The sequence below is a fragment of the Cupressus sempervirens genome, chromosome 3 (assembly GCF_028749045.1).
Source record: "Cupressus sempervirens isolate cs-2001-9-10 chromosome 3, ASM2874904v1, whole genome shotgun sequence".
Taxonomy (NCBI): domain Eukaryota; kingdom Viridiplantae; phylum Streptophyta; class Pinopsida; order Cupressales; family Cupressaceae; genus Cupressus; species Cupressus sempervirens.
The window spans coordinates 671781583-671925761 of NC_143120.1; the positions used below are offsets into that span (position 1 = coordinate 671781583).

A 144179-nucleotide genomic window follows, 5' to 3' on the forward strand; every position below is an offset into this window, starting at 1 on the left:
GGTTTCCATGTAAAATCCTTGTATCAAATTGTGTTAATTTGTTTATAGTGTTTCATGTTCAAATTTATAAAAAGTTATTTTGACCTAGGACAATGATCTACTAAGTTAAGGAATTGTATGATCTAATGGATGCATGCATGTTAAGGTTTTATGGATATGGATATGTTAAGAACTGAAAAGTTTTATTTGTACATTTGGACCTTGGATAACTAATTCACCCCCCTCTTGGTTATTCTAAATAATTACACCATCTACTTGTTTAGAATAATACAATATTTCCACTTCAATTCAAAATTCCAACATTACCCATGCCCATCCACTTTTTTGGAATAATAAAAATATTTTCACTTCTATTTCAAAATTATAAATGTATTTTATGATGTGAAGACATATTACCCATGCCCATCTACTCTTTTGGAATAATAAATTATTTCCATTATTAAACCCAAATGTGATTTGTGGAGTAAGACACTTCGTAACAAACCAGAACATGATGACATCAACATTAGAATTAATGACCTTGACATCTAGAGAGAGTAAGGAACACAACTATGGGCATGCATTTTCTTATTTCATTTGGTCATTTATGCGAATTCCTTGCACAAAATTGTGTCAATGTGTAATTGGATGAATTTTTTTCACAAAAGGTAGGGATTTGATCAAGCATCTATCTATCAATAAAATTTTGAGTGACTGAGACTCTACATAGAGTATGGTATAATTTTATGTTTGGTACATAGAAGATTTCCAATATAGGTCAAAAAGATTCTTGGATGCAAAAATGTAGAGTTTGAAGTTGTCTCAAAGAAGAAAAATCTCTAATAGAGCTAGCCAAAGATATGATTTTGTTACTCTACCATTTTAAAATAGATGTGCCCATTTTTAAAGACCTTTTAACACTTTTTTCATAGTAAATTCTTGGACCATGGATGGATATGTTCTTGATGCCCTATATCTCCTATTTTCTTGTGCCTACTTCTAAATCCATCTACATTCCTCTTGTGCTTTCTAAGGCATGGATCTTATCTTCTTTAGGAATAGGTCAACCCCAAGTTGACCTAGTCCAGAAGAGGTCACCCCAAGTTGACCTAGTCCAAAAGAGGTCACCCCAAGTTGACCTCTTCCCTGATAATTCCAATGTACGGGGCTCAAAAAGTCTCGAGGTTCCAAATTATTAACTCTCACTCTCTGGTCGGCTTGTATTATTTTTTCATTATAAATGTAGTATATAAGGAGACTTGGAGGCCTAATTTTTCATCCTACACTTTCATGATATCTCACTTAGACTTTTAATTCAAGGCATTCAAGCATATCAAGGAATTTCAAGCATTTAAGCAATAGAGTTTTCATCAAGCATTGAAGGATTCTTTGTGAGAATTTCCTCTTCAAGATATAGCATATTATTGGCCATCAAGGTAGGGGATCTATATTGATCCATTCATCAGCATCTTCATTGATGCACATTTACATCCATGGCTGTAGTATGTGGTTATCGTATATCCATTGCAACTTTTGGAGATATGCTACATTTTCATACTGAATTCAATGTCCACATCATATAATAAGGAAAAATACTTATTGACAAGGAATTTAAAAAGAAAGTATAATTCTTACATTTATATTGTTTCAATTACATAAATCTGTATTTCTCCATTTAAGGTTGATTCCTCAATCTAGGGCATGACAAGGCAATCCCTCATCCACCCAACAACAAAAACCTTAAATTTATGTGTGGAGAAAATGATAGCAAAATTGTTATTGAAAAAATGGAAATAAATCTTTGAAATATTTTCAATGAATCTAGGTTAACATTCTTATGACACCCCAAAAACATGGTGACATCATGGGAATCATTCTAGAGAAATGACTACCAAGTCAACCTATTCTACTCCTTGGCCAAAAAATTAGTTCATAGGTTTTTCTAGGTTCTTAATTATGTTAAGCGGTCTAAAGTCATATTTTTAGTTACATGTATCGATCCACAATTTTCAAAGAAAAGACACAACTCCTCTATGCATTCCAAGGTGAGTCTTCTATCTTTTAATTCCACTCATACTTTTTGGATAAATTTGTATCTGAATTGAGTTGATTGTTATATACACTTTACATGGACATCTACATTTTAAAATCAATTAGTTCAATTTTTCATAAACATTATCACATAGGGGCTAAAGAGTGCATTTCCTTATATCGCATTTCTTTTCATAATTCTAATTCACTATTGGCATCTATTTCCTATTTTGGGCCTTGCTAATCTAATTTTGATTCAAAAAGGAATCATATTTGGAGATTCTCTCTTTCCCTATACACATATCTTTGATTTTTTTTGGGTACGAAGTGGAATCCTAAATCCTATTAAATCACTTCCTTTTTAACCCTAAATAGTTTCAACCATCAATGGATAGATTTTACAAGTAGGACAAATGTACAAAAAATGGTTAGAAAAGGCTCGAGGTTTTTGAAAAATGTGATTTCAATATTTTTCAAGGATGACAAATCTCCAAGAGAGGCTAGAAAGCTTGTCAACAATGGAGCCCTGATGATTATCTTATGTAGCCTCTTTAATTGACCCATGTTAATTGGCAGCTTCCTTAAATTATCTACATAATTTAAATAGATCTCTCTCAAGGATTTTTGATATAAAGAAGCATTTCTTTAAAATTTTGTCACATGTTGAGATTTATATACTCCAACCTTGTGATATTCTACAATGCATGTGATGTATGTATGAGAGAACTATAGGACACAAAATCAAGAAACTTGCAAAATATTGAATCTAGGATTTGTAGTTTTCTCAACCCACCCAAATGGATGGATAGTGTTAATAATTGACACTCAAATAATTACAAGTTCTCTAGAGATTGAATATGGAAAAATTATTCTAGGAGGATAACTAAAAATAAGCTACCTATGATTACTATATTTTTTTAACTTAAGAAGACATTCAATTAAATTTGCAAATATTTGGAAGTTTTATATTATGAAATGACCAACCCTCATAGTTGTATAGGAGTGTTTAAATATATAAAATTTGGATATTGATAAGAAGCACACATTTTCCATCACAAATCAAATTGTGATATTGCTACCAAGATTTAAATGTGTAATTTTTGAGTCAAATTTAGTGATCTATAATTCATGAGTACTAGTTGAAAAGAACCCATCTCTCATGAAAATGAATAGAACACTTCATGCCAATTGCATCTAGGTTAGACATAGAGGGGTGAAGATGTTGGATACAATTGTTCAATTGTGTGTTGTCTTTGATGTCACACAAATGTCATATCAATCATTAGACAGAGTCTACCAAGCTCAGTTGGTTAGCAAGGGAAAGGAAAAAGTCTACCGAGCTCAATTGGTCAGCAAGGCAAAGGACAGAGTCTACCAAGCTCAGAAGTTTAGAAAGTAGACAGTTCTTAATGAGTTTTCAAGGAATTTAGTTGTTACCGAGCTCACTCGGTCATCAAAGGGAAATATGGAAGAAACAGTTATTACCTAGCTCTCACGAACAATGAAGGAATTTAGTTCTTACCGAGTCAACTCAGTAACCAAAGGATTTTGCAGAAGTTGTAATGTTAACCGAGTCAAGACGGTTAACTCAAGAAATTTTTAAAAGCAGTATCTATTGAGCAGGGTCGGCCAATGAAGGATTTTATTGATTTTTAAAATAACATCTATTTGTCTAAAGTAATATTTGTAGCCGATTGATGAATGGTTTATTGGTAAATGTAACATGTGAATGAGCCAACTTGATCATGTGAATGAGCCAACTTGATAATCTGAACGGTATAAATAAGAAGTCAAGTTGCGAATTTTAAGTATGTGTGATGGACTTGATATGAGATGAAGACTGATTATTATGGAAGTGAATTTTGAAGAATAACCAGAGATCATTGAGGAACAACAAAGTTAAAATTGATCAAGGAGGATATAATGATGATGAATAGAGACATGGAATTGGCAAAATCAGTTGCATCTTAGTTTAGGTCAATTCATTATTACTTTCTAACAATTGTAGCAGTGATTTCAAATTTTTTAATAGAGTTGGTTTAACAGCCATTTTGTAAATCCTCTAACAAGGTGACAGTTTAGTTGTATTGTTCTATAGACCTCTAGCAAGGCCACTCCTAACAAGGTGATTAAATCCTCTAATAGGGTCACACCTAACAGTGTGTATTGTAATCTTTAACAAGGTTGGCTCCTAATAGGGCTCACTTCAAAAGAGTGAAAAATTGGTAGCTAGTTACTTGGTGGTTTTTCCCATATTGGGTTTCCATGTTGAATCTGGTGTCTCTTGTGTTCATTTTATTTTTGCATGCATATTAATAATTATGAATGCTAGATGATTAGTAACTAGTTAATCTACCGAGTTACAACATTCTTACAGTGTTTACTGAGTATCAACAGTAAATTAGCATTAAAGACATCTAAGAGATCTGTGGATTTCTTTTGTAGTAACTAATTCACCCCCCCTCCCAGTTACTCCATCTATAATTCCAACAATTGGTATCAAAGCTTTTGGTGTTTGTAGGAAAATATTTCAAAGATCTAAGCCAAAGGTCAGGATGTCTTATAAGAGGGAAATTCCAAGACTTATCAAGGATAAATTCTTAGCATGGCAAGGGTTGATGAGACTTCATCTAGCTTCTATTGGAGATACAAGACTCAAGTACCTTGATGAAAAATATGCAGAACCTACTGGTACATTATCTGTCAATGAAATTGTTGAAAAGAAGACCCACAACAACATGATGATAGATATAGCATCTGCTTTGAGTTATGAAGAATTTGATAACATCAAGGACTACAAAAATTCCTTTGAAATGTGGAGCAAGCTAAAAGAAATCTATGGACGAGATAATAATGTGAGAAGAGCCAAAGCAAAAAGTTTGAGAGGACAATTTGATCAAATGAGGGTGAGAAAGGATGAAAACATTGCAAAATATGTTGAAAGAGTTAAAGCATGTGTTAGTGAAATCAAAGCATTTGGAGGAGATATCAAGGAGGAGATAGTTATAAGTAAAGTTCTTAGAACTGTACTTCCCATTTATGTAGTCAGAGTCTCTACAATTCAAGAAAAAAGATGTGAAGCAAATCATAAGATAAATCTAGAGGCCATAGTTGTAAGATTGACTGCATTTGAGCTAGAGAACTATGATAATTATGTTTCAGCTGCCAAAAACATTGAATTAGCATTTGAAGCCAAGCTTTCACTCAAAGAAAAAGGCAAAAAGTTAAAAGATCCTCAATCAACTAGTGATGAAGAATCAAAATAGAGTTCAGACAGTGATCTAGAAGTTATTGAAGCTCTGTTAGCAAAGAAATATTCAAGAGGAAAAGGAAAATACAAAGTTAAGGTTCCTCTAATCTATTTTTCTTGTGAAGAAGTTGGACATATTGCTGCTAGGTGCCCAAATAAGCAAAACAAGGATGAGAAAAAAAGGTCACAAGTGTAATGGCAAGAAAGAGTTCAAATCATTCAAGGACAAAGGTAAGAAAACATGTTTCATGGCTAAAGATTCTAATGATTCTAATGATGAAGAAGAAAATGAAATTGTTTACATAGTTGTAAAAGATGAATCTGATAGTGATGAAGAAATGTCACTCATTTCTCATGTGAGAAAAAATGATACATGGATTATAGATAGTGGTTGTTCTCATCACATGATTGGTGATAAAAATAAGTTTGAACACATTAAAGATCATGATGGTGGTAGTCTAAGATTTGGTAACAATGAACCTTGTTGTATAAGAGGAAAATGAAGAATCTCACTGACCAAGGAACTTGTATGTGATAATGCATATTGGGTAGAAGGACTAAAGCATAACTTGTTGAGTGTTGCACAGCTACTCAATAATAGATTCAAAGTGGAATTTATGCATGGAAAAGCAAGACTTCTAGATGGGAAAGGAAAGCTGATTGGATCAGGCACTCAAACTAAAGGTAACTTGTTTTTATCTTGAACTTGGAGAATGTTCATGTTTTATTGCTCAAGTTGAAGAAAGTTGGTTATGTCATAGAAGGTTATGTCATGTAAAATTTGACAACTTGGTAAAGATAAGTAAATTCAAGAAAGTAAGAGGCATTCCTAACATCAAGAAACCTGAGGTTGGTCTATGCAAAAATTATCAAACTGGAAAAATGAGAAAAATTAGTTTTAAAAGCAAGAACTATCAGTCTGAAGAAGTTCTAAAAATTGTGCATACTGATTTGTGTGAACCTATTGTCATTGAAAGTTATACTGGTGAAAAATTCTTCATTCTTTTTGTTGATGATTATTCAAGAATGATGGCTATCATGTACCTAAGAGAAAAATCAGAAGCATTTGAAAAATTCAAATGGTATCTAGCCAGAGTGGAAAAGGAAACAAGCAAAAGATTGAAATGTTTAAGGTCTGACTGTGGTGGTGAATTTATTTCACATGAATTCAATAAATTTTGCATTGAAAGGGGAATCAAAAGATAGGTTTCAGCACCAGGAACTCCTAAACAAAATGGAATAGCTTAAAGAAAGAACAGATCTATCATGGATTGTGCAAGAACCTTAATGATTGAAAAGAGCATTGCTATCAAATACTGGAAGGAAGCTATTAGCACTACAATTCATACCTTGAACCGAGTATAGCTGAAAAAGGACTCATTCAAGACTCCCTATGAGTTATGGTATGACTATAAACCCAATGTAAGTTACCTAAAAGTATTTGGAAGAAAATGTTACATTTTGAAAGAATCTAAAAAAGGTAAATTTGATGTAAAGGGTGATGAAGGAATATTTTTGAGATATTCTTGCAAAAGTAAAGCATATAGATGTTTGAATCTATCTACTCACAAAGTCATAGAAAGTGCACATGTGAAAGTTGATGAGTTTGCAGAAAGATCTGAAGAAGAAAGCAAAAGGGAACCTGAAGACTATAAGAGATTTGTTTACATTGAACTTGATACAATGCCAAGTATTACTATTAATTAGGAATCCTCAACTCCAGAGTCTTCAATAACTGAGTCACAGGAAGTTCAAACTGAGCTAATGCCTATCGACTTGCAAAAACTTGAGCTACAAATAGAAGCTACCAAATCAGCATCTATCGAGCCTGAGCAACTAGATCCATAACTAGAAGTTGAGACACAGAAGGATAAAAATGGTAGTCATTCAAAAGGAAAGGAGCCTATGTTAGCCAATTATGTCAAGAAGCATCATGCACCAGATCAAATCATTGGAGATAAATCAAAAGGAACAATGACAAGAAGTAAGTTGAAAGGCACTTGTTTGCTTGCTGATTTTGAACCTAGAAATGTCAAAGATGCATTGAAAAATGAAAGTTCGGTTGAAGCTATGAATGAAGAAATAGAACAAATAAAGAAAAATAAAACATGGACTCTTGTACCTAGACCTAAAGACAAAAATGTGATTAGAACTAAGTGGGTATTTAGAAACAAGTTAAATGAAGATGGTAAGGTGTCAAGGAACAAAACTATACTGGTATGCAAAGGATACTCTCAAGAAGGAGGTGTAGACTATGGAGAAACTTTTGCTCCTGTTGCAAGATTGGAAGGTGCTAGAACCTTACTTACATATGTTGCATACAAAGGATTCAAAGTTTATCAAATGGATGTTAAGTCAGTATTTCTCAATGGCATATTGGATGAAGAGGTTTACATTGAAAAACCTAAAGGTTTTGTTGATCAAAACAAGAAAGACATGGTATGTAAACTACATAAAGCATTATATGGTCTGAAACAAGCTGCTAGAGCATGGTATGAAAGATTGCATAACTATCTTATTCAGATTGGTTTTCAAAGAACTAATGATAATAGTAGTTTGTATATAAAGGAAGGACCAGATAATAAGATTATTTTAGCAAAGATATTTGTGAATGATACTTTGTTCATAGGAAATGATGATCTTTGCAAAGAATTTTCAAAACAAATGAACAAGGAATTTGAAATGTCAATGTTTGGTGAAATCAAATTCTTTGTTGGTCTTCAAATTCAACAAAGTAAGAATGGCATCTACATCACTCAATCTAAATACATCAAGGAGATACTAAAAAATTTTGGTGTGGAAGACTGCAAACTAGTTGGGACTCCTATGTGTACTAGATTGAAACTTACCAAAGATGATGAATCAAAGGAAGTGGATCAAACATTGTATAGATCTATGATTAGAAAGTTGCAATATGTAGTGCATACAAGACCATACATTTCCCTTGTAGTAGGAATTGTAGCAAGATTCTTAGCAAAATCAAAAGAAAATCACATGATGGCAATCAAAAGGATCATGAGATATTTAAAAGGAATTGAAGATTATGGATTATGTTATAAACTTGGAGGAAATCTAGATTTAAAAGTGTTCACTGATGCAGATTGGGCAGGAAATATTGATGATAGAAAGAGCACAAGTGGAGGAGCTTTCTTTCTTGGAAAAAGGTTGGTTTCTTGGACAAGTAAAAAGGAGAATTGTACATCCAAATCCATAGAAGAGGTCAAATATGTTGCAGCAGCAGTAAACTGTTCAAACATTGTGTGGTTCAAACAATTATTGGAAGGTATGAAGCAAGAAATCAAAGAATCCATTGTTATTTTTTGTGATAACACAATTGCAATTAATATCTCCAAGAATCCAGTGATGCATTCAAAAACCAAGCATATTGCCATAAAGTATCACTTTGTTAGAGAATTGGTACAAGAAAAGAAAATCAGATTGGAATATGTCCATATGATGGAACAAATTGCTAACATATTCACAAAGCCTTTACCTAAGGATGCATTCTTGTATCTTAGAGGTAAGTTAGGGGTCATTTCCCTATCTGAAGCTCACTAAATTATAGTTTTAGTGATGCATCAATAGAAACAAAATTGAAGATCTATCAGTTGATGCAGCAAAGTAATGAAGACATTGCATATGAATTAGTACATTAGGTACAATGTTATTCAGTTGATTTATGTTGTCTTTGGCATGTGCTATCAAAGAGGGAGAATATATTGTCATATCTTTCTGAAATTTGCAATATAATAAGAGTTTGTGTAAGAGGGAGAGATTATTATGAAAGAGGGAGTTTGCTGTGAAGTATTTTGTTAGTAAAGACTTGTTTTCAAATTTCATTTTGCCTATGACATGTTGTGTTGCCATTAATGCCAAAGAGGGAGATTGTTGGATATAATTATTCAATTGTGTGTTGTCTTTGATGTCACACAAATATCATATCAGTCATTAGACAGAGTCTACCGAGCTCAGTTGGTCAACAAGGGAAAGGAAAGACTCTACCGAGCTTAGTTGGTCAGCAAGGCAAAGGACAAAGTCTACCGAGCTCAGAAGGTTAGAAAGTAGATAGTTGTTACCGAGCTTTCAAGGAATTTAGTTGTTACTGAGCTCACTCAGTCATCAAAGGGAAATATGGAAGAAATGGTTCTTACCGAGTTCTCACGAATAGTGAAGGAATTTAGTTCTTACTAAGTCAACTCGGTAACCAAAGGATTTTGTAGAAGTTGTAATGTTAACCGAGTCAAGATAGTTAACTCAAGAAATTTATGGAAGCAGTATCTACCAAGCAGGGTCGACCAGTGAAGGATTTTATTAATTTTTTAAATAACATCTATTTTTCTAAAGTAATATTTGTAGCCAAATGATTTATGGTTTATTGGTAAATGTAACATGTGAATGAGCTAACTTGATAATCTGAATGGTATAAATAAGAAGTCAAGTTGAAAATTTTAAGTATGTGTGATGGACTTGATATGAGATGAAGACTAATTATTGTGGAAGCAAATTTTGAAGAATAATCAAAGATCATTGAGGAACAACAAAGCTATAATTGATCAATGAGGATATAATGATGATGAACAGAGACATGGAATCAGCAAAATCAATTGCATCTTAATTCAATTCAATTCATTGTTACTTTCTAACAATTGTAGCAGTGATTTCAAATCTCTTAACTTAGTTGGTTTAATAGCCATTTTGTAAATCCTCTAACAAGGTGACAGTTTAGTTGAATTGTTCTAAATACCTCTAGCAAGGCCACTCCTAATAGGGTGATTAAATCCTCTAACAAGGTCAGACCTAACAGTGTGTATTGTAACCTTTAACAGGGTTGGCTCCTAATAGGGCTCACTTTAGAAGAGTGAAAAATTGGTAGCTAGTTACTTGGCAGTTTTTCCCATATTGGGTTTCCACGTTAAATCTGGTGTCTCTTGTGTTCATTTTATTTTTGCATACATAGTAATAATTATGAATGCTAGATGATTAGTAACTAGTTAATCTATCAAGTTACAACATTCTTACAGTGTTTACCGAGTATCAGCAGTAAATTAGTATTAAAGACATCTAAGAGATCTATGGATTTTTTTTGTAGTAACTGATTCACCCTCCCTCTCAGTTACTCCATCTATAATTCCAATAGAAGATTCAAAACTTTCTAGGAGATCACCTATCTCATTAGTTCTGGTTCAAACACGTTTAACTACAAAATTTCTTCTATAATTAAGTTTAATTTACTTATAACCTCATTTGTAATTAGTTTTAAAAAAATCATCTTTGGAAAAATTATATTATAAATTTACTAAAGTTGAAAGAGAAATACATATCATTATCAGCCTCGCACAACTCTTCTATGTACTTTTCCCCGTATTCTTGTTCATAAATTTCTAAAACCCTCAAATTATTGAAAGGAAGCCACAAAGGAAGAGTTCTCTCCATAAATTCAAAATAGTGAAACCAGACCAACATTCTTGATACTTCATTGATTATTTTATTAAAATAATACCCTTTAATCACAAAAATATTTGGTCCAATCAAAGGGTGTGCAAGTGACCGATTTTGTCCAACGATATTAGCCTTGTGTTCCTCCAAGATGATCTCGAGGGAAGGGTTCATTATTGCATACAAATTTCTAGGATATATAGAAAATACATCAAATAATACAAAAGAAGGCAAAAGAGAAATACTAGAGAAATAAAGCACACAAACAAAAAATGCCTTGTTAGTTCTTAAGTTTGTATCATGACAAAAACTATGTTACCCCAATTTTATAGTATTCTATAAATTTGATATTTGGACATTATTTGATATAATAATTAATTAATTGCTTGATATTTAAAATCAATTAATAGTCTATGATAGATGACTGTGCAATTTAATAATGATGTTATATTTTATGTTGATTCTAATTGGAGAATTCTATATATATATATATATATATATAAGGAAATGAAAAAAACTATTATTTTTATTTGATTATAATTATTTGGGACACTAAAATATTTATATGGGTTTCTCACATATATGAGATATTCAATTTTTTTGATGGGATGTAGAAAGTAGAACAAATAGCTTATATTATTATCTTCATATTTTAAAAATATCATTACATGGTTAGGTTCTAATGGAATCAATGTATATTACTTTTACATGCTGTGGTTATTAAACATCAAAATTTCTCATTAGTAAAAAAATGTAAGAACAAAAAAATTATCAATTGATGAGAATACTAGGATGAAGAATTTGAATTATGCAACAAGCAAGATTATAATTTTTTTGTACAAGATTAAATTATCAATTATGCAACAAGCAAGATTATAATTTTTTTGAAAATGGCAGTTAGGGTCCTAGTGTTGCATCCCTGTAGGTGAATACATGCAGATTATTAGATAGGCATGTCCAAATTGAATTAGTAAAAAATTTCTCATTAGTTAAAAAATGTAAGAACAAAAAAATTATCAATTGATGAGAATACTAGGATGAAGAATTTGAATCATGCAACAAGCAAGATTACAATTTTTTTGTACAAGATTAAATTATCAATTATGCAACAAGCAAGATTATAATTTTTTTGAAAATGGCAGTTAGGGTCCTAGTGTTGCATCCCTGTAGGTGAATACATGCAAATTATTAGAATACTAGGATGAAGAATTTGAATTATGCAACAAGCAAGATTATAATTTTTTTGTAGCAAGATTAAATTATCAATTATGCAACAAGCAAGATTATAATTTTTTTGAAAATGGCAGTTAGGGTCCTAGTGTTGCATCCCTGTAGGTGAATACATGCAGATTATTAGATAGGCATGTCCAAATTGGCAAGGATCATGGTGGGGCAAAAAATTTGGGAGGTGTTGTAAGGAAAGACGATGAAGCAAATGAGGATCAGGGTGACCCCCCTATGGTGCTTGAGGATCTATAGGTTGATGTTACAAGTGAGGAAAACTCTCAAGATGCTCTTTAGGTGCCCTAGAAATGGTTTTCTAGAGCACTCATTTCTATAATGGAATTGATGCTTGTGGCTAAATTTATTGGACCTGGGCCAAACATCAAAGTGGTTCAAACTATTATGAAAGGGAAATGGAGGATAAAGGAGCATGTGGATATTGCTTCTATTCCTCATTGTTTCCTTTATTTCAGTTTCACCAACAAGAAAGATTTGGAATATGCTCTTTGTGGTGCTCTATGGATGTTTAGAAGAAATTTTTGGCTCTTAAAAAAAGGGAACCAACTATGGATGTTTATAATTCTTTCTTCCACTTAGATCCTATTTGGGTGTGCTTCCAAAGCCATCCTCTATAGTTTTGGCATGAAGATGTTTTTAAGGGTTTATCCCCCTCTTTTAGGGAGCTTCTTTCCATAGATCCAATGCTTACTTCCAAATCAATGCTTGTATTTATCATGGTCTATGTGAATGTAGACTGGCTCTCAAATCTGCTAGAGAAGATTAACATTGTATCCAAACTAGGGAAATCAAAATAGGAAGTTTTCTATGAAGACCTTCCTTTCACCTTTTTTTTTAAATTTGTAAGAAATTAGAGCACTAGGCTAAATTTTTCTCCAAAAAATACCAGAAATAAGGAAAAAAAAGGTGTTTTACAGAGAAAACAAGAGGAGAAAAAAGTTTGGAAAGTCAAGGATTCCAAAATGATGAATGGGGAGAAATCCCTAAACAAGGAGGATGGTAGTGAAGAAGCTAAGGCTCGTGACAATATTTCCCATGTTGATTCTTAGGAGAAAGATAAAGATGGTTGTTCTGAGGAGGGATTTTAAGGGGAAAAGGCCCAAGTAGAGGAAATTGTCAGATAGGGTGGTTTCCTCTAAGTTCTTGATATATAAGAATGAGGATGAAAATCCCTTGGTAACAGAGTAGGAAAGAGAAGACCAAGGTCTTTTAAACAAGGATGATGTTTCTTAAGGAGAGGGAAAAAATTTTCCTCCTTTGGAGGGAGAATAAATAAGAGAAAGTTAAAGATGTTTTCTTGAATGAGGGAATGGTGAGAAGTCATCTTTTTTCCAGGACTCAAACAAGAAAGAAGGAAAAAATAATCAAACCCCCCTTGTCCATCCCTCAAGGTTGGAAGATTCTCTCACCATTACGGATAGGAGTCCTTTCTTCTAGGATGCTCAACAATATCGTATTTTAGGAGAAAGAGATCTCAAAATTTTGGTTGATTTGGAGGATGCTAAATATGTGAAATTGAGTTTTCTAGAAGATATTTTATCTTCTAAAAAAAGAAGGATATACCCAAAGGCATTGTGTTTAAAGGATGTGAGAACACCCAGAAAAGGAATAGGAAGAAGGTGGACAAGGAAATTAAGTATTCCATCTCCACAAGAAGGTCCACCTATGGATCACATAAAGAGGATGTGGGATACCCAAAGAACTCTATTGGAAGAAGGATTGTGAGGTAGACTAGAGATATGGAAAGTGTGTAGAACATTGCAGATAGTAAACAATCTACCATCTAGAATTTTAGTCCCAAAAAATGAAGATTCTTTCTTGGAATGTTCAGGGTTTAAATAACCCTCATAAGGAGGATTTTTTGAGAAACATAGTAAGAGATCATAAGAAAAATATGGTGGCACTTCAAGAGACCTAAATGCCCAAAGACCATGCAAGAAAAATCAAACTCTATAAAAATTATGGAGTGTTTGGAGGTAGTGTTAAAGGAGGTTCTATAGATACTATGATTTTTTAGAATCAAAATATTATTTTTAAAAATCCTATTTATTATGATGAAATTATTAAAAATTTAACATGTAAAAACTTGAAGGATGATTTCTCTTGGGTTTTATCTAATATTTATGCTCCAAAACACAAATTTATGAGGAAGGTTTTTTGGAATAGAATAGTGGATGTAAAATTCTTATTAAATGATGCAACCTAGATAACTATAGGAGACTTTAGTATAATGTTAAATGATGGGGATAAATTTAGGAGATTCCCTAGCTACCAAGATGGTCATCTTGACCTCCTAGATCTAATTTCTAGACAAGCACTTATGGAATTGGAACTCAAAGGTACAAAATTCACTTGGTCTAATATAAGAGCAAGGGTGGATCTCATTCAAGTTAAGATGGAAATAGATCTTATATCTCATGAATTGCTATAGAGGTACTATTTCTCTCCCTCTCTTCTTTCCTTAAGATTAGATCAGACCATTTTCCTATTATTTTTACTATTGGTCCTATTTTTAGTAAAAAGAACTTTCCCTTTAGATTTGAAAAATTGTGGATGACTCATCCCAATTTTGAATATCTTTTAAAGAATGGTGGGATTTCAAAGTTGAAGGCACTGCCATATTTAGAGTGGCTAAGAAACTTAGTAATGTGAAGAAGTGTGTCAGAGTATGGAATAAAGCCATCTTTGGTGACATTTTTGAAAAGAAAAAAAAGGATATCTAGTAAAACTTAAAGTAATGTCAAGACAAGATCCAGGAGGAAGGATACTCCCTTGACCTCTTTGATAAAGAAAATGATCTCTTGGTCAAATATGATGACATTATTGATAGGCAGGAATGTTTTGGAAACAAAGATCTCAGTCTACTTGGTTGGTTGAGGGTGATAATAATACTAAATATTTCCATGCCACTACCCTAAGACATAGGGTTGCCAATAGCATTTTAGATCTCAATACCATTAGAGGCATAATCAACAAAGAGGAGGAAATATCTATGGAAATGTGTAATAATTTTGCATCCCTCTCAACTATTGAGAATAATCTCAATGATCATGATCAAGGGAAAATTCTCTTTGGCAAGAGAAAAATAAGGACCTTGTAGGGGTGTAATAGTTACAAACTCCAATGGTAACTACATTGATGTTGGGGCTTGTCCACTTGGCACCCAAACTAGCCATGTGACTGAGGCTAGTGGAGCCTTCCTCATTATCACACTTTTCAAAGCTATGAAATGCAACTATATTTGGGTCAAAGGTGACTTAGAAAATATAATCAATTGCCTCAATGGGGAACCCAACCCATGTGGATAATTGCAGTGATTATTAAAGATGCTAGATCAATTTAAAATACATTTGAGAAAGTAATTATTTCTCTATGTAGATCACATTGCCAACTTGGGAGTATGGGTTTAAGGAAAGATGTCATGGCAAGATAATCTAATGAAAGATTATGTCGTAAAAGGAAATATATATATAGACAAGTCATATTGCCTCATCAAAAATTTAGTCAAACATGATGTTTACCTTAATTATGTACATTAATAATTATAATTTATTGTGGCATATGTAGAGTACTAAAAAAAGTGATTATAGGCACACTTTATGGGTTATTTTGGTTATTCTTATCCTTAGCCTCAATAGTTTATAGATTCATTTCATTCGTGAAGGTAAAAAGACTATTGGTAACATAATGGGTGCTGAGCCTAAAAGGTAGAGCCTAGTAGCGATAATAAATGGAGGGATGATCCATAGATCTAGTAGCAATTAGTAAAGGTGGAGTGACTCCATATGTATAATGTCTTTATGGATTTCAACCATAAGAAACAATCGAGTTTTTCATGGATAAAAGGAGTATAATGTTACAATGTATGGGGTATCTTTCCCTCAACACTAAGATTATCTCTGAAATCATGGGATTGTCGAATGATGGAACAATTTTGTTTAAGGAAATGAAAACTATGGATGAGATGCTAAAGAAATTCCCAAAGGATAAAATGGAGAAAAAAACTCTAGTTAAGGTGGTAGTTCCTTTTCTAATAATAAAATCAAACCCTTATGGCATTTTGTACTAATTTTTAGTGCGAGGGCTTACTTCACCCTAGATGGCAAGAAAAAGATGGTGCATTGTTTTAATTTTGTGGTCTTGAATCATTTCCAGTATAGGGATAGAATTTCATATCCCTATTACATTATGCATTCCTTGAATAGGAGGATTTCTAGTCACAAGAAGAAAGCTTCCCAGTATCCTTTATGAAGGCCTCATTCCTCTCTTTGTTGAGCATTGTAAAGACAAAACCCTTGCCATAAGCTCTAGTTTGAAATTTGAAAGTGTGTCATGGAGTTAAAACAAATCCTCTACCAGCATGAAAAAAAGACGTGGAGAGAAATGATTCTAAAAGGAAATGGGTGACGAGGAAGAGTCTATGGACACTCAAAAGGATAGTCTTTGAAAGATTTGTGAGGTGAAGAAGGTTAGGGAATGGAAACAAGGGAAAATTTTGATAATTCTCCTCCTACCAAGAGAATTGAAAACCCCTTCATTTCTCCCACTAACAGGAAGACCTCTAAAGAAGAGAGAAATGAAAAGTAGGCTAGGAATATTGCTAAAGATAAAAGTATGGAGAGGGTAGATTCTCCTATTTACAACATTGTTGGGTACTAGGTATCATATTTTGAAGATGATCTTGTAGAAAATAATGTGAAGGAAAAGGAAGATATTTCTTCCATTCCTAACTAGGAAGCTCTTGACAATGTTGGTAAGGTTAAGGATAAAGAGGAAGCTTCCATTGCCTTCGATAATTTGGTTATGAATGAAATTAATGTCATTAAAGAGGTGATGGCTAAAAGGGTATGTGTAGGATCATGGTCAACCAAACTATGGCCTTAAGTGGCAGTGAAAAACTAGCAAATCAGGATTATGTCAACTCGACACATAATTTTAAAGTGTTTCTAAACTTTATATCAAAAAGTTGTAAGAAAATAATCTGTAAGAAATTGAATGCAGTTTCTAAACTACTAGGCCTTATCTAGAGAAAAAAATTTGATTAGTCAAAAGTCTTGATTTTAATGTAGTACTATGAAAATTTCAGGGCGAAAATAAAAAGTAGGTGTATATCTGACCACCTTAATCAAAATCAAATGATAATATTTTTTTAATATAATTATAGATATAAAAAGTAGACTCATGCCCGGATGTGATGCATATTTTTTGGTATTTTTATTCCAAATAAATAATTAAATATGAATTTTCTACTAAAACTTTTTCAAAAAAAAAAACCTCCCGTGTCTGACCACCTTAGCTAATAGAAAACTTTACCAAATTAATTTTTTTTTCCTTATACTAGATGAAGCATAGAATGTGACACAACTTTTGGATTTAAAAAATGTTACACCATTTGAAAGTCATAGCTATTTTTCAATCAGTATGTCAATCATCACTTTACAACCATCTTCATTGAAAATTAACTAATAAATACTTATCGAACTCAGAATTTGATAGCAATTATATCAATGGAATCTCAAGAATGCTATAAAAAAATCCTTTTCATTTCATTCAATTTTGATGAAAATAACATTGTTAGATGGCTACCCGAAGTCTGAGTGTTAGTGAAACCCTTCTCAAACACATTTTTTGGGTTGACCAAATAGGCTTGGTACATACCGAGCCTAATTGGATACCTGAAATCAAATTGGGTATTCGATATGCAATCAGATACCTGAAATCAAATTGGGTATTCGATCACTGCATGATTTTTCAATTGCAATTTTGGAGGGAAATTTGAGACGAAAGATTTTCCAATTGCAATTTTGGAGGGAGCAAAATTTGGGAGGAAAGAAATTTTCCAATTGCAATTTTGGAGAGAAATTTGAGAGGGAAACTTTAGAGGGTTTTAGAGGGAAATTTATTAGGGGGAAGTGTGGATATTGATATTATTATCACATATGATTATGATTATTATTATTAACTATTATTATTATATATTATTATTATTATATATAGTAATATGTATGATTATTATTATTAAATATAATATAGTTATAAGTATAATATAGTAATATATATATGATAAATATTATTATTATTAAATATATATATATATAGTAATATTATATGAGTATTATTATATATAATAATATATATGGTTATTATTATTAAATCTATAATCTAGTAACATATATGATTATTATTGTTATATAATCTAATATATTATTATTATTATATTAAAACATATAGTATTATATTATTATTAAATATAATATTGTCATAAAATGCATCGAAAGGGGTCATAGGTCAACCTATGACCCCTTTCGATGCATTGCCAATGGCTCCCCAAGGATCCTAGGGCCCCTAGGGACATACATTCTCATGAAATGCATTGAGAGGGGTCATAGGTTAACCTATGACCCCTCTCAACGCATTATAACCAACCAAATGCATCCCTAGGAGTCTTAGAGCCCCTAGGGGAATACATTGTCATGAAATGTGTTGATAGGGGTTAACATATGACCCCTCTAGATGCATTGAAACCAACCAAATGCATCCCTAGGGGCCCTAGGACCCTTAGGGACATAGGTTGTCATGAAATGCATTGAGAGGGGTCATAGTTTAACCTATGACCACTCTCGATGCATTGGAAACAACCACATGCGTCCCTAGGGGTCCTAGGGCCCCTAGGGATATACATTGTCACAAAATGCATCAACCTATGACCCCTCTCGAAGCATTAGAACCAACCACATGTGTCCTTAGGGGTCCTAAGGGCCCTAGGGACATATGTTGTAATGAAATGCATCGAGAGGGATCATAGGTTAATCTATGACCACTCTTGAAGCATTGGAACCAACCACATGCGTCCCTAGGGGTCCTAGGGCACCAAAGGACATAGGTTGTCATGAAACACATTGATTGGGGTCATAGGTTAACCTATGACCCCTCTCAATGCATTGAAACCAACCACATGCATCACTAGGGGTCCTAGGGCCCCTAGGGACATAGGTTGTCATGAATTGCATCAAGAGGGGTCATAGGTTAACCTATGATGCCTCTCAACACATTAGAACCAACCACATGTGTCCCTAAGGGTCCTAGGGCCCCTAGGGACATACATTGTCATGAAATGCATCAAGAGGGGTCATAGGTTAAGCTATGACCCCTCTCAACACATTATAACCAACCAAATGCATCCCTAGGGGTCTTAGGGCCCCTAGGGACATACGTTGTCATAAAATGTGTTGAAAGGGGTCATAGGTTAACCTATGACCCTCTCGATCCATTATAACCAACCAAATAGGTCCCTAGGGGTCCTAGGGCCCCTAGGGACATACATTGTCATGAAATGCATTGATAAGGGTCATAGGCTAACCTATGACTACTCTTGATGCATTGGAATCAACCAAATGCATCTCTAGGGTCCCTAGGACCCCTAGGGACATAGGTTGTCATGAAAAATGTCATGAGTGAAAAATGTCAAGAACTTGATGCATTAGAACCAACCAAATGTGTCCCTAGGGGTCCTAGGGCCCCTAGGGACATACATTGTTATGAAATGCATTAACAGGGGTCATGGGTTAATCTATGACCCCTCTTGATGCATTGGAACCAACCAAATGCATCCCTAGGGGTCCTGGGGCCCCTAGGGACATAGGTTGTCATGAAATGCATTGATAAGGGTCATAGGTCAACCTATCACCCCGCTCGACAAATTGGAACAAACCACATGCATCCCTAGGGGTCCTAGGGCCCCTATGGACATAAGTTATCATGAATTGTGTCAAGAGGGGTCATAGATTAACCTATGATGCCTCTTGATACATTAGAACCAACCACATGCATCCCTAGGGGTCCCAGGGTCCCTATGGACATAAGTTGTTATTAAATGCATTGAGAAGGGTCATAGGATTACCTATCACACCTCTCAATGCATTGGAACTAACCACATGCATCTCTAGGGGTCCTAGGGCTGCTAGGGACACAGGTTATCATGAAATGTATCGATAAGGGTCATAGGTTAACCTATGACCCATGTCAATGCATTAGAACCAATCATATGCATCACTACAGGTCCTAGGGCCCCTAGGGACATAGGTTGTCATGAATTGCATTGAGAGGGGTCTTAGGTTAACCTATGGCCCCTCTCAACACATTATAACCAACCAAATGTGTCCCTAGGGACATACATTGTCATGAAATGTGCTAATAGGAGTCATAGGTTAACCTATGATGCCTCTTGACACATTGAAACCAACCACATGTGTCCCTAGGAGTCCTAGGGCCCCTAGAGACATAATTTGTCATGAAATGCATTCTTGATGCATTAGAACCAACCAAATGCATCCCTAGGGGTCCTACAGCCCCTAGGGACATAAATTTTCATGAAATGCGTCGATAACTTATGACCCCTCTTGATGCATTAGAGCCAACCAAATGTGTCCCTTAGGGCCTTAGGACCCCTAGAGATATAGGTTGTCATGAAATACATCGAGAGGGGTCATAGGTTAACCTATGACCCCTCTTGATGCATTAAAACCAACCAAATGCATCCCTAGGTGTCCTAGGGCCCCTAAGGACATACATTTTCATGAAATGCATTGATAAAGGTCATAGGTTAACCTATGACCCCTATTAATGCATTGGAACCAACCAAATGCATCCCTAGGGGTCCTGAGGCCCCTAGAGACATACATTGTCATGAAATGCATCAATAGGGGTCATAGGTTAACCTATGACTCCTCTCACAACATTGTAACCAACCACATACATCCCTAGGGGTCCTAGGGCCCCTAGGGACATAGGTTGTCATGAATTGCATCGAGAGGGGTCATAGGTTAACCTATGATGCCTCTTGATGCATTAGAACCAACCACATGCGTCCCTAGGGTTCCTAGGGCCACTAGGGACATACGTTGTCATGAAATGCATTCAGAGGGATCATAAGTTAACCTATGACACCTCTCAATGAATTAGAACCAACCACATGTGTCCCTAGGGGTCTTAGGGCCCCTAGGGACATACATTGTCATGAAATGCATCGAGATGGGTCATAGGTTAACCTATGGCCCCTCTAGATGCATTATAACCAACCAAATGCATCCTTAGGGGTCATAGGGCCTTTAGAGACATACATTGTCATGAAATATGCTGATAGGGATCATAGGTTAACCTATGACCCCTCTTGATATGTTATAACCAACCAAATGCATCCCTAGGGGTCCTAGGGCCCCTAGGGACATAGGTTGCTGTAAAATGCATTGAGAGGGGTCATAGGTTAACCTATGACCCCTCCTAACACATTAGAACCAACCAAATGCATCCCTAGGGGTCTTAGGCCCCCTAGGGACAAACATTGTTATGAAATGCATCAATAGGGTTCATAGGTTAACCTATGACCCCTCTTGATGCATTAGAACCAGCCACATGCCTCCCTAGGGGTCCTAGGGCCCCTAGGGATATACGTTGTCACAAAATGTGTCGATAGGGGTCATAGGCTAACCTATTACCCCTCTCAAAGTATTAGAACCAACCACATGTGTCCCTAGAGGTCCTAGGGCCCCTAGGGACATAGGTTGTCATAAATTGTGTCGCTTGATGCATTGGAACCAACCACATGCATCCCTAGGGGTCCTAGGGCCCTTAGGGACATAGGTTGTCATAAAATGTGTCGATAGGGGTCATAGGTTAACCTCTGACCCCTCTTGACACATTGGAACCAATCACATGTGTCCCTAGGGGTCCTAGAGCCCCTGGGGACATAAGTTGTCATGAATTACATCGAGAGGGGTCATAGGTTAACCTATGACACCTTTCAATACATTAGAACTAACCACATGCATCCCTAGGGACATAAGTTGTTATGAAATGCATCGAGAGGGGTCATAGGTAAACCTTGATGCCTCTCGACACATTAGAACCAACCACATGCATCCGTAGGGGTCCTAGGGCCCCTATAGACATACGTGTTCATGAAATGTGTCGAGAGGGGTCATAGGATCGATGCATTATAACCAATCAAATGCATCCCTAGGGGTCCTAGGGCCCCTAGGGACATACATTGTCATGAAATGTATCGATAGGGGTCATAGGTTAACCTATGATGCCTCTTGACGCATTAGAACCAACCACATGCATCCCTAGGAGTCCTAGGGCCCCTAGGGACATAGGTTGTCATGAAATGTTTTCAGAGGGGTCATAGGTTAACCTATGACCCCTCTTGATGCATTAGAACCAACCAAATGCATCCCTATGGGTCCTAGGGCCCCTAGGGACATACATTGTCATGAAATACGTTGATAGGGGTTATAGGTTCACCTATGACCCCTCTTAATGCATCGGAACCAACCACATGCATCCCTAGGGGTCCTAGGTCCCCTAGGGACATACATTGTGATGAAATGCATTGATAGGGGTCATAGGTTAACTTATGACCCCTCTCGAAGCATTAGAACCAGCCGCATGCATCTTCGGGGTCCTAGGGCCCCTAGGAACATAGGTTGTCATGAATTGCATCGAGAGGGATCATAGGTTAACCTATGACCCCTCTTGATGCATTGGAACCAACCACTTGCGTCCCTAGGGGTCCTAGGGCCCCTAGGGACATAGGTTGTCATGAAATGTGTCGATAGGGGTCATAGGTTAACCTAAGACCCCTCTCATTGCATTCAAATCAATCATGTGCATCTCTAGGGGCACTAGGGCCCCTAGGGACATAGGTTGTCATGAATTGCATTGGGCATGTGGTTGGCTCCAATACGTCGAGAGGGGTCATAAGTTAACCTATGACCCCTCTCGATGCATTGCAGAACCAACCAAATGGATCATAGGTCATAATAATAATAATAATAATAATATCTTTGAGGAAGAGGATGGTACAGATGTTGGGGATTTTAGCTCAAATTTGGAAGGATATCTGGAGACCAAAGGAAAAATTGAGAAAGTGAATGGGAAAGACATAAGTAAAGGAAATTTAGAATAGAGCAACCCTGAGAAGGAGGACATTCAGACTGTTTCTGGTGGAGGGGTTAAAGACAAAGATATTCTTATTGTGAATCCTATTGAGATGAGAGAGGAGGATCAAATGGTTAAACCTACCTTACCTACTACAGAGACTAGAGGTCATGACAAGGAGGACCTTGTTCAGAATGAGAATCCTATTGAGAATAGGGAGGAGGAACAGAGGGATAGGGAGGAACATGTAGATATGGTTGGCTCCCCTCCTCATGAGTTTTCAGATGGTACCATTGATTCTCCGTAGAGGGAAACCAAGCTCTCCTTCCTACATTTTTCCAAGCTCAAAGTTGACTCCATTCTCCTTGTTGATTCTTGGATTTATAATGAATTGATGGGGCTAAAGAAGAAAGTGGAAACTCTGCAACACATCCAGGATACTGACCATGCCAAAATAAGTCATTTGGAAGAGCAAATGGGAGATATCCCTAATAAACTCAAAAACTATGAGAAAAATCTTAGAATTCTTATCAAGGAAAGTGGAACAAGGATGGAACAGGTCACATCTAGTATCTATGCTAGTGTTGCAAGCCTTGACAAAAGAGTCAATGAAGAAATTATATCTCTTGAGGGTCCAAGCAAAAGAACAAGGCAAATCTTGAGGAAGAAAGCCCTGAAAGATGTTGTTGCTTCGGCTGTTGATTCCATCTAGGATACTATTGTGATTGGTAAAGAGGCTATCAAGATTATTACGTAGCTACAATAGTTGCCTTGGGTTTTTGTTCTTTGGTTTTGTCCTATTCTGGTCCTGCAATAGTTTCCTTGGGTTTTTGTTCTTTGGTTTTGTCCTGTTCTGGTCCTATTTTCTAGATGTGGTACTTGGTACTAGTTTTTGGTCCTGTTTACTGATTTTTGGTCTAAACTATGTTAGTGGTTCCAAGTCCCTGTAAAACTTGGGTTCTCTTTTTTTGGACTATGTTTGTGGTTTCAGGTCCCTGTAAAACCTGATTTTGTTGTTGGTTTCAGGACTTCTTTCTTGGTGGTTTTATTGCTATATCTTTTCTCTAGTTGTCAAAGGGTTTCGGGGTCCCTTCAAAACCTACTTTTACCATAATCTAAAAAAGCCAATAATATTATATGTTGTTATATTTAATAATAATAATAATATATTAATAACATATATAATATATTACATTATTATATTTAATAATAATAGGTCATAATAATATATAATACATAACTCATTATACATTATACATTATAACTCATAACTCATTATACATTATAATCTTAATCTTAACCTTATTTCCCTCTAAAAATTTGGCATGAATATTAGATATCTGATCTCAGATCAGATACCCAATTATACTGGCATGATTTTCCAAAAATATTCCCTGTGACTGCAAACTCTACAGCATTGCTTTTTGTGGGCCATTTTCACGAGTTTTGGGAAAAGTCACGTTTTGGGGCCCAAACAATCAAAAAAAGTTTGTTAATATATCATTAGGTGTCCAATATTGTCATCTGAATGGGGAGCAATAGTCATCAAAAGTCTAAACGTAAAAGGAAGGTATCCAATGACAACACTGCATCATATAGGGAAAGGGACAAAGTAAATCACTAAAGGAAAAGACAAGGTATGTTAAATGTGAGTGAAGTTTACGATGAATTAGTCGAAAGTGAAATCATAGAGTGAGATAATGAATATGTGCAATTGGTGAATGAAAATATACCAATTGAAAATGATAATGTAAAGAATGAAAATTTAGAGAATAAAATTTTGGAGGATGAAATGCTACCAGGTCATAATGTAAATTGCATGATTGGCCATGCCAAACATGAAAATGAATAGGAACCTTACATATCTCCTAATTATAATCAACATGAAGGTTCTAGAACACAAAAATGGATAATTGAAATTGGTGAAATGATTATTACCAATTTGGAAGGGAAAGAAATCAGAAAGAACCATTCAGTTATGGGCTTCAAGACTATATAAGACACTTTTCAGCAACAAGACAATGGTGGAGAAATGTCATCTTTTTATGCACTTATTAAAGGTGCAAAAGATGAGACCTATGCTTTCCAAATTGAAGATTCGTGTCAATAAAAAATTGGAAAGAAATGCCATTATTGTGAAGAATCTTTTTAGTGCTCTCAATAGCATTGAGAAAAATAGTAGGGAGAAGGATAAGAGAGCTGCTTGAAGGGTTATTACAACCTCTTTAGTAAGTCATCATTTGAGAAAGGGTAGATATATGAGACAAACTTGTATTGACTTGAACCTAAATCATACTACTTTGAGAAGAGCACTTAGTAGATGAGAGAGAATTGATGATCCTCTTCAAAATGAAACATGGGCTTTTGGTGGGAGACTTCCACATTTTGATAAGAAGCTATCTATTGATATGAAGGAAGAAATTACACAATTTTGGCACTCTAGCTGACAAGTATCACCCAATGATAAAGATGTGTTAAAGTTGAGAATTGACATTAGAGACCACATGCCACATCCTAAACACTATTTGGAGGTAATTCAAACTATGTTGTTCAAACAATTTAGAGAGCGTCATCCAAGTCTTCATATATCACAAAGGGCTTTTGAATCTTTGAAGCCATTTTATTGTGTGCCACTTAAAATTCAAAATACATGTTGTTGCAAATATCATGTTGAGTTTTCTATGCACCATGAACTATTTTGCTCCATCTATTCTACTTTGCATGGTAAAGAAATGTTGGAGAATTGTGGTGCTAGTGGGCTTCCAAAATCATCAAGAGACTTGCTAGATCAATTTTTATGTTATAGAGTTTATGGTTGTTTCTTTTATAGAAATCCTTGCTTAAATGAGAAGTGTTCAGAATGTGGTGGCTTATCCAAGTTTGACACATGTTTCCATGTGGGGTACAAACAAGATCCTGAAAAGACAATAGTAAAAAAAAGGTATATGAAATGGTGAAATACACATTGAAGAGTGGGGGTGAGGGCTCTAGATGTGAATTGGTTGCAAAAGAAATCAATGTGGCTAGTTTTATTTTAGACTTCAAGGCAAATATTTTCTACAAGTATGCAAGACATAGTCACAAGTCTCAATGGTTGGATAAAAAATCTAGAATGTGTAAGGAGACTTTTCCCATTGGCACTATTATATCAGTTCTTGACTTTGCTGAGAACTACACATTGCAACCTCAAAATGAGACACAATCTCAATATTACAACTCCAATTAGATTTCCATTTTCATCCACATAACATATAGACATGCCTCTTATAGTGTGGAAGATAATTGGAAGATTATTAGAGAGTATCATTTTTTATATGAGTGATGATAGATCTCACTATCATGAGTTTGTGCAACATTGTTTCAAGAATTATTTTTAGTTCTTACAAGAGCATGCAATTGCTATGGATAGACATATCATTTGGTCAAATAACTGTATAGGTCAATTCAAGAATGCTCGCATGTTTTATTGATTGTGTAAGATGCATGTAGAGAGGGGGGTGCCTCATATTTGGAGATTTTTTGAGTTCGTCCATGGGAAAGGGGAACATGATGGAGCAAGGGCATGTGTGAAGAGAGCTCTAGCTAAGAAGCAATTGAAGATTTCAATAGCAAAGCTTCTTGATGCTCATAGCATTGTTGATTAGTGTAGTTGAGCATTATCATAGGGGGGAACTCTTGATTTAGTGGTACGCAAGTTCTTTTGGTTAGTTGAGGAAGGGTCCATAGGTGATAGATCAGATTGTGCTATAGTGAGAGACTCGTCAAAAATGCATTCATTCCGAAGCTCCAATTCTAGTACATGGACCATTTGGACATGACAGCTAGCTTGCTTTTGTCCTAGTTGTTTTCATTGTGATTGGGATCACTGTGAGTTGAGTGAGTGGGTAGACACATGGGCTCCACATTATCTTACTCCATTTTCTATCATACCCTCTATCAAAAATGATGACATGGAAAGTTTACTTTAGCATAACCATCTATCATATCTTCTTCAACCAGGACATGTCTTTGCATTGGTTGAACCATAGGGGAATGATGAGAAATCTGATTATTGGTTAGCATGTTGTATAAGAGGTAAACAAAAGCTTGCACAACTAATCACAGACGATGATGGATTCACATATCCTACTAGTTTAGTAGTTGTCACTAGAACATGGTTACAGATATACATGCTTAGAAGGAATGAAATTCCTACATTTGAAGACTATCAGAAGCATAAAATAATTCTCCTATATTCACATCTTATTATAGAAACAAATGTAAAGTTGTTGAAGCATCAAGGAAGACCAAAAGTTAAAAGAACTTTTTACTATTACTAATGCTGATCATGAAGCCCTATTGGAGACCTTAAAACAGAGAGAGGACCCTACTAGAACACTCGACTAGGTATATTTACTTCTTATGTTATTTTCTTCATAATGATTTAGTGAACTGATGTTTATCTTGTTTAATACAATAAGTTAATAACATTTTTTATGATATTGGAATGTAGGTACATCAATAAGAGTAGCCAAGCATGAAGATAAAAAGCTAAATAAGGAGCAAAATGAAGAAAAATCTATTCTATTTTTGACACTACGATTTTTACAATACTTTTATTGATACTACAATTTTTGACACTAATATTTATGACGACGATTTTTGGTAGTTGTGTATTGATTTAATAATTATGAAACACTTGATACATTATAAATGTGAACTTGTTGATTTAATGTAAGAAACAAAGATGATTTTACTTAATGCAATTTATGTGGTGGGACCTAAAAAATGATGATTTTAATACATATTAACACCAAACTTGCTGGTGCAGGAGCACCTATCAAGACAATGAAGAAGACCTTGGTACCAGATAAATACAATGGAGAAAGGACCTCTTTAAAGATTAATTGGAACATTCTAAGGCCAATAATGGTATATTGTAATGGACAAAGTGCATTGAAGCTCAAAGGTCCTGACAAAGCCCTATGGGCAACATAATGTAATAAAATGGCCAAATGAGCCATAAGTGATAGTTGGGAGTAGTTTCTTGTTTTAGGAATTTAATAAGGTCATAGGACCAATTCCAAGTCAGTAGCATAAGTTAGAAGGTTAGAAAATGCATAGAAACCATAGTTTGCAATTTGAATTTTAAATCCAAACGGTTACATAGTGTTTTGGAGGGAAAATAGTAACTTGTTATTTGTTTGATTAAATAAACATTTCCAACCAACTTGGTCAGTTGGGCAGGTATTCTAAGGTTTATTTAAGATGTCTCAGCCATATGGAAAAGGAAGAAACATTGGTATGTACGGAAAAGCACAGGAATTGTACAGACAACCAAGAATTGAATAAGATTTCTGAGTTTTTCTTGCTTACTTGAAGTATATTTGATGGTGTAACCTTTCTTTTATGCTGATAGGTTTATATTGTGTGGTTTTACATCCATCTTGAGACGTTTTTTTTATCAAATTACAGTTATTATTGCTGCTGTCACGCTGAAACTGTGAGTTTTGCTTTGATTTTTCCATAGGAAATGAGGGTACCATCCTAGTTTTGTACATCTAACCCATGGGATGGACCCTAAATTCCCTAACATGTCTAACTAATTATGAAAATGCAAAAAAAGTGTATATTTGTAGGTTATTGTGAAAGAAATGCAGAGTTGAGTGCTGGAAGGATTAATTTGGGTACCCAAATGAGTGCTAGGTGTTATGCAACCGTACATATGGCTTAACAAGGAATATTTTTTATTTGATATTCTTTGAAGACATGATGAGTGGATGGTGAATCCTGAGTTTTAGATCTTGGAAGTGTGTGCTTGACCTAGATTGGTGATACCCTTGATTTTGAGGGTTTTAAGGCTTGAATTTGGGGTTTTCATATCAAAAGTCCTCATAGGATGAAATTGATGATGGATTTGTCTAATTAGGCACAAAATTTGATGAATCTATGAATGTGGTGGAGTTGGGATAAGTATTTTTCATAGTTTCTTTGTAAAACCTCATGTTTTACCCTTGAAAAATAGTGACAGTCATGATTTTTGGCATATTTTTCCAAAGGAGTCCATATTAAGTTTTGAGTATGTTATAGAACTTCGAAAAGGGTATCTGAAAAGCCTATTTATTTTCTTGGTTTTTTGGAAAATTTTTGAGAAAAATCAAGAAAATAGGGTCTATTGATCCAAAGAAGAGAATAGCCTAGTAAAGGGCAAAACTGGTCTTTTTTGTATCTACTGAAGATTTTTGGGTTTGGAGACCTTAAAAAAATTTTGGTTGAATTTTTTTAAGGTGTGTAGAGGTGGAGGAAACACTTGGTGAAGGTAAATCCAAATTTGGAGTCTTTGGTGGCATTGTGTGCTTTTGGGAACACCATTGAAAAATAGGGGGTTTGGGTCCATATTGTGTTTGAATTTGCAAGTTTGTGGGTAGTTCCTTCAACTGCTGCATCACTTGCATTGTGCCAAATGCCAAAAACTTGAGAGAGGTAAAAAGTAATATTTTTTCTTTTAATACTACCCCTAGTGACACCCTTGTTCTGGCCATGAAGACCATACATTGTCTGTAGCCACCCCATACCGAGGAGTCTTCGAGGTACTCTAAGTGCATTTCGAGGTCGATCTTCTGAGGGTCGTAACTTGGAGCTCATGAGGGATATAAATGAAATGTCAAATTCTATAGGATGGTGATGCTGAGGCCTAAAATAACCTATCTCATTTTTGAGAGATCACATTCCATTTGGATTTGGCACAACGATCTCGCTCGATGCCAAAACTCATAGTGTGCCTAAGTTCATAGGTGCACCACAGTGTAACTTTGAAACCACTGATCTTGGCATCAAATTATTAGTGCCATTAGCTCTAGATGGGTGGGTGAACCCTAGTGACACCCTTTTTCTGGCCATGGAGACCCTCCATCATCCGCGGCCACCTTGTACTGAGGAGTTTCCAAGGTGCTCTAAGTGAGTTTCGAGGTTGATATTTTGAGGGTCATAACTAAGAGCTCGTCAAGGATATTGATGAAATTTTGAATGTTACAGGATGGTGATGCTGAGGCCTTAAATAACCTATCTCATTTTTGAGAGATCACATTCCATTTGGGTTCGACACAGCAATCTCACTCGATGCCAAAACTCCAAGTGTACCTCAATTCATAGGTGCACCATAGTGTAACTTTGAAACCATTGATCTTGGTATCGATACATCAGCACCATTAGCTTTGGATAGTGGGTGAACCCTAGTGAAACCCTTTTTCTGGCTACGTAGATCATCCATCATCTGTGGCGACCCTGTACCAAGGAGTCTCCAAGGTGCTCTAAGTGTGTTTCGAGGTCGATCTTCTGAGGGTCGTAACTTGGAGTTTGTCAAGGCTTTTGATGAAATGTCAAATGTTGTAGGATGGTGATGCTAAAGCCTAAAATAACCTATCTCATTTTTGAGAAATCACATTCTATCTGGATTCGACACAACGATCTCACTCAATGCCAAAACTTGTAGTGTGCCTCAGTTCATAGGTGCACCACAACATAACTTTGAAACTGCTGATATTGGCATCAAATCATCAGTTCCATTAACTTCAAATGGGTGGGTGAACCCTAGTGACACCATTATTCTGGCCATGAAGACCATCCATCATTCATGGCCACCCCATACCGAGGAGTCTCCAAGGTGCTCTAAGTGCATTTCAAGGTCGATCTTCCAAGGGCCATAACTCAGAGCTCATGAGGGCTATCAATGAACTATCAAATGCTACAAGATGGTGATGCTGAGGCCTAAAATAACCTATCTCATTTTCAAGAGATCACATTCTGTTTGGATTTGGTGCAACAATCTCGCTCGATGCCAAAACTCGCAATGTGCCTCAGTTTATAGGTGCACCACAATGTAACTTTGAAACTATTGATCTTGGCATTAGATCATTAGTCCCATTAACTTTGGATGGGTGGGTGAACCCTAGTGACACCCTTGTTCTAGTCATGGAGACCATCCATCATCCACAGCCACCCCGTACCGAGGAGTCTCCAAGGTGCTTTAAGTGTGTTTCAAGGTCAATCTTTTGAGGGTCGTAACTCAGAGCTCATGAGGCCTATCAATGAATCATTGGATGCTACAAGACAGTATTGCAGAGGCCTAAAATAACCTATCTCATTTTTGAGAGATCATGTTCCATTTGGATTCGGCACAGCGATCTCGCTCAATGCCAAAACTCACAATGTGCCTCAGTTCATAGGTGCACCATAGCATAACTTTAAAACCACTAATCTTGGCATCAAATCTTGAGCACCATTAGCTCCATATGGGTGGGTGAACCCTAGTGACACCCTTTTTTCAGCTGCAGAGACCATCCATCATCTGTGGCCACCCCATATCGAGGAGTCTCCAAAGGTGCTCTAAGTGTGTTTCAAAGTCGATCTTCTGAGGGTCGTAACTCGAAGCTCATGAGGGATATCGATGAACCATCAAATGTTATAGGAAAGTGATGCTAAGGCCTAAAATAACCTATCTCATTTTTGAGAGATCACGTTCTATTTGGATTCGGCATAGTGATCTCGATCAATGCCAAAACTCATAGTGTGTCTCAGTTCATAGGTGCACCACAGCATAACTTTGAAACCACTAATCTTGGCATCAAATCATCAGTGCCATTAGCTCCAAATGGGCAGGTGAACCCTAGTGACACCCTTGTTCCAACCGTGGAGACCATCCATCGTCCACGGCCACCCTGTACCAAGGAGTCTCCAAGGTGCTCTAAGTGAGTTTCAAGGTTGATCTTCCAAGGGTCATTACTCAGAGCTTGTGAGAGCTATTGATGAACTATCAAATGCTACAAAATATTGATGTAGAGGCCTGAAATAACATATCTCATTTTTGAGAGATCACGTTCCATTTGGATTCAGCACAGCGATCTCACTCGATGCCAAAACTCTTAGTGTGCCTCAGTTCATAGGTGCACACAATATAACTTTGAAATCACTGATCTTGGCATCAAATCGTCAGCACCATTAGCTCTAGATGGGTAGGTGAACCCTAGTAAAATGTTTTTTCAGGTACGGAGACCCTCCATCGTCCACAGCCACCCTGTACTGAGGAGTCTCCAAGGTGCTCTAAGTGTGTTTTGAGGCCGATCTTCTAAGGGTCGTAACTCAGAGCTCGTGCGAGCTATTGGTGAAATGTTGAATGCTATAGGATGGTGATTCCAAGGTCTAAAATAACCTATCTCATTTTTGAGAGATCACATTCTGTTTGGATTCGACATAGTGATCTCGCTAAATGCCAAAACTCGCAGTGTGCTTGAATTCATAGGTGCACCACAGTGTAACTTTGAAACCATTGATCTTGGTATCGAATCGTCATCGCCATTAGCTCCAAATGGGTAGGTGAACCCTAGTGACACCCTTGTTCTAGCTGTGGAGACCATCCATCGTTTGTGGCCACCCCGTACGGAGGAGACTCCAAGGTGCTCTAAGTGTGTTTCAAGGTCAATCTTTCGAGGGTCGTAACTTGAAGCTCATGCGAGCTATTGATAACCCCTTACCAATTTTGGTGAACTCATCTAATTAAGAATTTAAATTTATAGAAGAAATTGCTCAAAATTGCAAATGTTGCAAGGGTTGCAAAATTACAATTTTGCAACTTCTGCAAATTTTGCAACTTTTTCTTGCAAAGTGGAGATGAGTGCAAAGAGTCAGTTAGGGGTTTGAGCATGACCATACAAGGTTGGAAACACCTATATAAGGTGTGAAATTATAACATGCATTAATGAAGCCAATTTTGTTAAGTGGATCAATATGGGTAATCTGATCAATGTGAGAAATGTATAGATTTTATTCATATGGATATGGTATTGGGGAACCAAGTTAAAAAAATTTGATCCAATCAAGTCTCTTAAGTTGGGATATTTTAAGGTTATGTTGAAATTGAAAAGTTGTAGTATGAGGATAGTCACAAAGTGAAGGGCTAGTTATCAAATATTATGAGTCTAGGAATGAGTTCATGGTTGAGAATAGAATCCATGTTTGAGGAGTGGAATCCTTAAGTGTCTTTAGATTAGATTTGAAGCCAAGAATTAGTTTCAAGGTTGAAGGTGGAGTTTAAAATCAGATTTGGGGTTATGTGAACCTTGTGTAGGAGGTTAACAAGTGTGTTTATGTCATGATAGCACTTCAAATTAAACATTGCATCCAAATTTGATAATAAAGGTTGTTAAAATGTTATTAAAAAATTGTTGCATTTGAATCAAATATAACAAACATGATCATAATTAATGATATTCCATAAACATGAAAAATACACATGATCCATGATAAATTAAGCAATACTAGATACTAAATTAATAGCACTAGTACATATGACCCCATTTTTAGACCAAAATTTTAGACCATCTATTAAAATTTTTTAGATTGGTTAGAATATGCAAGGAAAAATATCTTTTTTTTAAAAATCCATGATCGTGTTGGAAAAATTTTGACCAACACGGGCTTCATATGTTAAAATGAAAAAGGTCAATTTTGTGTCCTATTTCATTTTTATGAGAAACGTGTACAAAAATATGACCGAGGGATCCTCAAGACTTGGGAATCTATTGTGTATGGTCATTGTGGATGAGCCAAAATATGGTAAGGGTAGAGATGATGGTTTGCTTTGTTAATGTTGGGATCTCTTCTGGTTGTTTCGGTGCCAATTTTTGTGGCTATACTGGATATTAATGTTCCATCTATTTTGATTAGGGTTTTCAAATCATGCCATGGATTGAAGGTGGACTGGAATACCCACAATTTTTGTTCTTCTTTGGTTGACATTCCTTTCATTTCTCTGATTCAGTCCATCATTATAATCTATAACTTTGTCTTGGCATTTCTCCTACAAGTCCTCGCAAGAAAGGTGTATCTCTTCATTTAGTTGTGATTCCATGTATACCCTTTATCATTTTTTTTTTGATTGCCTTGGTTCCATGGTATTTTTTAATCCTTTATAGCTTGCACTAGCTATCTTTTACCCATAGGCATTCCTAGACATGGGTCACTCCTATCTGTGGTGAAATCTTTAATTACTAGCAGTTGTTTACAACATTGAACCATTTCGCTAGATTCCCTTATAAAGTGAGGAAGCATCACATATCCATTTGTACATGGCTCTTAATTATTAACTATGTTGCTAAGTAGTATCTCAACCAAGTTCCATGGAGTGATTGAACACAAAGGCATAATATGGGTGAATGACAAAATTGGGAAGTGCCATAATATTTTGTTACAAGATGTTTATAGCATTTAGACCAAGACTTGTCAATCCATTTCAATAAATATTTATGCAATTGAATAAAAAACAATCCAATTCAAAACCGAGATTTGCCAATCAATTCATTTTTTTGAACTTAGATTTATCTGTTATCCAGCTTACTTGGGTTATATTCTTGTGTAATGTATAGGCTCAATAGTTATGGAATGTATGAAGCTTCCTGGAACTGTAATATATTTTGACATTCCACTAGAAAAAAATTATTGTGCATTCCACAAGGGAATGAGGATCATTTTCTTTTCTCCTATTAGTCAATACTTCTTTTTATGCACATCTCCCCTGCCAGTTGTTAATGTAGTGTCTATGTCTTATAAGTTTGTAGAAATGACCTATAATGGAGTGTACTTATGGGATTAAATTTGGTTCTATTGAAAGTGAATGACATATGTAATTTATGTGTTGAGAATGATGAATTTGGTTTTGAAGCAATCCACTCATCTCTAAATGTCTGGGAATCTTTTACTTACAAGTTCTATATGCTATTTAAAGGTAGTATTTTTGCTAAGTTGTAAGAAGAAATCTGAGTAACAATGCTGATTTTTAATTTTTTGTACTAGATATAGATGAAGTCCATAACAATATCAAGCTCATCAAGTTAAGAGACTAGATCAGCTGATATATCTCACAAAAAAAACCAAAATATGTTAGTATAGATTACATCATGATCTATATATAAATAACATCTCTAACTTTCTATAACAGCAAATCAACAAAATAAAACGTCACCAACTATCTGAAACTATCCATCAAAGTTTAGTTTTATCTTTAATTGTAATCCTCCCAAATCTAATGTCCATGAGGAGGGTAAACAACTGACAACTTCTCATTAGATTGCACTTCCTCAATATCAGAATACCTTTTTCTGTTGAGGAAGATCTTGTTTCCATGTTTCTTCTTATATCCTTCTTAGATTTTTCCTCTGTTTCCATTTCTTTTTCATTGGATTGGTTCTGGCATTCCATTGTTTGATTATGGAAGGTGGGATTCATTTGTTTGTTGTATGATCATGTATGATCATATCTCATCTCCCGCTTGTAACCTTTACAATTCCATCTCCAAGCAGCTTCAGGAACTTAACATAGGAGATTTTCATTGTCATAGTTACTTGTGAAGCAACATTAAAGTACATGAGTCTTTTGTATGACTTAGTAAGCATTCTCCTCACCCATTAAAAAGCTCACCATTTGTAGCCTTCCATATTTGATGCAAAATTTCTAGTAGAAAGAGAGCCAAAATATTTTGTAAATCTTCTTCATGATTATAATATTACCAAATAACATTTCTAACCAGCTATTGTCATTATTAGTGTTCCAACTATTAAAACCATTGCAAAACATGTACCACTTTTTCCTTAACAAATAAACAAGCAAAGAAAATATGCCTGATAGAATCTGTCTTCCTGCAAATTGAGCATAGACCCACTTAATAATAGCAATCTTGACCCACTTCTTAGTAGAACAACCTTGCAGTAGGGGAAGTTTTTTCCCCTATACTTGAGGTTTCACTTGATTGATCTTGTCCCATAAACTTTATCCTTGTCTTGGAAGAAATTACAATTAATGACCCCTCATCTTTGATAAGTTCTTAAGCTTTTTATAAACTTTGAAGACCTTGGACCCAATTAGGGTAATGACCTACCTATAGTTAAGGAGATCATTGAAAGACTAACTATAGGGTAATGCCCTACCTTTGATAAGTTTTTAGTGTTTTGCACCCTTAGGAATGGCAAGAGCAATCTTATTTCTCATCAACACTTTCTAAGGTTCACTGCCATCAAGCACTTTGATAATCCATTTAACAGAAAAAGCAATTACTTGCTTTCTTAGGTCTTTAAGACCTAGACACCCTAATCTTCTATCCATGCAACACTAATCCCACTTCACAGATTTCCTTTTTCTTTTTGCCTTTTCCTTTAAACCAAAGGAAATTTCTAATTTATTTTTTTTCTGAATATCATTCACCTGACTACTACCAAAGAGCCAAACATATGTGTAATACAGACTAAAGGATGATAAAATCTCTTGATGACCTTGAATAAAAGAGAGACACTCCCTATTCCAACCTTCCATGTTTTTTCTCCACATTATTCTTAACCCCTAGCCACATATCCTTTTAGTTTTGGTTAACTGCAAATGAAAATTCCAATTATCTCATCTATTTATGAGGCCCACACATTAGAAATCACACTTTTTGCACTAGCTTGGGGGGACCTTCTCATTAACCTAACATATTAGATTATGTCTTATATATTCTAGCACTAGAGGCAAGACAGAGGAGGTCCAATTTATTAATCAAGTTATTAATAGTCTCTTCATCTAGCTACACAAGCAAGGCTATATCATCAAAAACCTAGATATTTAGGAGGTCTTTGTATTTTGGTTGCATAATACTTTTGATTCTAGAAGATCTCACATCATCCCTAAGGAGATGATGTACAACATTAGCTGTAGTAACAAAAAGAGCAGGAGCTAGGGGTTAGCCTTATCTAATAGATCTTTCCAAGGGGAAAGCCTCTAATAAGACCTCATTAGCTTCCACTTGAGCAGAAGCATCTTTTAGTAAGATACTAACCATCCTATAGGTTTGCTTAGGAAAGCCAAACCATCATCAAGAAAGTGTACTCCACCCTATCATATGCTTTTTCAAAATCTAATAGAATAACATATGTTTATCAATGTTGTAGGGCTTACAGTATAATATCGGTATCTATGGTTGGGGCCTAGAAGTATATCACTTTTACATGTAGAGAATATTATGGTTTAGTAGGTAGGTTTATATTAGAATTACAGTTTATAAAATATCTTAATATCATATGTTTGTACTCCAAAATTGAGTCCCAAACATCTTTGTTGGTATTTGTGCTTTTGAAGTTTTCTTGTGCTCATTTTGCGCTATATTAGTTGGTTTTATAAATAAAAATAGGTTCCCATATTTAACTTTATGAACTCACTAGATTTGTTATTCCAAGGAGTTTTAGGTAGGAATTGTAACAAAGCAAGCGTGTGTTGAATCAATTTTATCACTTTCTATGGAGTTCTATACTGATCTGAATTACAATGTTCATGAGAATCCAAAATGTTTGTAGTTTTGTTTTAACTGAATTTCTATAAAATGTGCTCAAGAAAAGTACTTTCAAGGATGAAGGTGATGATGATATATATCTAGATGAATAGTTTGGTACTTCAAGCACTACACCAAAAGTGCCAGAAGAAAATGTTAGTGGTGATGAGATTGTTGAATCGGACATTAAACTTGACAATGAAGGAGTTGTTGAACCAGATAATGATCCCCCATAGAAAGTAAGGCTTGGATTTATAATATTTTCCATTGAAAACTAAAATATGTATGTCATTATACATTCTAAGTCCAACTTAGTATTACTTTTGGAGCTTCTACGAGATTGATGTTGTTAACATCAACTCTTTAATTAACATATGTAGTTACTAACAGATGGGAGATCCCTCTATTGAAGTAACTAAAGAGCAATGAGTTTCTACCCAAGTAGCCAAGGGTAAAGAAATGGAGGCAATGTCAAATGGTATAAACTCTTTGCTAATAGAATCCCTAGAGTGGTTGTCATATATTATTTCTAGAAAGGTATCACATAGATTGCCTTTTGCATTTGTTCTAATCTTGAAGTTTCTCAGGTGATTTGCAAGAGGCTATAAACCATCTTACAGAAGCCATTATGTGCAGTCCCACATCTGCAATCCTCTATGCTAATCGAGGTGAATGCAGAGCTGCTAATTTAGCAATTCTTTAGTCTACTATATTGGCATAATTCTTAGACTGCGTGAGAGATCGTATGAGAACAAGTTACTGGTATGAGACAACATAATGATTTTATAGCTGGTGTATATGTTAAGATGAGGAAGCCCAATGCAACGATTTGGGATGCCAATGCTGCTATTAATGTTTGTACAACTTTTTAATAAGGCTTATGAATTTTATTTTTTATCCTACCACTTTGTTAAGGCATCAATGCACTTCACCATTCCTCAGTTTTTCCTGCAAACCATATCAAAGTCTAGGGGAATGTGCTCTATTACTTCAAACAATCTAATCCAATGTTTATAATAGTAGAGTTCTATTTATAAGAATATGATACATTTTCTATTTTGGTATGTCCAGGTTACTGTTGGAAATTAACGTCAACGTCTGCAGGTTGTCTTCGAGCCCCACGCCCATCTACCCTGCCAGGTCACCGTAGGCATTCATGGACGGCAGGCATTCATTTTGGTAGGTGAGATTTTGAATTTGAACATTGAGAGGGAAAATGGAATGTGACAAAAAGGAATATTATGCATTCATTTAGTAGAGTTTTGCAGATCAAGCAGATCAGAAAGAAGTTGCAGAGAAGAGCAGTGGAAGAAGATTAGCAGATCCAGTCGTCAAAGTGCAGAGAAAGAAGTTTGTTTATTTTGTGAATGCAATTGCATGTATTCTCTCTGATCATTCTATAAGTTTATTGCTCATTGGATCTGACCTGTGAAGCAGTGATTGCTCTAGGCATTTTTTATATGCAGTCATTAGAGCTGCAAGTTTAAAGTTTGAAGTATTGAAGTCGTTTGAAGTTTTAGGATAAATTTAGGGTTTTTCTGGCTGAAGCCGAATGCTCCCAAATTTTGTAATAGTTTAAATCTCAGATTGAATAGAAAGAAAGCCAACATACTTACTCTATTGTTCTTCATCTTCTATTCATTGGATTTAACAAGTTTGGTTGAAAGCTTAAAGCATTTGGCTTTCTAGTTTTAATGGTGAAAGCATTCACGTTGAAATATTTTCTAAGTTATATTTCTTAAGTTTGAAATAGAACACTCGGCATCTTCCTTCCCAGTTGGAGCCAAGCTCACTCGGCATCCATTTGGTGCTGAGCATTTCCTGTGCAAGTGCCGAGCTACTCTTGTGCCGAGTTCACTCAGCACCTTCATGTGCTAAGCTAGTGCCGAGTAAAACTGGCACTCGGCACCTTCATGTGCCGAGCAAAATTTTAGGGTTAGGGTTACAGTTTTAAGTTGTGAGTTTGATTTTAATCTATATTTCTCACAGTTACATACTCCATATTCTTAATATATGGTTCAATTTCTTTTTGTACTGGTCTAGTTTTAATTGCTTTAAAATTGTAAATGACTATTGTTTGGAATTATCAAGTATAGATTAACCCAGACTTTGCCAAAGGCCATAAAGCACAAGGAATAGCAAGAGCAATGCTTGGTAACTGAGAAGAAGCTACCAAGGATCTGCATTGGCATCAAGTCTTGACTATGATGAGGAAATTGCAATTGTTTTAAAGAAGGTGATAAGGCATTTGCAATTGTTTTAGTTAAGGTAATGAACAATCTATATCCATAGGAACAAACATTTAGAGATGGTGGGTGATGATCATTTGATATGTACACATAGGTTGCACCAAATGCACATAAAATTGAAGAACGTCACAGAAAATATGAGCGACTATGCAAGGAAAGGGATGATAGAAAGAAAGAACATGATAGGCAATTTCGTCAAGCTAAAGCTCAGGTAATATGCTATAAAGTCTGCACTATTATCCTTTTTTTAAACTTTCATAATGCACATAGCTAATAATGGCCCTAATTCATTTTAAGGTTGCCTATGAACAAGCCAAGAAACAAGAATAGTCTTCAACAGGTAGGAAATCAAGTGGAATGCCTGGGGGCTTTCTAGGTGGAATGTCAGGGGCTTCCCAAGTGGAATGTCTAGTAGCTTCTCTGGTGGAAAGCTGGGTGGAATGCCAGGTGGAATGTCGGGTGGAATGCCAGGTGGAATGCCTAGTGGAATGCCTGATATGAGCAAGATCTTGAATGTAAGTTGTTGAAATTCTTGTTGTTCTTGCTGGCTTTTTATTTTGGATGATTTCTCTTTATCTTAGTTGATGATATATGCCTTGTCAATATACAAAGCTTAGGTTCTATGCACATTTGAGTCAATGCTCTTGTTGCATATTGTTGATTTCTTTTGTTACCTAGGAACATTGTGCTTCACTTGTTCCTATTATCATAGACCTATCCTTCCCGCCTTTAGAAAAAGGGCATGTAATAATAGGGGAAAATGGTGTAATTGCTTTATTTAGGATTATAGGACACATGTAACACTTTCCTCTGAAACAAGAATCAGAGATGATGGCTACTTTCAAAGATCCAGAAGTAATGGCTGCTCTTCAAGATGGTATATCAATATGGTTTACTTGTATCTTTTTCCTCATATGATCATATGTCATTTGAATGTTTCTTGGATACCTAACTAGAGAAGTTACAGTATTCTTTTTTCCCCTTCATTATTATAGCATCAGGGGTTACACATTACCAGCAAGACAAAACTGTAATGTTGTGATATCAAAAGTAAAAACTAAAATAGAACCAACAGATATTATTAGAGAAAAAGAAGCTATCATTTTAAAATTTAAATATATAGTAGGCAACATAAATACATGAACCATAAACTATAACTATAGCTAACAAATTTAGCTCTGCAATGATTTCATTTGTATAAATGTATGCATTTATAAGTCCGCTATAAAAAGAGCTTAAATAAAGAGGTGGATAAAAAGAGCTTAAATAAAGAGGTGAAATCCACCTCTTTATTTAAGCTCTTTTTATAGCGGACTTATAGATGCATACAACTATAAAATCTTTGCAGAGCTAACAATCTTAAATACACACACACATATTGTTGCTTATGCTTAGTAAATATATAAATAGTCTGATTTTGTTAGATTAAATTTTTTTAAAATTGACATGATATTAAAATTTATGAATTGTTATCTTGATTAATATTTATCAATAGTAATTGCAAACAATGAAGTATTAAAATATTGTAAAATATGGATATAATAGAGATATCTCTAAAATACCATGAACCTAAAGTTGCACGCTTATGGGCCTCTAGACTGCATAAATGAATAATATAAAGGCTTACTTCTAGGAGAATAGAGATGCATATATTGTGCATTGAAGGATGATTGAAGACCACTATAATACAGTAGAATGATGGGATGTTGAGGGGTGGGTTGCACATATAGATATATGTTGTCAATCATATAAAATTGAGGTTAGTTTTAAAAGATCAACTAGTTATAAAATTGAGGTTAGTTTTACATTTATTATAGAAAAAGTTTTTTAAGGTCCACACATTTCAATGCCACTACCAAATTATGTATATTTTGATTTCATATATCTACTAATGATGGTAATAAATGTTGTTTTCAGCACCTCTTTCTTAACTATTTTGTATATTTCCATAAACTTGTCTATGTAATCTTTTTAATTTTATTTATTGTGTTCTATTAGGCCACTCGAATTTCTTGTGGTCCAGACAAAGAGTTCAGACATGTGGTCACATTGGATGGTGCAATTTTTGAGAAGTCTAGTACAATGAGTGGTCGCGGTGGAAAACCACAAGGTGATAGAATGGGAATGTCCATAAAAGCTTCTAGTGTTTCTAGGGAAGCTATTGCGAGCGATAAAAAGGAACTTGAAAACTTAGTTGAACAAATTAGAAACATACAACAAAGGATAAGTGTTGTTGTTAAGTAGTATCAAGGAGCAGAGAAGACCGTGTCACATTTGGAACTAGAATTAGCCAAGACATGCTTGGAGGTCTAGAAACTGAACAATAGTATTTCCAATCTGTTATTTGTAGACATCATTGCCACTTTTTTACCCATGGAAATGGTTTACCTTATCTTACCATTGTTCTGATTACAAATAGAAGGACTCAATGGTCAACATGTTGACATCGAGAAACAACTTGGTTCTTTGAAGTCTACAACACAAGCATCAAATAGTGAACTAGATAGGCTAAAAGAACTTGACCAAGTCGTCACAAATGAAGAAAAAGAGCTTGCATGTCTTGTAAAAGGCTCTAAAAAGCTCAAGGAGAAGGTTGGAAAGATAGGTTTGGAGCCGTTCATGTGAAATTTTGTAAGCTATACTTTCCAATTAATACTATTATTCTCTTTAGGCTTATGAGCTTCAAACCAAGATGGAGAATGCAAGAGGAGAAAAACCACAGAAGAAAAAATCTCAATTTGGAAAATTGCAAAGTGTAAGTACTATTTGTGTGTTTTTTGGCTATGCTAAATTTACTAAATTTATTTGTTTGATTTGCCAAATTTTGTATTGTCTACATCAGTTTGAGCAGGATATTGACAAGTCAAGCACATAAATAAATCGTCATAAGGTTTAGATTACCACAGGCAAGAAAACTATACATAAATTACAGAAAGCTATTGAGGAGTCTACAAAAGAAAAAGAAATCTTATGATTAGTTTGCACAAATTAATACTTGTAGTCAGAAAAATAGTAACTCCATGTTGTTTTCTAAGTTTTTGTGATTCTGATGAGCAGCTGCTAGAGGGCTTAGCTTTCTCCAATATTGTAATTTAAATAGTTTTAGGGCAATTTTTATCCTAGGTTTCTCTTTATTTTTGGGCTTATCTGTACCTCAATATTTCAATGAGTTCACAGTTGCTACTGGGCATGGTCCAGTCCACACTGGATCCTGATGGGTAGGATTTCTATTCCTCTTTTTGAGGAGCTAGAGAAAGTTGATATCACATTTATTTTGGTGATATTGAGTTGAACTATGACATTTTGGAACTAAATTGTTTTTCTAACTGGATTATCTTGCAGTTCAATGACATTCTAAATGTGATTTTCTCATCACTGGCAATAGCTGCTAGATTTGTAGCAATAGTACTGGATAGCACTTTGCATGTACATGAGAGTTCAATAAGGAAAGACCAGGTTTGACATTGGTGGGAGAAGTCACATAAATTCAAAACTGACCCTAGAAGTGAAGAATTTTATGCTCTTCCTTTCAGAGTAAATAAGTTTTTCCCATCTGTCTAAATAATTAGCTCTATTATGTTAAGGTTGGGAATACCTCTGTTATGGGTAGGCAGGAAAATAATAATTTTGTATTCATTGGATATAATTTCATAGTAAGAAAGCCATAGGTGTTAATATTTTACTACTTTTCCCCATATAGGGAAAAGTTTTGAGAATTGCCTTAAATAAGTCTATGCCCTAGTCAACAATCATTTAGATCTTTTTGATGGCATGTGCTTCATACAGAGAAAAACAAAGTTGTGAATAGATAGGATGCTTTACAGAGTATTTTTAGATGTCATCTTGATTCAAAACTCTCAAGATGCACATGTTCTGCACATCTAGCTTAATTTGGAAAGTGTAATTATAAAGCTACAACGGTAAATCTTTAATTGTTCATGCTTTTAATAGAATTGAACTAATGAGCATTTATTTTGAAACCCTCCTAAAAGAGGGATCAATTTAGATTTTCCAATCTCTCCTTTTCTTAGATAGAGGAGTGCAGTAAAAAATATTGTATTTTTTACTAGAAAGTAAAAATTGTGAAAACTTTAACTTATTTTTAATATTTACTCACTTTTTGTTCAAAATGATAATCTTTGCAATATTCTTGGTTGTTGGAATGGTACTGAATATTTTTTTAGATTGGGTAGTGATAAATTTACTTGTAGTGTAGTCTTTTCTTCTAGAATCCATTCATGGAAGGAGTAATTGTTTTCTTAAAAATTGATTTTGGCTTATAGATGGGGGAGCTAGTTTGTCCCATCATCAATAACAATATGTTTAAATATATTACTATTAAGGTCCTAAAGTTGTATAATTGGTTGCTTGTGAGTTTTTCATTTGTGAATGCATGTTACAACTATTTTGGTGGTGCAAAGGTAATTGTATAAAACAGTTCATGGCTTGCAAAGAGACCACATTTCTTTGCGGCATCTATAAAATATTTCACATGCCTTGCCTATGATTTGACATTTTTCATGCATCCTGCACTCTCTCATCCTAATGATGGATTAAAGAGAGTGATCTAAAATGATGATGCTAAAAAACTCACACAATCAAATCCTTTCCTATATATGTTTAAGTTGTGATTGTCTTGGTAGACATGCATGCAAAATTAACAATGTTAGATTTCCACAATCCATTTGTAATGCAAGTTCATTTTGGATTTGATTGTGTGTGTTTTTTAGCATCATCATTTCAGATAACTCTCTGTAATCCATCATTAGGATGAGAGAGTGTAGGATGCATACAAAATGTCAAATCATAGGAAAGGCATGTGAACTATTTTATAGAATGCCTCAAAAAAAAATTGACCATGACCAATGCCTGCAAGTTTTAGACCAAGTAATCCCTGGCACAGTTTCTACCAAGCATTGGTCAAAATTTCAACCAATGCCTGGAAGTTTTCAACCAAGTATTGGTCAAAATTTCAACCAATGCCCTATTGCAATTTCTACCAAGCATTAGTCAAAATTTTGACCAATGCTTGGCAATTTTTGACCAAGCATTGGTGCAAATTTTCACGAATGGCTGGTAGAAATTGTGCCAGAGCTTTGGAAAAAATTTGACTAACAACTAAGTTGGACAAAATTTTGACGAGAAAAACTTTGAGCAATTGGTTGGTCCAAATTTCGACCAACCTGAGTCAAAATTTTGACCAATATTGGTCAAAAAATAAGGTCAAATGTACTAGTGTATGTATATCATTGTGCACATAAATGACAAAAATATATATATCAAAATACTTGTATCCATAGACAAATTACACAAGTATATATCAAAGTTCATGTATCCATAGACAAATTACACAAATATATATATTAAAATGCATAGATCCATATACAAAATGTGGCTAATCATGCCATCAGAATGTGTATAATATCAATGTTTCTATAAACAATGTGGCATATGCCATCTCAAAATGTCTCATGACACATCCTATGACAACTATACTATCCTAGGGTGCTGGTGGATGATCAAAATGCAGCCTCTTTACTACACTAGGTGGATTGGATGCCTCCTACATAAACAAAAAGGGAAAACCCAAAGTTAGACTACTAAATTTATATGATTCTTTGTATCTAACATTGAATTAATCAAATGCATAATGATTTTTTTTAATGATATTTTATACTATTAAACTTTCATAATAAATACCTCTCTCATTGACCTCTTGCGCTAGTCAGGAGTCCTCTTGTATGCCCTCAGCAATGCTTGTACCTCGCTAATTGTGGCCTGTGTATGTTCAAATATTTTTGTTAGATGAATCTAAAACTTAAACTATAACATTATAATTCATAGCATGCTAAATTTATAACATATTTAATAGAGAATTTTAAACTGCAACTTACTAGTGTAGCCTCCTCCTTGGGAAATAGTGGATGCATCATCAAAGATACAAAACTCTCCTGTCCAACCTCGTGTGCACTAGGAGTTTCCTATGAGATACAAAATAGTAGTTAATATCATGGAAATTAGTTTTGAATTTATTTATGAAGATAAGGAAAATAAAAAATAAATGATACTTATACATATAATGGGGCTCTTAGTGTGAATAGAAATGCCTGAGCATCTACGACGTAGAATCTGCATCAGTTCATCGCCAGTAGTCACACTCTATACAATAAAGAATGCAATTAAATTTCATTACCACAAACATTTTACAAGAATGCATGAATATTTAATCAAATAGAAAGCACCTAATTACCTTTCCTTTGTCAATCGATCCTGGCTCATCCCCTGCACTTTGTCCCCCAAGGACAGGTGGTACCTGTAAGATAAAAGAAAGATTAGAAACCATATATGCTACAATATCAAATAGAAAAAACAATGAGAACACAACATAATGTACTATGGATGTCGAAAGGCCAAATGAAATAACCGAGAGTGTGGCATCATCAAACTATCTCAGCTCCTCCTCAGTCATCAACTAAACATGAATGAAGATCACATATATGTATAAGTCAATATGGCTTAAAAATTAAAATTACTCTATTATAAAAATTAAATTTAAATTGCATATGTCATAAAAAAAAATGTATACACATACTGACACAAAAGGAGTCCATGCCTCTGCATGCCCCTCCTTTCTTGCATCAGGGTCTATAGCCTCTGCACATGCATCTAGTGTATCCTTGTCTAATACAAATTGATACTCAAGAAGATCACCTATGGGACCCAGAAAAATATTCTTGAATGTAATGCAAGTATGAGGCACACAAACGTGTGATGAGCTAGCCGATGATGAACCCCCACCAACATCATCAACATGGAGAGGCAAGACTGACCTAGCCTAAGATATCAATAGGCTACTTAGTCTATGGATGGCTCTAATGGTCTGAGAGCTAGCCTCTATGATAATATTAGGATGTTGCACTCGATTAGGGGGGGAGAAATCAGTAGGGGGGACAAAAGTGCCAGCTTTCTTTCGTTGTCAAGAGAGTCTATCCTGAGGAGCTCCTAGTTCTAGACCCATATTGGGCTTCATGCTCCAATAGTTCACTTTGAGTTTCAACACAAATTCTGCATACAATTTTCTAAGGAAATAAAATGGCACCTCCAAATTGCTATGTGTAGGGATGTCAAAAAACATCCACCAATGATCCCAAAAGTTCACACATATGGCATCATTTGTGCACCATTTAATTGATAGTTTGGGCTTTTTGCAGTTGACTAGTAAACTAATTTTTGGGTTTGCAAAAAGGGCAACCAAATCAACTTTACTTATATTGAAGGCTGCAACCTCATCATAGTCCAACCCATCATCAAACATCTAATGTATTTCATCATGCTAGCGAAGAGTGGCATTTTGTTCCTCAATAAGTGTTTCAATGTTATCTACTATGGTGTTTAACATGGATAACATTGGAGCCAATGCAAGTATATTATTATATGTTGTTCGCAAAACCCTCAATTCGGTGATATTTTCAAATATCAAATCCTCAATTTGAGGAGGATTTTGAGGGGGTAAAGGACCATTTGGTGGATGATTTTGTGGGGGCACTAGATTATTTGGTGAGGGGTTATGAGGAACTATTGGCATTAAGTTATGTTTCTCATTAGTGACAACACTTATTCATAATTATGTACGGTTATTGAGTTCATCACTTAGTCCCCAGTGTCTGCCAAGCAATTTAGTGGTTACCAGATTTCATAGTTCATACTGAGCATTCCAATGGTTACCAAGTGAGTTTAGTAGTGCAGTAGTTCAAGCTGAGCAGTTAGTTGTAACCGAGCTTCACAGTATTAACTGAGTCATTAGTTTATGTGATGTGAAGTCAGTATCTACCAAGTGATGGGATGAGCAGTGTTTGTTGAGTGAAAGCAAGGTAAACATAGTATTCAGTTCTTACTGAGTTACACTATATCTAACAAGTCTCCAATGTTCACTAAGTTGAAGCTACATTGAGTGACTAGTATGGACCAAGCCTCTACTTCTATTGAATGCATGACAATGTCGAGTAATGCAGTGGACACCAAGTCAGCTATTCATAACCTGAGTTTCCACATTTGGGCTGACTCAATAATATTTGTGTTAACTTATGTTTTGGTTGACCTTGTAAATATGAAAATTGGGATGGTATATATGTAATGTATTGTATCATTTTTAGATAGGATGATAGTAATGTTTTGAGAAGAGTGAATGCAAATCAGGAGCAGAGAAAAGTATTCAACAAGGTCTATAAGGAGCAATCAAGTTACATTTGTCACAAGAGGTGATCAGCATTTAAAGGATCTAATCAACAATCAAGTTGTAAGTTAGATCTATTGTTTCATCCTAATAGGTGAATCAGATTCAAATCCTTTAACAAGGTATACTTAACAGTTTTTTTCTATAAATCTCCTAATAGAGTGCATACGTCATTGTATGTTTGTAAAACCTCTAACAAAGCGGACCTAGCAATCCTAATTGCTCCTAATAGGGAAAATCATCAGAAGTGATCATTGTAAGCCTTAACAAGCCAACTTTATACTGTAGTATTGAAATTTTGTGGGTATCATCCCCACCCCAGTTTTACTTTCTATTTGGAAGGTTTTTGGGTCACCAAATATTGTGTTCATGTGATATGAATGTTTATCTTTCAATTTCTCATGCATGTAGTAGATTATATCAATTAATGGTGAATGGATTATGTTGATTAAGTGTTGGATTTGTTTAAATTTTTAAGGTTATTGATTCACCCCGCCCCTCTTAGTAACCCAACTAGTCCTGACTATTTCCAACAATTGGTATTAGAGCTCTTGGTGCTTGTAGGAAGGATTTCAAGGATCTAAGCTAAAGATCAGGATGTCTTACAAGAGGGAAATTCCAAGGCTCAACAGGGATAACTTTTCAGCATGACAAGGTCTCATGAGACTCCATCTGGCCAGGAGATACATGATTGAAATATCTTGATGATGAATATACAACTCCTGCTAGTACATTATCTATTAATGACATTGCTGAGAAGAAGACTCATAACACCATGATGATAGACATTACATCAGCCCTAATCTATGAAGAATTTGATGATATCAAGGACTGCAAAACTACCTTTTCTATGTGGAACAAGCTGAAAGATATCTATGGAGGTGATGACAATGTGAAAAGATTCAAAGCAGAAAGTCTAAGAGGACAATTTGATCAGATGAGGATGAGAGAGGATGAAAACAATGCCAAATATGTTGAAAGAGTCAAAGCAAGCATCAATGCAATCAAGGCTTTTGGAGGAGATATCAAAAAGGAAATAGTTGTAAGTAAAGTTCTTAGAACATTGCTTCCCATTTATGCAATTAGAGTTTCTGCAATTCAAGAAAGAAGATGTGAAGCAAATCATAAGATAAATTTAGAGGCCATATTAGGAAGATTGACTGCATTTGAGCTAGATAACTATGACAACTATGTTCCAACTTCCAAGAACATTGAATCACCATTTGAAGCCAAGCTTTCACTCAAAGAAAAGGGCAAGAAGATAAAGGATAGTCAGTCAAAAAGTGAAGAAGCATCAAAAGAAAGTTCTGATAATGATCTTGAGGTGATTGAAGCTCTACTTGCACGAAAATATTCTAGAGGCAAAGGAAAATACAAAGATAAAGTTCCTTTTATCTGTTTTTCATGTGAGGAAATTGGTCATATTGTTGCTAGGTGCCCAAACAAGCAAAACAAGGATGAAAAGAAAGGTCATAAGTGCAATGGAAAGAAAGACTTCAAATCATTCAAGGACAAAGGTAAGAAAACATGTTTCATGGCTAAGGATTCTAAGGATCCTGATAATAGTGAAGATGAAATTGTTTACATTGTTTTGAAAGATGAATCTGATAATGATGAGGAAGATAAGATGGCACTTATCTCTTGTGTGAGAAAAAATGATATATGGATCATAGACATGGTTGTTCTTATCATATGACTGCTGACAAAACAAATATTTGAACATTTTGAAGACTATGATGGTGGTAGTCTAAGATTTGGTAATAATGAACCTTGTTGCATAAAAGGAAGAGGAAGAATCTCACTAACCAAAGAGCTTGTATGTGATAATGCCTATTGGGTTAAAGGACTAAAACATAATCTATTGAGTGTGGCACAGCTAATCAATGTTGGATTCAAGGTGGAATTCATGCATGAAAAAGCAAGACTGTTGGATGACAAAGGAAAGTTGATTGGATCAGGCATACAAACAAAAGGTAACTTGTTTTATATTAAACTTGATGAATGCTCATTTTTTATTTCTCAAGTTGAAGAAAGTTGGTTATCGTACAAAAGGTTATGTCATGTGAATTTTGATAATCTGGTGAAAATAAGCAAATTTAGGAAAGTAAAAAGCATTCCTAATATAAAGAAACTTGATGATGATCTATGCAAAGAATTTTTAGAAAAAATGAAAAAGGAATTTGAAATGTCTATGTTTGGTGAGATCAAATTCTTTGTTGGTCTTTAGATTCAGCAAAACAAGAATGGTATCTACATTACTCAATCTAAGTACATCAAGGAGATACTCAAGAAGTTCGGTATGGAAGATTCAAAACTAGTTGGAACTCTCATGTGTACTAGTCTAAAGCTTACCAAGGATGATGAATCAAAGAGGTAGATCAGGCCTTATATAGATCAATGATTGGAAAATTGTAGTATGTAGTTCATACAAGGCTTGATATTGCTCTTGCAATTGGTATAGTGGCAAGATTTTCAGCAAAACCTAGAGAAAAACACATGATGGAAATCAAAAGGATCATGAGATACTTGAAACAAACTGAAGATTATGGATTGTGGTACAAATTTGGAGAAAATTTGGACTTGAAAGTGTTTACTGATGTTGATTGGGAAGGAAACATTGATGACAAAACGAGTACAAGTGGTGGAGCATTCTCTCTTGGAAAGAGGTTGGTTTCTTAGACAAGTAAAAAGAAAAATTGTACATCCCAATCTATAGTTGAAGTAGAATATATTGTTCTAGTAGTGAACTATTCAAATATTGTTTGATTTAAATAGTTGTTGGAAGGCCTGAAGGTTGAAATCAAAGAACTAGTTGTTATGTTTTGTGATAACACAAGTGCAATCAACATATCAAAGAATCTAGTAATGCATTCAAAAACCAAGCACATTGCAATAAAGTATCACTTTTGTCAGAGAATTGGTGCAGGAGAAGGAAATAAAATTGGAATATGTCCATACAAAAGAACAAATTGCTGACATATTCACCAAGCCATTACCCAAGAATGCATTATTGTATCTAAGAGGTAAGCTAGGGGTCATTCCCCTATCTGAAGCTCACTAAAATAAAGTTTTAGTGATGCATCAACATGAACTAAGTTGAAGATCTATCAGTTGATGTAGCATAGTCATGCAAACATTGCATATGAATCAGTACTTAAGGTACATTGTTAATCATTTGGTATGTGTTGTCTTTGGCATGCATTGTCAAAGAGGGAGAGTTAACTGTCATATCTTTCTGAAATTTGAATTTGTTTGAAGGAGAGTTTGCTATGTAATTTCTTCACAGAGGGAGATTACTACATTAGAGAAGTTTGTGGCATAAAATCTAAGAGGGAGAAATGTTCTGTTAGGAAAAGACTTATTTTCAAATTTCATTGTGCTATGACATGTTGTGTTGCCATCAATGCCAAAGAGGGAGATTGTTGGATACAATGGTCCAATTGTGTGTTGTCTTTGATGTTACACAAATGTCATATTAGTTGGCAAATAGAGTCTACCAAGCTCAATTGGTCAGCAAAGAAAATTTTAGAGTCCACTAAGAATTCTTAGAAATCACTCTGTGGAAATAGTGTCTACCAAGCTCACTTGGGCATTGAAGGATTTTGTGGTAGAAGTCAGTGCTAACCGAGCTCACAAAGTTACCAAAGGAGAGTTGGTGTTTATCAAGTTCACTCAGTCTCCAAAGGATTTTGTAGAGTTTGCAATGTTCACCAAGCTTCAGTTGGTTAACACTAGAAATCATTTGCAGAATAGTGTTTACCGAGCAAGGTCAACCAATGAAGGATTTCATTATTTTGAGGAATAAAGTTTAATTGTTTCACGTAATGATTGTAGCTAACTAAGGTAATGATTATTGGTAATTGTAACTTGTAAATGAGCTGACTTGAAAATTTGTAAGGTATAAATAAAAGGTCAAGTTGAGAATTCTAAATTGTAATGAGCAAGCATGCACATGTGGTGATTGTGAAAAGAGGAAAGGCTTGACCCACATTCCACACCTACCAAGAAATTTCCAAATTAAGTGGATTAGGTATATTTTGAGCTGAGTGCACAATGGTTAGCTATGGTTAGAGCAGCCCGTCTTGATAATAAAGATGATGATTCATAGAATTACAGGTCTCCCTATGCTCAACAAGGTTAAGGATACCAAAACCCTAGGTCGGGATGAGCTACAAAGAAAACCCTAGTTGAATGGGATAGTAGAGGACTGAAGCTTAGTAATGTATCTAATGTGGAACTTAGGTTTCATATTCATATCATTGACCATAAGATATATAGTTCCAGCAGATTGAATAGTGTGTTGTGTGAGGCTATGGACTTAGCTTACAAAGTTGTGAAGAAGAATTTGGAGTATGATTTGGCAGATTTGATGTTGAAATAGTTGAACAAGAACATGGAAAGTACCAAGACATCAAAGAATAATCTGTTTAAATTTGGTTCTTTGTTAACTTGTTGGTTCTTTTATGTACAAAAGTTTTTCCCATCCAAAGGATCAATGGTATGGAGAAAGGATACTCCAATTTTGTACCAAACCAATAAGTTTATTATAGAAATGGGTGAGAATTTTGACAGTATTATGGATAACTACTTTGAAGTTTTTAAGGAGAAAATGAATAACAGATTCTGGATTCCACCAAAACTAGTTGAAAACTACAAGGATGATGTTTGTTTCATGGTTGACTATGACAAAGTGTACATTCAAGTAGTTAGGCCTAGAATTGTATGGGTGAAACCTCTTCCCTATGAGGTTGATATTGATGAAACCAAGGAAATAATTGAAGCCCTGGTGAATGAACCTATAGATCCAAAGTTACCCATATTTGGAACTTATGAAGAAGCAAAGGCCAGAATAAAGGTTGAGATCAAGCTACCTCAGGCAATGAACAAAGGTAAGAGGAAGATAGCAAAGCTTAAAATTGCAAGTGCTCCTCTTATGCTTAATGAGGGAAAAGAAGAAGATAATGAAGAATATAAGGATGATGAGCAAGAATCTAAAAAGGAGGAAGAGCCTGTAAGAAAGAAAGGCAAGGTGATTATCACCAAGCCACCTAAGGCCTCAATAGTTGTGTTTACCAGGAGATTTAAGAAGAAAGGAGAGATTGAAATTGTGTATAATAAGCCTCCTCCCACTTTTCAAGAAAGACTCAACCAATTAAGAGTAGGAGCTGGAATCAATAACTTCAAAGCACTCAAATATGAAACCAAGACTCCAGTAGAATAGAAAGAGGTTGAAGATCTGATCATGGACAAGTTAGGAAGATGGAAATTCTCTCCTAATCAATTTGCTTCACAAATCCCTATAGTTTTGTTAGACAAGGTCAAGGTTAGATGGGAATTAGCTATGCAAACTACAAAGGATATATTTGAGTAATCTCTGAGACAATTGCTACTGAATCTTACAAATGCAAAAGTTAAGGAAGCAATGAAGAAAAATGAAGAAAAGATGATGATGAGATTTCATACTTGTTTGATTTTGGTCAAAGAAATTGAGCATGTAGTTAACGATGCTAAAAATATGTGGAAAAATGTTTATCATTTGCACAAGCCTAGTGAGGATCTAGTGGAGATCAAAGATGATGAGGATGATAGTGACAATGAAGAAGATAACACACCTTGTGTCACTATTGATGTTGAGGATTATCAGGTAGTGATGAAGGATGGTGAAGAAGAGGAGGAAGAAGTTGAAGAGGAAGATAAGGAAGGAGAAGAAGAAGAGAACGATCCAATAAGGATAGCTGCACAAGTTATAGCCTCTCTTCCTCACTCTCCACCAAACTGGCATGGAGATAGCTTTAGCAAGTGTGATTGCAACTACAATAGATACATCATCTACTCAATCACTATTTGCTACCTCTCAACTCTAGGTATTAGTAATGGAAGTCTCTACCACTTCATCTACCGAGTTGTAGCCCTCCTCTTCTTCAACTCCTGAGTCAGGGACATCAGTATTGAGTACAACATCAAGTTCTACAATTTTTTCTACTTAAATTTTGCATGCTCCTATAAGTACTTCATTTGTAAATACTTCTACCAATACTCCTATTGTATGTACTTCAGTCAATGTTCCACCTATTATTACTTCAATTTTGGGTAGCACTTCAATTTTGGATTCTATTAGCACTCTTGTTAGTATTCCTTCAGTAGGCCCTATTTAAGTTTTCACAAAAAGCCCTACTATTTCTATAATTATTTCTATTTCTAAGTCCAAAGTAGTAATATTAGAAGTAGAACCAAGGACACCCCTTAAACTTCTGATTACTAGAAAAGAAATTGATGAAGATATAGATTTGGAAAAAGAGATTAAAATTCCTAAGTTGGATCTTGATAATGCTACTGTAGAAGAAATGGGATTGGTCAGTCATCTTCTGGAACAAAAAGCTAGATAGAAGCAACTCAGAGAGGAAAGGGATAGAGAATTTAGGATAATTGAAAGTGCAAAGAACATTCTAACTGAGGCTATAGGCATAGATGTTGATTCATCTCAACACATTTTGCTACAGTTGGAGGAAGTAGTGAATAAATTCAATGAGGACACAACTGGTCAAGAAAAGTTGTTAGAGAAAGCTAAGAAAAAGTTTCATAATAAGGTGCTTGAGCACATTTCTTAGCACATTCCTATTCATCAGGTAGAGCTTTCCTCAATTTTGGTGAATCTAGAAAATTCTTTTTCAAATGTAACGTCTCTTTTTGCCAAACTTTGTGATGTTATTGAGTACATAAAGGAAATCAAAGAAAAATTGAATAAAATTGATGAGGATCTAAAGGCTAGCGCCCAAAAGTTGTAGCCTGACTCGAGTTCAAGCTCTGCACATCACATAAAGGTCAGATTTTTATTAGACATGCAAGTTGAATTGTTAAGAGAGGAAGCAAGGATCAGGTCTACATTAATAGACATCCAAAATATGATCCTGCTAATCATGGACACAATGCAAAAACATATTGAATATTCAAAAACATTGATCCATGATAACAATTTTTCAATTGAAAACCATATGATTGAACTTTTAGCAAAAGTTCAAGTGGCACTTCACACCTACAAAATTTTGCAAGAGAACTGAGATAAAACATTAGCTCTAATTTTGAAGGTACATTCTAAGTTTCTCTTACATTTTAGTGTCTCTGTATAAGTATGGTATGTATAAATATTTGGCATTATTGTCAAAAAGGGGGAGAAAGAGATATTTGTGAAGAAATATGTACAGTACAAAATAACAAAGGAGAGAATTGTAATGAAGAAGAAATATTTGTATATACAGCATTATGATATGATATGTACAATGCATGAGGGAGATTTGTGAAATTGTATATATAGTAGGATTACAAAGACAAATTTTGAAAAATCAAAAATTAGCTTGTCAATGTACATAAGTTTTGGCTAATAAGTGTTTTTGTCACTAATGCCAAAGGGGGAGATTGTTGGCATTAAGTTATGTTTGTCATCAGTGACAACACTTATTCATAATTCTATATGGTTACTGAGCTCATCACTTAGTCTCTAATGTTTTTCGAGAAATTCAGTGGTTACCAAGTTTCATAGTTCATATCGAGCATTCCAATGGTTACCAAGTGAGTTCAGCAGTGCAGCAGTTCAGACCGAGTAGGTAGTGGTTACTAAGCTTTGCAATATTCATTGAGCATTAGTTTCTATGATGAGAAGTTAGTATCTACCAAGTGATGGGATGAGCAGTGTTTGCTGAGTGAAAGAAAGGTAAACATAGTATTTAATTCTTACCAAGTTACACTATATCTATTGAGTCTCCAATGTTCACTGAGTTTGAAGCTACATTGAGTGACTAGTATGGACCAAGCCTCTACTTTTACTAAATGCATGACGATGCCGAGTAATGTAGTGGACGTCGAGTATCAGAAGGTCACCAAGTCAGCTATTCAGAACCATAGTTTCTACATTTGGGCCAGCTCAGTAATATTTGTGTTAACTTATGTTTTGGCCAACCTTGTAAATATGAGAATTGGGATGGTATATATGTAATGTATTGTATCATTCTTAGATAGGATGACAAGTAATGTTTTGAGAAGAGTGAATGCGAATCAGTAGCAGAGAAAAGTATTCAACAAGGTCTATAAGGAGCAGTCAAGTTACATTTATCACAAGAGGTGATCAGCATTTCAAGGATCTAATTAGCAATCAAGTTGTAAGTCAAATCTATCGTTTCATCCTAATAGGTGAATCAGATTCAAATCCTTTAACATGATAGAATTAACAATTTTTTTCTCTAAACATCTTGACAAAGTGCATACTTCATTGTATGTTTGTAAAACCTCTAACAAGGTGGACGCAACAGTCTTAATTGCTCCTAACAGGGTAGATCATCAGAAGTGATCATTGTAAGCCTTAACAAGCCAACTTTATACTGCAGTATTGAAGTTTTGTGGGTATCATCCCCACCCCAATTTTACTTTCTATTTGGAAGGTTTCTAGGTCACCCAATATTGTGTTCATGTGATATAAATGTTTATCTTTTAGTTTCTCATCCATGCAGTGGATTAGATTAATTAATGGTGAATGGATTATGTTGATTAAGTGTTGAATTTGTTAAAAAAATTGAGGTTACTAATTCACCCAACCCCTATCAATAACCTAGCTAGTCTTGATTATTTCCAACAGGAACAACATTCCTTGCCTCAGTATCATCATTTTGGTCGGCCATACCTATTAATTCACAAAACATAATTTATATTAAAAAAACCTGAATTCTAACCAATTCAACTAAAAATAACAAATTTATAATAAAATTTAATAAATTTATACTAAAATTGATTTTATTTTATTTTAAAAAAAACTTACCTCTTATTGCATATCTGATTGAAAATTGGACATCTAAGAAAGAAAACACAATATCACTGTGAAAACACAACTTGCGGGTTGTGTTTTTTTTTTTTTTAAATAGTGATAGTTGTTGGGTATCTGATATGATATTAGATACCCAATAATATCGAATATCTGATAATATTGGGTATCCGATATAAGGGTTGGGGGCCTACTTTCTAGGTTTCGTATTAGGATGGGTGGAAAAAAGTTAGAGCAGATTTTGAAATGCTTTTAGACATTTTCAAACTCTATTTTTTACATCGCCACTTTTTGGCACACCATGATCTTGCATATACCCAAAATTCAAGGGTTGGTTCAAATACTCATCACTCGTAAAGAAAAAATGGATGTTGAGAGTATTGAGCTCAAGGTGGACTTTATTGGAGAGGACAAAGGTCATCGGGTTGAAGCAAAGGGTTGACTAGGTAAAAGGATGAGGGAAAACTTGAACAAGAAAGTGACTGTTATAGAAAAGAATACGGAGGAGGACCTTGAGGTTGTTGGGTTCCAGGAAACCAAGCGCCTGAAGGAGTTGGTTAAGTCTAGGTTCTCTGCCTACTTTTTTATTCTTTTGTTGGCCTAGTTTGTGTATTAGGTTTTGGTTTCATGCTAGTCTTTGGTTTTAGGATGCTAGAAATTACAATGTTCTATCTTTTGCAAACGCTATTGTAATTTTGGACTTCATTGTTTTTATCTTTATACTTTGAAACTATTAGATTTTGAGTCCTTGTAAAACCTATTTTTACTTTAATCCAAAAAAAAATGTAAGAAGAAAAATCATTTTACTAATCTATTAATAAACATAATTCAAAATCATAAATAAGAAAAATAAATAAGTATATAAGAAATTATACCTACAAAGTAATTAAACTTACAATTTTATATAAATGATAACAATAGAAGATTTATTTGATTGCCAATTGACTCAAATTAGTGGAAAATGGTTTTCTTATTCTTATGACTAATGGTGGATATCAATTTTTTGAGTAAAATTAATTACTAGTGCCATTAGAATTCCTAAACATGATATACATATTGGAAAATAATTTGAGAAAATGGAAAAAAGAGAGGAAATGACCTAGGAAGGGGATGACATGCACTAGAGGAAAAGAATCTACAATTTTAAAATTGTATTGACAAGGTTCCATTCGAGAGTTTTTGGACAAAGTTTTGTTGGGTGTCACAAAGAGTTGGGAGGATAAATTTTGTGTCAACCTTGAGCTGGATGATTATTAAAAAAATACAAACACTTCCAGGTTCTTCTTTGGGATCTTTGTTATATTCTACATTATTTTATTTTATGTTTAGTTTAATTTAGAAAATTATAGGTACATTCTTTAATGGTTTGAATTTATCAAAATATGTAGAAAATGTTTTAAATGAAATTGTTCTTCCATATTCTTATTTTCTATTGTGATTGGATCTTATTTTACACTTTCAACTAAATACTATGTCTTCATGCATGAATCTTATACTTGTAAGTCTTTCAAATTTGTGACTTAAATGCCTTAAAGTGTTTTTCTTCCTTTTGGCTTGGACTATTAGTTTGGAGGCATCACATCTCAGAACTGTTTGTGCATACACATATTTATGTCCTATTCAATTTATTTGATTTCCTTCAAGTGGGCACTACCTTCCGTGGGAACAAATATGCTTTTTATATTTAACATCACATGCTTTTCTTTTGTATTTTGTAAGACAAATACACTTACCAAATTATCCAACTTCTATCGCCAATAGTTGGGCCTTCTACTTTCCTCTTTTTCATTTACATTGGATTCTTTTTAGGATCATGTGTCAGAGTTTGGTAAAGAGGGTATTAATCCCAATCCACATCTTGAGGTTTAGCCTTCCAAATTTTGGGACACCCTTTGCCAATTTTATTTTACCAGCTATATGCTTTTGGTATCTTTCATTTCCTTTTTAGATCATTGTCAAATCTATGTTGGAAGATCTTCAAAGAGGGTGGGTGGTTGAATCTCATTCTTCCAATTCCTAAACTTTGTGTTGGGTTCTTCAACTCTTATGCATAGAGAAAAATCATGTTCCTTTCTTTTATTGTTAGGCTAGAGTCCCATGGGCACCCGCTTCCTCAAAAATAAATTGGGTACCACTGAGATATTTTAGGAATGTTTACAGGGAAGCAGTCCCATGAATTTTATATGTGAATCCTCTTTTAAAAATTGGCTCCTAAATTCAATGAAGTTGGTTGTCTCATGAATTTTAAAATAAAAAGTATACTTCTTCGTATATTTATTTGGTGAGATTATTCAATTTTGGTGGAAAAATGAGGAGTAGGTTGTTGAAAAATTACTTCCCTAAGCTGGTGGAGCTATTTCAAACCCCACCTCATTTTCACTTGCCTAAATTGAGATAACTAAAGAGTGGGAGCTCCTATTTTATAGGAAAATATTCCAAATAAACCTTTATCCCCCCTTAAAAATTATCATGAGGCCACCTGCTCCAGATAAATAGAGCTCAAGCCCCTCTCATGGGAACCCTACCTTATTTATGCTCTTACCCTTATCTCATGAGTTGAAATGAAGATTCTTTATTTTTTATTTTTCTCTTAATAATTATATGTGATGGAGTAACCATCATAAAATTAGACCTGGTATCAAACTCATTAAATTTTACTTTATGTTCTATACACAAATGAATATATCTTGCTAATAACCATAAATGAGAGACATACACTTGGGATGACATTGTAATTTTATGATAGGGATTAGTGAATTCATTTATTATTATACTGAAAATATTGTACTTCTCTTCTATCTTCCATTGTAAATATGGTTTGAAATGCTTTGGCTAAAGTTCATTTAGCATATGTTTTATGCATGGTTATTTATTTTATCTTCTTTTGACACCATGATTATGTTCTACATGTTAGATATATGAAATTTTGTAGTTAGTCTCATGGCTGCATTAGATCTATTTGGTCAACTTGTTCCTAGTTTTTAGGCTTCTCAAGCATAGTCAGAGAGTTTTTTGTATCAGGAAGAGCCTTGAGGGAGCTAACCACTCTATGGTTGGATGAAAAAAGCACCTGAGCCACACTCTCATCTCAAGTAGAAAATCCAAAGATGTTCAAGAGCTCATGGGATAGGGAAATGTAGATGGAAATTGTTGAGGGTATCTTATATATCATGTATCATGATGTACTTCTTTTACTTGATGCATTTCTCTAATGTATGATGATTATCATGTTGTATTTAAAGGTTCTTGGTGAGTAGGCTGGTATCATTTGATAATTTTTTAGATTATGATAAAATCAAGTTTTGAAGGGACTCAAAACCATTTACAAAAAACTAAACATAAGCATTAAGCACTAGCAAGTTTTACAAGGACTTGAAACTTAAAGTTATAGTATAATATAACACTTTGCATAAAATAGTTGTTCTTATTTCCCAATTAAAGGAATAAAAAATCTTATCGACTTGTCATATTTTCATATTGACTTTGTCTTATTTATGACCTTTACACATTATATGGTTTTTGTTGATGTGGCACTGTTTAATAGATTTATAATCCAAGTTATATTTGGTATCATAATTGAAGTTGAACTCTAGGGGCCTTTGTTTACTATTGCTAAATTGCATAATTATTTCTTGGTGCAAGAATTTAATGAATCACCATAAAATACTAGATACATTAACGGAGGTGGATTGAGCAATGGTAAGAATCATGAAACTAACTAGAGGTTAGACCAAACCTTAGCTACCCTGACTAAACAAGGATCTTTTGCAAAAATAAGGTTAATATATTGATGATTTGGAGAATTATTTGAGGGGTAGATATATTGATGTTGAATAGAGAAAGAGAAAGGAGGAACAATGAAGAAAAGCCTTGTAAAGGATTGAGGAAGAGAAGAAGAATGGAGAAGAAGATACAAGGTTGGAGGAAAAAAGAATACTTGAGGAAGATAGGAGGAATAAGGAGAAGAAAAAGACAGAAGTTGATTGCAAAGTTGTAGTGGTAAATGAATTGGTCATAATTGCAAAGGAGCTTAGAAAATACATCAAGAAGGTTGTTCCTCCTACCCTCAATGGTGAGATAACAAGTGATGGTGATGAGATTTAAATTTTTCTATGGAAAAATACCTTCATCTCAAGAATTTATTAGGAAACTCTAGGGAAATGTGGGACACCTTTTATTTGATTGGAGAAGCCACAACATGGTGTGTGAAAGCTACTAGGTTATCTATGCACACATACACAGGGTCAATGCACCAAGATGGTGTACGAAAATGGGGGTATAAGTGGACACCTTATTTCTAAAATCAAGTAAATCTGAACATGGACAAGACATTTGAGGTTCATCCACTCAAAATGACAATATGTGTAAAATATATAAATTGTAGTTCTTTGAATCTAATTTCTAAACTACTAGAATTTTTACAAAATGGATAAGATTAGGTGGGTCAAACCCTATGCACATAAAAAATAGTTCCTGATTTTTTTAGAAAATATAACATAGTTGTTTTTGTATGCAACACAAAAGACATATTTATATTTTGTATTTTGCATAACCATTTGGTAGGATGATATTCAAGAGTCATATCTAGAATTTGTGTATTTGTTTGTAATTTTATGATAAGTATTTTTGTTTATAAATTATTAATCTGACTACATCTTGAAATTTTGGTATATGTCCATGTGTTGAGCATAACTTACATCAAAATAATAAAAAATGGAAACTTTTTTTTAAAAGTATATAGAATCAAGTGTAGAATAATAATATATAATTTATTTTGAATTTGGTTAAATATATCAATAGTTATTAAAAAAATGGTAGACATATGTATGTGAGGAATGTCAAGGCATTGGTAAAAGTAATTAAAGTTTGCATTGTTAATAATGTCCAAAAATAGAAAACAATTTATGGTTAGAAAGCTAAGAAGACATGTAATATTATGGTAGTAATTTTAGAGATATCCACTTCACCATTAGAAAACCTGATGAAGGAAAATATGAGAATTCATCTTAGAAGATGAAAAAATTTCTAAAGGAAATAGATTGAGGGAAAGCAGTCTCCCAAGCCTTTGGGTTGTTTCCCCATGCTATTACCAAGCCATAACCCAATCGGGTTTCTAGAATTCAAATAACCCAATCGAGTTATGAAAATGAAAAAGTGCATTCAAAATCTGATCGAGTTATTCAAAACTTGATCAAGTTATTTAAAATTTGATCGGGTTTTGAAGAAGTAATATTTGCTTGTTCAAAACCCGATTGGGTTTTGAAGAACTAAAAACAAGCTTTACTTTGAAGGCCATAACTTTCACAACATAATTTAGGTAAATCAATCCTATGTAATCAAAATTTTATTTTCCATTAATTTGAATTAAGCATAATCTAAAATAGCCAGTAATTATTTTCCAAATGTGTAAACAATAGGTAAACATGAATGCTAACATATTTGTAATTATCTCTCTCTTAAACACACATACACACACTCACTGACTAACTAAATAAATCCTAATATATCTCTCTCTTACTAACTCCTAACCTCTCATATTCTTTAACTAACTACTAAACTCTCTCTCTATCTAACTTGTTACCCTTAAGTGTTGTCTCTCTTTGAGTAATCCCTAAGACCCCCCCCCCCCCCCCCTCTCAATCACTTCATATCTCACTCACTCTCTCTTATCTTATCCCCTCTCCCTCTTCCTATCCCCTACTCTCTCTCTACGTGAAGTTCCCATTTCAAAGATTCAAGGTCAATGGGGGGGGGAGAGAGAGAGAGAGAGAGAGAGAGAGAGAGAGAGAGAGAGAGAGAGAGAGAGAGAGAGAGAGAGAGAGAGAGAGAGAGAGAGAGAGAGAGAGAGGGGGGTTAGAAAGAGAGAGAGTAGGGTATATGAAGAGAGAGAGAGAGAGAGAGAGAGAGAGAGAGAGAGGGGGGGGGATAGGATAAGAGAGAGTGAGAGAGATAAGGGGATAGGATGGAGTGAGTGAGAGGGGATTGGACATGGATAGAGAGAGTGAGACATATGAAGAGAATGAGATAGGATGGAGAGAGAGAGGATAGGACAAAGAGAGTAAGAGAGAGAAGGGGATATCTGTGCGCGCATGAGAGAGAGATAGAAGGGATGCGTGTGTATGAGAGAGAGAGGGGGGGATGTGTGTGTGTGTGAGAGAGAGAGAGAGAGAGAGAGATAGAGGTTAGCAGTTGGTGTGAGAATGAGAGAGGTTAAGAGCTAGTAAGAGAGAAATTAGGATTTAATGAGTGAGTGAGTGAGTTTGTGTGTGATAAAGAGAAGAGGGAGTCAGAGGGATGATGGAAAGATAAAATATGATAATACTCTTACCTACCTATTCGCTCCATGTTTGGAAAATAATGACTACTTATTTTATACCACGATTGATTATAATGGATGGTAAAGAAAATATTATTTTCTTACTATTATTCTAGTTTCATTAGGTTTTATATCTTTCCAATGCATTTTGAATGGAGTCAATCAAAGTCTGGATGTGAAAGTTATGGCTTCTAGAGTGGAGCCTATTTTTATTTCTTCAAAACTCGATCGAGTTTTGAATAAATCGATCGGGTTTTGCATAACCCAATCAGGTTCTAAATAGATTTTTTATCGTAGAAACCCAATTAGAATTTGTTTTTTATGTATTTTTGCTAGGCTTGGTAACCAAGCCTAGCCTCTTATAACCCGATCAAGTTATTGACGCTTTTAGTTTTTTTTTGTGGTGTCCACTAAATTATACACCATCTTGGTGCACACACCCCACATATGATTGGTGTTGAAATTAAATGATTATTTAATTGAATATAAAAATGGAAAATAAATTGTCACTTTTATTTGATTAATTATTATTTGGGGCACTGAAATAGTGATGTGTTTTCCAAGTGTGTCTCTGTGGTTGCATGAAGAAAGTGAGAGTTTGGTTGAGGTAGATAAGGAAAGCTCTTTAGAAGAGGTGGGGGGTAAGTGCAGGATCATGGTGTACCAAACTATGGCCTTAAGTGGTAGTGAAAAATCAGCAAATCAAGGTTATGTCAACTTGACACATAATTTGAAAGTGGTTATGGAATTTATATCAAAAACTTGTAAAAAAATAATCTGTAGGAAATTGAATGTAGTTTCTAAACTACTAGGCCTTATCAGGAGAAAAAATAATTGATTGGTAAAAAGTTTGAATTTTAATGCAGTACTACGAAAATTTTAGGGCGAAAATAAAAAGTAGGTATATGTCTGACCAACTTAATCAAAATCAAATGATAATATTTTTTTAATATAATTATAGATATGAAACGTAGACTCATGCCTAGATGTGATGCATATTTTTCGATATTTTTATTTCAAATAAATAATTAAATATGAATTTTCTACCAAAACTTTTTCAAAAAAAAAAAAGTCTCGTGTCTGACCACCTTAACTAATAAATTTTTTTACCAAATTTAATTAATTTATTTTTTTGCTTGTACTAGGTGAAGCATAGAATGTGATTCAAGTTTTAGATTTAAAAAATGTTATACCATTTGAAAATTATAGCTATTTTTCAATTAGTATGTCAATCAACACTTTACAATAATCTTCATTGATAATTAACTAATAAATACTTATCGAACTCAAAATTTGAAAGAAATTATATCGATGAAATCTTGAGAACGGTATTAAAAAATCCTTTTCGTTTCATTCAATTTCGATCAAAATAACATTGTCACACGACTACCCAAAGCCTGAGTATCACTAAAACCTTCTTCAAACACGTCTTTTGGGTTGACTAGGTAGGCTTGGTAAATACCAAGCCTAATCGGATATCCGATATGGATCGGTGAATTTTGGTGAGAAAATTTGAAATCTCAACCCATTTTGGAGGGAAAATCGAATTTAAGAGTAATAGCTTATGATTTATAAATTACTTTTGTTATATTACTATGTAAATATGTGTTATAATATTTTATATATATATATATATATATATATATATATATATATATATATATATATATATATATATATATATATATATATATGTTATTAATATATATTATTATATTAATATGTATGTTATTAATATATATGTATATTCTTAATATATATGAGTCAAAGGGGGTCATAGGTTGACCTATGAGCCCCTTCGACCCATTACATAACGACATATGTCCCTAGGGGTCCTAGGACCCGTAGTGACATATTAGAATTGTTCTTATGGGTCGAAGGGGATCATAGGTTGACCTATGAACCCCTTCGACACATTACATGATGACATATGTCCCTAGGGATCTTAAGACCCCTACGGACATATTAGAATCATTCTTATGGGTCAAAGAGGGTCATAAGTTAACCTATGACCCCCTTCGATCCATTAAATGATGACATATGTCCCTAGGGGTCCTAGGACCCCTAGGGACATATTAGAATCATTCTTATGGGTCCCCTTCGACCCATTAAATGATCACATATGTCCCTAGGGGTCCTAGGACCCCTAGGGACATATTAGAATCATTCTTATGGGTCGAAGGGGGTCATAAGTTAACCTATGACCCCCTTTGACACATTACATGATGACATATGTCCCTAAGGGTCTTGGGACCCCTAAGGACATATTAGAATTGTTCATATGGGTCAAAGGGGGTCATAGGTCATTCGACCCATTACATGAAGACATATGTCCCTAGGGGCCCTAGGACTCGTAGGAACAATTAGAATCGTTCATATGAGTCAAAGGGGGTCATAGGGTGACCTATGACCTCCTTCAACCCATTAAATGATGACATATGTCCCTAGGGGTCCTAGGACCCGTAGGGACATTTTAGAATTATTCATATTGGTCAAAGGGGGTCATAGGTTGACCTATAAACCCCTTCGAGCCATTAAATGATGACATATGTCCCTAGAGGTCCTAGGACCCCTAGGGACATATTAGAATTGTTCATATGGGTAAAAGGGGGTCATAGGTTGACCTATGAGCCCCTTCAACCCATTAAATGATGACATATGTCCCTAGGGGTCCTAGGACCCCTAGGGACATATTAGAATTGTTCATATGGGTCAAAGGGGGTCATAGGTTGACCTATGACCCCCTTTGACCCATTACATGATGACATATGCCCCTAGGGGTCTTAAGACCTCTAAGGACATATTAGAATTGTTCATATGGGTCAAAGGGGGTCATAGGTTGACCTATGATCCCCTTCGACCCATTAAATGATGGTATATGTCCCTAGGGGTCCTAGGACCCCTAGGGACATATTAGAATTGTTCATATGGGTCAAAAGGTGTAATAGGTTGACCTATGACTCCTTTTATCCTATTACATAATGATATATGTCCCTAGGACCCCTAGGAACATATGAGAATCATTCTTATAGGTCAAAGGGGGTAATAGTTGACCTATGACCCCGTTCGACGCATTACATGATGACATATGTTCTTAGGGGTCTTAGGAATCCTAAGAAAATATTAGAATCATTCTTATGGGTCAAAGGTGGTCATCGGTTGACCTATGACCCACTTCGACCCACTACATGATGACATATGTCTCTAGTGGTCTTCGGAACCCTAAAGACATATTAGAATCATTCTTATGTGTCTAAGGGGGTCATAGGTTGACATATGACCCCCTTTGACCCATTACATGACGACATATGTCCCTAGGGGTCCTAGAACCCCTAGGGACTTATTCAAATGCTTCTTATGGGTCAAAGGGGGTCATAGGTTGACCTATGACCTCCTTCAACCCATTACATGATGACATATGTCCAAAAGGGTCCTAAGAACCCTAAGGACATATTATAATCATTCTTATGGGTGAAAGGGGATCATAGGTTGACCTGTGACCCCTTTTGACCCTTTACATAATGACATATGTCCCTAGGGGTCCTAGGACCACTAGGGACATATTAGAATCATTCTCATGGGTCAAAGGGGGTCATAGTGTGACCTATGAAAACTTTCGACACATTACATGATGACATATGTTCCTAGGGGTCCTAGAACTCCTAGCGACATATTAGAATCATTCTTATGGGTCAAAGGGAGTCATAGGTCAACCTATGATCCCATTTGACCCATTACATGATGACATATGTCCCTAGGGGTCATAGGACACCTAGGGACATATTAGAATTGTTCATATGGATCAAAGGGGGTCATAGGTTGACCTATGATCCCCTTCGACCCATTAAATGATCACATATGTCCCGAGGGGTCCTAAGACCTCTGGAGACATATTAGAATTGTTCATATGGGTCAAAGGGGGTCATAGGTTGACCTATGATCCTCTTCGACCCATTAAATGATTACATATGTCCCTAGGGATCCTCGGTCCCCTAGGGACATATTAGAATTGTTCATATGGGTCAAAGGGGGTCATAGGTTGACCTATGACCCCCTTTGATCCATTACATGATGACATTTGTCCCTAGGACCCCTAGGGACATATGAGAATCATTCTTATGGGTCAAATGAGGTCATAGGTTGACCTATGACCCCCTCTAACACATTACATGATGACATATGTTCCTAAGGGTCCTAGGACCCCTAGGGACATATTAGAATAGTTCATATGAGTCGAAGGGGGTCATAGGTTGACCTATGATCCCCTTCAACCCATTACATGATGACATATGTCTCGAGGGGTCCTAGGACCCCTAGGGACATATTAGAATTGTTCATATGGGTCAAAGGGGGTCATAGGTTGACTTAGGATCCCCTTCGACCCATTACATAACGATATATGTCCCTATATTAGAATCATTCATATGGGTCAAAGGGCATCATAGGTTGACCTATGACCCCCTTTGACCCATTACATGATGACATATGTCCCTAAGGGTCCTAGTACCCCTAGGGACATATTAGAATTGTTCATATGGGTCGAAGGGAGTCATAGGTTGACATAGGATCTCCATTGATTCTAATATGTCCCTAGGGGTCCTACAACCCTTAGGGATATATGTTTTCATTTAATCGGTCAAAGGGGGTCATAGTTTAACCTATGACCCCCTTTGATTCATAAGAATGATTCTAATATGCCCCTAGGGGTCCTATGACCCCTAGAGACATATGTCATCATTTAATGGGTCGAAGGGGGTCATAGGTCACCCTATAACCCTCTTTGACCCGTGAGAACGATTCTAATATGCCCCTAGGGGTCTTAGGACCCCTAGGGACATATGTCATCATGTAATTATTCGAAGGGGGTCATAGGCCAACCTATGACCCCCTTTGACCCATAAGAACGATTCTAATATGTCCCTAGGGGTCCTAGAACCCCTAGGGATATATGTCATCATTTAATAGGTCGAAGGGGGTCATAGGCCAACCTATGACCCCCTTTGACCCATATGAATGATTTTAATATGTCCCTAGGGGTCCTAGGACCCCTAGGGACATATGTCATCATTTAATGGGTCGAAGGGGTTCATAGGTCACCCTATGACCCCCTTTGACCCATAAGAATGATTCTAATATCTCCCTAGGGGTCCTAGGACCCCTACAGACATATGTCATCATGTAATTGGTCGAAGGGGGTCATAGGTCAAACTATGACCCCCTTTGACCCATAAGAATGATTCTAATATGTCCCTAGGGGTCCTAGGACCCCTAGGTACATATGTCATCATTTAATAGGTTGAAGGGGGTTATAGGTCAACCAATGACCCACTTTGACTCATATGAAGCATTCTAATATGTCCGTAGGGGTCCTAAGATCCCTAGGGATATATGTCATCATGTAATGGTTCGAATGGGGTCATAGGGTGACCTATGACCCCCTTTGACCCATAAGAATGATTTTAATATGTCCCTAAGGGTCCTAGGACTGCTAGGGACATATGTTGTCATTTAATGGGTCAAAGGGGATCATAGGTCAACCTATGACCCCGTTTCACCCATATGAAGCATTCTAATATGTCCCTAGGGGTCTTAGGACCCCTAGGGACATATGTCATCATGTAATGTGTTGTAGGTGGTCATAGGTCAATCTATGACTCACTTTGACTCATAGGAACGATTCTAATATGTCCCTAGGGGTCCTAGGACCCCTAAGAACATATCTCATCATTTAATGGATCGAAGGTCGATGACCCTCTTTGATCCATATGAATGATTCTAATATATCCTTAGGGGTCCTTGGACCCCTAGGGACATATGTCGTCATGTAATCAGTCAATGGGGGTCATAGGTCAACATATGATAGCTTTTGATCCATATGAACAATTCTAATATGTCCTTAGGGGTCCTAGGACCCCTAGGAACATATGTCGTCATGTAATGGGTCATGAACAATTCTAAGATGTCCCTAGCGGTCCTAGGACCCCTAGGGACATATGTCATCATGTAATGGGTCAAGGGGGTCATAGGTCAACCTATGACCCCCTTTGACCCATAAGAAATATTCTAATATGTCCCTAGGGGTCCTAGGACTAGGACCCCTAAGGACATATGTCATCATTTAATGGGTCGAAGGTGGTCATAGGTCAACCTATGACCCTGTTTGACCCATATGAACCAATCTAATATGTTTCTAGGGGTCCTAGGACCTTTAAGAAAATATGTCATCATGTAATATGTCGAAGGGGGTCATAGGTCAACCTATGACTGAATTTGAGCCATAAGAATGATTCTAATATGTCCCTAGGGGTCCTAGGACCCTTAGGGAGATATTTCATCATTTAATGGGTCGAATGGGCTCATAGGTTAGCTTATGATCCCCTTTGACCCATATGAAGCATTCTAATATGTCCTTAGGGGTCCTAAGACCCCTTTGGACATATGTCATCAGGTAAAGGGTTGAAGGGGGTCATAAGTCACCCTATGAACCCCTTTGACCCATTAGAATGATTCTAATATTTTCTTATGGGTCGTAGGACCCCTAGGGACATATGTCATCATGTAATGGGTCGAAGGAGGTCATAGGACATGCAATGACCCCCGTTGACCCATAAGAATGATTCTAATATGTACTTAGGGGTCCTAGGACCCCTAGGGACATATGTCATCATTTAATGGGTTGAACCCCTTTGACCCATAAGAACGATTCTAATGTCCCTAGGTGTCCTAAGACCTGTAGGGACATATGTCATCATTTAATGGGTCAAAGGGAGTCATTGGTCAACCTATGACCCCCTTTGACCCATATGAATGATTCTAATATGCCTCTAAGGATCCTAAGACCCCCGAGGACATATGTCATCATGTAATGGGTTGAACGGGGTCATAGTTCAACCTATGACCCCCTTTGACCCATATGAATGATTCTAATATGTCCCTAGGGATCCTAGGACCCCTAGGGACATATGTCGTCATGTAATGGGTTGAAGGGGGTCGTAGGTAAACCTATGACCCCCTTTGACCCATATGAATGATTTTAATATGTCCCTAGGGGTCCTAGGACCCCTAGGGATATATGTCATCATTTAATGGGTCGAAGGGGGTCATAGGTCAACCTATGACCCCCTTTGACTCATATGAAGCATTATAATATGTCCCTAGGGGTCCTAGGACTGCTAGGGACATATGACATCATGTAATGGTTTAGAGGGCGTTATAGGTCAACCTATGACCCTCTTTGACCCATAAGAATGATTCTAATATGTCCCTAGGGGTCCTAAGAGCCCTAGTTACAAAAATCTGATGCTTTCCAAATGTTTAAATGGTATGTGGCTAGAGTTGAAAAGGAAACAGAAAAAAGCTTGAAATTTCTAAGATCAGATAGAGGTGGTGAATTCACATCTAATGAATTCGAGATATTCTGTAATGACAAAGGAATCAAAAGACAAACGTCAGCTCCTAGAACTCCCCCACAGAATGGAATTGCTGAAAGAAGAAATAGATCTGTAATTGATTGTGCCAGAACATTAATGATGGAAAAGACTGTTGCTCTAAAATACTGGAGAGAAGCTATAAGTGTAGCTGTTCATACACTAAATCGAGTACAAATCAAGAAAGGTACAAATGCAACACCTTTTGAATTATGTACAAATGTAAATTTTGATGAGCACACATAAGTTCAAGCTGAAGAACCAAAGAAAATGGAAGAATACAGAACCTTTGTGTACTCTTATGAAGGAATGACTGCTGAGGAGGATGATGTCAATCCAATTGAAACTCAACAACAAGTATCAGTCTCAGCCGAGTCTCAACCAGTGAATGTCGAGCTGCATTCAGAAGCCGAGTTGCAGAATGAAGGAAATGAACAATCTGATTCTGAAGACAGAATACATGATGAAGAAAAACCAGACAACGAAGTGCAAAGTGATCCAGAATCTGAAAGATCAAACATGGAAACAAGGACAGAGCCAAGATTATCCAAATATGTAAAAAGACATCACCCTGCTGAACAAATAATTGGTGACAAAGATGCAAGACCAATGACAAGGAACAGACTAAGACATGAATCATGTCTAATTAGCACATCTGAACCCAAGACAGTGTATGTTGCATTACAAGATGATGACTGGTATAAAGCTATGGAAGAAGAAATTGATCAAATAAAGAAAAACAAAACCTGGAGTTTGGTTCCCAGACCAACTGACAAAAATGTGATTGACACCAAGTGGGTATTCAGGAACAAGCTAGATGAGAATGGTGAGATTACCAGAAACAAAGCTAGACTAGTATGCAAAGGTTATGCTCAAGAAGAAGGAATAGACTATGGAGAAACATTTGCTCCTGTTGCTAGGATGGAAGGAGTAAGAACCTTGCTTGCATATGCTGCCTACAAAAATTTTAAATTCTATCAGATAGATGTAAAATCTGCTTTCTTGAATGGTATACTAGAAGAAGAAGTCTACATTGAACAACCAGAAGGATTTGTTGATAAAAACAACAGGGATATGGTGTGTAAATTACACAAAGCACCAAGAGCATGGTATGAGAGACTTCACAAGTATCTAGTGCAAATTGGATTTGAAAGAACTAATGATAATAGCAACATGTACATCAAAGTAGAAGAAGGTAAAGACATTATTGTATCTGAAATTTTTGTGGATGACATAGTATTTGGTGGAAAGGAAGTCCTTTGCAAAGGCTTTGCTGACAAAATGAGACATGAATTTGAGATGTCTATGTTTGGAGAAATCAAATTTTTTGTTGGCTTACAAGTACATCAACTCAAAAATGGAATATTTATTACACAATCAAAGTACATCAAAGAGATTCTTAAAATGTTTGGACTGGAGGAATCCAAACCAGTCAGCACACCAATGGCCACAGGAAATAAGCTGTCCAAAAATGATGAGTCAGCTGAAGTCAATCAAACAATGTACAGATCCATGATTGGAAAATTATAGTATGTAGTACACAACAGACCAGACATAGCATTAGCAGTTGAAATAGTGGCTAGGTTCTTTGCTAATCCTAAAGAAAACCATCTTATAGCAGTAAAAAGAATAATGAGAGATCTCAAAGGAACTGATAACTTTGGTCTATACTACAAAAAGAGCGATAAATTTGAACTCAATGCATACACTGATGCAGATTGGGGAGGAAAAATTGATGACAGAAAAAGCACAAGTGGAGGTGCATTATTTTTAGGCAAAAGGCTAGTTCCCTAGACTAATAAGAAACAAACATGCACATCCCAGTCCACTGCAGAGTCAGAATATGTGGCAGCTACAGTCAATTGCACAAACATTGTATGGCTCACACATCTATTGAATGGAATGAAAGAAGAGGTAACCAAACCTGTGATATTGTATTGTGACACTACAAGTGCTATAAACATATCCAAAAATCCAGTAATGCATGCAAAAACCAAGCACATTGCAATCAAGAATCATTATGTCAGAGAATTGGTAGAAGACAAACAAGTGAAGCTGGAGTACATTCACACAAAGGAACAAATTGTAGATATTTTCACCAAACCATTGCCCAAGGATGCTTATGAATATCTTAGAGGCAAGTTGGGGGTAATACCCCTAACTCAAGCAGTTTAAGGCAACAAGGAAGCTGCCTTGCATCAACAGAAATCAAACATTGGAATAGTAACAGGTTGATGCAAAGGATGACAGCAAGAACAGAAACTCCAAATCAGTCACAAGCATGGTGACAGAGGGAGAAAGACAAAGAAAAAGCCAAAGCTTATATTTTGCATGATAAAGATGCTTCATCTTTGGCATTTATGTCAAAGAGGGAGAAATATGATGAAACTGATTATGCAAAGAAAGAGGGAGATATATATGAAAGAGGGAGATATATGCGATCAGTAGTAAAGATGCAGCAGCACAGAAAAGAAGCAGATAATATATACAATCAGTTTTGGTGGTAACTAAGTTGATCCATTGATTAGTTTGGTTTGCCATCAATGCCAAAGAGGGAGATTGTTAGAAATGATTGAATTGATAATAAGAGTTGTTGGAATGATAAAGAATGTTCTCAATCATTGTTTTGTCATTGATGTCAAACTTGCTACTTGTAGGAATGATAATTGCTTTAGTGATCCAAATACTATCAATTAGTTGGTTGACAAGGTGGTGGCAATCAATAAGATGTAACTAGAACACCTAGAGAAAGGTTGAAGTTATGATGTTGTAATGAAGTACTAGGATCAGCTAAGCCATTGATGAAAAAGTGTATTTGATAACATACTATAAGATACAGAAAAAAGGGCACACTGAACCATATTAAAGAGGTTAGGTGTTAGCTAAGTCTTTTACAAAGCTCAACTAAGAGAAGGTGCCAAGTATATCATATAAGTCGAGTGATCTTCAGGTGCCGAGTAAAGAGTAGGTGCCGAGTAACACAGTTTTTTGTAGGTGCCGAGTAACATAGTTTTCTGTAGGTGCCGAGTAACACAGTTTTCTGTAAGTGTCGAGTAACACAGTTTTGTGTAGATGCCGAGAAACACTGAGATGTCGAGCATCAGTAAAACAAATAATGCCGAGTTGCTGCATTATTTCGAAGATCGAAGATTTTCCAGAACTAAGCCGACAAGGTTATTACTTAGAAGTTTGTAAATTAAATAGAAGATAAGAATGATGAGCTGGTGGCACAGAACACCATGTAAACATTTTTGAGGATACAGCTGGCAAAGTTTCTAGAAGAGAACAAGATATGGGGTAGATACATTGTACTTTACCTAATCCATATTGAAACCCTAAAAGTGAAGAGGGAGAATTGAGCGGCAAAGGCATATCAGATCTCTATATAAGGAGTCATTATTTAATGAAAAAAATTAATGAGAGAGGGGTGGTCAAGCATGAAAGTGTAAAGTGTTGAAGAAGGTGGAAAAGAGGAAAGAGAGCATAGTTACTCTGTTTCAGTAAGAAGACCCCTGATATGGATGCATTAGTACAGTGAGTTAGAAGACTCAAGGAGACGAAGCTTGAATAGATGACAAGCAGTCAGAGCTAAAGAGATAAAAGCCAAGCATAAGGACTAAACTGAAAGTGTGATCTAAAATCTGCAAAGTATGTTGTAAGTTATATCAGATCAAAAGTTCATTATTGTTACTTTCTAGCAATTGTAACAATTAGTTTAAATCCTATGGACTTAGGTTGGTTTGATAGCCATGAGATAAATCCTTTAACAGGGTGACATTCCCAGTGAATGTTCTAAAGTCCTTTAACCAGGCCCATTCCTAACAATTTGGTGAAATCCTCTAACAAGGTCACATTTAACAGTGTGTTGTAAGCCTTTAACAGGGCAGGCCTTTAACAGGGCATCACTTCAGAAGAGTGAGAATCAAGTAGCATGTTACTGGTGGTTTTTCCTAAATTGGGTTTCCACGTAAATCATTATGTCATGTGTTGATCTTGCATGTTTTATCTTTGCATGTTGATTTACTATAACTTACTAATATGATTGATTTAAGCTTGGATGGTTAAAAGGTTTATGAGTTCACTACATTTGAAAAAAAAAAAAAGTTTTATTAGGGCATTTGGGACCTTGAATAACTGATTCACCCCCCCCTCTCAGTTATTCTAAAAGATTCTAACAATTGGTATCAGAGCGGACTGTTGATCCAGTTTAAAAGGACTAGAAGCAGAAAAGATCAAAATTCCTAAGAGAGAAGTTCCCAAGCTCAACAAAGACAACTTTGTTGCATGGAAAAGTTTGATGAAACTACATCTTGGATCCATAGGAGATTATGCCCAAAAATCAATTATTACAGAACATGTTGATCCAACAAGTTCTCCTACTGCAAAAGATATGAAAAAAAAGCAAGAACATAACCAGACAATGCTAGAGATTGCCTCTGCACTTAGCTATGCTGAATTTGATGATATCAAAGGATGTGACACCGCATTCAAAATGTGGAAAGCCCTATCAGACATCTATGGAGGAGATCAGAATGTACAAAGAGAAAAAAAAGAAAGTCTCAGAGGAAAATTTGATGATATGAGAATGGAAGAAAATGAGAATGTTGTTCAGTACGGTGCAAGAATAAAAGAAGTGGTAAGTGCGATAAGATTTTTGGTTGGTCAATTGGATGAAGATACTATTAATAGTAAGTATTTGAGAACCTTGCTCCCTATCTATGCTATTAGAGTATCAGCAATACAGGAACTAAGATGTGTGCCAAGAAACAATCTAAGTTTTGAAGGTATCATAGGAAGACTCACTGCATTTGAGTTATCTAACTTTGACAACTACAGACCTGATAATGTTGAATCTGCTTTCAAGGCCAAGTTATCACTGAAAGATGCTGAACAGGTGAAATCTAAGAAGGGAAGAAAGATGAAATATGTATCCAGTGATAGCAGCACAGATGAGGAAGATGTAGATCAATTAGAAGCTTTACTAGCTAGAAGATTTCACAGAGGTAAAGGAAAATTCAAAGGTAAGATGCCTATCATTTGTTTCAATTGCAATGAAGTAGGTCATATTGCTGCAAGATGTCCACAGAAAAAGGATTACAAGGAAAGCAACAAATACAAGAACAGAAGAGATGATGACAAGAAAGATTACAAAGAAAAAGGTAAGAAGTGTTATATTGTTGAAGAAAATTTTGATGACAATGATGATGAAGTTGTTTATGTAGCCATGAAGGATCAATCCGATGAAGAAGAAGCCACAACACTGATGACTTGTATAAAAAAAAATGACAGATGGATCATAGATAGTGGATGCTCACATCACATGACAAGAGACAAAAGTAAGTTTGTTAACTTTACTCAGTATAATGGAAATAGTGTTAGATTTGGTAATGATGCCCCTTGTCAAATCGAAGGAAAAGGTTCCATCAAGCTCACAGAACAAATCTCATGTGACAATGCATACTATGTTGAAGGATTAAACTACAATTTACTGAGTGTCTCACAGTTAGGCAATATAGGATGCAAAGTGGAATTTGGAAACAAAACTGCAAAAATCTATGATACTGATGGTAAACTAATAGGAAAAGGAGATCAAACGAAGAGTAATCTGTTTTACCTTGATATGGATGATGTTTCTTATTTTATTGCAAAATTTGATGATGAATGGTTATGACATAGAAGATTATGTCATGTCAATTTTGATAATCTGGTCAACATTAGTAAAATGAAGAAAGTCAGAGGTTTACCAAAATTGAAGAAGCCTGATAATATTATGTGCAAACAATGTCAACTAGGAAAGATGACAAAGTCAAGTTTCAAAAGAAAAAACTATACATCTAAGGAGATACTTGAGTTAATTCACACTGACTTATGTGGTCCAATGGAAGTACAAAGCTATAGAGGAGATAAATACATCATGTTATTTGTTGATGATTATTCCAGGATGATGACTGTCATGTTCTTAAAACAAAAATCTGATGCTTTCCAAATGTTTAAATGGTATGTGGCTAGAGTTGAAAAGGAAACAGGAAAAAGCTTGAAATGTCTAAGATCAGATAGAGGTTCAGTAGGATGGAATTTTATTACACACAATCGTAGTTTGATCTCCAAATACCTCACTTGGGATATAGGGAAATGGAGACGAAGCTTTGTTTTGGGAAGATTCATGGGATGGTAACCCCCCTCTGATAGGGGCAAAATTATCTCAAGAAGAAATATCTACCCTTAAAAATTTATGGGGAATAAAAGTGAAAGACTATTTAGAGGAAATTGACTCAGATATGGGCAAAAGATGGAAATGGAAACAGTTATCAAATTGTGATATTAACCAAGTAGAAAAAGAGAAACTAGGAAACATACTAAAAAATAGAACCATTATACCTAAGAATAGGGAGGACAAGCTAAGGCAGCCTCAAAAGATGGGACATACAAAGTTAAAGAAGGATACAAAATGATCACAAATTTGCAGAAATGGGAAATAAGCACCCTCCCCTTGAACCTATGCTGGGACACAGCCAGTCTTCCTAAAGCAGGCATGTTTCTATGGAAAGCCATGCAAAAGAGGATACTAACAGCTGATAGAATTCGGAAAATGGGATTTGAAGGGCCATCTAATGTATTCTTTGTAAAGAGGATGAAGAAACTGCAGAACACCTCTTATATACATGCAAATTTTCTCAAGAATGTTGGAGGTGGCTTCAAAGTAAATTTGACTGGTCCTCCCCATTAGCAGGAACATGGATAGATCACTTACTGGGGTGGCCTAAAGACAACCCAATGAAAATTTATGGCAAACTTTCGAATATCTCTCCGGCCATTATTCTCTGGGAAATTTGGAAAGAACGTAACCGTCAAATTTTCCAAGATCAATGTTTATCAAAACAAGCCCTATTTACAAAAATAGAAGTAGCTATTTCAAAAGTAATGAACAGTGACCTCAGAAAGAGACCAAGAGAAGAAGGATCTTTTTCTGAATGGGATGCAGAAATCAAAAAAAGATGGCCTTTACTGATCAATCCTCCCCTCTATTACAAAAAAAAAAAAAAATTATTTAGCTAGATGCGAATGTAAATGGGAACCTCCCCCACCAGGATGGATAAAGCTGAATTTTGATGGGGCTTCTAGAGGAAACCCTGGGAAAGAAGGAATTGGATGTATTATTAGGGACGAATCAAGTAATTGGATTGTCAAAAGATCCAAGTCTCTAAACATGGTATCAAATAATATTGCTGAACTTGAAGCAATAGAAGAAGGAATTAACCTATGCATTAAACTTAAAATTAAAAAACTAATCATAGAAGGAGACTCCCAAATAATATAAATGCTCTCAGGAAAGGAAGTACCCCAAACTGGGTATTAAACTCCAAACTAGAAGCTATTAACAAAGCCCTTTTAACATTTGAAGAAATAAGATATGTGCACATTTATAGAGAAGGCAACAAGGAGGCGGATATATTAACCAACTTAGGCACAGATGGCTTTAATACACTAAAAGTTAATCATAACTTTAAACCGCTTTTGATAGGGATATAATCATTTCCCTTCAAGTTACTGCAAAGGTAGTAATTCCACACATTTTGGGGTAGAGTACCAATATCACAAAATCTCTCACTTAAGTATTTCCATCCTTTCTAAATGATGAATTAGCAAGGAAATACTTTATTCATTCGGATGTCATCGCAATTATGAGGTTTCTAAAAAATTTGACCTCACCTATTTATTTAAGGAACAGGGGTTACTTTGCCGTCCACCTTAGTTTGCGTTTATTCCATTTCAATTGATAGATAGCAGTCTAGTTTGGGTGTCATGGATACTAATATAAGTCTTTTTCATGCATTTGAAAAATGCACAATGGCCTTCTGTGGGCCAGTTACACAGGAGCATTGGAATCATTTATTAAGGCCCATAGATGATATGCGTCGTGTAGCACTCAGTTGTGTCTTAGGAGAAGGGGTTTTTAGTTACGAATACTCATGGAGGACTAATAGAGACATCGTTGGGCTCTGGGTAGGATGTTTGGCTAGAGTCGGGGTAGAAAAATGGGATATCATCAGGATTACCCATAATATTTTCGAACCCTGTTGGTTAGTTGGGTTGGAAATTGCTGTTACAAATATTGATGTCCGGCTTCATATCCCTCTTCCTGAAGCTTACATGGAATTGGATGTGAACAGTCCTAAAATTGGAAGGAGCCCTAAACGCCCTTGCTTGGTAGTCAAAGACAATGTCCAATTTTTTAGAGAATGACCGCAAATGGAGGCAAGTATCAACTTTATGTTAAGATGGAGGGGAATTGTTGAAGATCATGAAAGAAATTGGTTAACGAATTACCTATGGATGTATGATGCCTATATCCATCCAGATGTTGACTCTAATAATCTAGAAACTGTGGAATTCTGCTTGCCAAACTATGATAAGACTAGTAGAGGAAGATCAACATTCGAGTTTTCGCCAAGATCCAAAGCCACCAACCTGCATGAAGCTATAGAAATCATTATGGTTTTTATGATAGAATAATATTAAGATGATATTGCGTCTTTTGTATAATACTCTGACCCAAATTTTGGAGTCAAGCGATATTTAGTTATGGGTGTTCAGTAGATAGTAGATCTAGCGGTTATTTGGTCTAAATTGGTCGCAGGGCATATTTTCAAAAAATTTCCATATCAAACTTTTTGGGTACATTTATGTTACTGTATATATTAATCTATAGTAATGAAATGACTTTTAGATATAATTCTGCTTCGATATCTAGATTGATTTGATCGTGATATTTTGTTATCCTTTTGGATCCGCTAATTGAGCTTTCAATCTAATATTGTTTAAATTCAGTCTTCTATTTCGTGGTCTCTCATACATGCATAAATTTTGAGGCATAAATTTCAAAGATTAGGTGTCCTTGAACAATCTCTAGGTCATCATAGCTTGCCCCTCTGGATTCGGTTGGAACTATCTGACCTAGCATTAACAAATTATCATTGGTTAAAACCTCCATAAACTTAACTCACGTTTAGTTTAGATAATTTATTAAAATCTAAACTTTAATCATTAATCATTACAATTCTATATTAATTAACTGAAGTTAGAAGTAAAAAATTTTAAAAACATAATAGGAAATATTATCTAAATTTAATTAGTTTCCTGATAAGACTTAATTTTCAAGTAATATTTATAATGGGGCCTCCTAGTTGCAAAATGTGATAATAATTATGTTGGTTTTATTAACTCTTAACGTTTGATGATTATGGTGACTGAAGACAAATATTGTTAACATCTTCACCAATTTGGAGCTTCGACGGAAAGGCAGATTTAATATATGGATATTATAATGAAGCTTATACTGGGGTATGCCCCTTTTACTAATGTATAATATAGGACTGAAGTCCCGGGCAAGACTAGAGGTTTTCTTTACCCGTTCTTTCCTACCAGTGCCTGTCAGAACGGGGAATCTATTTGTAAATTATAATTTTAAATTAATAAAGATAATTATGGCTACGGTCGTTTATCGATCAAAAAATAAATAAAAAAATAAAAAATAAAAAATAATAATAATAATAATAACATAATATATTATTATATATTAATAGATTATATATTATATCTTTACGTTATGTTATTATATATATATATATATATATATATATATATATATATAATATAGATTATATATTATTTTATATATAATAGTTATGTTATTATATTATATATTTATAGATTATATATTATATCTTTACATATTTCATAACTCATATTAGTTATATCACTTACAAATTTATTTTTCCCTCTAATTTTTGTGCCTTTTCCCTCCAATTTTTATGCCGCCGGTATCAGATATCGGATCTTATATCGGATATCCAATCTCAAATCAAATATCTGATAAGGCTTGGGCCTTACTTTCCAGGTTTGGTACCTGGATAGGTGAAAAAAAGTCAGAGCAGATTTTGAAGCGCTTTTAGACGTGTTCAAACTCTATTTTTTTCACATCGCCATTTTTTGGCACACCATGATCCTGCACGTACCCTCGGTTTAGACAACTTAGTAGCTTATACACACCATGTAGTCAGTACATTTTGTTGAACTATTAACTTTTATCTCTTCCTTATCTTTTGTCATAATTTGAGTTTTATCTCTACTTTCACTTCATTTGTTTAATGTGAAATATGTAATATGGATTTTTCCTATATATAAAAAAGTTCAAATTTTGTGATACGATGTAGAAATAGATTAAATAGCTTATATTTGAATATTTTGAAAATTTCATTTCATGACTCGTAAATTCTATATTTTATATATTCAATAGAATCAATATATTTGACTTTTATAATGTAATTTGTAAACTCAAAATTCATCATTAATAAAAAATGTAAGAATAATAATCATTTTACTAGCCTACTAATAAATATAATTCAAAATCGTAATGAAGGAAAACAAGTATATATAGAAGAAATTATACTTAGAAACTTCCAATTTTATAAAAACACAAGATCCTATTGATCATCAACTTATTCAAATTAATGCAATATTATTTTCTAACAAACACATTCTTTAATGGTTTGAATTTACTAAGACATGTAGATAATGTTTTAAATGAAATTATTCTTGCATACTCATGTTTATAGTGATTGTGTCTTCATTGTGCATGAAACTTGTATCAATAATTTTTTTCTATTTGTGATTTGTATACCTCAATTTTTTTGGGGGCTTGAAGTATTATTTTCAAGCATCACACCTCAGAACTTCTTGTGCATATACACATTTTCATTATATATTATTTCTTTGAGGTGAGTGGTGCCTTTCCTAGGAATGCACATGCTTCTTATTTTTAACATATCATTCTTTTCCCTTCATATTCGGTAAGCCCCCATTCTATACACTTACCAAATTATCTAGTAACTATCATTTGCAGTTGGGAATTCAGTTATCCTCTTCTTCTTTTATGCTAGACATATTTATTTAGGATTGTATAGTTGATTTTTGGTAAAGAGTTAATCGATTCTAAAGAATTTTTGACAAAAAATGGTCAAATTTTCTACCCAAATTGGTCGAATGATCCACAGATGGCCTTGTCATTATTTTTCCTATCAAAATTTTGATGAATACTTGTTCAAGTCAAACTTTCCACACTATTACTGATCAAAATTGGCACCAACATTTGGCCATTATGGTCATCAAAAATTCGACCATTGTTGGTTGAAATAGATTTCTCATTCGACCACGATGCCAAACCAACGACGGTATACTGGTTGGTTGTTTCATGTCAAGATTTCGACTAGCCTTGGTTAAGGTTGAGAAATAGGCACCATCATTTTTCTATATGTGGTTGTCAAACCTTCCACCAATGTTAGTCAAAAAGGGTGGCCCATTTGACCAAGATGCCAAACCCATGACGATGACCTTGTTGGAGCATTGGCCAAAAATTTGAGTACTTCTGGTCAATAGTTTGACTAAACTTTGTTATTTTTTGACCAAGATTCGTCAAAATTTCAATGAATATAGAAGGTTCAAAAAATACACCTAAAGATAAATATCCAGACTAATCACCAATGACATCCTTCTCGATGATTAGTTTGGATATTTATCTTCAGGTGTTACTTTGCATTCTTAATACTCAATCCATGAGAAGCCAGTCCATGTGTGGCTATGGAACAACCTAGTGCTAGAAAGACAATTGAATGCCTCAAGAAGGCATAGCTTCAATTCAATTCTTCCCAAGTGTTGAGGAATACTAAAGAATTCACAACCAACATGGATGATAATAACCAATTTTTCTTAGAAGACAAAGTGAATACAATTTATTTCATCAGCCTCATCTTCATTTCATCTCTATAACTAAAAAAATAAAATTTAGCTTTTACCTATTTGTAAGTGGAAATTTTACATTATGCACATTGATTCCTATCAACAAATACACATTATATAAATTACCTTGGTCATTGTCCTTTTGATGAAATGAAGGCTATGCAAAGAGCGAGGGATTTAAGATTGTGATGAGAATTTTCCATGAATGACAATATAGTAATAATTTCATTTTATTTTCCTCTTGTTGTCTAATATGGCCAACAAGGTGCACCTAGACTTATAGCTATAAGAAAAACTTAAATTCTACATTGATAATTTCTTTGTGAATATTGATTTTCATATATATTATGACAACTGAATGCTTTGTACATCTATTTTCACTATTTTACTTTATAATATATATACCTTGCTACCAAACACTTTACCAATTCACTTTTCTTGGAGTCTAGACATTTGGATGGAGTTTGTAAGTGCTTAAGGAATCCTGAGCCAACATTGGATTCTACCATTCAATCTTCTAATTATTACAATAAAATTGTCTTTTACACTTTTTGGCTCACCATATCTGACTAATTAGCCTAGGGATGCATTGTAAAAATAACAATTGATCTTGGCAAGTCTAATTTTCTTGAAATTCTATGAGATATATAATTTTTTCATATATCTCTATAGCTACAAAAATGAAGCATCAAGTATTGGTGTATACTACGGCGATAGCAACATGGTCATCTTCAAAGTTGGGCAATAACATTATCACTAGTCATAATTGAGCTATTTTGTTTTGGCGATCAATGTTGAAGTGGATTATATCACTATATGATATGGTGATAAGGGTTTTTAGTGATCAAAGAAAGAAATTTTGTGTTGTGTCAATTAGTGACAAGATCAATTGATTGCAATGAATTACAATGATAAAGTAGTGTGATTTTCAAAAGTGGTCACTATTTCCTATAGAGATGGATTAGAGTTGATTGTAGATTGCATTTGGAGAATAATGGACATAGCGACGAGTGATGGAAATTTTTGTATCACTGTGCATTATAGCAATAAGATTAAAACTCGTAATGAAGACTAAAACTTGTGATCGATATACTCTATAGAGAAAACACCTATCAAAGGTCATAGAAAGGGGATTTCCTATATAGAGATGAGCGATAGGGTTATCGTTATTGCTATAGCGATAAGTTTGAAAAGTAAAATAGATCTCTATTTAGGGGATGAGACATAGCGATCAAAGATGTGTAAGTATTTTTTGCTAGAAGTTGAAGTGATCAAATATTTGAAGATATTTTATGGATTGTGGAAGTAATGACCAGAAATGACCGCTAACAATTTGTGTTGTATTACAACAATCAAATATTTATGGCATCGATTCATGAGGGGAAAAAATATCAAGAACTTATTTAGGCATGCATTTATTTTTTGGAGGAACCAACACTAGATTCCTTGTGAGTGACTCATTATGTTTTGGAACCTTATTTTGATTAAGTCAGTAGATAATTTATCAATTAGCCAATTTAGTTTATTTTGTAAAAAAAAATTCATGTCTTTTCATATTGTAACCAATTCATTGTCTATAAATATAAAGACCAAATTTGGAGAAAGGGGCCCATATATTTTCACATAGACAATTTTCAATAGAAAGGTCAATCTTCTTGTCCATTTTCGATTGTGTTATTTGTATGCACTAGCAAAAAATTGAAAGGTGCTCCTACACCAAGAAGGAAACCCCTCTTAATAATGGATTAGGTTGATTTCAAAAATTCAAAATATTTTTGTAGTATAAGCAAGATAGTCCTTGAAGGCAATGATGTCGCTCATGTTATGCAACCAAGTCTAAATTGGCCAAAAAATGAGCAAGTGGATACTTTTTCCCAATTGAATTTAGTTGCATGGAAAAATAGGACAAGTGATATTGAATATATAAGAGTGGAAAAGGTTTTAGAGGAGGAAGAAGAAAGAGATCAATTTTATGATGAGAATTTACAAAGATTGATTGTTGTTACCAAGAATATTGCAGTTTGAGTTTTATGTTGATTATATCAAACATCTTATACTAGTGCTTTACATAAGTAGCTCAAAGCCATATTATTTTTAAACAAGCAGTGCAATTCTGATATTGCATCATTTTGTCTCCTAAAGTGGACTGGTGACTCTGATTTATAAGAAGAGCATTGTATTAATAAAGTACATGATACATTTATCTGTGAGAAGAGAAAGGTGATAAGAAAAGTTCAAATATTATGAGAAGCATCTTTGGGTGCTTGACAATAGTCATTGATATGGATGGTAAAAGGTCATTGAAAAGAGAAGTTCGATATCCAATCTAGCAATTCAAGACCAAACCCTTTTTTTAGTGATTCTAAGTCAAGCAATGAAGAATCCCTTTCTCCTTATTTGAATTAGGAACCTAGGACTATTCCAAGAGTAGGTCAGGCTGAGAAAATATTTCCATTTCAAGGAAACCCACAAATGAATACACAGTCCTTTGATAGGATAGCAAAAGAAAAGATAATTTCTCAAGAGAGGAAAACTCTTAAAGAGAATATAGCTATGTTGGAAGACAACATATAATAAAACTAATAATCTTGTCAATTTACTACTAGAATGCCTAGTGAAATTCCATTTGCAACATATCGTTAAAAATCATCAAATTTGTACTTTCACTTCCCTAATTCTATTTTCCTTGATGACCTTCATGAGCATCAATTACATCATTACTAAATAAAAGATAGTATCAAGTTATAAAATTCAAATAAAAATCATCTGATGGAATGGCATTACCTCAACGATTTAGTCTATTGTATTCCAACTTCCATAGATGAGGTGTCATTCTTCATGGCCTTGATGTTGTCTCATTTCCCATTAGAAACATGTTTTTTTATTAATTTGATATTTATGATTATTGTGGAGAAAGTACCTAAACTCATCGAATACCTACTTGCATAAATTTTTTGAATAATGAGATTTCATCTTCAAACCACAAACTAGACATGAGAATTTTCCCTTTGTCTGAAGACCTAAAAAATCATGTACAATTATCATGTGCAACTTAAACATACAACAATAATTTGTAAGCACTATAAAATACCAAAAATATGTGACCTTAACAATAAAATATACCGCAAAAATGAGTTAGCCCAGGGGCATCATGTATTGTCCATACAAGCATTGCATGGAATTGAAATTTTCTTTGTCCTATTGGTCTAGAGATCTCATACATAGTAACCTCATTCCATAACTTCAACAACTTGTCAATAAGGGGTTCAATATACATGTTCATATATTTAACTTGGTACTTACCTATTTGAATGAACAAAAATATTACATAATTATTATGAACATTTTGATGCAGTGTTCATAAATTAATTTAGATAACCATTAAGTAAAAAATAGCTGGTACAATCATTTACAACATTACATGCTCTCTCTTTATAGACATCCAAGGAGGAATGCTACTGTTAATAACAAAAATAGGCCACACTGAGTAAACATACCTCATATCTCCAAATGGATTGACACCATCTACTACCAATGAAAGATTCAAATTATGAGGTTCTTCTTTAAATATTGGTCACCTATCTTCTATGTCCTTAAATGCATAATCATCCAAAGGAATTCACATAATATCATCTTGACTTCTATTGCATGCATGGTAACCCATAAATTGTGACAAGCTAGTGCACTTGAATAATCATTCAAGATGTGGAATAATGAGAATATACTGAAGAACCTTGTGAGGCACCTTTTTTGTTATTTGATCTAACTAATATCTACTAATATGACAATCAATGCATTATATTGCAAATTTATTTTGTTTATGATATAGAATGTGATCATTGGGACATGCATGTATTGCCTGATACTTCATTCCAATTTGATTCATAATAGTAGATAATTCTTGGTACAAATGAGGCAGAATGTTTGATGGTGGTAACAAAAACTCATCTATCAACCTACAACAAAAAATATGATTTGTTAATATAATGAATAGTAATGGTATGCTAACATTGAAGATGATAAAAATGGCATACCTTAGCATATGTGACATTGTTAAATTGGATAAACCATTCATAACCTTCAAGTTCACCAATAATACTATAGTGGAGAGAAGATTTGTTTGGGAGCCTTGGTATAGGGGCTCAAATGCCTTCTCAAGTATTGGTATATCAAGACCATCTTCATCATCATTATTAGATGTGCTAGTACCATCATCATGATTATCTTAATCAGCTGCACCAATACCATCTTCTTCAATCATGTCCTCTAGCACATTATTAGCTACACCAATACCATCATCTTTAATTGTGTTCTCTTTCATAGGATCATCTTCTTCTATGGGAGCATTATCCTTGGCTTGGATATTCACACCTCCATGTTCCTCTAGTTGGGAGTCCACATTGACCAATCAACGAAAATTGTGTCCCACTTCAATGTGACCATATTGCCTACAATGACTCTAGGTTATTGTGATTAGAACTCTTTGATTCTTTAATCCCTTACACTTTTTGAAACTGAGACCATACTCTAGAAATTGTCTCATTATTTTGTTTTGGATTCATATTGGTAGGGATGGTCTTTCTTCATAGGAAAATATTTGAGTTATACATATACAAAATGTAAACATACAAGCATTAGTAGTATCTTGTATATAATAAAAAATAATAAAATATTACAAGATTATAGAAGATATACAAATACACACAGAAATCATGCTCACAAGATTAGGCCAACCAACTTGCACATTCCTTCCCAAATCATCTTCATTTCCCCTCTATTTCTAAAAAATGCCTTTTTCACAAATTTCAAAACTTATACATTTGTACATCTACTTTTAGCAAACTCCTTATAGTGATATGCTCTAGTGTTTATGTGGTCTTTTGAGCTCTAGTCCTCTTTCAAACCCCATTGATCAACCATGTGACTGCATGTATCCCTTAGAATAACTACTCTAGGTATTTCTACACGTAAAATCATTATTATTAAAATTATGATGCCAGTGTTGTCATCCATGGATAGTTTTTATTTTCTAAGCAGATGGAATCCCCTAGACTCATTACTCCCACACATTAACCTAGGGATTTCTCTAGTAATGATTCCTTGGAACAGTTTGCTAACATTGTCCTTTACTCTTAACACCTACCATCTCGCCCCACACCTAGCTACTATGCTTTCACTCTAAAGGTGTAAAAGACCATACAAGGCCATAGACGGATTACAATTTAATGTTAAAATGTTCATTGTAAGCCTTTGGACCTATTTGAGGTTCCAAGTAGGCATGTGGTAGCATAAAACGTCAAAAATGGAAAAAGTTGTAAAATATTGCAAAGTTGTCAAAAATGTTGCTGACAAGATTTTCTTACAAAATGACAAAATGAGGAGGGTAATCAAGCTTGTACACTTGGATAGGAGTCTTTAGGAAGTTAAAAATTAATTTTCTATGGCATATATTATGTAATCCATTGTAATGAAGAGGGGTAGAAGGATATGGTGTGGTTTTTGAATAAGTTAATTAGTTTTTAGTTATGGTGAAATCAGACTGGGTACTTGTATTTGACTACAATTTTGGTAATTTCTCCCTTACGTCATGGATTTGATGGTTCTTAAGCTTCTTATATAGTTGAATTAAGTCTACAATCTAATGTTAATTTTAAAGGTGTACCTAGCATCAATGGTTTATTGTAAAGATCTCATTGCTCACTGGTTAGACAACAAATTGTGTATATTTTTAAAGTGAAGTACACCAGTGACTGCATGATCTCACTATATTGAGTTAGGGAATTTTTAAAGGTATTACTTGTTGTTTGAGATTTCCCTCTCAAAGATTCACACCATAACCCTGATCTTGATAAAGGATTTAGCCAAGAACCTATAAGATATTTTTTGTTGCATGAAATGGGATAATTTGTAAAGTTGGTTGATTGCAAAGTTACTTTCACCATTGCATATCCAACCTTGAGCTTAGATTTATGTGTTGATAGTAAAGGGTTGTTCAAATTGATTAATTTTTAGAGTAGTTCTTGTGGTCATGCATTTTGTAGAAGCTCTTGAGAATTCAATAATGGCGGATCCAAGTGTTAGCACTAGATCCAAGGTTGTAAAATTTTCTAAAGAATTTGTGTAGCTTCTATCAAATAACTCTAACAGTATCTCTAGAAATGATCAAACGTGGAAGTTCACATGCTACTAGTCTAGATATTTTTTTAGTGGTACTTCATTGTTCATGTGTTTCTTGGATAATGGAGTGAGGCAAGTACCAATGTGCAACCCTTGGCAAATAAACTTGGAGAAATTCATTATGCTTAATTTATTTGTGGATGTGGACCTAGTTAGGAACCTAACAAAGTATTACTACCCTCTAGCCAAAGTGATAAGGAAAAGGGACAAGTCCAACATAGTGAAGATTGTTAGATTGAGTTTCGTGGAAGCTTTTGGAATAAGTGGTGCACCCTATATTGATATCAAATTGGAGGAGGAAATAAGGAAATATAACCTCCACAAGACTATGCTAAAGATAAATTTTATACCTGGGTCCATGCTTGGACTTGGTAGAAGGATAGCCCTAATTATAAATGATGTCAAACCGCCATTTGAGTTGGACACTTTCCACAATCACATGAGATACATTGTATATGGACTAGATTAAATCCTTGGAATGGATTGTAATAAGAGTGTGACAAGATTTTCTAATGTTGGAAATGAATATTCAACAACATTCCACTAAGGTAGACTTCATGCATTATTCTATCCTTATGCATCTATTTTTTATATAGTTCTAATATCATATATGATGATTTGATTTTAATGAAAGTAAATATGGGTATAGCTATGCTAGCTAAACAATGGACCAGTATTTGGGGGAATGGTACTCATGTGTCTTATTTCCTTAATTTTAATAATTGGATGGTTATTCCTATCATAATTGTATTAGGGTATCTCCCATTTCTATAGTAGTGTGAAATAGCTTACTGAAGTGCTATATGAAGGGGAAAAAATGGTACAAAATCAATTGTAAATATTTTAATTGCACACATCTTGTTTGCAAATTTTCTTTTATCAAAGTCTGGAAAAACTTTAACTATGCATTGGATGTGAGTCATCCACAAATGCCTAAAAAAAATTGAAGATGTAAAGACCTAAAAAATTGAAGATATATACCAATACTATGGTAGAGAGTATTCCTGCAAGGTTGAAGAGAATAATCAAACCATTGCATATAGAGAATAATCCATGAGTGTAGTGAGTATTTCAAATATATAAGAAGAATATTGAGGGAAGCTCAAGCACCTCCACCATACGATAACATCATTGATTTGACTAATCGGGAACTATACAAAATGAGGCTCCACAACTCTCTAGCCAATATTCATCTCCAATGATATGTATTTGGGTTAACAAATGGCACTCCACACAGCTCTCCAACCACTATTCTGACTCATGCCTGCATTTTTTGGGTTAACAAATGTTCATGTCTAATATAGTTGACCTAAACTCATGAAATCACCAGGTCAATCCAATTTGTTTACATACCTGTACTGTTGTGCTTAACCCTTTCTCCCACCTACATGTAGCCACTACAATCAAATCAAATGAGAATCATTTTTTTAAAAAAATATCCTGTGTTGGTTAAAATTTTGACATTAAACTTTATAAAGGTCAAAATTTTGACATTAAACTTTACAAAGGTCAAAATTTTGGGACACATACAAAAAAAAATCATAAGCCAAAATCACGTTTGGTCAAAAATCAATGGAAAATGTACTATTGATCTTGTGGCTTAGCCTTCCAAATCTCTGACACCCTACCTAGTTTATTTAAATACCTCTCTTATTTTGGTGTCTTCCATTTTCAAGAGGGTGGGTGGATGAATCTGATTATTCCAATTTGTGAGTCATGTTAGGTCATTTAACTCTTAAGAATAAAGACGAACCACATGCCTTTTTATTATATATGTTCTTACCCTCATATCATGAGTTGTAATGAAGATTTTTTCTTTCCTTAATCATTTTATGAGGGATCTACTTAGTTGTCATAATTAGGTGATGTCATAATTGTCCAAGTCTAGAATTTGAACAATTCTAGAAATTCAAATCCCAAATATAATTGGACCATTTTTTAATTTTTAATTTTTTTAACATGAATGAAATGTGATTTAAGTATATATTTTTAATGTGATTTAAATCTAATTTTGTAATGTGATTTTTTAAATTTATTTTTCAAAAGATGATTGTCAACATCATTTTAAATATTATTTTTATTACATGATTTTAGATGTGATTGATTTATTGTGATTATTACGGCACTAGATAGACAAAAAGAAAACTTTAAAATAATACCATATTAATTTGCAATTAGTCATGACACAACCATAAATTATTCAAATGTATCTATACAAATTTATTTAAAAAATTAATTATAAGGTTAACTTATAAAAGATCAACCAAAATTATAAGGTTAATTCATAAAAGACCAACCAAATTTACTAGGAAAGTTCTCTATGTTTTAAGCATGCTTAGGAATATGGTCCCAACATAGAAGTCTCAATACATAGAAGACAATATAAATAGATAATTTTAGCTTTGGCCATTGAAACAGCTAGCCACCTTTCATGCCTTACACAATTTGTAATAATTTCCTTCATCATGTACAAATGTAGACTACGCATCACCAACCACCTAAAATATTGGCAACTATTTTTCCCCTACAATATTGAATATAGATTAGTTCAGACTTAAGAGAGTACATCTCATTAATTTGAAACATATAATATATAACCATTGACAACGATTTCCTATCTAAGCAAGGACATGACCCAACACCACATTGATAATCTCTCTAAGTCATCAATCCTACATGAACAAATATTGCATCCTAAAAACTACATTTGTAATAAATCATATCAAATAAAAACAAAAAAGAAACAAAATATTATTTATTTATTTTTTTGTGCCTTGTGAGAAAAATGCTTTAAACATATAGACAACCTTGGAATTGTTTTCGTTTACAAATTTGTCAAGCTATCAAAAATAATCCATTTCTCCATTCAAAGTTTATAGTAATGTGGAAATCAGTCCATATATCCATTTAAATTTCATGGTAACATGGATAAACAAAACAGGAAAAATGAACCCATATACTGTACTACCTTTTCTCTTTGCATACATTGACATAAAAATTAATATTTGTTCCACAAGAATGTTCATCTACACTATCAATACCTTCATGAAATAATTGTATTTGGTGTGCATTAGAGAAATTGTGCAACTTAATATACCATATCTAAAAGTACTTAGTTTGAGATCTACGGTCACTTGCTTGGGTCTAATCAAACTTTAAGCTTATGGCCATTATTTTACCTAAGAATGATTGCCCATGGAATGACCTATACAAATAAAATATAGTTAAAAATTTTAAATATGAACATCCACCTGTGATTCAAGTTGATTTGATTTACCGATTGATAAATGATATGTATAACTTCCCCAAAAAAAAAATATAGATAATATTGACCATCAAACATGGTACATTAACTCTACATCAATCTCACGCGAATTATATAAAACTCATAAATAATAAAGAATTTTAGGATATCTATACAAACAAAACATTACATTAGTCGGTCAACCAGTCATGAAGGTAACAATTATCTCTTCAAGATATAGATTCTTAATAGATGAATTTTATGTCTGTGTAGTTGATAGAGGACACCATTGATTTTATCCTCATTGTATAGAACAAATCAAGTAATGAACCATTGGATATTCTAAAACAAAAACTGATATTCAATTCCTTAGAAGACATGTTGGAATAAAATGAAACTACAAAAATTACAAGGCAATGGATCTCTGGTAGTCTTAGCATAGACTAAATGAATAAAAATAATCTGATTTATAATGTTGATGCAAAAAAAACTTACAAATAAATCCAAAAGTGTTATCCCTACTTCAAAACTTACCCCAACGTTTCAAATAGCCCAAAAGGAAGACAAAAATTTGTTCCCTTGCTTTTATCCACATATGCCCCCATGTGTTCTTAGAATCAACCCCTAGTTTGTTTTTACCAATTTCTTGAAACGTAACTAACCCAATGTTTGGCCATACCACATAAGCCTACCCCTTATTTGGTGGTTTCATCTTTAAACAAATTTGCTAACTAAACCCAAGTGGCAAAACTTTCCATTTAATTCTGGTTTTGGAGAAATGGTTATGACACACCCATCGAGAGTGTATATGTTGGTAATAATCATCATTTAACCCAGATTGAAGCACTACCAATAAGCTTTGAATGCCTAATCTTATTGAAAAATCCACAATTGGTCATGCTTCGCAACTTTGCATGACTAACTTCTCTCAGAGAATTGGAAGAATAATATGTTTAATGGAGATTGGAGAGGGGAGATGGGCAGTGATAGGAGTCTTCACATAATGCTAAACATGGCTCACTGCAATATGTTTTTTTTTCAAATAAAACAAAATTATTTGTGCAACAATAATATTTTTTTATTTTTTTTAGGCAAAGTGGGCCAGGCCACATATATATTAGCGACAGTTGAACTTAAGACCTCCTATATTGAGGTCACCCTAATTGTGCAACAACAATATTGCAATAAATAATAAGAATGTAACACTAAAATAGTTATTTTAAGAAAAGAAAATATTTGAAAGTCATGTCTTGTATAACAAAAATGAAAGTTATAGTTAAAATTTTGATTTGGAACTGTGTTGGATAAGTATTGAGACATTGTCCACTATATGATGCAAATCTTGGTTATTTTCATTTTTTGATTTGAGGTGGCAAAATCGAACATGTTAACATAATTAAAACATTAGTCTTCTAACATAGAGATGTACAAGATGTCAATGCAAATAAATAAATAAATAAGTAAACATAATATAATATTTAACTCCATCCTAAATAGATAAGGCACAGAAGGATTGAAATAAAGAAATCATTGTCTCTACTTGCAACCAATGATACATAAATGTTTCAAATACCCCATAAGGAAGACAAAAACTCCAAGAGTATGTAAAGTATCCCATAAAAAACCTCCTCATGACTCCTTGCAGCTCCCGCCCTTCAAGAAAATGCCATTCGATTTAGACTTATATAAAGCCACAATCAACAAGAAATTCCAGCATCCCTTGTGTTTGATTTGGGTATTCATTAGAGTATGTGTTGGGATTGTGCATATAGGATTTGAAAATGTGAAAGTGTCAAAACACACTATTTGGATAAATCACTTCATGCCCTTCTATCCACACGAAACATGCATTATTCATACAAATGTTTTCAAAGAATGTAATCTCATGGAATATCCTAGGTGCAAATTTTGGCACAAAATAGATTTGGTGAAAGGTCTTGGAATTCTATAAGCTATGGCTATAATTTTTTAAGGATAAAATTTAATTTATGGTGTAGGTATTTAATTTCTACTAAAGAATCTTTGCATGCCACAAACAAATGTGACCCAACTGAGCTACTTTGGGCATACTGAAGAAAATAATTCTATATGTATCCTTTGATGTTGTTTACTAACTGTAAGAGCTTACAGAAGAAGGAGTGTTGTAAGGGTTTACTGGAGGAGAAGGGTCAATTGCCAAATGCAATCCATCAAATTTGATCTTCAGCTCTAGCCTATGTAATTCCAACCTGTAGAAAGATTCCATTGAGTTTTGTTGATGCATCCAATGATTCAGATGTTAATGGCATGTGGAAGCACTAGAGATACCTCCAAGTTTTCTAGAAATTCTCTTTTATTTTTATTTTTTAAAGGTCTTCTATGAAAAGAAATACTAATGCACCCTAGGAGATTGAGAGGTTTTTAAATTGTTTTCGGCCATACAAGGAAAGATTGGGTTATTAAAAAATAAGGAATGAATGCCTTCTCTTTTTTATTATGATTTTTTTATTAATCTTGCATTTAATTGTCAAGTGAGGATTTGGACAAGATTTTCATGAAGTTTCTTTTGATCCTCACAAAATTCTTTTGGACAATGTCTCGTTATTTCTTTATCTTACTGTAAATTTAATAAGCCTTCATCTTAATGTATTTTTTCAAATCTCGTTTTTTACATTAGATAAGGCTATTAGAGTTCAATTTTATAATGTTATTATGAAAATAAATATTTTTTATATTTAAAATGTAACAATTATACTATAATTCTAGACAAGTCTAAGCTCGCTTCAATTATAATTAATATAACAAGTATATGCCAATACTTAGTACTTCTTAGAAACAAGAGTTTCTCATTTTTATAGATTCAATCAATGAAAATAATTAAAGAAAAAAGGAAAACTTAATAGTTAGTACATGTGTATTCATTTTATATCTTATATTATTATAATTGTAACTTAAGTGATAATCTAATTTTATATTATTATTATATAATCAACTTTTATCATGTTTATCTCAATCCTTTACCTAATTAGTTTTTCTAATATTTAAAATAAATAAAAATCTAAATAACTAAAAACTAATTTTTTTTTTTTAATTAATTTTAGACCATTTACTTCATCTTCTATTATGTCTAAAGAAAAATATTTTAATTTAATCTTATTCATTAATTTTTAAGATGTTTAAATATATTTTTTAAGTCGATATGCATATATGTGGGAGCTTTATTTGATTTTACATTTTTTTGGGAAAAATTGTGAGCCCACCGTTAAAATTTCTTTACGACTATTTAGAATTCTTTTTGTTTAACATAAATTATAGAAGTAAATTAAAATTATAGAAATAAATTAATTCTATCTTTCTATTTTCATTAGATTTATTGTTTATTCCTCCTTAGTTTTTTAACACATATTTTATAAGTTTTCTAATTTCATTCATGCACTTATTTTTTGTGATCATTGTAAGAGTTTTGTGTTTCTCAAAATTTATTTCTATATTTTTCATATGAATTGCAAAGTTTGTTATGTGTAGAGAGAGAGAAAAAAATATCAAGCTTTTTAATTGACAAAAAAGATTCATTTTTATATGTGTGGCAAAAGGTTGTATTATGAACAAGTATAGATCTGGTGGACCGTGGAACAATACTTAAATAGATAACTTTTTTTGAAATTTGGGATTTGGGAAATTTATTTGTAGGTTTATTAATTCAATCAAGTTAAAAGGAGAAAGGTATATTGCTACTACATTGGTAAGGTTATTGTTACTTGATTCATTGAACTATCTCTTGTGAATATTGCTCTTCATTCTTACTATTCAAAAGTTCTTAAAATATAGAAAATGATAATCTCTAGACATAAAAAAATTTTGAAAAGAAATATAACACAAATTTTGGTTTTAGATTTCACTAGATTTTGATATTGAATGAATGTCTCTTCTTGAATTTGTTCCTTATCAAATGCTTTGCATGTACATGCATAATTTATTTATTTCTAAATATATTTATATTTAATAGATTATATGCCATTAGATTGAAGAATATACATGTATATCAATACCCTATTTATTTGCTATACTTTATATTAGATAAAAAATATTAAAAGTAGATTTATGCTTGCACTTGGGTGATGCAAATAGTAATATTACATATCAAATTAGATATAAAGATAAAAATATAATTTGTATAGAAAAAATGTTTTTAGATCTATATATTGACAATTAGTACCACTCCACACAATAGAGAAGATCATTTTTATAAATCATTATGATCAATATAAAATTAAACAAAAGCTACAAACAAGAAACAAATTAAAGTATTAAGCAATAAGCTTTGAAAAAAATTGATTGTCAATATTTTAAGTTTCAACATAATTTAAAAGATCATTTTAAATTTAAATATATTATAAATGAGAATAATAAATATTAATTAATAATATGTGCAAAATTCTTAATGAATAAATTAGTAATTAGTAATGTATACAAAAATCTCAATAAAGGAAGAAGTTTCTAAATTAGTAATATAAAATACATAACAATAAGTTTTTAAAATTCATTATATTCTTATTTCAACAAAGATTCTAAATTATAATAAATATGCAATCATCAAAATAGAATCATGTCTAAATAGAAATAAACAAATAATAGAAACATATATAAAACAAAGTAATACATATTTATCATGAACATATATTATACATATTATAAAAACATGTTTTTGTATATTATTAAATAAAATACTAAGTTGTCTATACTGTCCTATATGGTTAAAAAGTGCAAAAACGGCCAATACGACCATCAAATTCTAGACCTTAATATGATATATGATGAATTAAAATGTATTTATGTTTTTCTCAAATAATTTATCTTAGCATATCTTAAATTTTTGATATGATATAAAGATTGTTTCTATTTCCATTTAACTTTTAAAAAAATAAAATTTAACAAAATTTCTATTTTAAAATTTTAATTTGACAAAACTATCTTTCCAAAAAAAAATGATAATAATTATATTAATATTAAAATTAATATTATATTATTAAAATTCAGTAGCATTATTTTATATTATAATATTTTGCTAGAAAAGTCGTCACGCAAGGATTGATGATGTAGTTAGCTATATGAAGAACATTATGCATTCAGGAGAGAATGAGGAATAAGCATGTTTTAACATGCACATTTCACCTTAAGTTATCTAAAATAAAGAGAGCATTTTGTGCATGCGTATAGCTTTCTTGATTTTTTCAATTAATTTTTGTCTTAATTTGTTGTCCATGGAGGCTATGGACTTATTGATAGGATATGCAATTCATATTATTGATCTACTATAATATTTATTTTGAAACAGAGTTCTATCGTTAAATTTTTAACATTGTTGTTTGATGGAGAATATTTGATCACAAAGATTTTCTCTATTGTTGGTGCTTTGTTTCTATAACAGGCATTGTAGGGAAGCTGTCAGAAGTCTCAATAGTGCCAATGAAACAACAAACATGCAAACTACATCTAGTTGCATTAAATCTTTGGCCGGTTTCTTCACCAATATCTATGTCGGCATCAAAATTGGAATTTAGAGGATTAAGGTGCGGTCCTATGGAGGGGGGCTTCCTAAAAGAATTCAGCGATTACTCTAGAGATTTTTTAGGATTATTTAAAGTGGGAGGTCCCATGAATTTTGTAGTGGAGTTATTATTAAAAAGAGTGGTGGTCTCATGATTTTTTTTTAAAATTTTAACATATTTAAGTCACTAAATAAATAAATATGTTTAAAAAATTTATTGTTAAAAATTAGAAATTGGTATATGATTGACAAGTGGCATAAGAAAAGCCTAAGCTAGTGGGAAAATTTCTAACCCCCATCTTTTCCACCTGCTTAAATCTCCACCCTAAAAAGTAGAGGCTGCTACTTTTGAGGAGAAGATTCCAATTAATCTCGAAGGAAACTTATTTTATTTCATAAGACCACCCACTCCACAAAATTAAATCTTGCAGCCACCCTCATGGGACCGCACCCTTAGATTAAAAATCATTTTAAAGTTGTATCTTAAATTTATAGTTAATTAAAAATTCAATTTAGTGTTGCTTTAGCCAGTTTGATTAAACAAGACTGCCAATTATTTGCCATGGTCGCTATGGTTAACCATTGTGTGTAATTTCACACCTTCTGTTATTATCTTTCTGGCCCAAATTTTTCCAAACCTTATGATAGGTGGAAGGGAACTATCTCCACAACAAGGAGCATTTTGAGTATAAAAAATGTGATGAAATTCAATATCATTTAGAGCTTTCTTTTTTAATCTAAGATGTAAATATGTGAGTGCATGTGCAACTACACCATTGCATATCTATAATGATTTTCTGTTGTATTATACTTTACAATCATATTTTATAGAAACCTGATGCATGTTAATAGGGTTTAACCTTTATTTTCTATAGTTAGAAATGTTGTAATGAAGTAAGTATTAAATTTGTGATTTTCTTATGATGATGAAATTTGTGAAAAAAATTATGTTTTTTTTTAAGTAAAATAGGTCTTAACGGGTGTCTGAAACCCCATAGTAAACAAAATAAAATTGAATTATAGTTTAGAACATAAATTAGAACTGCAAAAAATAATAGACCAAGGAAGGCCACAAACCAGTCCTAAGACAAAAAAGTCTCTAAAGGAGCAAGCAAACCCGGCTTAATAACAAAAATCAGGGAAAAAGCATAAAAGCCAGGATAACAAATCAGGGCATCGCGTCTTTGATCAGCTCAGCAATCTTGAGCTCCAGCTTCTGCATGGTCTCTGCAACTTAGTCATCAACTTATTTTCTTCTAGGGTATCCTCCCTATCCCTCTTCCTCTTGTTCAAACTCTCTTTATAGGTCAGATTGTCATCCACAGGGTTGGCATCCACTTTAGGAGCCCTATTTCCTTGTTGACCATATCAACATTCTTGTATGTACCCACCTCCATCATCTCTTGCATTTTTTTAATGTTATCATGTAAACCTTTGATAATATTGCCATCCTGTCCAATCTCTTACCCATCTCAGTGACCCTTGTTTCTAGTATGTTGACTTTGTCTTACCCATCATCACCTTCCTTCCCTTCCAACCTCGTAACCCTATCCTTTAGCTCTTCAGTTTCATGAAATATCCACTTGATTGATCGAAAGTTGTCCAACATGTTGTCAATCAGTTCCTCCAAATGGATTTTACCATCATCACTGTCTAAGACCTTGGGTTGAATAGTCTCTCTAAAAATACCCATCTTCGCAATTCGAGACTTGAAGCTCCTCCAAACCATTTTCCTACCCTTGGAGCTAAAAGAAGTGAAAACTTTTATGTTATTAATTAGTTTTGCAACACACTTATTTCTCTTTATCTGAATTTTTAGAAAATTTAAATAGAATTATAAATTCATTCTTATTTAAACTATTTTACTTCTTAAAAAACTAAAACATCCTATCAGCTCACTGTTGTCCTACTAGTTTATGATTAAATGAAGCACATGTTATTGGAAGGGCCTATGACTTTGCTAATAAAAACTAGCACTTGCATCAAACAATGCAAGATTTGAGCCAATATTATTGATAAATTTTTATTTTTTTTAAGTAAGTAAATGAATATACACTATTTAAACATACATTTTTTATAATAGCTGAGAAATGAATATACATTATTTGAATTTTAGGCCCATTCCCGAGCATTCAATTTGATTCTTCATTATAGGTCCTCACCTTGTTCGGTATAGCATCTGGATCAGTCTCTCTGTCTTCCCTTTACTAGGATAGCGGCCAACCCAAGTGAATCTCCTCGAAGGCTATGTCTAGGTAGGAATGAAGCTCTAATCCACCCATCTAATAGTAAGGCGAGTCAAGTATACTTTATTTGATATAACTTGATGTTGAAAGTAAATTTTGCTTTCGAATTGCAAAAAAATAACTTGAAACACATCCAAAATGCACTTGACACTTGATTAAGTCAAGATTTTCTATTTAAGATTCTTAGCCTATGAATCAAGCCTGATTGTGTGTGATGTTTAAGCCAAGTTTGACTATTTAAGACTCTTAGCCTATGAATCAAGCCTTATTGTATGTGATGTTTAAGCCATCAACATGAGTTAAAATAAAACAAGTGCCACCTAGTGGTGTGTACAATGAGCAATATTTCCATCATGTATATATAAATTGTCATAAATTCTCAATTATCTTATAATAACTTCAACCAAATTATTATATAAATAAACAAACTACTAAATACTAATAATTTATCATTAGAAACATAGAGAAAATTGATTACAAAAGATAGTTCAATTTTTATAAAAAAATTATTATTATTTAATATCATTCAAGAATTAAAAATATAATAGATGTGTGGGCCTATTTGTTCGGCACTATCTATACAGGACCAAAATGCACTTTTATTAATTAATTTAAAAATTAGGTATAACAGTTTTACAAATTTTAATTTATAAAATAAAATAAAAATTGATTATGTGGGTGCATCTTGGCCCCTCTATAGGCAAAACTTATTTGTTCTTCATGAAAAACACTCATCACCGTAGTTTAATTGAAGGTTAAGTTGTAGGCCAATCAAAGTAATTAATCAATTATATCAAATTTTAAATTAAGAAATATTTATTAAAACTTTAGTAATAATCAAACCCAAAAAAATACAAACATCTAATTGATTAGACTAATTAACTAAATGCAATAGTACATTGCCTACTACAAGTACAATAAGACTTAAATATATAGTATTGAACATAACTTATTTATTAATAAATTTTATATAATATTAGACATAAGTTATTTACCAATGAATTGAACTTTATATAATATTAGTCATAACTTTATACATTAATATAATACAAGTTTCAATAGTTATACTATAAGAGTGGAAAGTGAGGTAGATATTCAAGATGATCTTGAGAAATTAGCTTATTCATCATAGGCTAAAAACTACACATTATCCCATAGAATTCCTTGGAAGGATACAAACTGCATGGTATATGTTGGTATTAGTTTGAAAATCGTAACAAACTAAAAGTCGTGACTTCAGAATTACCAATATATTTCTGCCTCTGCGCACTTTGAAAGTTGATATCGAGTCCAGAATGTTTGAAACAAAGCTCTTTTTAGTAGTCAAGAATGCATATTCAAGTTTCAAATAATAAGACAAAAATATTCTTCTTGTAACTAAGTTAGGGATCTCTTGCATCGTCAAATAAGCCAGTATGGTATCAAATGCTGGTAAGGAAATTAAAAATAATGTGTTACAAGGATCACAGCGCTTCCTTTCGTAGTCCCAGATATCAGTATCTACAGTTGTCATGAACTTGAAAGGAAATGCGAAATCAGAACTTTGTGAATGAAAAATAACATATTGTACAATTCATTATATCGCTATGATCAATTCATTATATCGCTATGATCAATTCATTATATACAGTAGAGAAAAGGCTCACTATACCACAGAAGATATGCCAAGGCCAAGAATTAGCAGAAACCCCGTAATTACCGAAACAATTGCAATCAAGTTATCTGAATTTTCCAGAGAGACTGTATAATTGTACTGACCAAAAAGATGAGTAGAGTCCGCAGAGGAAAAAAATGAAACCCTACCAAAGCAGAATACCTTAATTCATCTCCCTACGAGTCGAAGTTGTCTGGATATGAGATTGAAGCGGGTCGTGCTCATATCTTATGGCTTCTTCTTACGTTCTTCACGGCTGCACAGATGAACAAAGAAGTTGAAATGAAATCTCACAGACAACAAGCAGGAGGCGGCGTTTGCCCTGCTTTGTGGAAGCGTACTTTTCTGGTGTGTTTTGTTCTTCTGTTGTTGTTGTGCCTCTGCATTCAGCAAACATTAGTGGCTTTTCGTCTGCATCTGAACACAGGGTTTGTAATCTAGGGCAGTGAAAATGGCAGCCCTGGATTGTGGCTCATTCACGACGTGTTCGCCGGAGTGAAGCTCAACACGGAATCCGTCAGGTATGCCATGAGAGACGTCAGTGTTGGTGGATTTGATAACAATAAGGAATCCTCTGCAGGCAAAGAGGGTTTTTCAGGGGAAAATAAAGAGCAGGTTCAGGTGAAGGTCCGCTAGACCAGTCCCAGCTTAGATAGGCCTCCTGATTTCAATGTCACGGAGGAGGAGCGAATCACTTGGTTCAGAAATAATTTGTGCAGCTTCAAGATCTTGCATCCGGATAAACTCTACACAGTTTCCGGGCAAAGATAAGGGCTTACAAAATTAGGGCCTATGTGGTGTGAAAACCAAGGCACAAACAGGAAACTAATATTCAAAATTAGGGCCGTAGTTTTCAAAATTTATAAGCCGAGATTCTTCATGACCTGGATATCGCATCTGAAATCCTTCGGCCCAAGGGAGCTATTGTTGAAAATCAGAACCTTGAAATAGCTGGAAGGACTGTGTTATTTGATTTCAGCTAACTGGGGCTATTTATAGCCTTTACAAAACAAAAGGGAAATAACAAACCACGTTTTACAAGCCTATAACGTGGTAACTAGAATTCAAAACAAAACAAAACTCTGTTCTCCCTGAAGACTGGATCCTCCTACAGAATAGGACTTAAAGACTACTTTAAATCGACCTCCTGAAGACTAGGACTTCTTTATTGACACAAAGACTACTTCAAAAACAATTATATCTAACATTCCCTCCCTTAAGCTAATGCATCTACACTTAGCTTACTCCAGTCACTCCAAGCATTCCACGAAGCTTCTCAAACTGCTCCAGCTTTATTGGTTTCGTCATAATATCTGCAATCTGATCCTGAGAGTTGCAGTAGCTCAGCTCAATGACTCCATCATTCACCAAGTCTCTTAGGAAATGGAATTTCACATCAATATGCTTGCTTTTGCCATGAAACACTGGATTCTTAGAGAACTGTATAGTGGAGCTGTTATCACACATAATCACAGTGCCTGATTTCTCTTCAATTCCAAGCTTCTCCACCACCCTTCTGAGCCAAACGCACTAACAAGCAAATAATGTTGTTGCTATATACTCTGCTTCCGTAGTAGAGAGAGCAACCACTGATTGTTTCTTTGAGGACCAAGAAACAGCTCCAGACCCCAACATAAACACAAAACCAGAAGTACTTCTTCGATCATCTAAGTCGCTGGCATAATCACTGTCTGTAAAGACCATGAGTCTCAAGCTGCTTTATCCTTTCTTATAAAAGATCCCAAGATCAGTTGTACCTTTCAAGTATCTCAAAATTCTTTTTGCCGCAAGCCAATATGACATAGTGGGACTGGACATGAACCTGCTTATCAAACTAACACAATACATCAAGTCAGGTCTAGTTACAGTCAAATACATGAGGCTTCCAACCACCTGCTTGAATAGAGTTTCATCAATTCTAATGCCTCCCTCATGCCTTGTACCTGGTACTATTGGATTCTTTACTGCATTAGCATCCTCCATATTGAACCTTGCTAATACTTCTCGTGCATACCTTCTCTGACAGATAAAAATTCCATTTGTACACTGTTTAACTTCTACTCCGAGAAAATGTTTCATCCTCCCCAAGTCAGACATATCAAATTCCAGCATCATTGAATTTTTAAATTCATCAAACATGCTTCTATCATTCCCAGTAAAGATCAAGTCATCAACATAAAGACTTACCATCAATATTTTACCTTCTTTCAACTTTGTGAACAGCATGTGCTCACTAGGACACCTCTCAAAACCTTCTCACACGAAATACGTTTCAATTCTACTGTACCAAGCTCGCGGCGCCTGCTTAAGGCCATATAATGCCTTCCTTAGTCTATAGACTTTCTCTTCTTCTCCTTTCTTTGTAAATCCCTCGGGTTGCTACACAAACACTTTCTCCTTGAGCTCCCCATGAAGAAAAGCACTCTTCACATCGAGTTGAAAAACCTCCCAACTGAATTGAGTAGCCATTGCAAGTATCATACGAATGGTATCAAATCTTGTCACTGGAGCAAACACTTCAGTGTAATCTACTCCATGGCGTTGTGCATACCCTTTTGCCATCAGCCTTGCTTTGAACTTTTCCACATCCCCATCTTCGTTAAGCTTAGTTTTGAACACCCACTTAACTCCAATAGGTTTAACTCCTTTAGGAAACACAGTGAGTTCCCAAGTTTGGTTTCTCTCTATGGCTTCAATCTCTGCTGACATTGCTTCCCTCCATTTCTTGTTTTTTATTGCTTCTTCAAATGAAATTGGGTCATTCTCAGTCACCATCATTGCATTCAAGTTTTCATCTTTGAATAATCCCTCCCCTGTTTCATAATCCGCCATCCAACTTGGTGCTCTTCTTCCTCATACACCCCTCCCTTCATCCAATTCTCCATGTATATTAGAATTTGGCTCATTTGGAGGTGACTCTGTCGGACTGCTACTCAAACTGTTTGAACCTGTTCCACCATTTTCATCTTCATTCTGGTCATCCTCTCCATCACTATCATCTTCATTTTCCCATTCTAATGTGTCTTGATTGATTTCTTTCTCCGCTCTGCCCCAGTCCCAACTTTCTTCTTCTTCAAACACCACATCCTTGCTGACGAAGATCTTCTTTGAGACTGGATCATATAATCTCCACGCCTTGGACTCATCACTAACTCCTAGGAAGACACATTTTCTGCTCTTATCATCCAATTTACTCCTCCTTTGATCCGGTACATGAACATGTGCTATGCATCCGAAGATTCAAAAATACTCCACCACTGGTTTCTCTCCACTCCATGCCTCTTCTGGAGTCTTGTTTTCAATTGATGCTGTTGGGCATCGATTATGAATATGCACACACCATCTCACAACCTCGGCCCAGAAAGCTTTAGGAACTTGCTTCTCAATTAACATGGATTGAACAACATTCATAATTGTCCTGTTCTTTCTCTCGGCAACTCCGTTCTACCGAGGAGTAAAAGTTGTCGTCAATTATCTACTGATGCCCTGTGATTTACAAAACTCTTTAAACTCGTTTGAGCAGAACTCACCACCCCTGTCTGTCCTCAAACAAGTAATGTATGCACCTATCTCCTTCTCAACACAAGCCTTAAAAATTTTGAATGTAGCAAAAGTTTCTGACTTATCATGTGAGAAATAAACCCAAGTTTTATGAGTGAAATCATCAATAAAACTTAAGATGTACCTCTTGTCATTGTTTGAAGCTGGCTTGATAGGACCACATATATCTGAATGCACGAGCTGAAGTTGCTTTGACGCCCTCCACACACTCCTTTTCGGTACAGGCATTATATGTTGCTTGTCAGTTAAGCATATAGTGCATACCTTCTTTGGAGACTTCAGAGAGGGTAAACCAACCACCATCATCTTATCAGAAAGCGTTCTCAGTCCCTTGTGGTTCAAGTGCCCAAAATGACAATGCCACATATAAGCTTCTTTCTCCAATACAGCTTCAGCTTGTAAACACATAGAATTTCCTGGTGCCATAGCAGCTGACAGATAAAACATTCTATTCCTACTCATATCAGTTTGCATAATTAACCCCCTCCTAGGATGAAATACTTTACAAGTTCCATCCCGAATTAAAATGGCTAACCCCTTCTCTTGAAGTTGTCCTATGCTTGATAAATTGTTTTTAAGCTCAGGAATATAATAAACATCAGATATTACCCGGGTTATGCCATTCAATTGCACCCTTATCCTTCCTTTTGCTACGACTACCATTTTCGTGTCATTTCCAAGTTTCACTGTCCGACTGAAATCTTCTTCCAAATCTGAGAACCATTCTTTGTTCCCCGTCATATGATTACTGCAGCCCGAGTCAAGGAACCATACCTCTTCTTTCTTTGTTTGATGAGGCTCTATATAGGACATCAACAAAATCTCATCTTCTTCCACCAGCTCAGCATAGTTTGCTTTCTTTTCCCAGTCGGGACACTTGTCTTGAAAGTGTCCCAACTTATGGCATTTGAAACACTCGATGATTGCTTTGTTTTGAGGTTGTCTCCCTCTGCCTCTGCCATGTCCTCCTCTAAACACACCTCGACCCCTTCCTCTGCCAGACCTATCTTCCTGAGCCACTTTCGACACATGTTCCTCCTCTTGGTGTCCCTGCATTCTTTGTTCATGGACAAGCAAACTTCCATGCAATTCATCAATGCTCAAAGTACTTAGATCATTTGACTCCTCTATTGAACAAACAACATAATTAAACTTGGCTGTCAATGATCTAAGTATCTTACTAACCATTGTACTCTGCTCCATTGTCTCACCATTTGACTTCATCTTGTTAACCACAGTTAAGGTTCGTCCCAAGAAACTGTCTACCTTTTTCTCCTTCTTTCATGGCAAGCAACTCAAACTCCCGTCTCAAGGCTTGAAGTTGTGCCCTTTTCACCTTCGTGGACCCTTGATACTTCTGTTTCATTGAGTACCAAATTGCCTTTGACGTCCCCTTCTCAAGCATTGTTTCCAGGATATCTCTACCAATCACCTGGAACAGATAGTTCTTGGCCTTCAAATCTTTGAGCTTGGCCTCCTCCATGGTCTTTCTCTGCGCTTCACTTGCTGCTGATGTCCCAATTGCCACAGCAGGGATTCCTTCCTCCACCAAGCTCCACATCTCCTTGCTTCTTAGAAAGTTCTCCATCGTCATGGACCACCAATCATAATGGCCATCGAAGTACGGAATGGATGGTTTCAAAAACTTGTCTGAGGTTGACATTTTTTATCTCTCTTGTGTTTCACTCACACTTCTCACAGACACATGCTCACACTTGTTTCACTCACACTTCTCACAATCACTCGCACACACTCAACCAGGCCCCTTACGGTGGCTCTGATACCAATTGTTGAAAATCAGAACCTTGAAATAGTTGGAAGGAATGTGTTATTTGATTTCAGCTAACTAGGGCTATTTATAGCCTTTACAAAACAGAAGGGAAATAACAAACCACGTTTTACAAGCCTATAACGTGATAACTAGAATTCAAAAAAAAACAAAACTCTGTTCTCCCTGAAGACTGGATCCTCCTGCAGAATAGGACGTTCTCCCTGAAGACTGGATCCTCCTGCAGAATAGGACTTAAAGACTACGTCAAATCGACCTCCTCAAGACTAGGACTTCTTTATTTACACAAAGACTACTTCAAAAACAATTATATCTAACAGCTTTAGTCGGTGAAAAGCGTTTTCAAATGGCATCCGTCTACTTGTTTGCTGATAATCTCCCGGAGGATGGATTCGCAAAATTGGAATAAATTCTTCGGCCATTACCAATGGCACTGAAACAATTCACAAATTCTTCACCGCAAATATATATAAATAGACACATGTATACATGTAAGGCAGGAACTAATGTTTTTACTAGAGGTTAGCAATCAATTTTTTCAAAGACAAGTATCAAAAGAGTGATGTATTTTCAAAATATATTTATATTAATTAATTATTTCATTTTTGTCAGGGGTTAAAATTATTTTTTGATCAAACAAATAAGGAAAATAGTAAAATACACTTTAAATTCATTCTAGAAGTTTCTACATTAGTTTGATTCATCCGAGTAACTTCCTACGGTGGAGACATCAACCCTAGGTCTTCTCACGGAAAGGCCCCAAACAGACTAGGGGACAGCGTCACAGCGAGCGTTGGTGCAGCCTAAAACACAACAGTTACAACAAAGAAGCTGGGAGATCATTTTTACTCTCTTCTTGCAAACCTTTTATTCTGTTTTATTTTCCTAAATTGTTTGGATTTTTTGGACTTGTACCCATTGTCTATTTTGCAGATTGCCCATTTAAGTTTGGCACAAGAAATTAAATGTTACATCAAAACAAATTTTATCTCCTCAATGGCGTTGAAGAATTTTAACTCCTCCCTCCTCCATTGGCACTGCAACCTATCAAATTAATTTTAATGATGCAATAGTGAAATCTAATAATATAATGATTGGATTAATTTTTTTTTTGGCAGAGATGAAAATTCTATAGTGTATTAGGATGAGATGTTTCTGAATTTGATTGCACAATCTTATGCAATCTTATGCAATCAAATTTAAAAATATCTATTTTAATTTCTCTTTTATAATAGTGTAAGAATCAAACTAAGGAAACCAAACTGATAATCTTCAACTAAAATAAATCGCATAATAATTGAAATTATAAAAGGGCAAACATTTGTTTTGAAATTTATTTGAAATATTTTATTGAAATATGTTTGTATATTTTATTTGAAATATTTTATTGAAATATGTTTGGCTTTCTCAATTTGGTTATTCTTGGGGAGGACCTATCCTGCATACTTTTCTTTTGCTTCACAGGATATTTCACTTCAATCGTGCATCAGCAGTAGCACATTGCTCTACTTTTCTTTTGCTTCAGAGGATTTATTACTTTTGCTTCACACGATATTTTGGGGTTTCCCAATAAAAATAGACTTTGCATCCATTGTAATGATTATGGATTAATTTAGGATAGTTGTTATCAAAACTCCAGTGCCAGCACAAAATACTTATTACAATTTACAATTGCTAGCTAATTTCTTTTCCCAAAAGGCAATTTTAATTTATTTGAGAAAACTGCCACTGTGCCACATCAACGTAAGAGTTCAAGCTTGAAGCAAGAGTGCAAGATTTTCTTTTCTCGAGATAAATATGAAAGGAGCCTATTAAACGTTTGCAGTGAAGCAACTTTTCTACTTGCGAAAAGGAGCAGTTAATATCATATTAATAAACATATCAAACATTATCAATATATTATAATTAAAATAATAAACATATAAATAAGTTATAATAATTAAAGAATAAAAATAATATCTTTCATGCTGAGCTGAGTAGTGATTGGTAGCTTATATCATCCATAAAGATAGAAGAGTGAAATGAAATAGTCGAAAAGTGAGCATGAGCATCAGAAGTGAGGCGTACGATCGCCATCAATCGCAAAATGCCGGCGTCTGTGTCAACATGTACGGAACACACGGTTGAAAGTACGCTTCCGCAGCCGCTCAATACGAGTCCACCGATACACATCCAATAAGCGAACCTATCCTTGTCCGAATACTTATCGGCATCCGCCACAATAACCACAACGAAAGTGATAAATGACAACGATTCCCATAGTTACTGAAGTACAAGCTAATGCAACAAGCACACGCTTGATACGCTACTCCATCTATGAATACATGCATACATTATTAAAAAAGCTGTTAATTCTTACAATGACATAGAGCATCAAAAAATGAGGAGAAACAAACCAGACGCTTAAAAAGAGTGTTGCTTGTTAGTACTTGTCTTAAAGGCATATAGTTGCATTCTATTAATTAATGAATTTCAACTAATCTTTCATTAAATAAATTAGATGAATCAAAAGTTATGTGTAGAATTCTTTTTAAAAAAATTTAAAATTATAATTTTCTTGAATTTAATTGGTTCAAACCAATATGTTTTATAAGATCAAGTTTTTTGGAATAGAAAATTTTATACAATTGAAACTTCTACAAAATAAAAATTCTTACTTTAATATTTTATCAAAAAAATCTTCTTAAAACAAACTTCTATTTTGTTTTATTTTGAGTTAGAATAAAAATTTCTAACTTTTATGATTATAGAAATAGTTTTATATTTTGTATTATTTGTAACTTACAATTTACAATTCTGTTGTAAACTTTTGCCTATATTAATAATTATATTGACAAATAAAATGTAAATTAGTATTTAAATTAATTATACTTAAATATTAATAATTATGTATATAATTATAATATTTGATTATTATTACAATTATCATTATAATTAACTTTTTTAATCAATTAAAATATTTCAAATAAATTTATTGAATTAAAATTATATCTATACCAAAAATTAAAGGCAAGTACTAAAGGACTATGTGGCACTTGTTCGATTTGCAAAATCAGTATTTGACTGTACATAATATTTGTCTGTGATTTGTAGAGTTTCCATGTTTGAATTAAAAATAGCTTACAAGTATTTGACAAACAGAAACAACAAACATTCAATTTGAAACATACATTACAACATGAAAAAAAGAAAAAATTAGTTTGTGCTATGGAAGAATTATATTAATATTACTCCCTTTTCTCATGATTCATTTTAAAACCTAGTTTAGATGGATAAGTGTCTTTGAAGAAATAAATAATACAAAATCAAAATCACATGTAATCAGGTGTAGTCTTAGGAAAATTTGTGGAAAAAAGGGGTTTTAGAAAGGTAGTTAGAAGTGAAACAAAAATAGTAACAGCAGAAATAATGTCGCAAATCAAAACAATCTCCACACACACGATAAAGATTTATTAACAGCTAAAGAATGGGAAAAACATATTAATGGAGTCGTTGAAGAACCTGCAAAAAATAAGTGCAGACCGTGAATCTTTCAACTTATCAAGCATCTTTCTTCTTTCAATTCTTCCAGCGTCTTTCTGCTTAGGGCTTACAAAAATTCCCCACTCTAATCATCTCTCTAAATTTTCACTTTTCTTATTTTTTTTTATTTTACATATGTTTAGTTTTCACTTTTTCTTTCATTTTACTTTAACTTTTCTAACATATATTTTTTTTTTAATGTTTGCATACACACACACACACACACACACACACACACACACACACACACACACACACATATACATATATGTATATATGTGTATATGTATATGTATATGTATATGTATAGATATATGTATATGTATGTATGTATGTATGTATATATATATATATAATGTACAAATTTTAATAACAAATATAGAAATTTTAGTATAAATAATTTATTTAATTTAATATTTATATAAATTATTTTGATGCATGATTTGCTTTACTTTCACTTTTTTTTAAAGCTTTATTTTTAACTTTTTTCAATGTCTCTTCATTTCAATGTTTTGTCTAAGTAATTATTATTTTTTTCATATATTTTATCTTAGGAATTTTAGTATAATAAAACATATAAATAATTTATTTAATTTAATATTTATATACATGAAATATATAACACACAATAAAAAATATATATTACATATATCTAATTAAAATGTTTTTCTTATCATGTTTTTATATACATATTTATAGACATTTAAATAATACATAAAACTCTTTAATATTTTTAAAAGAATCAATTTACTCTTTTTAACAAAAGATTACATATATTATTCTACATATTTAATTTAATTAAATAATAAAATTTTATTTTAGAATTTTTTAACTTATTTTGGTCTTTCTTATTGTCAAGAGAGAACTAGAATTTTTTAATAAGAGGAGGTAAAAAAGAATAATAAAAGGAGAACATGGAGAAAAAGCATCTAGATATTATCATTTTAATTTATTTTATACATATTTTAATTTCTTTACTTTCATTTATTTTTTAACTTTACTTTAAATTGTTCTAAATGTTCATTCATTTCAATATTTTTTTGGAAGTATATATGTTTTTCTTATTTTTAACTCTAGCTAATATGCACACATCCTAATAGCAAATATAAACAAGTGCCACATAGTGGCTAAGTACTTGCCTATAGTTATGTTACTATAAAGTTTTATAGAATAGAAAAATTCATCTATATAAGGTGAGTAGATATTATAATACCTCTGTAATGTGTTCCTTGACAATATAATTTAATCGATAAATGTTCATTGGGCATTAATTGACATTGATCTTTAAATCAATTGTTTTATCTGAATAATAAACTTATCCATATTATATTACTTCCTTGATATGTAATATGTAATATTAATATAATCTTTTAATTAATTAATTTAATTCTAATATATTTCAACATATGGTTCTAGAAATATAAGAGAGATAAAATATTAATTATATTATAATAATATTTAATTTTAATTGTTATCTATATTGATTTTCAAAACTATTAATTAATTTAATTCTAATATATTTCAATATATTATAATGGTTCTAAGATAAAATATTAATTATATTATAATAAGGTTTAATTTTAATTGTTATCTATATTAATTTTCAAAACTATTGTAAAAATATTTGTGCAACAAGATCAAGTTATTAATTATAGTATTATAATGTATTGTTCCAATAATTATCTATATAAAAACTATTGTAAAAATCTACATGCAGAACAACTAAAGCGTAAAAATAGAATTTTAATTTAGTCGATAGGCTATTTGTGGAAACTTTGTTCCCGAAATTATAATTTCTGCCAAAAAATTTGTCAGTAATCGGTGCTTTTTTTAGTTTTCCGATGTCTTTATATTATTTGTCGATGACTTAAAACTTTTATCAACTAATTCTGTCATTGAAAAAATTTAATCAAATTGGGCCAAAAATGTTTTGATTTAATATTGTAAAGATGAAACTACAAGCCGTTCAATTAAATCAAATAATAAGCACTTCTGTTATTGGAAGTATCAATTCATGATATCATCATGCGGGATATTAACCTGATTCAAATTTCAGGTAACTGCACTTCGCTTTCAGCAACCATGGCATGTAAGATCCAAATATATTTTCTTGGTCTTCTTATCTATTTAAGAAATAGGGTTTGTGGTTTATAAGCCTTAACGATAACTTATGCCCTTTAAGATTGTGGGATTGTGGGTTTTCAGGCAAGGAGATAAAGATCTAGAATACAAACTAAAAAGATCGAAAGCTAAAGATGATAGACAAAGTGTGTGAATTTCCAGCTTGTCTTTAAATTCGAAGTGGGTTTGTCAAATTCGTTTTCTTTTGGTATCATATTATGAATTTTTTTTTGTAGGGTTTCTGAGAACTCATCAACATCCATGGCATGTAAGATCCAAATATATTTTCTTGTTCTTCTTACCTATTTGAGAAATAGGGTTTGTGGTTTATAAGCCTTAAGTGGTGGTTAGCACAGGTTGCAAATTAAACAAGCTAGTGAGATACAACATGACCAGAACTGTCATCAGTAAAACATAGCCTTCATCGAACAAGAAAGGAGCCATGGAAAAATATGGCAAAGGATCCTTGATTAGGGGTTTTTACCCGTAAAAAATAGAAGTAGTTTAGGAGCAACCACAAAGGATTGCAATACCCAACCGTCTTCCATTGTTATTGTAGCCTTTTTACTTTGTTATTTTGACCCTCAGATGATACAAACTTACAAAAAAATTCTCCTAATTTTTAGACTATCTTAAAAAACGGTGCGTATTTACGGTTATGTTTATCAGTTTTTCTTGAATGCAATGTAATCTATAATACCCAACAAGGGTGCAACCTTTAATGGGTCAAAACAAGATAATTCATTCTTGGCTCTACTTGCCAATTCAGAAGCAAATTCTTTTGCTTTCTCCATACCCATTAACTTGGGATAGGTAGCCTTATCAGTACGCAAATCTTTCCCTGCCATCTTACCCAATTCTTGTGAAGATTTAGTGACATCAAGAATATCATCTACAACTTGAAACAGAAGCCCCACCCAGAAAGCATACCACAATTAAAATAAAAACAATCAAATAGCTGATTTGACAAATCAGAATATGATTTTTTCCTAACTCCCCACATATACCGATAATCAATCTCATCATTTCAGGCCTGTTTAATGTTCCATTTTCATTAATTCATCACACGTGGACCAATGATCCCATTTCTTTATTTTTCCAAAGAGTTGGAGAAATAATTTCAATAGGGTCATGATTTGGGAGAATAGGCACAGAAACAAATAGAATAAAATTTGATGTTTAACATCTCTAGATATGTATTGTGGATTTCCATAAAAGAAGGCTACAGAAATCTTCATTAATGAGGGACTTACAAGTTGACTTCTAAAAGGATATAATGATGATTCAAGCAGCACACTAGTTTTGAGATAGAATCATAGATAGCACTGGTGATAGGGAGAATTAAGAATGAGGGTGTAAAGATTTGGGCCTCCAATAAAATGAGGTGTTTAGCCATCAAGATACTGTCTTTTTTGTCAAATTTTGCCCACATTGAGTTCAACTGTTGATGCATGGACAAAACCTGTTGGTTTCCTGTGGGCAGTCTCATCCAAGGATTGCATTTATGTTGAAGGTATTCTCTTTACTTTAGTACCTTGCAAGTTGATACATGGACTGGAACAACAGTAAACAATTAACATTAGATCAGATCCAGGGAATCACTTGTATGTTCTACTTATTTTTGCAGGTTATTTGCATGCAGTTTCATGCAATTGCAAAGAACTTGAATATTATTATCCATTCATGTGATCCAGCATACTTTTTCAATATAGCTACAGCTATAGTTTGGTGAAATTTGTGTATTAATATTAATTATATATTATTACTATCAAAAAATTGGGGGGTTGGGGTTGGGCTCCATTGTGGGTTTGTCGGTACAAAAATAGGTATATTAAATATATATAATTATTATTACATATTATATGATACATATATTTCTAATTATATAGGTAATATTACTGGTTTCCCTTGATTAATTATTTTTCTAACATGAGAAGAGGTGCCCAATGGCTCTGATGATGCAAAGCTAGCTCTTCCAAAGCATAGCTTCTTTGCATATTGTTTTTTCACTGTTTTGTTGAGCTACGGGTACTGTTTGGGGCTGTGGGTTTTTATCAATGGGGCCTCTGGGATGGTTGGAGGCCTGTCCTCTTTTTTTTTGCTAGCTGACTTGCACGAGGGTTGGGAGCCTATTCCTGACTTCTGTGATTGTTGTCTGGAGTGTGTTTTTGGTGGTGATCATCCACTGCTATTTGGTAGCTTTGGAAGGTTGTGCAAAGGAGATTTTTGCTTTTGGATACAAACCAGATGTCGATTTTTCAATTATTTTCAAATCTACAGTGTCACTCAATAGACTTGACTCTATAGTTTTTTGTGCCACTTCCAACAGCCATTTTTGGGGTAGAGTCAGTATTTCCATGATGCATTCTGAAAACAGAATTGTTGTGCAAATTTGTATTGGTTGAATCATCTAGATCAGTTTCAACAATAGTTTTCAGTATACTACTGGGATGGCCCTGCTGTCAATCATCAAGATTAGGTTCAACCATAGTTATATTTTGTTGACAATCATCTGGATCAGGTTCAGTTGCAGTTTTACTTTCTTGACAATGATCAGGATCATGATAGACGATAGTTTCCCTGTGCCAATGATTAGGAGGGTCAAGTTTTGCCAAAGTTTAACTTTTCATGTGATCATCAGGATTAGGTTCAGCTATAATTTCATTTTTCATATGGTCATCAAGATCAGGTTTGGCCATTGTTTAATAATCCACATGGTCATCAGGATCAGATTTAGCCATAATTTCACTTTTCAGATTATCATCAAGATCAGGTTCGGCCATGGTTTCACTTTTCATTTGGTCATTAGGATTGGGTTTATTCTTAGTTTCACTTTTCAACTGATCATTGTCAAGATCTAACACATTTTCACCTTTCACACAATCATCAAGATCTGGTTCAGCCATAAGTTTACTTTTTCGATGGTTGACAAGATCATTTTCAGCCATGGCATTAGGTTCTAGACACTCATTCGGATCAGGTTCTTCCATTGCATCAATTTGTAGAGAATCATCACGATCAGGTCCAACCATAGAATGACATTCTAAAAAGTCATCAGGACAACATGCTTGGAGGATGCAACAGCTACAAGACAAATGTAAGTATGTATGTTAATATATCAATAGAAAGAATGCTAACCTAGGAAAATAATATTCAACTCAAAAACAATAACATCAACAAAAGTTATTAGTGGTAATGCATTGAGATCAAGTTTCCCAAGTATTTTCGTTAGAATACTTACCAAGTACTTGTCCATTTGGGCTCCAGATACAATAGTTGATGGATACAGCTGACTCTTTTAATAAGATAGTTTTGAATCTTGTGATTGAGTTGAGGTTGTAGGCTAAGTTGGAGTGAAACCTAAGCCTATGACATACATAGTTGTAAATGGAAAGACAGGATAACCTTGAACTTCTGTTAATGTTTGTGATCACATAGTATAAGTTAATTCTAAATTATGATGAATACAAGGAAACCAATGGGTTTTAAATTCACTTTTAATCCCACAGTGTACCCTTCATTTCTATAATAGAAAGCTTGGTGCTAATATGGGCATCGACACAAGGAAATAAGTGATAACCTTGTGAGATCAAACTTGTTGATGCAATTGAATATCCGAACACATACATGCATGCACTATGGATTGGAATTCATTATTGACATAACAATAGTGTTGTATTAAGGTGAGAAAAAATAAGTAGAGCAAGTGAGACTTCATGATTGCCTGGAATGATGGCCTATAAATCTTTATGATTCTGTCAATTGAAAATAATAGAATATATATTTCAAACCATCTTTTATTAGATGTTCTGCAAAAAATATTAGCACACTCAAGAACCAACAATCTATGTATGGTTGCTACAGTAGTAAGCTTGGCCATACGCACAACAATATAATAATATATGATACCAAAGAAGAACCACGTACTCAATAATCAGAGAAACCCATAACTCTCACAACACAAAAATGTATCACCAAAATACATCACAATGATATTACAGAAAAATACATCAAAAGATTGTCATGGTAATCTCAGAAAGAAGCACTTTAGAGTTCATAACATGTATGCATACAACAGTATTACAAGGAGTACTATTTTGACCTATTTCTGAGAATACAAACTAATATAAATAAAAGGCTTGACAGCAGACACTTTCTCTTGCTGTTAGTTATTGAAGAGAAGGCTTCCTAGTAGCTGAAGAGTCTTCATGTGCAAGGCCAAACATTTAATACTACACTCCTAACCATCATCATCAATACAGCAACAAGTGATAATAAATGCCACCACAAATCCATGATCCACCACACATGGTAACGAGACATAGTTGGAACACAAAAGAAGGCACAGCACGGACACGAAATAAAACACTAACAAAAATGCTTGAATCCAATGCTCGAATAAGATACATTGGATAAATGTCTTTCGAGAAATACTTTTTTTTGCATTGTAAGCTCTATAAATGTAAGTACATTGTTATAAATATAAGTACATTGTTAGAAGATTTATATGAGATGAGAGTCTTATTTCATCTTCTCTACAGCCACAATTGCTTTTTGTCATTTCATCTTTTCTACCAACTAAATCTAGAGCATTCTCTAATTGACAGATCATGAATACTCTTAGCTGAGTGGTGCCAATAACAAAAAGGCATTGAACCATTTTTCAAAATAATACAAAACAATATGGAAGTACGAAAGTAGCTCCTGATATAGCTCAAAATAGAGAAGTAAAAAATGTAGGGAATATCCATACAGATGATCGAACCAAGAAAAGTTCTAGCAAGTGAATATACTCTGAGAAACCTTAGCTGATCACATAGGTGAGATTGATCTCTCATGCAGCTACAAAACACTACTACCATAAAGGAAAAATAGTTTAAGACCATACTAACCAAGGATGAGTATCTTCTGCGACATTATTCAAAATTGCAAGAAGCACATATGTTGTAACATAAAAGCACATAATTTAATTAAAAACTTTAGTTAGTACTCCAAACTATAATGCAAAACACAACTTCAAAAAATTGAATGTAAGAGTTCAAATTAATGCCTTAATTAAAATTAATGTCCTCTGAATTCATATGAAAGATAAAAAGATTAGATATTGCATAGAGTGTTCTTCAAACTATAATGACATTACTAAGTTTGTTAAACATGTTTTCCTACAACTTATGATTCAAGAACATGGATACCAATTCATCTGTCTACTTGGTGATCACTTTTATTCTATGGCTCTTCACCATTCATCTACAAGGTTTATGATTTAGACGACAATGGAAAAGTGACAGTTTGTGATTTACTAGAAGTCTTGTAGGATTTGACTGGCTCTTTTATTTTTGAAGAGAAACGTCAGGTCATTATATTCTCCTATCTTGTCTACTTAAATCCTCATTGGAATAGGATAGCTTTTTTGTACCCAAAATGTTGTGCAGGTTTAAATTGTTCACTGTATTGAGTTAGGCTTTTCATGAAAGATCGGAATTGTATGAATGATTTTGAAAGGAATATTTGGGTTTGGATTAATATCTTTCGCTTTATAAACAACCTTATCTTTATTTTGCATACTTATTGAAGCTCTAGATACATTTCTCAATTGCAGTAAGTTGCGGGCCAAGTTTTGGAGGAAGCAGGGTATTCAAAAGATTGCACTTTGGCAACAGATGATTTTGTGAAGGTATTTTTAAGTGTTTAATAGGGATTTTCTATCTGGCCTCTCTATACATGGATATTGGTATTTGAACAGTGTTTTGGGGCATAATTGGAGATTGGCTTTTCTTGCAAGTCCCATCTAGATCTTTCTTATTTTTTCTTTTCTCATCGCTCTGGTTTTTTGGAAAGCTTTATCATGGAGCATATTAGGTGATTCATTGAATTTTTTTCCCATTTGTCAAAAAATGCAAAATGTGTACTCTATCTTTGAATTGCTCTAAGGATTGTAGAGATAAAGGAATATACATTAGACATGGCATCTTTCATTAGATTGTAGGAATCCATTGAGAATCTAAGTCACATATTAAAATTAGCATTTCAGATATTGCAGCCATTTTTGAAAAATCTAATTGATTGTTGCACAAACAAATTGTCCAATCAAATATCTCAGCCATTGCTGAAAGCAATCTAGTCATTTATTTCATAAACAAACTATCCAATCAGATATTGCAACCATCACAGAAAGCAATATAATTGATTGCATGAGTTTATTAACTATATCAGATACATCATCACACTCTTATCACTATAAGTGATAAACCATATTTAGAAGCATATAATACTTTTATATCATATATTGGTATTATTTCAATTTGCATATATTATTTTTTATAGCGAAAATAGAAGTTGATCTTTGATTAACTTCCATTATGTGTTTTAATTGCATTCAATTGGCATAGAAGAAAGGGAAGAGGAGGTAATTGTCCCAATTTCCCAACTTAGTAAAAAAAGGGAACATTACATGCTATCTTCTCCACTAAATTAGGGATTTTGATTGTTGCATAAGTCTCATGAAATCAAGACCTAAAATCAATCATACCAGCTACTTCTTTGAAATTCAAAATTACATCAGCATAGCAACCTCTTCCACTGCCCTCTTTCTATAAAAGCAGGCTTCATAATGAGACTAATGCTTGCCATAGATATAAAATAAGATGCATTCAGGGCTCTATATCCAATGTCATTGAGGCAATGCATTACATCATTCTTCAATTCTAGTGAATTCATTGCAAATGTAATAATACAAGTTTATAATAAGGGTTTTACTGTTACATTTTCACCTATAAGTAAATACAGATCATCACGGAATCAAAAAACCATAACAGGATTTTATACGACAAAAATACAAATGGTCAGTAAAATAAATTTATAGATGGAGCATCACAATGAAAAGGATCAATACTAATTTTAGTATTATGCACGTGAAATATTCTTTGAGGAAGTCTCACTTCAGCACAAAAATAAAACAATTTTCACAAATCCAATTGGAATGCAATGAGAACCTAGTAATTTGTAGACTTTGTGTAGCGTCTTTAGGTTCTAAACTTCTTGTACTTTGTTCCAAATATTTTTGTCCTTGACTAAAAACCCACAATCAAAAAGGTCAGAGCAATTATTTGATATATAATTTCTACCAAAAAGATATTAGTAGTAAAGATCAGGTATGATAGACACAAATCCTAATTGTTAAAGAAATATAACAGATCCAAGTTAAAATGAAACTATCCAAACCCTCAAACACCATGATCTCAAAGAAAATGGTAGAAAAATGACAAACCCCACAAACCTGATGAAATCAACCATTAAAATATTTTCACAAGGAAGAAATAAGTTCTGTATTAATATTATTTATTTATTATTACTATCAAAAAATTGGGGGGTTGGGGTTGGGCTCCATTGTGGGTTTGTCGATACAAAAATAGTTATATTAAACATATATAATTATTATTACATATTATATGATACATATACTTCTAATTATATAGGTAATATTACTGGTTTCCCCTTATTAATTATTTTTCTAACATGAGAAGAGGTGCCTAATGGCTCTGATGATGCAAGCTAGCTCTTCCAAAGCATAACTTCTTTGCATATTATTTTTTCACTATTCTGTTGAGCTAGGAGTACTGTTTGGGGCTATGGGTTTTTATCAATGGGGCTTCTGGGATGGCTGGAGGCCTGTCCTCTATTTTTATTTGCCAGCTGACCTACGCGAGGGTTGGGAGCCTTTTCTTGACTTCTGTGATTGTTGTCTGGAGTGTGTTTTTGGTGGTGATCATCCACTGCTATTTGGTAGCTGTGGAAGGTTGTGCAAAGGAGATTTTTTCTTTTGGATATAAAGGGTAGCCCTTTTTATGCTTTGCATGGCAATGCCTCAGGAAGCTACGAGAGTAAAAAGCCAACTGTTCAGAGATGTTGCACGTGGTGTCATAAAAGTTAAAATTGTATAAAATGAATGAGCTTAATTTATTCCAAGTCAAAAGTGTGTCATATTAAGGCTATATTAGACAACCAAACCAATTATTTAGTCATTATTTTACACTGTTTTAGATTATTTCAGTCATTTTTTTGCATTTTTAGATTATTCTAATTTTCTATTTGACCATTTCTTTGGTTGAATTTACTTATATTTTTGTTCTGCATAACTATCAATCTTTAACATTATCTTTTCACTTTTGTTTTATTAAAATGAATTCTTTTCAATACGAGTTAGTACTTAAAATGAATAAATTTGAGAAATGATCTATTTCATTGTAGAAGGGTTGGTTCTTGGGTGTGCCTTCCATTATCATTCAGCATGCAGGTTGTTAACTAATTGTTTAGTTGAGTTGCAGCAAGGTGTTGATCTCAGTTGTTCTTCTACTATGAGATCATTAAAGCCCCAGTAGCATTGATCGACTTGTAAAAGACTGAATTAGTTAGTTCTTTGTCTGCCTTGCTTCATTTTTGTTTCAGTAATTTCCAATTTTTTTATTAACATAAGTAGTTAATTTTATATTTAGCATCATATCATTCATCCAAATTGTTGTTGGATAAGCACATTCGATTTTTATTCATTGTCTGTTATTCATATAAGATACTGTGTCGACAGAATCAAGCTTTGAAAAATCCAACCATGATTAGACCAAACCTTTCAATAACGGGAACACAACTACTATGAGTTATCTATCATTCCTCCCTCAAATTATGATTTAGTCCCAATTAGAATATCATGCATTCAAATTCTTACTGGATAAGCACATTTGATTTTTATTGATTATCTATTATTCATATAAAATACTATGTCGACAGAATCAAGTTTTGAAAAATCCAACCATCAACAAACCAAGGCTTCTAATGATGAAGGGAACACAATTACTGTGAGTTATCTACCATTCCTCTTTCAAATTATCAGCCAGTCCCAATGAGAAAATATTTTACACCTATTCAAATTTTAGCTTTCATGTTTTTGTATGGCATGCATGCATGCACACAAACAAACTTAATATAGTATTTTTTACTTTATAAACACATTTTCTATGTAACTAACACCTTATCTATACAAATATGTATCCAAAAATTGACAGGATACCATGTCAAAGGAAATGAGGTCAACATGTTCAAACCGAGAAGGGAGCACTAATGAAGTAAGTTATCATGCATTACATTTAGAAGAATTCATTTATAATCCTTCAAAAAATATAATTCACACATGCAAAATGTTGGTTATATCTCAAAACATATGCTGGTATTTATAAGTCTCTATTTTGCAGTTATTATCTCTTATCAATACTCTTTCATATATGCATATGTATATTTCTGTACATGCATAAGACGAAATTGAACTATATGTAACTAAATACTATTTATACATTTATAAAGTTAAAAAATTAACACATTCACACCTAAACACAAAGTATATAACTGAAACTTCTTCTTTTAGGAACCTACAATGGAAGCATCATTGACTACCAATGCAATTATATCAATGAATGTTGGAGATCTTGTTATAAATCCAATCCTGCAAATATTATCATTCAAAAGGATTCCTATCCTTGAAGATCAAAGTGAATGATACAAGATTGTCTTATCTGATGGAAAACATATGCAATTAGCAATTTTGCCAGAGAAATCCAATCACCTATTGTTCTCGGACAGGCTGAAAATAAAATCTATAGTAACATTGACAAATTATATGTGTTGAGCCATGACAGATTCCAGGTAGCCAATCCCATACTCAATCTTCATTGATATACATATTTTGATTTTTTTTAATATAATATATATAATTAATTTTTGTGTCATTGTAACCTCTTTATATAGGACCATAATCATCTTCAGCCTACAAATTATGCAGCGATACAATTAGATCATTGGGAAACCCAGGTATCTATATAAGTCTCAAGAGGAACAAATGTTGCAACACAACACAACTTTTTCACCCAACAAAAGGACCAAATTCGGCATCCATACACCTCGCAAGGACCTACCACTACCTGAGAGTATCAGCCCTATAAAAGATTTAAATCCATATCAAACTAGATGGACAATCAAAGGGAGGGTGACAACAAAAAAATAGCTTAGACAATTTAGTAACAGCCAAGGTAGTGGCCAGTTTTCAGCTTTGACTTATTGGACCATGAAGGCACAAAAACAAAAAATAGTTTGCTTCAATGACATTGCAGAATTGCACTATGACCGAGTGCAAATAGGTGGCTACTATACAGTTTCAAAAGGTTTAGTTAAACAGGCAAACAAACAATACAACAAATCGAACAGCCACATGGAAATCACTCTCAACCATTCTTCAATATTGAAATGTTGTGATGATGATTTAGCTATTGGGAGTGTTCAATACAATTTTAGGCTAATTAATGACATTGCAAATATCAACAACAATACACTAGTTGATATTATTGGGATTGTAATCAGTGTTACAGATATCTCAACAATTCAAAGAAAGGATGCAAGTAAGGCTCACCATAGAATTGTCACGTTAATGGACATGTCACTAGCATCAATAGATGTGAATTTATGGGGACCAATTTCAGTAAATGATGGGGAACAAATTAAGTCATTGAAAGATTCTAAAAATATTGTTGTCCTTGCTGTAAGAAATGGACGTGTTTCTGAATTCAAGGGAAAGGTAATCAATACCACAATCACAACCATATTCACAATAAATCCATCTATACCGAAAGATGAGGCCCTAAGGACCAAGATGGGAGGAGTAGAATTTATCATGCCATCATTGCCAATATTATTGGCAAACAATAATACAACAAGTTCACTCACAATTGCAAGTGTCTTGGAAAAATGCAATAAAATGAAACAGCCCCTAGAAATGATGATAAAAGCCACCATCAAATACATTAGGCAAGATACATTTTGCTACCCATCTTGCCCAATAGTTGTGAATGGTAAAGAATGCAAGAAAAAAGTTGCTGAAAATACAGATAAGACATGGTACTGCTGTAAATGTGAGAAGACAATTCCAGACTGCAAGTATAGATACCTCTTACAGGTAAAACTCCAAGATCACACAACTAATATTTGGGCTATTGCTTTTGATGAAGTAGCAGAAAACTTATTGCACATGTCTGCCACTGAGCTATATATGTTACAATATGACACCGAAGTGAATGCAAGCGCTGAAGGCGTCATCAAAGATGTGTTTTTTAACAAGTTCAGATTCACCATATCAATAACAAGCGGAGTCTAAAACTCTGAAGCAAGATTTAAAACTACCATCACAAAGGCTACAAAATTGGACTTCAACAGTGAAAGCAAATGTTTGCTTTCTGATATTTCAAATTTATTAGCTTAAAAATTAAGCGTATTATGGACCATCAATGATTGTAGGCTACAAATCTTCATAGAAATAAATAGTTTAGGATGTTAGTGCAATTTTTTATTTTTCCTATTTTGCTAGGTTTTTCCTACCTTTTTAATAATCTCGCTTAGGTTAATAAAGCATGTATTATTAGGTGAATGGTTGTGAGGTGTCACCTTCCTACATGTGAGCATCCATTAGCTATCTTGGGAAGATACTTTGCTATCTTTAGTCCGATAGATGGTTGCTCCTCATTGGTTGGTGTTGCCACCTCCTCCCTCTTCCTAGCCTATATAAGCATGCTACCTAGCTTGTATTTGCATCTCTTGTTTTTGCATCCTATTAATGTTATTTTTCTTCCAGCATTTGCATTACTCTCTTGGAGACTAACTCTATGATGTTATTTTGATTTTGTATCATTTGCATTCATAGTTTAGATATTTATTCTTTGCACTAGTTTTCTGGGTTATTAATCTTTTCAGATTCTAACATAGGATGCTTGTACTCATTTCTATTATAACCTATATTTGGAGAACTATGTAATCCAATTTGAAACCGATAATGCTTACTTTCTAATCCAAATATAATAGTTTAGAAACAAATGATTACCAATAAAATTTAAATCAGCATTCAGTTTCCGTCTGATTAATAAGTTTCTCCAAAAAATTTGTGAATATTGTAAATTTCAAATTTGCTTGAACTGCTAGCACCAAATTTATAGAAGTGACCATTACAAACATTGTGCCTCCGAGGACTCTATCAATTCAACAAAGCCTTGTACTTGTAGCATTATTGATATTTGAAACTTCTCTATCTAAAAATAAATTTCAGTTAGGATAGATCTGTTCCAAATAAATGTCTAGCTAGGGTAGTTCTGACAAACCTTGACCTATACAATTACTATTTGTTTGTATTGCTGAATGTGTTTCACCATTGGTTTAGTTATTTTGAGTTGTTGATGCTTTTGATTGTTCTGCAAGTGATTGTTGAGGCTTTGACAATGAAAGGTTTTCAAGTGATTGTTAATCAAAGGTTTGAAACCTAACTAAAAGAGGAATTATTAGGTTTAGATGTTGCTAATTCTAGTACCCTCACTTTTCATGACATTAATTATTGAATTTTGTATTATCATTTGATGCATGAATTAAGATCATCATATGATGCAATTTAGGTGACATTTTGATTTGATGACTTTAAAAGGAGGCGATTCATCTATTTACTTGTTCTGATGAGTATGGGCCTCTGCTCACCTGCATATATTGTTGAATTTTTCACTGCAAGTGCAGTTAGCTTACATCTTAGGAAGCTCTGTTTTCAAAATATCCTCCACTTTTTTATCTTCTAGATCATTACTTTTCTTAACAATAATAAATTATAGAATGTATTCTAAAATAATAATGAAGAAAAATGTTCAATAATCTAACTCAGGAATTTTATTCTCTTTAGTACTGAATCGTTTGCTCTAGAACATTACTATTATCCATTCAAACAATACTGTGATCATTAATGGACAACACAATGATTTCCGTATGAAGTTTTTGAAAATGTTGAAGTATTTTATTAAAAATTTAAGTACAATGAGTAATTAAGAACCAAGAACATGATTAGAGAATCAAAATAGCCGAGGAAAGAATTAAAGGCTACAAATTTTACATTGTTATTTTTGGAAACTTAACAAGAATTAAAGAGAACATTTTGATTTTCAGGATTGACCACTAATCATTGATTTTAAAGGTTTATGGTACATCTGACACACAAGTAACAGAAATTGCCCTCTATGTCAGGTTTCTGTATTATCCATCTTAGAATAGCCTCATATGTTTCACATATAAAATGGTCCTTATGTACTTCTAACAAGAGTATTTAATAGTTTAATATTACCATAAGCCATCTATGAACCCATATAAAAATTGCCCAATATTATAAACTATTCTATACTAAATAAAGTCTACACTACAATAAACTTCAGAAACCAAAAACTGATCTAACCTTTCTGCAATCTAAGACTCACCAACCTGAAACTGATAATGCTTACTTTCTGATCTAAATATAATAGTTTAGAAACAAATGATTACCAATGAAATTTAAATCAGCACTTAGTTTCCGTCTGATTAATAATCTTCTCCAAAATTCTGTGAATGTTGTAAATTTCAGATTTGCTTGAACTGCTAGCACCAAATTTACAGAAGCGACAATTACAAACATTGTGCCTCCGAGGACTCTGTCAATTCAACAAAGCCTTGTACTCATAGCATTATTGAGATTTGAAACTTCTCTAGCTAAAAATAAATTTTGGTTAGGATAGATCTGTTCCAAATAAATGTCCAGCTGTGGCAATTTTGACAAACCTTGACCTATACAGTTACTATTTGTTTGTATTGCTGAAAGTGTTTCACCATTGGTTTTAGTTATTTTGAGTTGTTGATACTTTTGACTGTTCTTTTTGTGTACTGCTTTGTTACAAATATTATACATCATTATGTATTCCTCTGTTACTATCTTAATAAATAATTTGATTATTATATTCTTCACAATGTACCACATATGAAATTCTACTTTGCTATCTATTGTAGTAGGTTTGTTTAATTCTGCCCATTAGCATAGTTACTTTGTTAAATTATGATTTCCATTATTGAAAGCATGAAACATTTTGTACACTTTTGACAGAAATTTGATAATTTCTTACTTTCTGAAACTTTTGACAATGCAGCAACAACTTAAGGATTTTGAAATCATCAAACAGAAGAGGAGACAGTATAATCAAATGTATTACTATGAAAAAAGAAAAGAAATAAATGCAAGATGCAGCCTCAAAAGAACTCATCAAAAGTCAATTGCAAACAAAGAAACACCATTTCACATTTCATTAACCACAAGAACAGAAAATGATGAAATAGACTTCACACAATGCCAAACCCCTACCTTTGGACATTATAGTGCCTTTGCAATAAACCAACAGAGATTAAACAAACTCAAAAGACACGAACAAAATGAAGTTGTACCATTTTCATCACAATTAGACAACATTGAAATATACATCAACCAACAACAAGAAACAACACCTACTATTATGCCACATCAAAATTTCACAGCAGAATATTACAAATCAATGAAACAATTTTGAGAGCGCATTGATGGATTATCAAGAGTTAAAACATGTACCATTTGTAAAGAAAGGTACACAGGTATGTCAATAAAAAAGAATATTTCAGACATTATATGCTCAAGATGCTTCTCAGAAAAAGAAATACATTGTTTCTCTCTAGCAAATAACTTGGACCCTAGAAAACAACCAAATGTCCTAAAGAATCTCACTCAAGTAGAAGAAATGCTAATTGCTAGAGTAACCCCTGTATTACAAGTCACACATGCAAGAGGAGGACAGTATAAATATAGTGGACATACTATAAGTTTTCCCCAAGATATTTCAAGCATTGCACATCTTCTCCCAAGAAGGTTAGCAGACCTTGAACTAGTAATTATACGTCGAACAAATCTATTGGGAAACAATTATGATTGCTATGTCAATAAAAACAATGTTTTAAATGTGTTACATTACAAAATTAAAAGTGACCCATACTACAAAGATGTAGAAATCAATATTGATGCACTCAACTTATTACCTGAAACAACCACAGATATATCAGACAAGTTGCACTCCATTCAGATTGAGGTTGAAGCCACTGAAACAACCAATGACATCGAAACATCATTTAACGCTGAAAATGAATTACAGCATACCTCATCATTTATTCCACTATTACCTAATGGAGAATGTGAATTACAAACCATTAAGTTATTCCTAGGTTTCAACACCAATGAACCAAACATCGTACCTCGGCCAGAAATATATGCCTCACCAATAAATGAATACAACACTGAAGGCCTATTGAGCATGGCTTTCCCCACATTGTTTCCAACTGGATGCCAACTCCCACTTCAACCTAGAGCCAAACAAGTTCTAATGCATGAATATGCAATGCATTTAGTGAAGTTCTATGACAACAGGTTTGGAATACATGTGTGCTTCCGATATTTCATTTATAATTTGATTATGAGACATCGCAGCCAACAAATGACCATTGTTTTCCTCAAATCAAACATTCAAGAAAAAGTGCCAAAAAAAATCAAAATGCTCTGCCACCACCTACAAAACATCCCAGACAATCAATTGGCTAATCAACTAATACGCTTTGGAACTTCATTAAGAGGAACAAGGGCTTATTGGAATAAAATTTGATTGGACTTAACGACTATGATACACCAACTAGGGACACCTGTAGTTTTCTTCACTTTGAGCTCAGTAGACACAAAGTGGGCAGATTTACATACTTTGTTCCCATATAATACAAACCTAACAGTAAAAATGTCAAGAAAACACTTGGTAGAAAATATTGTTAAAAACCCACATATTACATCATTATACATTCACCAAAGATTCACAATCTTTCGTGAAGAAGTCATAGAAAAACTATTACAAGCAACAGATTACTGGTATAGGTACGAGTGGCAACACCGAGGATCTGCTCACATCCATGGCTTTATATGGCTACCAAATGCACTTGACATGGACAAAATTAATTGGAATAACAATATCGACATTCAGCAAGAAAAACATTTCTTTGACAACTATGTCTTTGCATGGAATCCACGTACGCTTGCTGAGAGAAAAAACAGAACTCATTACACTGATAACAATGATCCTTACCTACTAAATACTCCTCAAAAATTATCAATTGATCCTATCATCAATTATGAATAGATACTAAATATTGTACAGAGGCATACCAAATGCACAGAGCAAACATGTTTACGCAAATGAGGAAACACATCTGAATGCCGCTACAAAGCTCCATGGAAAGAGCAACCGACATCCATGTTAACATGTGACGATGAAAAAAACATTACTTACCATGCAGCAAGAAATGATGATGGCCTCAACATCCACAAGCCACAAATGCTAGCAATTTTGCGAGCAAATGTTGACTGCCAACCTGTGACTTTGAGAAAAGTAGTTCTCAATTATATCTCAAAATATGCATCAAAGACGAAAAAAATTAGACACATACAATACCATCTTGCAAAACATAGCTAATACAATCAAAAACAAAGATGATGCTTTACTAGCATATCAAAAGTTCATGATGGGAATCATTGCAGATCGAGATATTGGAGCACAAGAGACATGCCGCATGCTACAAAAATTACCACTTGTAATTTGCAGTCGTTCCTTCATTTCATTGAATTTCAACAAAAAGGTCCTACATCAAATAAATAATTCAGATAATGAAGAAGAATTGGGCACCACTTATATCCAATCGTACATGGAACGTCCCTCAGAAATAGAGTTTTTATCACTCATTCAAACCGCCCAAATGTACACATACTCTAAGAATCAAAAAAAGAATCAATGGAAAATGAGAAAAACCAATGCAATTGTTAATGTCTACCCCCTCTTCAAAAACATTCCTGAAGAAAGTGCTGATAACTTTGAAACATTTTGTTGGAGTGAACTTTTTCTTTACAAAAAATTTTGCCACATCCCACGAGACATTGGCATCACCAAAGAAGAAATAGTATCAAACTAGAGAATAATACGAGCTAACAAATACTCTCCTTGGCACATTAATAGAATTGATAACATGCCCACAAATGAAGAAAATGATGACACTGACAATGACAATCTTGAAGTTCAACCAAAAATAGACCTATATGAATGGGAATTACTTTCCCAAATGGGAGCATCCAAAAACTTTACAATCAACGAGCTTGACCTTCTTGGAAAATGAGACATTGATATTAATCACAATTGGAATGCAAATGACATTTTCCTTACACTACAAGAATTTGCAACTAATTTTATCTCTACAACCAAATTATAGACAAATGGCAACATTATTCATTCAAAAGTTACACAAACAAGCAACAATCTGGCCCCCAAACAACAATTGGCTTTAGACATCATTAAAAAACATTACATGAGCCCATTTCGAAAAGAACCTTTGTGGATGATTATCCAGGGTACAGTAGGCACTGGCAAGTCCTACCTCATTGACTTTCTTAGGAAAACCATTAACATAACAGAAAACAATGACAAGAAACCATTGCTCGCATTAGCACCTACAAGAGTTGTAGCTTACAACATACAAGCATCAACAATCCACACATGCCTTCGAATCCCAATAAAAGAAATGCATCCATTGCAAGGACAATCATTGACAAACCTTCAAGAAGACTTCAAACATATTAAATACATACTTATAGATGAGATGAACTTCTTAGGACCAAAACTTTTCATGAAAATAGACAATCGCTTAGGCGAAGCCTTTCCACAAAGACAACAAAAACCTTTTGGGGGAATTTCTATCATACTTGTTGGTGACTTAGGCCAACTACCCCCAGTATTTGATAAGCCAATATATGCCTCAAACTCTACATCCATCATGCTTTGGAGAACATTCAATATTGTAATTACATTGGACACAATTTTCTGTCAACAAGGACAAAGTCAATCACAACAACGATTCAGAGAAATCTTACATAATATTAGAAATGTTGAAGCTCTACAAGATGACTGGGAGACACTCATGACTTGAACAAATAACTACTCAAGCACAAAACAAAGGGAAGATTTTGACATAGCCACCCATCTATTTGCAACCAACGAATTCGTGAAACTACACAATAAAAATATGCTAAAACACTTGAACCTCCCAATAGCACTTTGTTTAGCTAGAGTTGTTGGACCAAGGTCAAACAATCATAATGAAGATGACCAGCTTCAACAAGAGCTTCTATTATGCATCGGCCAACAAATCATGTTAACAACAAACCTATGGATACAAGTTGGATTGGTAAAATGAGCACTTGGACAAATAATGGCAATCATATACAACATAAATTCAAAACCACCTGAACTACCCAAATATGTTGTTGTTAATTTAAAAATTAAATTGGACCACCATGGGATACACAAAATCTAATGAAGGTACCTATTTCACCAATTACCCAAGGCAACCGTACACAACTACCACTAACTATGTCTTGGGCTATAACAATACACAAATCACAAGGACTCACACTAGAAATGGCTACAATTGACATTGGAACAAGAGAATGACAGGATTTGATATTTACAGCAATATCAAGAGTCAAATCTATTGACAACCTTCGAATACATCCACCATTCACTTACGAAAGATATTGTAAAATGGAAAATAATTCTTACACAAGTACCAAGAAGAAGGAAGAAGCACGCCTACAGTTGTTGTCACCCCTTCAACCAGCAACACTACCCACACCATGAAAACCTTAGCTTCCAAAGGTAACAATCAAAACTAATATCCATTATTTTGAAAGATTTCTCAATAACAACATTTAAATTGTACTTCCTTTCTTTGTATCTAATTAAAAATATGCAAGTGCATCATCCTTCAGCAATTAGCAGCTTCAATTGGATGATGTCTAAATCAACAACAAATCAAATTATACTATTTCTAAACTCTAATGGCACTTTCTCACCTATTATTGATGATCATGAGAAGGTAACCATATATGAGTAACTAGGTAATAATGATAAGTTTCATTGTTTTCACTAATGTATAATATATTTTATCTTCATCGTGCTAAACATGGCCTTTTTCAAACTTCTCTCCTCTATTATAATATTTCTTTCTCATGTTTAAATGAGTATTGATGCAGTTAGAAGTGTAGAAATTTATTTTCAAACTTTTACAATCAGTGAAAGTAATTCACACAGGGAAAATGAGTAGCTATCCAAATACGGGGAGTCAAAATCTGCAATAAACGTCATGTTGATGGAGCTCAAGAAACTGATAGAGGCTAACCCTCACTTTTGAAAGAAGCTCCAATTCCCTGGACTTAAAGCATCTCGTGTCATAACTCTTATAAACTAAAAGGTAAGCTTCTTTTTAGCTGAGTTGAGTACTTCCCAACTTCTCATCATGGTGTTAACAATGAAAGCTCTTATTGATTTTATTTCAGCCATTTCAACCAATGGGTGCTCCTCCTGCTTCTTTGGGGTGGATGGTGAGTCCAAATCCTTTTGATGCACATCTTGCACTAGTTGTTCACCCTGTATTTCAAAAGGTGGTATGTTCATGTCTTATCATCCACTTAATTGATTTTTTTCTCTTCTTTATTTTGTAGATAATTCTTCTATTGCATACTAAGCATACACTATTTTCATCAAACTCTTTTCCTAGACAAGTCAATATTTAATGTTATCACTAAAAGTTGAAATTGTTCTTTTCTGTTTTATTCAAAATGGTGGCTCTTATGAAGAAGTGAAGGCTTCCAAATATACTTCTACTTTTTTATGGAGCCTTCATGAGACATACCTTTGTTATAGGTTGTTGACCTTCTTGCACCATATCAATGTGGAGGTAAAATTGAGCTCTTTGGTGGAGCTGGTGTTGGGAAAACTGTGCTTATTATGGAACTTATCAACAATGTTGCTAAGGCTCACGGTGTGCTATTTTACTGGATTTCTTTGATTTTGAACTAAAAGATCATATCCATGCTATTGATCCATTTGGCTTTCATTTCGATGTTGTTTATTAATCTAAATGGTAATGTCATGAATAGGTGGGTTTTCTGTCTTTGCTGGTTTTGGAGAGCGTACACAAGAAGGCAATGATTTATACAGGGAAATGATTGAAAGTGGTGTTATCAAGCTTGGTGATAAGCAGGTTTGATGTTCATACTGTATGCAGTTGTTTCTGTTGTTTATATTTATATATAGTTAAACTTATTCAAATGTTATGACTTTTCAATCTAAAAGCAAGTGTGCTCTTGTATACGGGAAAATGAATGAGCCACCTGGTGCCCAAGCACGTGTTGGACTGACTGGATTGACCGTTGCCGAGCATTTTAGAGATGTTGAGGGTCAAGATGTGATGCTTTTTATAGACAACATCTTCTATTTCACACAAGTAAAATTTTATCTTGATAAATTTTCTTTCATTAATTACTCTCTGATGCATAGTGGTAAACATTTTTAAATATTTGTTGACCTTAACTAGCTCCTTTCACATGGAATAATTTGTTTGTATTGCTGAAGTGTCTACCTTGCTGGGTCGTATCCCTTCAGCTGTCGGATACCAACCAACTTTGGCAACTAATCTTGGAGGTTTGCAAGAGCATATCACTACAACCAAGAAGGGATCCATTACATCTGTGCAAGCAATCTATGTGCCAGCTCATGATTTAACAGATCCAGCTCCGGCAACCACATTTGCCCATCTTGATGCAACCATTGTGTTGTCTATGTAGGTGTGTTTTGGTGAATGCTAAGCTGCTTAACTTATTTGTTTCATTCTTCTACGAGCTTTGGAACGACAATTTGTAACTTAAGCTATCTTTATGTTTAGATTTCAGAGCTTGGTATTTACCCTGCAGTGGATCCACTTGATTCTACATCTTGTATGCTTTCTCCCCTAATTCTAGGAGATCGCTATAACACTGCTCGAGGTGTGCAAAAGGTTCTTCAGAACTACAAGAACCTTCAGGACATTATTGCTATCTTACGTATGGATGAACTAAGTGAAGATGACAAGCTGACTGTAGCTAGAGGTCGAAAGATTCAACATTTGTTGAGTCAGCCTTTCCATGTTGCCGAGGTGTTCACTGGTGCTCCAGGGAAATATGTTGACTTGAAAGAGAATGTTGCAAGTTTCCAAGTCTGTTAAGGAGTTAAAGTGGAATGTTGTACCACACATATTTTATGCATGTCTTAACAGGATTTTTTATCATTGTTAATACATTGCCATTTTGATGCAGGCTGTCTTGGATGGAAAATATGATGATCTTCCTAAACAATCATTTTACAAGGTTGGAGGTATTGAGGAGGTGATTGCGAAGGCAGAGAAGATCACCAAGGAGTCAGGTACATCTTAAATTAGTGTAGTGTTTTGGCGCCTTCGGGAAACATTTGCTTGTTTCACATTAGAATTTCTTATGAGAGCTTTTCAATATCATTTCTGCCATGAGGATCTCGTTCACCTGCTTTTTTAATTGCAACTATTTTTTATTTTGTACTATGAATTGTCCTCTAAAGATATATGAGTGCATTTTTCAGCTCTCTTAAAGGGCACTTTATCATATTTTTCCAAATAAGAATGCATTTTTTGCAATAATATTTGGTTTTTTTGTTAAACTGGGAAATCAATTGGTTTATATTTAAATTATTAAACATTACCGTGAGGAGGTAGTTTTGGTATAATAAAATGGAAGTTGCTAAAGGAAAAAGTGTTCTTGGTCTTTGTTAAGATGACTAAGTGAATCTGGTTGGTGTTAGTAAACACTAGAGCAGTAAATTGATTGGTATGGCTATGAAGTTTTGAAATTCTTGATAGTTTCCTAGCCAAATATGTATGATTTTTGTTCTTTTAAGAAGCCTCAGTTTGCTCAAGTATTGTCTGTATGTTTGATACAAAGTAGTACTTGTTGGCAAGCAATAAAAAAGTTAAAAAAAAAACCTGCACATAAAATTTACCCTTTATTTGGTACCATTCTCCTACCTTCATTGTTTTCTCTTGTTATAGTTAATAATTCTATTTGGTTAATGTAAATTACTAAATACATATCAGGTCTCAAGCTGACTTTTTCAATGTAGTGAGAGAGAAACTTTAGTGAAATGTAGGTTTTTAGGAATATCTATTCTTACCAGGTCAAGCTCAAAATCCTTCCCCTTGTGGAATTTTTATCTTGGTTTCCAATTTCAATTGTATTTCAGTGTCAATACATTTGTCCAAACACGCTTCAAAATCTTTAAGGACTACTTATTTGAAGAAGACGGTACACACATTTGTATAGATTCCTCGAGTCTATATTGGAACTTTCTTTGAATATAGTTTATTCTTTCTACTTGTTTTATATAATCCACGGAATTTTGAATTTTGTAGCAGTTAATAGTATGGTGGTGTATATATAAGACTATCCATGGTGGTATATATATGAATAATTGTTATCTCATTTCTTCTCTTCATTTTGCGACCTACTTGATACATATTACATAACTAATCAGACAGGGTACAGCCTGGATTAAGAAACTGGTAGCTTTTCTGCTTGGTTTTCTTTCACCTCAACCAGATACTTAGTCTCAAGCATCTATAACTTTTATCTTTTCATAACTGCAATATTTTTAACCACAATATTATCATTTAGTTATGAAAGTACCAACTGAATGAAGATACGACCTTCCTTTATGAACAGATATTGAATCTCCCTTGTTTTACATAAATAATATGTTGTGTAATCTGATAATTGCTTGAAATGTCTTGTCATCATTGCTTTATAATCCACATATGGTGAGGCATATTTGTCCTGCAAAAGCTTGGCCATTGAAAATTATGAACTTATTAATTGCTTTCTTGCTTTACTGGGTTTCATATTTTTAGTTCCTGCCAACAGGTAGGTTACTATCGCATTTGTTCAGTCCCTATTTGTTATTTTGACTTTGTTGACGGATCAATCAGAGCAAAGTATTATGTTTCATTCTGCAAAAAAACATTATAGTTATGTATAATTGTTTATTTTTAAAAATTGAAAAATTTGGTTTATTTGATTTTTCATTGAACGAAGCAAGCAGAAAAATAATTTTTGTCTACAGAAAATAGAAATTTTTCTTAACATTATAACAATGGAAAAAAATATAGGAAACTTAGGAAAATTTTGGAAACTACCGAAAATTTTGGAAACTTCTTGTTGCCATGCACTCTCTCTTATCTCAACTTAGAAGCCCTAATGCTTTACGACGCCCAATTTCTATGATGACATGGTAGCTAAATAATGGCTAAAGAATACTGTTCACACAGGCATCCCTTCCATTAGAGAGAGGAGGGGGAGAGGAATTTGCTCCAGCAAAAAGCATGAGCCACAGCTATGGTAGGGACACTAGCTAGATGTTTTATAAGATCGCAGTAGCCTTCACACAATGGATCTTTGTGCATAGCACAAAGTTTAAACCGCTATTTTTATTTGTGCAAACAAAATATTTTGCATTCCCTGTAATTGTCATTTTTAATCAGATTTCATGTTGCTATCTTTTGCTCTCTCACTGGTATGGTTTTGATTCTCGCCAACGACACCACCGGCGTAAGTTTCTGTGTGGTTGTTATAAAAGACAGATGTTAAGCTTCTTTAGGCGGCCTTAGATTGGGCCTGCGGGAGCAGCAGAGCTGATTGCCAAGCTATTCTAGACGGCGGGAGTTGTTACGAGCCTAATACTGTTGCGGATCATGCTTCTTATGCCTTCAACAGTTATTATCACAAGATGGGCATGCAAACTAGGTCTTGTATTATTTGAATTTAATAAATAATATATATTTAACTATTTAAAATATTTTACTAAATGTTATGTTATTTAAATTAAATTTTTGTAATAATCTAATTTCTTTTAAAAAAATTATAAATCTTTATTTTAAATTATTATTTTCTTTTTCGACTTATTTAAAAATAAGTTCTTTTGATCTTAATTTATTCAACTTTTGATTTTTAAATTTCTTTAAATATTGTTAATTAGAAAACAATCCTATCGGCTATTCGTTGCACGTACTTAAACGTGTAACTGCTAGTGTACTTTTTAGAGACAAAATAAGGCCCTATAATATGGGCGAACAAATGTGCCAAAAATTAGGGATAGGAGGAACTTATTTAAATATTTTTTTTAAAATTATATCTTATGAATTCAGAAATCTGCATATAAGAGTCCAAATCATTCATCCAATCAAAATCTCAAAAAGTAATATCTACATATTTTAGAGTTAAAAAATTGACATGTAGTTTTAAAGAAACATAATACTTATTAAAAAAAAAACATTAAATACAATGAATTTTGATTGGTAGAGGGGAGTACATTTAATAACTAGTTAACATGAGTAATCCAAAAAATGTCACAATAGTACTTAGCCTACAGCAAGTACTAATAAATCTAGTAATTACATGCAATTGTATATATTTATATATTTATTTTGATAGTATATCATAAAGTATTATTAATTAATATATAATTTATAAAAATATTATATTTTTTATTAATAATGATTTATATCATACATATTCATTAATTTTGAATTTTAAATTTTAAATTTGAACAAATATATCAATTTTTTTTTTAAAATAATAATCAATATATTTTAAAGGATTTTCTAAATGAAAATATATTCTTATCAAATTAGACTGAAAACCATCTTTTTTTATTTACAAACAAAGAAATGAGATAATATATGACACCATTATTTCTTAAAAGAAATAATTCTTTATCTAAGTTATATGTTTAATTAATTTTGAATAAAATTTCAATAAAAGAAATATTAGAGATAGTTGATAACATTTACTAATTTAAAATTTAATATTTTTCATAATAAGTCATTAAGAACACTAACATTGAAATTGGTATTGTAGGTCATGCTTATTCTAATTGAATAAAATTTATATTTTAACAAAGCATTCCTTCAGCAATAAGAAACAAAAAATACAACTATGTTATGCTTAAAAAATTGAAAATTATTAAAATTGTCACAATTTATTAATATTCAACTATAAATTGCCATTTCATAAAAATAAAAATTATTTAAACAAAATAATTAATATCATATTAATAAACTAATAAAATATCTCTCATATAACTATTGTATCTTAATTTTTAATAAAATTAATTCATACACCTCAACAAAATATGACATCATATTTAATCTTAAAAATTCAATTATCAATAAGAAACTTAAGAACTAAGCTATCCTAAAAATTTAAAAATATAAGATAAAGATAAATGCACTCCCTCATAAGAAAATATTTAGAAAGGATAAGTTAATAATCAACGATCAAGACTAGTAAATAAAATTAGTATATTTTATCTCTCTAGCTAATATGTCAAAATGTTAATGACAAATATAGAAAATTTAATAGAATAAAATATATAAATAATATGTTTAATTTAATATTTATATGGATTAATGATGGTGTTGGAGGAATATGGACGGGCGAAGCTCTGCATCGCGTGCTAGGGCATTTGTGCCCTAGCCTTGTTTGATCTCGACTCTCTTTGTGTTGCATTGGTGGAGGCTGGTGTTCGCTGGGCGGGGATTTAGATTGGTCATTGGAGGGCGGATCTCTCTGCCGTGCGCAGGGTCAGACCTACATTTTTTCCAGTTTTCGTGATTGAGCTTTGGGTGGTGGTTTTTTTTGTTGTTGGCAGTCTGCATTATCATGCCCTTGGTGTCTTCTCTACTACGTGGGGAGGAGGGACTGAAGGTGTGGGTTTTGGCGGGGTTCAGAATAAGGGTAAAGGGAGGAATCCTTCTCCACCCCTTTGGAGTTTTTTTTTCTTGGCTTAATGGAAAACTCTAGGGGTGAGACGTTGGTGAGGAGCCCTCACTTGGATTTTCAGGTAGCAATAGACTCAAAATCTTCAAATCAAGGGATGAAGACCTTTGATAACAATTTGTTTGTATCAAATTCTGGGATTCTTGATTTGGGGCTATCTAATGGCTCAAGGATTACGAAGATGAATGGATGTATGGAGAGGTGCAAGGAGAGGCCAAAACTAGTTATTCAAGTTGGGATGATTGCTGAAGATGTTGAGTATTATTCACATCATTCAATATATTGTAAGTTTTTGGGGATGAGGGTTTCCTTGCAATTTTTAGAGGATTGGGCCCAGAGGACTTGGGAGCTAGAGGGGGAAATGGAGATTATGTTGCTGGCAAACAATTATTTCATGGTTACTTTCAACTGCATTGCTGATCGCAATCAGGTATTTGAGGGGGGGCCTTATTTCCATAATAAGGTAGGGTTTTTTATCAAGCCATAGCATGTTGGATTTAACCCTATAGAGGAGCTCCCTAATCGTGTCCCGGTGTGGGTTCACTTACCACGGTTCCCGATGGAATGTTGTCAAGAGAATGTGTTGCATCTTTTGGCTTATGTGCTTAGTAACCCTGTAGGGATTTCAGCACAGACTTTGGGGAAAAAGGTAATGACTTTTGCATGCATTTGTGTTGAAATTGATCTTAGTAGGCCTTTACCTGATGCAATAGAGATGTGTGTGGGTTCTTATTCTTGGATGCAGCAATTGGATTATGAAACTCTTCCTTTTCGATGTTGGCTTTGTCGAGAATATGGCCATATGCAGCAGAGATGCCCAAGATACAAGTCTAGGGAGACCTAACCTTCACAGCTTGTGAGTAATCTTCTTGGTATAGATAAGGGGAAGAGTATTTCTCTGGATGAGGTTGGGGCTTTTTCTAGATTTTCCCCAGTCAAGGCACAAAATTAGAATAGGGATCAAAAGAGGCCTTTTAAAGAAAGGCATGATGAGGGTACCTTCAATAGATTTGAGGTTTTGGATGAGCTCAGCCAACAGGAGGTGAACCTAGGATTGATCAACTTGGATCAAGGGCTTGTGGGATCAGCTCAGGAGGATCCTACTCTTGATGCTTATATGGACCCACAAGGGGATGATTGTCGACAATTAGAAGCAGATCAGCAAAGGGGAATGTCTGAGATGCGAGAACCCTTGGCCATTGTTTCTACAGTAAGGGCAGGAACCCTTGGCCATTATTTCTACAATAGGGGTAGATTCTTCATCTATTGGGTAGAACATTGGTTCAGACTCGGCAACAAAGACTAAGCCTCCTCCCAAATTGGGCATTTTGCAAAAAGATATTAAGAAGGGTGTGGCAGAAAAATTTGTTAAACCTAGAAGGAAAAAGGAAATGGAAAAGATTAAACTAGTGGGTGAGAATTTGGTGGAGTCAGAGGTAGTTAAGCCTCTAGTTTCTATTTTTTCATGCCCCTTGAAATGATTTTTTTGTCATGGAATGTAAGGGGCTTGAACAGTGGCCCTAGACAAAAGGCGGTTCATGAGTTAGTCAGAAGGCAAGGTCTTGATGTTGTCTTTTTGTAGGAAACTAAGTTATTTGTTGAGAGTATGCAAGGTTTGATGCCTAAGTTGTGGAGAAATGGGGAGTGTCAATGCATTGGAGCTCATGGAGCTTCGGGAGGATTGGCGTGCTTATGGAATCCTTGAAGAATCTAGCCACTTTGGTGGATTTCCTCTAAATCCTCTATATCTATAATTGCTACCAGCCTTCTAGGGTAAAAAAAAAGGTTTTTGGTCCCACATCAGATTGATCTGTAGCATGTTGCCTTTCCATCCTTGGATTTTGGCTGGGGATTTCAATGCCATTTATGAGTTGGCTGAGAAGCGTGGTGGTATTGAAAGGTTGGAGCCCTCTGCACTGCTGCTTCGAGATAATATCGATACCTTGAATCTTGCAGATATTAAACCTAACAATGGCCAATTCACTTGGAACAATCGTCGGGTTGGTGAGTTTTGTATTGAAGAAAGATTAGATTGATTTCTAGTTTCTTATTATTGGGTTGGAGGGATGTGGTCATCTTGCTCTGAGATTTTGGATTGGAGAGGATCAGACCATTGGCCTATCAAGTTCACTTTATAGGGTTCTTCGTAAGCCTTCTTTTAAGTTCCAAATCATGTGGTTATGGGACCCATCTTTGAATGATTTGGTCTCTGATTGGTGGAGGAAGGGGAGACCAACCTACGGTACATCAATGTATGTATTTGCTAAGCTTCTTCAATATGTTAAATTTGAGCTCAAATGATGGAATCGTCTGTACTTTGGGAATGTCTTCCATGCAAAGGCATTAGCTTAAGCAGATCTGGATGACATTACAAGGAGGATAAGGGAGGATGGGATCATAGTTGAATTGCTTCAGGATGAGGCTCAGACTATGAAAATGTTGGAAGAATGGGAACTGCAGGAGGAAATGTATTGGAAACAAAAGGCTTGGATTGAGTGGCTCCAGGAAGGGGATAAGAATACTACTTTTTTCTTCAACTCTGTGAAAGCTAGGTGCCATGGCAATTCTATCTCTGGTCTGGTGAATGACAAGGGAGACCATCTTTCTTCCTTCTTGGAAATTTCTAGTGAGGCAGTGCAGTACTTTGAGTCTCTCTTTCGAGAGGACTCGCAAGGGGGGTCTCCTAAGGAAGTGCAAATTCTTTCTTGTATCCCTACTCTTGTTTCTAGAGATATGAATCAGCAACTCATGAGAAATATCTCACTTGAAGAGCTTGAAGAGATTGTGTTTAATATGAAGAAGGGGAAGGCACTAGGTCTAGATGGTTTCCCAATTGAGTTTTTTCAAGATTTTTGGGATATCATCAAATTTGATCTCCTAGCTATGGTTCATGAGTCTCAACACAATAAGTAGATGTTAAGGGCTCTAAATGCTACTTTTCTTGCTCTTATCCCCAAGAATGAGGGGGCTGATAGGTTGAGCCAATTTCGGCCCATCTCTTTATGCAATGTTATCTACAAAATTATTTCTAAACTTATTGTAGATAGGTTGAAGAAGGGGCTTGTAGATTTGATCTCCGAGGAGCAAAGTGGTTTTGTAGCTAGTAGGCAAATTTTGGATGGGATTTTCATTGCAACAGAGGTCATCCATTCTATGGCCGGATCAAAAGAAAAAGCAATGTTTATCAAACTAGACATGGCCAAGGCTTATGACAGAGTTAGGTGGTCCTTCCTTCGGCGGGTTCTTAGTGCCTTTGGCTTTGCGGAAGAATGGATTCAATGGGTTTGGAGTTGTGTTACTTTAGTTTCTTTCTCGGTGCTTATTAATGGGAGTCATTCTGGGCTTTTTGGGGCCTCAAGTGGGCTTCATCTGGGAGACCCTCTCTCCCCTTATTTGTTTATTATTTTGGCTGAAGGCTTAAGGAGATGGATTAAATAGAATGTGGAGTCTAGTTTTATTCAAGGCTGGAGGTGGGGTGGAGCCTTACCCCCATTGACTCACTTGCAATTTGTAGATGATATTGCTTTGATGGGGATGGCTACAATGAGGGAGGCATCTAATCTTTGAAGGGTCTTGGATGTGTACCTGGTTGCTTCAGGTCAGCCAATTAATGAGGGAAAATGTTCCATCTACTTCTTCAATACTCTAGGCCCTATTCAGCAAAAGATTTCTCACACTTTGAGATTTCAGATCGAGAATCTTCCATTGACGTATCTTGGCATTCCCATCTCAGTGAGTAGGCTTCCCAAGGAGTCTTGGCATATTATTTTGGATAAATTTTGGGTGAAAGTTAATCACCGGACTCATCATTGGTTATCCTTTGTTGGTCATGTCTAGTTGATTAAGTCAATTGTGTAGGTTGCTCCTATGGGCTTTCTTAAGGATATAGATTATGTGGTGTGCCAATTTTTATGGGCTGGCTACTTGGAGACCTCCAAATGGAGTTTGGTTAGATGGGAAGTGGTGTGCAGTCTAAAACAATATGGGGGACTAGGTTTGAGGCAGTCGTCTTTGACTGGGGAGGCCTTGGCTAAACTTTACTGGCGGTGATGTAATGAGCAGGATAAGAGCTGGGCAAAGGTTCTTTCTCAGAAGTATCTCCCAGGGATCCCTCATCTCATTATTTCCAAGTATTCACTTAGGGGGAAGCGATCTATGATTTGAGATACTCTTAAGAAAGGGGCTAAGCTTATTAAGGATGGATTATTTTGGATTTGCAAGAGAGGGGCAGAGGCTCAATTATAGTCGAATTCTTGGGATGGATATCCCCCAATCACTTCTCAATTTCCTAACCTAGTGATTCTTTGTCAGTAATTTCTAGAGGCTGGTTGGTCACAGGTGAGTGACTTTAAGTCCTTTTTCCCCTATGGTCAGATGGAAATGGCTAAATGGAAGTCCCCATATGAATGGTTGGTTGCTGGTCTACAGGAGGAATGTGTTGTGCTACAAAATATCCTCTCTAGTAGAAGATGTTGCTTTCTCTGGGAGGATGATGTGCTTTCCTAGTCTCCCAATCATAAGGGTACCTATACAGTAGCCTCTGTGTACAGCTAGTTGTTTTCTCATAGGATGGTTGTTCCTGAAATGCAGTGGTGGAAGATGATCTAGAACAAGCTATCTTGTCCAAAATGTAACTGTTTTATTTGGATGTTGTCTTGGAATAAGTGTTTGACTTGTGATAATATTTAGGAGAGAGGATTCCATGGCCCTTCTATTTGTGTTATGTGTGGGGCTAATAAGGAGGACTCTACCCATTTATTCTTCCATTTCTCTTTTGCCCTACAACTTTGGCATTTTTGGTGGGGTGTTTGGACAACTCCTTGTGTTCATGCTTCTTCCTTGATTGAGTTTTGGTAGGGGATGGGTCAGCCCCCTTCTGTGGCTCCCTTTCTATAGGAGGTGTGGTTTGTGGGGCTTATCTTCTTATTGTGGAAAATTTGGCTAGAGCGCAATCAAAAGATTTTTCATGGAGAATAGAGACTAGTGCAATAAATCTAGCAGAGGTTATTGGGCATGGTTCCAGAGACAGTGGAGGCTGAGTGTGAAGTGGAATTACCTTTGGGGAAATGAGATAAAGAGTTGGTGGAGAGATTGGGGTCTTTGGGGTCTTCTTTGGCCTTAACCATGGCTAAGAGACAATGTCATGAGAAGAAAACAATTGACAGGGGTTGGAAAATGGCAGCTTCCCTGATGTAGAGCCTTCCAATATCCCCTTAAGGAACCCAACTCAACTCAAGGATTCTACAATGTCTTCGAATCAACTCAAGAGGTTAGACTCAACTCAAAGTTCAATTGCAAGTCTCTGACTTTTGGAAACCAGAAAAACACTCCTTTTGAACAAGTTCACTTCCTTGAATCATTTCAAATAACTTGTCAATTTACCTTGTCTTAGTTTCAACTTCACTCTCCTTGGGGAGCACACCTAACTCACCCTTAACACAACCAACTTTTGATCTTTGTACTCAATGATTCCTCTAATCCTTTCAATGCTTCAACACCCTTTAAATAGCATGACTACAAAGTTCCAACCTCCACCAAGCATTAGTTCTATCTCAAATCTCAAATTGTCTTCACTGGGCCTATCCTAGTAGCCTTGTCCAAACAGTATTCTATACTTTACTCCCAAACTCCACAAACAACCTGTCAATGTTTTGACACTTCTAGATACCCCTTTTAGAGTTGTAAAACCCATCTCAATCTCAAGACCTCATTCCTTGACTAGTGAAGACTTTTAATACTAATTGCTCCCTTCCCTAGGCCTAATTAGGCTTGCTCAACAAAAGAACTCCTAACCTTTATTTTCCCAAGGTCCTATGACCACAAAAAGTATTTCTAAAGGTTAAAATACCAACCATTATCAAATTTATTTGGTCTCACCAGCAGATCTACTTGTTTATCTACCAAACCCTCACTTTAGGGTCAATAACCTAGGGCTTTCTAGAAATCACCCTTCCCAACCACACAAAACCATAAAGATGGTTCAAACACCTTTAAATACATCTTCATGGATGTTTCCCACCATTATCTCCATTTACCATGCATCTCTCGATCACCATTTGGTGCTTTCAGAGTGCACCTTTTGCTGCATTTTCACCAGTCAATCAATGTTCCATTCCTCCTTTACGCTTCCTTGCATTAAACAATAATAGAAAAGGATATACTACATGTTTATTCCCCTCCCACCTTTCATGTAAATCACCAAGTGGGAGGGTCACTTCATTTTGAAACTCTTAGGCTTGAATTGCTGACTGTGACCTTAGTATCCAGTCACTATTCCTTGAATATTAGTCACATTCCTTGATTCAAATGGCAATCAAACACTATGAATATGGCATAAAATTATATAAGGAATATAAACAGACATATTTAAACCATAATGAGTACCAAATCACATTTCATGCAGTCCAAACAATCTTCTGCTATCCAGACTGTTCCACGGGACAGCAAGCTTCTTAAAATGCAGGGAATTAACTTTTATTGATCAAAAACTCTTTCAAATTCATGCCATTATATATCTCTCATTTATCTCCCTTCCACTAATGTGGATTCCTTTGAAATAGACTCCAAAATCCTCTAAAGATTGACCAACTACTTCTTAACTGACTGTTCACTAACAAAACATATGAAACAATGTTGTCAAGTTAACGACAAAGTT

The 144179-nt window shown here is 34.2% G+C and overlaps 2 pseudogenes; both read left to right on the top strand.

The window, feature by feature from the left end:
- The first annotated feature begins 22988 nt into the window (after positions 1-22988).
- On the top strand, positions 22989-101519 carry LOC149568510 (uncharacterized; annotated as a pseudogene).
- Positions 101520-121984: 20465 nt separating this feature from the next.
- LOC149568511 (ATP synthase subunit beta, mitochondrial-like) lies at positions 121985-133237 on the top strand (annotated as a pseudogene).
- Positions 133238-144179: the final 10942 nt, after the last annotated feature.